The sequence below is a fragment of the Glycine soja genome, chromosome 8 (genome assembly GCF_004193775.1).
Source record: "Glycine soja cultivar W05 chromosome 8, ASM419377v2, whole genome shotgun sequence".
Classification (NCBI taxonomy): Eukaryota; Viridiplantae; Streptophyta; class Magnoliopsida; order Fabales; family Fabaceae; genus Glycine; species Glycine soja.
In genome coordinates, this window is record NC_041009.1 from 17031775 (window position 1) to 17150995 (window position 119221).

At 32.3% G+C, this 119221-nt stretch overlaps 17 protein-coding genes and 1 pseudogene across 28 annotated transcripts; 11 read left to right on the plus strand and 7 right to left on the minus strand.

Annotated features, from left to right (window-relative positions):
* The first annotated feature begins 211 nt into the window (after positions 1–211).
* On the plus strand, positions 212–3162 carry LOC114422434. Its single transcript, XM_028388775.1, has 3 exons — positions 212–359; positions 1490–2002; positions 2521–3162. The coding sequence occupies exons 1-3, from the start codon at positions 284–286 to the stop codon at positions 3045–3047; spliced, it is 1116 nt and encodes a 371-aa protein (XP_028244576.1). The 5' UTR covers positions 212–283; the 3' UTR covers positions 3048–3162.
* Positions 3163–6540: 3378 nt separating this feature from the next.
* LOC114422432 (mRNA cap guanine-N7 methyltransferase 1-like) lies at positions 6541–13672 on the plus strand. 2 transcript variants are annotated; one of them, XM_028388773.1, is made up of 15 exons: positions 6592–6633; positions 6968–7001; positions 7218–7612; positions 8325–8464; positions 8557–8625; positions 8712–8783; positions 9675–9776; positions 10725–10781; positions 11259–11397; positions 11579–11643; positions 11764–11814; positions 12053–12115; positions 12213–12336; positions 12487–12548; positions 13220–13672. In XM_028388773.1, the coding sequence occupies exons 3-15, from the start codon at positions 7537–7539 to the stop codon at positions 13313–13315; spliced, it is 1116 nt and encodes a 371-aa protein (XP_028244574.1). In that variant the 5' UTR covers positions 6592–6633; positions 6968–7001; positions 7218–7536; the 3' UTR covers positions 13316–13672. The 2 variants fall into 2 exon arrangements, with proteins under 2 accessions (XP_028244575.1, XP_028244574.1); XM_028388774.1 differs by lacking the exon at positions 6968–7001 and having other exon boundaries at positions 6541–6633.
* A 1180-nt stretch (positions 13673–14852) lies between these two features.
* LOC114422435 ((6-4)DNA photolyase) lies at positions 14853–19350 on the plus strand. Of its 3 annotated transcripts, none has more exons than XM_028388779.1 (14): positions 14853–15345; positions 15440–15511; positions 15635–15715; positions 16429–16599; positions 16668–16739; positions 16853–16939; positions 17067–17165; positions 17254–17337; positions 17613–17699; positions 17850–17921; positions 18006–18119; positions 18245–18332; positions 18442–18537; positions 18892–19350. In XM_028388779.1, the coding sequence occupies exons 1-14, from the start codon at positions 14959–14961 to the stop codon at positions 18963–18965; spliced, it is 1584 nt and encodes a 527-aa protein (XP_028244580.1). In that variant the 5' UTR covers positions 14853–14958; the 3' UTR covers positions 18966–19350. The 3 variants fall into 3 exon arrangements, with proteins under 3 accessions (XP_028244580.1, XP_028244579.1, XP_028244577.1); XM_028388778.1 differs by having other exon boundaries at positions 14857–15345; positions 15455–15511; positions 18903–19350; XM_028388776.1 differs by having other exon boundaries at positions 14859–15345; positions 18903–19350.
* Positions 19351–19971: 621 nt separating this feature from the next.
* LOC114422436 (cytochrome c oxidase subunit 5b-2, mitochondrial) lies at positions 19972–23951 on the plus strand. The gene is made up of 6 exons (XM_028388780.1): positions 19972–20283; positions 20368–20456; positions 20728–20778; positions 21474–21540; positions 21672–21751; positions 23635–23951. Exons 1-6 carry the CDS (start codon positions 20148–20150, stop codon positions 23692–23694), a joined length of 483 nt encoding a protein of 160 aa, XP_028244581.1. The 5' UTR covers positions 19972–20147; the 3' UTR covers positions 23695–23951.
* A 7510-nt stretch (positions 23952–31461) lies between these two features.
* LOC114422438 (acyl-protein thioesterase 2-like) lies at positions 31462–34947 on the plus strand. Its single transcript, XM_028388785.1, has 9 exons — positions 31462–31685; positions 31947–32061; positions 32749–32785; positions 32912–32981; positions 33093–33197; positions 33664–33814; positions 33916–33998; positions 34178–34271; positions 34357–34947. Exons 1-9 carry the CDS (start codon positions 31655–31657, stop codon positions 34439–34441), a joined length of 771 nt encoding a protein of 256 aa, XP_028244586.1. The 5' UTR covers positions 31462–31654; the 3' UTR covers positions 34442–34947.
* A 91-nt stretch (positions 34948–35038) lies between these two features.
* On the minus strand, positions 35039–37539 carry LOC114422439 (monothiol glutaredoxin-S15, mitochondrial). The gene is made up of 6 exons (XM_028388786.1): positions 37392–37539; positions 36817–36945; positions 36600–36699; positions 36377–36443; positions 35358–35436; positions 35039–35272 (listed from the first exon to the last, which is right to left on the minus strand). Exons 1-6 carry the CDS (start codon positions 37452–37454, stop codon positions 35225–35227), a joined length of 486 nt encoding a protein of 161 aa, XP_028244587.1. The 5' UTR covers positions 37455–37539; the 3' UTR covers positions 35039–35224.
* A 41-nt stretch (positions 37540–37580) lies between these two features.
* LOC114422437 (WD repeat-containing protein 43-like) lies at positions 37581–44292 on the plus strand. Of its 4 annotated transcripts, none has more exons than XM_028388782.1 (13): positions 37581–37701; positions 38066–38228; positions 38833–38937; positions 39041–39150; positions 40448–40602; positions 40694–40782; positions 40868–41396; positions 41707–41793; positions 42231–42472; positions 42576–42658; positions 43019–43130; positions 43781–43855; positions 43923–44292. In XM_028388782.1, the coding sequence occupies exons 2-13, from the start codon at positions 38136–38138 to the stop codon at positions 44109–44111; spliced, it is 1869 nt and encodes a 622-aa protein (XP_028244583.1). In that variant the 5' UTR covers positions 37581–37701; positions 38066–38135; the 3' UTR covers positions 44112–44292. The 4 variants fall into 4 exon arrangements, with proteins under 4 accessions (XP_028244583.1, XP_028244582.1, XP_028244584.1 ...); XM_028388781.1 differs by having other exon boundaries at positions 37582–37701; positions 42219–42472; XM_028388783.1 differs by having other exon boundaries at positions 37584–37701; positions 42219–42472; positions 43941–44292.
* A 5644-nt stretch (positions 44293–49936) lies between these two features.
* On the plus strand, positions 49937–51859 carry LOC114423000 (transcription initiation factor TFIID subunit 15). The gene is made up of 3 exons (XM_028389584.1): positions 49937–50051; positions 50548–50934; positions 51481–51859. Exons 2-3 carry the CDS (start codon positions 50570–50572, stop codon positions 51554–51556), a joined length of 441 nt encoding a protein of 146 aa, XP_028245385.1. The 5' UTR covers positions 49937–50051; positions 50548–50569; the 3' UTR covers positions 51557–51859.
* Positions 51860–54702: 2843 nt separating this feature from the next.
* Positions 54703–57447, minus strand: LOC114422442 (3-isopropylmalate dehydratase small subunit 3-like). The gene is made up of 2 exons (XM_028388794.1): positions 56662–57447; positions 54703–55072 (listed from the first exon to the last, which is right to left on the minus strand). Exon 1 carries the CDS (start codon positions 57398–57400, stop codon positions 56663–56665), a length of 738 nt encoding a protein of 245 aa, XP_028244595.1. The 5' UTR covers positions 57401–57447; the 3' UTR covers positions 54703–55072; position 56662.
* A 1866-nt stretch (positions 57448–59313) lies between these two features.
* Positions 59314–60000, minus strand: LOC114423960 (uncharacterized mitochondrial protein AtMg00810-like). Its single transcript, XM_028390856.1, has one exon. The coding sequence runs from the start codon at positions 59998–60000 to the stop codon at positions 59314–59316; it is 687 nt and encodes a 228-aa protein (XP_028246657.1).
* Positions 60001–64748: 4748 nt separating this feature from the next.
* LOC114422443 (F-box only protein 6-like) lies at positions 64749–66125 on the plus strand. The gene has a single exon (XM_028388795.1). It carries the CDS (start codon positions 64809–64811, stop codon positions 65925–65927), a length of 1119 nt encoding a protein of 372 aa, XP_028244596.1. The 5' UTR covers positions 64749–64808; the 3' UTR covers positions 65928–66125.
* A 1755-nt stretch (positions 66126–67880) lies between these two features.
* Positions 67881–68784, plus strand: LOC114422444 (uncharacterized protein At1g15400-like). Its single transcript, XM_028388796.1, has one exon. The coding sequence runs from the start codon at positions 68022–68024 to the stop codon at positions 68349–68351; it is 330 nt and encodes a 109-aa protein (XP_028244597.1). The 5' UTR covers positions 67881–68021; the 3' UTR covers positions 68352–68784.
* A 3131-nt stretch (positions 68785–71915) lies between these two features.
* On the minus strand, positions 71916–74938 carry LOC114422445 (peptide deformylase 1A, chloroplastic-like). 3 transcript variants are annotated; one of them, XM_028388799.1, is made up of 5 exons: positions 74486–74938; positions 73897–73986; positions 73720–73787; positions 72453–72733; positions 71916–72065 (listed from the first exon to the last, which is right to left on the minus strand). In XM_028388799.1, exons 1-4 carry the CDS (start codon positions 74843–74845, stop codon positions 72493–72495), a joined length of 759 nt encoding a protein of 252 aa, XP_028244600.1. In that variant the 5' UTR covers positions 74846–74938; the 3' UTR covers positions 71916–72065; positions 72453–72492. The 3 variants fall into 3 exon arrangements, with proteins under 3 accessions (XP_028244600.1, XP_028244598.1, XP_028244599.1); XM_028388797.1 differs by having other exon boundaries at positions 71933–72260; XM_028388798.1 differs by having other exon boundaries at positions 71933–72274.
* Positions 74939–86229: 11291 nt separating this feature from the next.
* LOC114423043 lies at positions 86230–88539 on the minus strand (annotated as a pseudogene). Its single transcript, XR_003668786.1, has 3 exons — positions 88267–88539; positions 87780–87885; positions 86230–86764 (listed from the first exon to the last, which is right to left on the minus strand). The product of XR_003668786.1 is annotated as a metallothiol transferase FosB-like (transcript).
* A 5718-nt stretch (positions 88540–94257) lies between these two features.
* LOC114422447 (uncharacterized protein At2g34160-like) lies at positions 94258–96668 on the plus strand. The gene is made up of 5 exons (XM_028388800.1): positions 94258–94483; positions 94618–94666; positions 95917–95979; positions 96092–96156; positions 96284–96668. Exons 1-5 carry the CDS (start codon positions 94334–94336, stop codon positions 96389–96391), a joined length of 435 nt encoding a protein of 144 aa, XP_028244601.1. The 5' UTR covers positions 94258–94333; the 3' UTR covers positions 96392–96668.
* Positions 96669–99598: 2930 nt separating this feature from the next.
* LOC114422448 (O-fucosyltransferase 13-like) lies at positions 99599–102817 on the plus strand. Of its 2 annotated transcripts, none has more exons than XM_028388802.1 (6): positions 99599–99818; positions 100005–100084; positions 100567–100679; positions 100788–100876; positions 101065–101286; positions 101886–102817. In XM_028388802.1, exons 3-6 carry the CDS (start codon positions 100668–100670, stop codon positions 102616–102618), a joined length of 1056 nt encoding a protein of 351 aa, XP_028244603.1. In that variant the 5' UTR covers positions 99599–99818; positions 100005–100084; positions 100567–100667; the 3' UTR covers positions 102619–102817. The 2 variants fall into 2 exon arrangements, with proteins under 2 accessions (XP_028244603.1, XP_028244602.1); XM_028388801.1 differs by having other exon boundaries at positions 100609–100679.
* Positions 102818–104962: 2145 nt separating this feature from the next.
* LOC114422449 (DEAD-box ATP-dependent RNA helicase 56-like) lies at positions 104963–110162 on the minus strand. Of its 2 annotated transcripts, none has more exons than XM_028388805.1 (12): positions 110037–110162; positions 109808–109925; positions 108589–108689; positions 107737–107909; positions 107339–107570; positions 107104–107222; positions 106681–106737; positions 106394–106578; positions 105887–106031; positions 105660–105743; positions 105466–105529; positions 104963–105279 (listed from the first exon to the last, which is right to left on the minus strand). In XM_028388805.1, exons 2-12 carry the CDS (start codon positions 109915–109917, stop codon positions 105269–105271), a joined length of 1281 nt encoding a protein of 426 aa, XP_028244606.1. In that variant the 5' UTR covers positions 109918–109925; positions 110037–110162; the 3' UTR covers positions 104963–105268. The 2 variants fall into 2 exon arrangements, with proteins under 2 accessions (XP_028244606.1, XP_028244605.1); XM_028388804.1 differs by having other exon boundaries at positions 109808–109918; positions 110037–110135.
* Positions 110163–114092: 3930 nt separating this feature from the next.
* LOC114422450 (TSET complex member tstD-like) lies at positions 114093–116976 on the minus strand. The gene is made up of 5 exons (XM_028388806.1): positions 116823–116976; positions 116310–116423; positions 115882–115961; positions 115019–115143; positions 114093–114501 (listed from the first exon to the last, which is right to left on the minus strand). The coding sequence occupies exons 1-5, from the start codon at positions 116873–116875 to the stop codon at positions 114430–114432; spliced, it is 444 nt and encodes a 147-aa protein (XP_028244607.1). The 5' UTR covers positions 116876–116976; the 3' UTR covers positions 114093–114429.
* Between the last annotated feature and the right edge of the window lie 2245 nt (positions 116977–119221).

The following is a 119221-nucleotide window of genomic DNA, read 5'->3' on the forward strand; positions in this document are numbered from 1 at the left end:
TACATAGACAAAACTAATTTCAATATCATATCGCAAATTTGTTTGGTACTACTGAGTACTGACATCTCTTTGGGGCAAAGCTATCTCTTCGTGGAAACTTGAGAAGTTGATCATGCTTGTATTAAGGATAGTTCAAATGGCATTTATGTAGTTTACGTCAAACGGAGTGGCATATTCAATTAACCATTCAATTAAAACCCAATGTTTGCACATGAATTCTCGACAACAAGAAGCTCACTCTCTCTATCTCTTCTCTCTGTGTGTGTGTTATGTGTGAATACACATGAAAATGCAGAAGTTCAAATTGCTTCTAGTGCTATTCTTCGCTACTTGCCACTCCTCTTTGTCCATCACAGATGGTAAGCTAGAACTTTTCATTACTCACCCGCTTATATACATTAAATGCATGTTAAATTAAGGGTATACATATTTATTTGGCTTTAAAAAATCATGCACCTCCGTTAGGCATGACAATGGAGCACGACAGACTTCTCATTTCCCCTCCCCCAACCCGATAAGGGTGGGTGTAGATTTACCCCCCATCCCCTCCTCTAATGGAGTCGGATTTTTTCGCCTCCTCCCCGACATACTTATAAAATCTCATACAAAATACAATTTTATAAAAAGAAAAAAATAATTTTAAATAATAATCACAACATATCTTTAGACTGTACATGATAATATAAAATTTAATCCAACGGTAGCATAAAATTCAATTCAATAATTTTAGGTTTAGTGTGTTATATATATGCAAGAATATTTTTATAAATTAATTATTAGCAGGACGAGTTCGAAGGCGGATTCAAGTCGGGATTAATAATCTCATCTCCAATCCCGAACCCAACTTTTGCTGTTGGAGAAAATTCGAACCCGACTCCTATTCCAATCAAAATCAGGGTGGGTCCGGAACGGACCTCATGGATTCGGGCCCATTGTCATGCCTAACCTCAGTTCTTCTTCACCTTTCAAAATGTTTAAGTGAGATACACTAAAGGACGGTAATATCTATTATAACTATATGTATAAAGGAAACAATGTATTTTTGGTGCATAAATTTTTAAATCAATTTTATTCTCATAATTACATTCATAAGTTATTATATTTATCCTTATAATTATCTTCACAAACTACCCATTAACTTTTATTATTTTTCTTTTTATTTAAAAAAATATGAAAAAACAGTTAGAATAAATTAATTAATATTTATGCAATAATAATATTTTGAGATAAAATAAAATATTAAAAAAGAATATAATATACGAAGAGTATTATCTCAAGAAGATTACGTTATGGTCATTGTGTTGGATCTGTATAACACATGACGATATCCTTAAAAAAAAAGTTATGCCAAAGACTACCTTAATTATATCAATCACACTATCTCACTTTTAATTTGTTCTCTTGGTTCTGTTTATTCACCCTGAAAATAGAATCGCAGGTAATACGTACGTTAACAATTTGGCATAATTAAATGCTGGTTTTATTTCAGGTTTGTTGCCAAATGGAGACTTCGAGGTTGGTCCAAAACCATCAGAGTTGAAAGGTTCAATAGTGACTACCCCCAATGGCATTCCACATTGGACAATCTCAGGAATGGTTGAATACATAAAATCAGGGCAGAAGCAAGGTGACATGGTGCTGGTTGTGCCTCATGGTACCTATGCTGTTAGGCTTGGCAACGAAGCTTCCATTAAGCAGAAGATCCAAGTTGTGAAGGGCATGTTCTACTCATTAACATTCAGTGCCTCACGCACTTGTGCTCAAGAGGAGAAGCTCAACGTGTCAGTGGTGCCATCCAATGAGAAGAGTGATTGGGGAGTGTTTCCCATTCAAACTATGTATGGAAGCAATGGTTGTGACTCTTATGCATGTGGGTTCCGAGCAGATTACCCTCGAGTGGAAATTGTGATCCATAACCCTGGCGTGGATGAGGATCCTGCTTGTGGTCCTCTTATTGATTCTGTTGCCTTGAAACTCTTGCACTCACCCAAACGAACTAGAGGTCAATTCTCTATCTCATTCATGAATGATAATGCTCATCTCCACAACCAATCAAAACAACAATAGATGCACTAAAAAAATAAAATTTTCATGATAAAATCATATCTAGCAAGTTTTCTTATTGATTAATGATGTGAAAACCATTACATTGACCATATTTGAAAATTAGACTAGGTTTAATCATATTTTTTATCTTATTATTTTATATTTTTTTCATCTTCCTGTAATTTATTTATTTTTGTTTTAGTCTTTATAAAATATGTCTGTCTTATTTTTTCAATGATGAAAAACAAAATAATATAAATATATTTTGTAAGAATTAAAACGAAAAAAAATTACAAAAACAAAAAAGTTAAATTATAGGGACAAAAATATATTTAAATCTTTAATTAATGAAAATAAACTAGAAGAAATAAAGTCTTGCTATTATTCTAAACGTTTAAGATATAGTCCTTTTTGTCATTGCAACATATCCATCTTAAAGTTTATCAAAGTAAACATTTTGTAATGTGGGTGTAGACAATTTGTTGAAGAATGGAAACTTTGAAGAGGGTCCATATGTGTTTCCCAAAGAATCTTGGGGGGTTCTAATTCCACCTCACATAGAGGATGCCTACAGTCCTTTGCCAGGATGGATGGTTGAGTCTCTCAAGGCTGTGAAGTATATTGATTCTGATCACTTTGCTGTGCCTGAAGGAAAAAGAGCTATTGAGCTTGTAGCAGGGAAAGAGAGTGCAATTGCACAAGTGGTCATCACAATAATTGGTAAGGTTTATGACCTTACTTTTGTTGTGGGCGATGCCAACAATTCATGTGAAGGTTCCATGGTGGTAGAAGCATTTGCTGGTAAAGATACTATCCAAGTGCAATATCAATCTAAGGGTAAAGGAGGGTTCATTAGAGGCAAGCTTCGATTCAAGGCTATGTCAACACGCACACGCATCAGATTCCTAAGCACATTTTACACCACCAAGAGTGACAACACTGGTTCACTTTGTGGACCCATAATTGATGATATAAGATTGCTTAGTGTGCGTTATTCTTAATATGCTTGATCAAATTGCACATAGCTAGTGCACTCGGAAGTCAAAACACACGCTACAATCCTTATTCAAAATACAATAATAGTCTTTTGCACTACATCTAGTGTACACCTCTGTTGAAGACTAAGAGTAGAATGTTCATGATGATAATTGATACATCTAAATCCTAATTAAAAGGGGGGAAGAAGAGATTGAGGGAGTTGTGAAAGTTGAGAATTATGAAAACATATATTTCTTCTTATAATATCTATCTATAACTATTATAAATGCAATTATTCTATTTTGTGTATATATTTCTTAGACGATTTTGTTCTTTAACTAATTCAGAAAACTATCTTTAAAGTAGATAATTATTATAAAAAAAACAACTCCTCAAACATGATAGACGGATATTTACAGGGACGAATGCAAAGGGAGCCGCCTCGGGCTTTAGCCCCCCTCCCTCTTCTTTAAATAATTTATATAATATTTTTTTTAAAAAAATATTATTAAACTCACTCAATTGACTTGAATCTGACCTACGATTCAGATCCAGTCTTACTGAAATCAGATTTATAATATATATAATAACAATTAATAATAATATAATTCTGTAGAAGCGAATAACACAAGAAATAAAATTTTAAAAAATTTAAAAAACTTTTCTTAAGACTAAAATATTTTTTATCGTCTAATGAATGTAAAGGGTCAAAGGATGAGAAAAACATATTTCTTTAAAAAATTAAAAAATAGATTTAAAGTTCTTTGTCAGTTAAACAAAACAAGCATACAAGAGAATTATATTGGTTTGTCTCAACTATAAGATTACATCCGATGGTTGATAATCACCAAGTTTTCATTAACTTATCAAAGTATTGTTCATTGTCACTTCTAGCTCTTTCACTTACAAGTTCTAACTCAAGTTTGACTTAAGACCAATATTCTTTGTTCTTGTCGACTTTAAATAAATCAACAAGATTTGTTAGAAGTTTGCTTACTAACTAAAGTATGATTGTTTAACATATCGATATATCACTCAACACTTTTAATCTTCTTTCTCAAGATATACAAGGTATTTTGAGAACTTAGTATCTTTACAAGAATTTACAAAAAAAAAAAAAAAACTTTACAAGAAAGAATGATTTGTGTGGATTGTTTGTGTCTTGTTTCTTTAAAACTTATTCTATGTATATATCCTTCATCTCTAAGTATATGTTGTCTCTCAATGGTTGAATTCTTCATTTTGTTCTTCGTCTAAGATTTTGAGTCCATTGAAACATTTAATGTTTGCATTAAATGTACGTCCCTTCCTAATACAAAGTTCATATTGATAGGATAATGTGTTTTATACATTAGCATAAAAATAATTTATTTCATCGTAGTAGGTCTACAACAACTAAATGCACATTTTGATAAGAATTAGTGTTAGACATGACAAGAAAATCCGTACCCGTGGGTACCCGCCCGAATCCTTCTCGACTTTGACGGGTAATACCTGAGTTGACCGGGTATGGGTTCGGGTTCGGGTTTTCCCCCGATAACCAAAAGTCGGGTACGGGTACGGGTATGGGATTACTAGACCCGTCCCGAACCCGAACCCGCCCTGCCACTTAAAATCTTTAGAATTTTTTAATCAAAAGGCATATAATTTTTATTACTAATTAATTTTATTTTAGAATTTTTACATAATTTAATATTATTTTCTTAACTATTTATGTAGACACACGCGTTATAATAAATTTATTGATATATAAGTAGTTAAAAATAAATGTTTAACAATCAATTTATTTTTTTCTAAAATCAAATTTTTAATATTTTTTTACAAAAAAAAAAATATTTTTTTAAATGGTGTGTGGAACGGGGTTGGGGATACCCAATCCCCGACGGGTACGGGGATGAGACAATAAACTCAAACCCGTCGGGTATCGGGTACGGGTATGGGAATATGTTGAGGAGTCGGGGTAAGGGGTTGGGGAGACAATACCCGTACCCAACCCGCCCCATTGCCATGTCTAATTAGTGTCTTTTAAACTATGAACTTCATTTATTCTTCATCGAAATTTGATAAATCCTAAAAGAATATTTAATACATGAAAGAATCTCAAACAAACAAAAAAAAAAGTCTTAAATACACTACTTTAATGTTATGTTAGATCATCTTATAAGTGTATTGTCTGAAAATATCATATGCACAAAGACAACTCACGATCTCATAGTATATCAAACATAACTTTTATCATTTATATTTATTTATATCTAATTAAAATAATTAAGAATCTGATTCATTTTTAAAACATAAAAATCTTTTATCTTAACAACTTATAGTAAAAATAAAATTAAATAATATACTAGTTAGTATATAATAATATATTAATTAATAATATATATTGCTTCGGGTTAAAATAAAATAATATATATTTTAAAAATTCTGATAATTAATTTCATTGATTATATATTAATCTTTTTTATACTAAAAAAATACTAATTTTGTAATAATATATCCTGTCATTGATTATAATTTAACATATATCATCAATTGTTATGATTTATGTTGCCTAATGATGTTTTTATATTATTATAAGTCTTTTATATATATATATATATAAATATTAACATTATATTATAAATATAAACATGTTACATATAGTTGCTATAATATTTGAAGACTTTTGTTATTATTATATATTGATGTGTTTGTTTCTTTTTATATTGTAAGATTATTATTGTGAGTGATGTTTGATTGTTATTGTGTTGTGAGATAATTTTTTTTAATACTTAAAAAAATTATGAGTTATAAACACAAGTATTTTTTTATAATTTGAAAAAAAAATAATTTTACGTATAAAACTAATAAATAATTTTATAAAAGATACTATTTATTAAATATTTATTTTTTAGAGATTAGATATTTAAATAGTCAAAATAATAAAAAAAATCATCCAACCCCCATTTGATGGTTGCTTGGACCCGTCCCTAGTTATTCATATTTTAATTATTTTTTTTTTTAAAATATATTGTTGGTTTAAGTACGAAGTGCTTATTTCAAAACTAGTATATAGAAGATCAATCTTGTTTAAGAGTTGTATTAACAAAGAGTTATATTTGTGTGTATATTTTTCAATCAAACTAGTAATTTTGGAAAGTTATATATATATATACCCCCCTAAAAATCATAGCAAAATTTATATAAAAATTACAAAAAAATTAAAAAAATCGTAAAAAGAATTTCCATGAAAATCAACAAGAAAAGTCCATAAGAAAAAAAAAACACTATAGGTTTAACTCTTTAAGTTATATTATACAAAATTTCCTACTCTATTATTTAATTATTCTGGTTTAAATAAAATTGCTCTACTTTTGCAAGTAATTTTTCTTGAAAATTTAGTGTGTTTGGAGGAGGGATTCAGGAGAATAATGCTTTTGTTTGGGTAGTGTATTTAAAAGAAATTTAAAATTCTAGTAATTTTAAATTCTCCTAAAAAATTATAAAATTGAATTTCTCTCTCGCACGTCTTCTCTCGCTCGCACGTTCGGTCTCTCTCACTCCGCACGCTCTCTCTCTCTCTCTCTCCCTCTCGCTCCGCTCACTCACTCTCGGTGGTTCTTCCAGGTTTGTTGATTCAATTTGTGTTCTGTTCTTGATTTCGTTATTTGTGTTTCGATTTTGTTTTCCTTGCTTGATTTCATTGATTTGCAATTCTCTGTATGTGTTTTGATTCAATTAGTTGCTTCTATTTGCATTTCTCTTTTGCTTGATATCTGTCTTAGTGCACGTGTCTTTGCTTGTGTGTTTTTTCTTCTTTCACCTGCTCGTGGTTGAGAGTTTTTTTTTTTTCTCTTTCGTGAGTTCAATTTTTGTGCTTGCTCTGTCTATTGTGATTTCCTTCTGTTTCGGTCCCTTTTTTTTTGTATTTGATTTTTTTTCTCCTTATTTGATTGTGCAGTAGCAAGTTGTCTATTGCTTGATCTGTCTAAATGGTAAGTGTCAGTTGAGCACGTCATTGAATGGTTCATTTGCTTCTTCGTTTTTGAATAACTGAATGATTAACTTGCTTTTTTTTTTTTAATTCCATTGTCATTTTGTGTCTGATAATTTGTTTCTAACATTTTTCCTAATGTGTCTGATTTAAACATCAATTCTTTTTGTTACTATTACTATTTTTTTATTTGATCTTATATTTTGAACTGTTCCAGAAATACAGAAAAGAAGACTTGTACATATTTTAATTAGTCATCTGATTGCAGTCAAAGTTCTGCCACCTAGTGTTGTATTCTGTCGTTACCATCTGGTTTGGTTCGGATTGTGCAATTTTTTGAGAAATCCGAACCGGTGAAAGTTGATTGGTTTGGAATTTATTTCCCCCCAAATCCAATCCAAATCGACCTGTGAACAGCCTTGTGTTGGCCCATTGTACTACAAAACAAACCAAGTACTCCCTCCAACAATTCTTGTTGTGTCATCCACACGCAGTGAGTGTCATTGTGTTTGTGTTATTCTTCTTCATTACTCCCAATGAAACGTGGCTACCAAGAATCTCACTCAACCTCGTTAGGTCCACCACAATCCAGAGCTAGACATGATCCTCAAGGTAAACTTTTTAATGCCTTTTGCAGTACCGCATTTGTTGTTTTTTCATTTCACCATTTTGGAGGGTATGTGGATCAGGGTTAATTTGTTTTGACACTTTAGGTTGGTTGAATTTTTGAAGCGGATGAATGGGGTTATATAGGGAAAGTTTTGAGGCTTTTTGAATTGGTCATTGGTTTGTTCTAGAATACGGAGTTAACAATTGATAATTGAATGAGAATGAAAGTGCACCCTAATTTTGTAATATTGGGTTACAGTTTGTGAATTGAAGTTAAAAGTATAGGTTTTTATAGTTATTGACTGCATAATGAACAAGCAAAGTTGGTGGCATATTTGATAAAAAAAACAATATTGCAATGAATGTTGTTGAATTAAATGTAAATGAAGTTCACAGTAATTTTGTGATACTAAGTTTTAGTGTGGAAAGAATTTTTATGATTCGTGGGAAGTAGTCAAGTAGAGGCTTTCTATCTACTTCTCAAGGTTTTAAAAAGAAGTCCACAACCGCAATTTTGGTTGCAAGGCATGGTTTTTGGGGTTCTGACATCTGTGACCACAATTGAGGTTGCGTCAAGTGCATTTGTCTGCAATTTTTTATAATATCAAGAATTTCGATAAACCATGACAATGATAGCAATTGCTTTTCTTGTGGAAAGATGATAAGGGTTTGTGGTTCTTGTGTTTGTTTGTTTCATTTGATGCATTGTATTTAGGTAGTGCACACTTTCTTGAGGATGAAAGCACGAAGATATTTGCTCGGAAAGTAGCTGATCATTACAGTGCAAGATCCAACCAAACTTTGGAAGAACGGGAGGCTAGTCCTATAATTCACTTGAAGAAACTCAATAACTGGGTATGTGTTGTATTCTTTAATATATGATTTGTTTCCCAAGGGGTATTACATGATTGCTGATTAATTGCTTTGTCAAATTTGTCATTTAACAGATTAAGAGCGTCTTAATTCAGCTTTATGCTCGTAGAGGAGATGCAGTACTCGACCTCGCCTGTGGCAAGGTCTTCATGGTTTTCAGTTGTTTATATACCAAAAGTCATTCCCAGTTTCTTGGCTAATCATCCTTTTTTTTCATAATGTTTACCAGGGTGGTGATCTTATCAAATGGGACAAGGCCAAAATTGGATATTATGTTGGTATTGACATTGCTGAAGGCTCAGTAAGTATTACATCTTGTCATAATTGTCTGCACTGGTTTTCCTTTTCTGATCATTTCCTTAGTCACTTCCATCAAATCATACTAAGATGCAGTTGAATCTGGCTTATTTAACACAAGCAATAAAGTTATTTCTAGGCAACAATTAAGGGTACACTTGTTGCCAATGAAGAGCCAATATGTGCATTCTTCTTCATGTATCCTTATTGGATATGTATCCGATATCGAGACTCTCAAACATAGTAGCAATATGGAGGGGTAGCAGAGTGGAGTGGTCCGGTACCACTATGGGATTCAAATAGTGGAGGAGGTTTCAATAACAGCCAATTGCAGCTTTTGAGCATGCTATAGTGGCACTACCAAGATATAGGCTTCAAAATCCCATTTTTTTCCTTTATTCTATTCTTCTTCCTTTAGACTTCCCAGTCAGTTAATATTTCAAAGTTAGTTAATATTTCTTTTATATCACAACTGAGTCATTTGTTTGTTCATAGTAGAGTACTACAGTTTATACTTCACTATTTCTATTTCAAATTGTAAAGAACCTGATAAATATTTTTATATGATAAGAACCTTAGGAGAACCACTGGACAAAAACTAGCCATTGTAGTTGGAGAGCCTATGGTCATATAAACCACACACCAAAATTCCATACTTCCAGTGTGGGACTCAAGTTCCATACCTTGCAACTAAATCCTAACATTATGTCTTTGCTAGTGGTAGTAAATTTGCCATTGCAGCTATATATTTCCCTGACTTTAGTGGATGAACTTATAATTATATTTTATAGCTAAAATCCATGTTGTTACATGGTGAAACATTTTATACCTTGTCATGTCAACCTATTCATATTTATCATGTGTGTGTCCTCACTGAATTCAACAATCTTTCCAGATCAAAGACTGCAGAACACGTTACAACGGTGATGCTGATCATCATCAACGACGTAAAAAGTTTACATTTCCTGCTCGCCTTATATGTGGAGATTGTTATGAGGTGATTAGCATTTATGTCCTTCGAAAATAAAATTCTATGCATTAGGATTGATAATTAGATCCCAAAAGTAAGATTTAACTTACTAATGTTTTGAAGTGCACTTAACGCTTCATCTCTATTCATTCTTAATAGTTTGTTTAAGAACAAATTAAAAAGGGAATGAAAAGGATAGATATATATGAGATTCACAACTAGGTTTTAAAAAATGGTTTGCAACTGCAATTGTGGCCATAATGTCAGAATCTTTTGGGATTCTATGACTACATCGCAATTGCTGTTGCATTAGCTGCATTTGTCCACAATTTTTTGCAATACCAAGGATCACTACAAAAACTGCAATCACAACTGCAGTTTAAACTTTTGATTCACAGTCTCTTCTCTTTCCTTCATATTCATTCCCCTCAAAATCACATTATTCAAAGTAAATGTATTTTAACAAAGTTGAAGCAGAAGATTTTGACACGTTACTTATGCATCTATGTCAATAATTATTCATCAAGTAGATCAAATTTTTAGGGTCTGTTTGTTTCCTTTTCTTAAAAATTTTTTTTATAAAAAAACTAGAACAAAAACAAAAAACGTGTTTGGTAAGAGTAGTTTTTTAAACTGTTTTAAAACATAATACCTCCCAGTTTTTAAAATAAAATACAAAAACAGAATGTCTCTAAGTTGATTTCATTTTAATATGTTTTCAGTTTCTATTGCTCATGTTCTTCCTTACATTCTTCCATCTTCTTTTCCCACTTCTGTGCTGTTGTCTAAAAGTTAGTTTTTTGAAATTTTGTTTATAAAATAGTTTTTGAAAAACAGAAAACAAAACACAATAAAATGCACTCTTAGTTTTCTCTGGAGAAAGTGATCTACGGATCTTCAGCTTCAATACCATTTTCTGTATTTTGTTTAGATTTTCAGAAAAGGCCTAATTGTTCATATCATTCGCAATTTCAGGTTCGCTTGGACAAAGTTCTTGCAGATGATGCTCCTTTTGATCTTTGTAGTTGCCAGGTAAATAATACACTTGAATTAATTATATATCATCGATGCATTTATGCAGAAAAAAAATTGATGTGTACAGCTAGAAAATATAATATCTTTAGAAGTGGCCTCTCCAAGTAGCTACCTTGTTTTTTGCATTTTAATTTTGGCCCATACATTCTTGTTAATAATCCATGTTTTTCTTTCGTTGCATTTAAGATTATTTATTTGGCATCTAGTTTTGTTCTTGGAAAACCATTATTCTGCTACAGCTACCCTGATACAAATTAAGAAAAATGTAATTTAGTGATATGTCTACCATTTATATTCTTGATTATTGCCTTTTTTCCCATTGAATAAGCAAAACCACCATACTTTTTGTCAGCACAAGCAAACCACCTTGCTGTTTACACTCTTATTGTCTCGACTCTCTACAAATTATGAACTTCTTTCCATCTTGAAAGTGTAAGTTGGTTTCTAGTCTGCTGAACTTTTTAAATGCTGCAGTTTGCATTGCATTACTCATGGTCTACAGAGGTCCGCGCCCGGCAAGCATTGGCCAATGTGTCAGCTTTGCTACGCCCAGGAGGCATTTTCATTGGAACTATGCCTGATGCCAATGTGATTATCAAGAAGCTTAGAGAAGGTTTTTCTTGTACATTCAATAATGTAATGATAAATAATTATATTGTGCAATGCATTAGCTAAAATATGAGTATCAAAGATTCATATGCTTTAATATAAGTGGGAATTTCGTTGGGTATGTGTATGATAGACCTTTTTTGTCATTCCTGATTAGAGATACTATTTTCACTGTGAATTTGTAGCTGAAGGATTAACTTTTGGAAACAGTGTCTATTGGGTGCGTTTTGATGAAGAATTTTCTGATAAGGTAATTTTGTTTTCATGACCCTGTTGCTTCATCATTTCTTTGTTAATGTGTGGAACCTCTATAATTTTGGAAATGACTTTGTGAATTCTACTTACCTGAAATTCTCCTTGTGTGATTCAGAAATTTAAATCTTCCAGCCCTTTTGGAATAAAGTACACGTTCCATTTGGAGGTATCATCTCTCTTTGGTGTTCTTTTTTTCTTAACACCAAGTAGCTGTTTTCCCATAACATAAAGTTGATGTCAAATATCAATGAGAAGTATGATTGTTTGCATGCATGAACCTAGAGAACCTTTATGTAACAAGTGTTATGATGTTATCATTCAAAGAACATGTCTCTTAGAGCCTTTTGAAACTTGCATACTGTTGATACCTGTGCTATCATTTAAGACGCGATGTCTTGTTTCAGGATGCTGTTGATTGTCCTGAATGGATTGTCCCCTTCCACATATTCAAGTCATTAGCTGAAGAGGTATGTATCACTGTTTTTGAAACAATGCCAAATTTCTAGCTTTTCTAGGATAAATATTTGATTGCAAGGATTACTCATTTAAACTTATCGTTTACAGTATGACTTTGAGCTTGTTTTTGCGAAGAACTCGCACGAATTTGTACACGAGTATATGAAAAAACCAGAATTTGTGGAGCTCATGCGAAGACTCGGTGCATTGGGAGATGGCAACCAAGATCAAAGTAACCCTTTGTGCCTACTCTATCTTTTTAATTCCCCCAAACTTCATTGAATATTATTTTGGCTCTCTTTGTCATGTGAAAGCCCATTTTCACCTCTCCTGGTTAAGGGGAAGCCTAGTAATGTAGTACGTGTGTATATTTCTATATCAGGCACACTCTCAGCTGATGAATGGGAGGCAGCATATTTATACATGTCATTTGTATTGAGAAAGGTAAGTAACAAGCACTTGAGTTGGCTGGCTCATGTTATTAAAAATGAAAATTTTCCAGTCCTCCTTTATCTTGAGAGAAAGGAAATGGAAATGACTAAGATAGAATAGAAATTCCAAATTTTCATTCTACTTGTGAGGAGAAATAAGAAGGAAGAAAGTGTTTTTGAGTCTCATAAAAAAATTCCCTCCTGGGGGAATGTTGCATTTCATTTTTTTATTTTATTTTATTAAATTACATTTTTAATAACAAAAGATAATAAATAATTTGTTAAGAAAAAAATGACTAGTATATAGTAAAAAGTTTAATTTTTTGGTTAAATTTATTTTTTTAGTTAGTATAAAAAGATTTTTATATAATTTAAATTTATTTATTCATTTCTCCCCACTATTCTATTCATCCAAACCGAGTTTTATTATGTACTCACTCTCCTTAAAAGATAGACACATCACATATAGTTATTTCCCCCTAATTTATGTAGTAATTTTAAAAATAAAAAATAAGAGGAAAAACTGCTAAATAAAGATAAACTGTAAGGAGGTAGGAATTATAACCTGTAAGAATACTAAAAATTTGCTTGTTGATTCTAATGCCACCATTGTCAACATCTTGTTCTTTAAAATATTGTTACAAAAATAGCTGAAATGTTTTTTGTTTTTTTTTTATCACACAGCGAGGTCAACCTGACAAAACCCAATCAAGTAGCAGAAAGGACCGAGGGTCGATGCATATTTCAGAGGAAGACATCATGTACATTAGCACTGATTAACGTGAATAAGAAAGAAACAACCAATCACTGATTTTTCTACAATGTGCCAATATCATTGATCTCACAACCTTGAGATCCAGCAAATTTTTTTTGCTGCGTTGAATTTTTTAGATCCACTATAAATAATTGAAAACAAATTTTCTGCCTTCGAATTTGTGTTAGCTTAGCTTCTGGATTAGACTTATGGCAGTTTATTTTTAGCAAACTCCCTCACACTAATATATCCTTCCCTGTTCAAGCAGATCATAATATTAGTGAATATTAAAAAAGTATCCATTGGCACAGGTTTTTATTTTTAGAGTCCTTTTAGAACCTAGCCAATTGCGATTTTCTTCAATCCAAATTAGATTTTGATTATGATTATGTGTGTTGATCTTTAATATTATTTTTAATATATAGGTTATGTTCAAGTCTTGTCCAACTTACATTGGCAGTGTCTACGAGAACAACTACTAAAAACTTGCAAGATAGTGCTAAAAAGATTTGGATTCTCCCTTATTAATTAACATGATTATATCACGTTAGAAAAAAGACAGAGAATTTGTGGATTTACATTTAGTTGTGGTTTTTATTATAATTGTTGCATTTTTCTCCCATATGTCATGAGTTCATTGTCATGCTAGTTATTAATATTAACATTTTTTTTCCAGTTTTTTTTATTTTTATTTTTTTAAGGTGAAGGAAGACAATCTTCTGTACCTTCTCTAGCATTGTTAAATTAAAAAAGTCGTTTTAGGAGTGATATTGAATTAGAATTTTAATAGAGTTTTTTAGCATAAAAAATTCTGTGGACTTTAAAAGATTTTTTTAAAAGATTTTTATGATATAAATTTTGTAATTTAAATTTTAATAAATTTATAATAAGATTTGAAAAAAATCTATGAATTTATAAATTTTAAAGAATTTCATGAATTCATTTGATTCAACTTTTGAACACAATAAACCCTATTCAATGGATAATTGAACCTAGGAAATTAGGTTTTTATCAAGTTTGTAAACATTGAAAAAGTGAATCAAATTTTTTTATTGACTATTGAAGGCAGTTAAAATTGATTCCCAACGTGTATCGCCATACCCAAAAAAATCTTCAGTTGTAAAGAATTCTGACACCAAAAGCAAAGCAAAATTGGTTTTATGCAACTCTCCTCTCACATGATTCAATTCAAATCAGTCTTAATGGATTAATGTGACTCAATTAATTGAAATACGTGAGTAAAAATCAAAACCAACCAGAAAATACAATTGGCTTAAAAGTATTGGTTTCATGAAAAACAAAAGAATTAATTACTTCAATCAATCAGATTCAATAACTATTAGGTAAAATTGGAAGATCAATTATTCAAAGCATATAGAAAAATAGCTTATTCATTAGATATAAATATTTATAGGAATTTCTTTTTTATATTGATAAATTAAAATCACTTTAATGGAATTAGTTGAATTCAGAGGAGGGAACAACAGTTACAGTACGTGGTGTAAAAGCCACAACGTGGCAGCTTAGGGACCGTTACGTTTCCCTCCGTCTAAACAAGTTCTAAGCTACGCCGTGGGCGTAAACCAAACTCCGAATCACGTTAGTGGCACTAAGTAAACCCCCAGGGCGCACGTTAGAGAGAACCACCTCGTAGGAAATATGTTAGTTGATGTTAAGGAAAGGCGCGAATCCCATGATTTTGTTCAAACCTTCATCAGCTATGCGATTGTCTCCTTGTGCGAACACCACTTCAATGAGTTCCGGATCGGGTTCACTTTTGTGGTTCCGGAAGGGTCTTCGGATCCATGACAACCCCGCTCTCGAAGTCGCTTCGCGTGGAGCCTCTCATCTCTACCCTGTCTTTGTCATCGACCCGCATTTCATGGAACCCGACCCGAATTCTTCCGCACCCGGATCCTCTCGCGCGGGTCTGAACCGCATCAAGTTCTTGCTGGAGTGCCTCGTTGACCTTGACCTCAACCTCAAGAACCTTGGCTCAAGACTTTTGATTCTCAAGGGTGACCCTGCTGAAGTTGTCATTCGATGCTTGAAGGAGGTAACCGTTATCACCATCCAATTAATACTCTTTCCCTTCTATTGTTTGCAAAGTTTAAGCTAGTTATTTTATTTCTGCTTGTTACTCACTTCAGTTGCATGTTAAAAAGCTATGCTTTGAGTACGACACTGAACCGTATTATCAGGCTCTGGATGTTAAAGTTAAGGTAATGTTGTTTACTTCAGATCATGTTTTTGTCATTTGAGAAGCTAAGTCCTTGGTGATTAAAGGGCGTGTTGGGGAGTGATTATTGACTTATTTTTAGTTGGTATGTTTTGAGTGTTGACAGAACTTTGCACTTGCTGCTGGAATTGAGGTTTTCTCTCCTGTAAGTCATACACTCTTCAATCCCACGGATATCATAGAGAAGGTGAGTTTGAAGCTTTAACTAATAATCATCTCAATTTATTAAGGCTTAAATATGTTTTTAGTTATTATAAAATGAGCAAATTTTTTTATTTATTCTATGTAAAATTACTATTTGGTTTTGACCCCTTCAAAATCTGAAATGGCTGTTATTGGTTCTTAACGTTCATGTTAAAGTAGATTAATATCATTCATTTTAGAAATTTAGAAAAATAATTTAATGTATCACATGCTGATATGGTACCATTGACATTAGTGAGTGCTATCTTTGATGGTTACTTGATATTTTGCTGAGCTCAAGTTGATTACGGGTGTCGGTTGTCACATTCACATAATGGTTACTTGATATTTTTTTGAACACAAGTTGGTAAGGAGTGTCACATAATAGTACGAATCGAAGACAATGATTTCAAAATTTTTGAAGGATGAAAACCAAATAAAAAAAATTACAAGGTCCAAAACCAAAATTCACTATTCACAAAAAAAAAAACAAAATTCACTCATTTTACGTGAACAAAAATATATTCAATCCATTTATTATCTATTGGTTAAATTTTATCATTTTTATTCTTTCAAATGAATAGATTTTCCTCCTATCTTTTTGCCAATTATTCATTTACGGTTGGATTCCTTGGTCATTCATTGTTATTGTTGTTGTTTTGATTATGTTAACTCTTGATCAATTTCTCTTTGTTCTTGTTCTAAATGCCACACAAGAATGGAGGGAAGCCGCCGCTTAGTTATCAATCGTTTGTCAAGCTTGCTGGGGAACCACCATCTTCTCTCTCTACTGTGTACTCTTCACTTCCTCCAGTTGGCAATCTTGGAAGTTGTGATATTTCTGAAGTTCCAACAATCAGAGATCTTGGATATGGAGATGCTGAACAGGTGCGGGTGCTATATTTCAGATTATATCCCTTCTTGAGCACCTAATGAGAAAATTTATATTCATTCAGGATGAGTTCTCTCCTTTCAAAGGTGGTGAGTCTGAAGCATTGAAGAGGTTAGATGAATGCATGAAAGACAAGGTACTTTCTACATCCTAGCATTAAAATATAACAACTATAGTCTATAAGCTCCATACTGTTAATAGTTTTTTTAAGTGGTATCATGCCTTAGATTCTTATTTTTATGATTTTAGAAGTGGGTGGCAAACTTTGAGAAACCCAAGGGTAATCCATCTGCATTTCTTAAGCCAGCAACAACTGTTTTATCACCTTATCTGAAAGTAAGTCAAAACCTGCAACACTTGAATTGTTTAATATGGCCATTTTGTTTGATGGCACTATTAGTATTAACCACAAATGAATTAGGATCTTTTCTACATTTTTTCCTTTCGCTAACTTCCTTGGCAGTTTGGTTGTCTCTCCCCCAGATATTTCTACCAGAGTATTCAAGATGTATATAAAAGTATGCCGAAGCATACATTACCTCCCGTTTCTCTTATAGGACAGGTCGTGCTATCTCCTGAAGTTAGTACTGTATGGTTTTTGGAGCTCTACTTTGAGGAAACTGAAGCTATTGCCTTGTTGGCTTGTGCAGTTGTTGTGGCGAGAATTCTTTTACACGGCTGCTTTTGGGACTCCAAATTTTGATAGGATGAAAGGCAATAGGATATGCAAGCAGGTGAGATTAGAATAAGTTCTTGCTAATGCATTGACCTAACACTATTTACTGACTAGAATTGTACATTAGAACATGAAATACCTCTGCATCTAAACATAAAGATATGACAATCTAGCTCATTATGTTTAAGCTTTTAAGAGTATTTATTTTGACTAATCTCCGAATCTTGGTCTATTATTATGAGGTTGATATCAGATTAATACCACTTTGTTAAAGCAAATGTGACACCACTTAATTATTAACTTATTATAGATGTTATTTAAAATACATTGTAGATTCCTTGGAAGGATGATGATAAACTGCTGGAGGCTTGGAGGGAGGCTAGGACAGGATTTCCTTGGATTGATGCTATCATGGTTCAGGTTTGGGTTTGGGTTTTGACATCCTCTTCCAAATGAAGCAATGAGAAACAGTTCTATTACTTTGAATTTGTATACCTTCAAATTATTCTGCCTCGGTACTTTTTATCTGCCTTCTCACTTAGGAACTGCATTTATCATTTCATGTTGTAGCTACGCAAATGGGGTTGGATGCATCATCTGGCACGGCATTCTGTTGCATGTTTTCTAACTCGAGGCGATCTGGTATAATGACTGATAGTAAAAGCTTGCCAAATTATTCATACTAAGTTATTCTATACTAATATTTGTTGTTTATGCTGCTGACAGTTTGTTCATTGGGAAAAAGGACGAGATGTCTTCGAGAGGCTTCTGATTGATTCAGATTGGGCAATTAATAATGGAAACTGGATGTGGCTTTCTTGTTCATCTTTCTTTTATCAGGTATGAACTATACTGTGTTACAAGTTCTGAATTTTCCGTGGAAAGTGGCTAAATCTTCTGTTTCAGAGGTTGAATCCTGAATATTCCACTGACCTGTTATCTCATATATTGTCTATCATGATCAGTATAATCGTATTTATTCTCCAACTACATTTGGTAAGAAGTATGACCCTAATGGCGACTATATTAGGCATTTTCTCCCAGTCTTAAAAGGTATGCTATAAGTTCCCACCTCATTGGCTCATTTCCATCATGTTCTATCATCTAGTCAGTTTTTGTTTTGAACAAATATTAGAACTTAGAACCGAACGTCTTTGAGCAGATATGCCCAGGGAGTACATTTATGAACCCTGGACGGCTCCTAAAAGCATTCAGACCAAAGCAAATTGCATAATTGGCAAAGACTACCCAATGCCAGGTCAGTTCGACCTTTTAGGTTACTGTCAATTTCATTGGCTTTCAACAATGAGTCATATATATCGATCCTGCTGTGTTCTATACACAAAAATGGATTTCTTTAGTTTGGATGAGTATTGCTTGGAAGTTGTATTTCTTTGATTTATCTGTCATAGCAGTTTCTTATCAACCTGATATATGACCTCAATTGTTATGTACAAATTAACCTATATTCTATGAACATGTGCATGTTAATCACAAGAAACAGATAGCTTAAATAAGTTTTTAGAACATATGTTTCTGATAAAGTCCAACATGTTTTGGTACTACACCGATTGTATGGGATTCCATACTAAACCTGCTTATTCTTTATAAGTTGTGTTTCAGTGGTTTCTCATGATTCTGCGAGTAAAGAGTGCAGAAGGAAAATGGGCGAGGCATATGCATTGAATAAAGAATTAAATGGTTTGGTTAGTGAAGATGATCTGAAAAATTTGAGGAGGAAATTAGATGAGAGTGAAGGGCAAGAGGCTGGAGCTAAAAGATATAAGCAACAGCTGATTGGCTGACCCAAAATTTTACTCGTTTTTTCAACTGCCGTGCTTTGAGTTGCAGTTTATACGTGTTAGGGATATTTTATTTTATGCATTATCAAGACATTTGTATGACACATGTATGTATGTAACATATTTCGTAGACATAGACGCCAAATTGGAAGCAGTATGGCACATTATATTTTGCATATATACTAAATTATTTAGTTCATGTAACCCAACATGGCTTTAGTGAAACTTACATCAAAAGACATCGAAAAAATGTGTCCTTGAGGTCATTATAATAATGTCCGCGACATTATTCTTACAAATATATAATGTCACTCTGTTATGATTAAAGAATTAATAAATAGAAAATTTAAATAGAATTCTAATAAAAATATATTAATATTTTCAACAATTTTTACTTATAATTATGATAGTACTAGTTAACAAAATCATTTTTACTTCTTATATTTCTACCCAACCGTTTATTGAAAGAGAACATTAACATTAGTTAGTGACAAACTGCTTAGGTGTCTCACATGGCAAAGTCAATCCCCTGGCCATGGTCGCAAAGGTTAATTTAATGGAATTACTCTAAAGAATTTCAAGACTATTTTATTACTCAATCACATTCTCATAAACTTTTTTTTAGTAAAATAGAATAGTAATAAGTTTTTTAAATAAAAAATTTTATAATTAGAATTTTCTAAAGAATTCTAACATTGTTATATTATATATGACAAGTTTTTTTTAGTTTTTATAATAATTATTTGGATGGTTTTTAATTAATGTAAAAAATATTAATTTTTAATAATTGAAAGTTATATTTAAATTAATTTAATTAATAATGTGAAAAAATTACTTAACATTATCTTTCTTTTCGAATAGAATTATAATAAATAATAAAATTGTATTTCATTTGCACCGTTTCATGGGTTGGGTTTGGACCAATCCATAGCCGAAGAGAAAAAGAGACAAGGACCGTCTAGAATTGATTTCATTGAGTGTAGCAGCAACCAATTCCATTTCCAGTTTCTGATTCGTCAAACGGACAAAGGAAGTGAAAGGGTTTAGGGTGTGACCTGAGATCAACATGTTGCGGAGGCTTCTCTCTTCTCACCTCAAAACCCTAGCCGCCACCGCTTCTTCTTCCACTCCCCGATCTGCTTCCGCCGCCGCCAGATTCGCCGCTCTCTCTCGCTCCTCCCGCTACTTCTCAACCCAGTCCGGTACTCTCTCTCTCTCCTTTTTTCTCATTCGCTGTTTCCTAAATCCGCCAGATTAACTCATCTTATTTCTTCATCTTCTTACAGAGGATGCTACTGCCATCAAAAAGAAGGTTGAGGATGTAATGCCAATCGCTACTGGTCACGAGCGCGAGGAGCTTCAGGCTGAGCTCGAGGTCTCTCTCTCTTTCTCGATTCAATCAAATGAATAGTGTGTCTCCTTACTCTTTTCTGTGTCCTATTTTTAGAGTAAAAACTGGCGGTTTTGTTAATAATTAGCTTGTTTACACAAAAGAAAATAAAATAACTTACGATTAAAGTATTGAAGAAAGAGCTATTAATCAAACTGCTGTTTTCTGTATGCAATGTAAGTAAAACCAAGCATTTCAAGGGAGACTCTCATTGTTTTCTTTTTTGTGTTAACTACTATCTGTTTCTTTTGGTTAGGGAAGGAATATTCTTGAAATAGACCATCCCGAAGGTCCATTCGGCACGAAGGTCAGTCTTATTGCCTTTTCTATTTAAATTGTATTTTTTTACTAATGTATAATTTTGCTGTGTAAGAGGAAAACTATAAGAGTCACATAGCATTGATTGTGCGAATGAATTTTTTTTGTTTTTTTATTTCAATGTATTTTAGCTGTATAAATTTCATTTTTCATTGCATCTTTTTTCTGGATTTGTGCATGTGCAGGTATTTTTTTATTTTGAAAGTGTGCAAAACTCATAATGCATAATTTGCGTGTATATATGTGTGTTTAAATGAATGTTTTATAAAAGTACCACCTTTCATTTGCAACCCAATGACCAGACCTGAACCTCCTTATACCTGATTGGATTGATTCAGTTTGGATCGAATGCAAAAAATTCATGAAAACTGACCCAACCCAACCCAATTATTTGGTTTGGATAGAAAATTCTCCCAAAATTCATGATATAAGTTCATTTAGCTAAACTTGGATAACCATTTTGTAGTTAAAACAGTGACTGATTTGCTTGCATGAATTGATGGAATTTAAGTATCTAATTTATTTACCCTATCATAGTGGCTTACTCAAGCTTCTTATTATTTCCCTTTTCATTTTTCATTTGATTGAATGACCTATCTTTCTAAGTATTCATCTTTCTTTATTAATAATGGTTTTATATATGTTTCATCTTTATCTGCTTTCATTGTTTGTTTTGGATCATAGGAAGCACCTGCTGTTGTCAAATCTTACTATGATAAAAGGATAGTCGGATGCCCAGGAGGTGAAGGTGGTGAGTACCAGAATATTCCTTGTTTCTCTTAATGTCTTCTTGCATGTGACCTTCTTCCCAGGGTGATGAAAAAGGCTAGAATTCTTGGTTATGGTGTTTATGAGGGGGTGAACGACTTGTTTTGATTTCAGAGGATGAGCATGATGTTGTCTGGTTTTGGCTGGAGAAAGACAAGCCCCACGAATGTCCAGTGTGCGCACAGTATTTTGTTGTAAGTTCATAATGACTTTTAGAATAGCTTCTACTGTTACAGTGTTTTTGTGGGGAGAGAATCAATGAATCATTGTTTAGTATGTCTTGTTCTGATACTTTTGACAGTTGTGGAGTTGAATGCCAAGATATTTAAGTATTTAGATTAAAAATATTTGCTTGTGTGCTTCACTTGTGTACATTGATATTCAAGCACCATTGTTTAGTGATTGTCATTGACAGCACAGGCTGAGGCTGCTCCCATAAAATATATTTGGAGCGGTTTTCAGTTCCTTTAATTTTAAATATTTCCACAATCTGAATGCCTTGACTACTCTTAAGTGTGATTATCTAATGGTGTTGCATGACTCTGGTGTTTTTAGCTTATTGCTGCAAGATAATTCCCATTTTAGCCAGAAGACATTGTAAATTAGTTAATGGGAAAGTGAGGCTTTCAGTCTTAACAACTTATGTATTTCAAACATTGATTAGCTTTTTATTATCATCCAGATGACCAGACCAAGATTATTGGTTTAAGGGTGCATTTGGATAAACAGTCTAATTAGGGACTTATTCAATAAATGCTTACCATATGAGATATGACTGTGAGAGGTCTTGTCATAAGTGCTTAATTTAATAATCTTATTTTGGTAAATTTTATGTGAAAGTGAAACTTACTGAAATAAGCTAAAAAGAGTTTATAGGAGGGTTGTAAATCAGTTTTATATGCTTAACCAAACTCCTTCAATTTTCAGCTTAACTACTTTTATTATAATGAGATAACCCAAATAAATTCAATAGAAGCTCTTCCAATCGCCCCTTGAGTTCTGGTGGACCTGTTTTTGACCTTACAAAAGCAAATGACAAGTCAAACAACAGAACTTTTTGTTAGAATCAAAATTTTATCAGCTTCAGGCAAGGTTATTAAATTTGATTTTGTGTAAAGTGTAAATTCGTGAAGGACTTGTAGACTCAAAAGAGTTTACCTTATACCAAAATAATAATTATAAAAAATAGTTGTAGTATCCAAACCAAGTTTAATAATATAATATATAATTATAGTATTCAAATCAAATGACAAATGAAAACCATAAAACAATAAAAAACCAGCATCAAACTTGGTAACAAAGCACACTACAGTGTCAATGTATGACAGTGATCAAATTATGCATAAATGACCAAATTTAAACTTAAAAGTTCATAAAGTGAAATCACAAAATAAAAGTAAAGAGTTAATGATCTTCAGCATCTTTGTTTTCATCACCATCTGTCATTGGACAAGAAGTGTTCAAAGGAGAAACCAGCTGAAAATGCATGATAGCCAATAAAGAAGGACGAAATCCTAATGAAAAAGGCAGAATTTTGTGGGGGCAGTTTTAGGAAACTGAACCAAACTCAGAAGTGGCAGCAAACTCACGATTTTGAGTGAGTGATCACGTAAACTCATGCAAGTTCACGAGTTAAACACTCAAGTTTAACAACCATGGCTGCTGGTCATCTTTAACAAATCAATTTAGTTCCTAACTGCTCAACAAATCCCTGAATTATCGATTAACATCCTAGAAAATAGTTCAAAATTACATAGGGCTTTGACTTTTGTTATCTTTTTGTCGATGCTATCAATAAGCTTTAATGTATCTGTGTAGCAAGCTAGGAAACACTTTTTAGTGTATGTGGCTGCAAGGTAATTGTTGGAGAATCTAACCTTAAGTAGTGCAGTGCATAGGTTTGTTTTAACTGCCGTCGAGTGTCAACTTTTGAGGGCGAACTTGAATCAAATTCTTTTCAACTTTTGAGAGCAAACTTGAATAAAATTCTTTTCAACTATTTAGAACAATAGTAATCAAATGACTGTTTACACATTGATGCTAATTATTCTATCCTCTTTTTTTTTTACAAAAACAGCTTGAAGTGGTAGGACCTGGTGGATCACCCGATGGGCATGGCGATGATGATCACCATTGATTGCAATCCTTCAATTAAATCTGGAATAAATTCTGGAAAGATGGAGAGACATTGTTTAGAATACACTCTGGCCTTTCAAAATCCTGTGGCCTATGTTTGATTTTGATTTGTCTATACCTTGTTGTGTTGCAACTTTTGAGCTAGAAAGTTTATGCGATTATTTGAACGCAGGATGCTCATTTGCTTGAGCTACCAATTCTGTTAGACAATGTTTTGTGCATTGTGAAATAATTGATAGAACTTGACGATTTTTTATCTGGTTTTGAATTTCTGAAACCTTGGGTGATTTTGAGCACTAAACCATGAAATGGATTGTTTTGGCGTAGGCAAGTGAAGTAGAGACAGAATTGAATGACAACTTGTTAATCTTTGGAAATAATTTAGGTGTGAGCGTAATGGCGAGGTGGGTCCCCTTGCCACCCAAAACCACAAATTTTTGTAGGTGTGGTGTGTTTTATTTCAGTCTATTATGCATCACCTTCGTTCGACATGTTTAAAATTCCTAAACATATCGTAAAAGAATAATCATGTTGAAGAATCTTTTGCGGATGAAAGGCCATGTGAAATGTTTGTTTTTTCCAAGTTCCAACCATGTGGAACGTTCATCTTGATATGCAATTAATATGGAGTACATAAAAAATGTAAAAAGCAGTTTGATTGATTACACTGTCATTCACGTATTATTTTATCTCGTTGAAAGAAATTACAGGTTAAAAAGCCTACAACCAGTCGGTATGTCATAGAATATAATATATTATAAAAAAACGCATATCTTGTTAATAGAACCTTTACAAGAAGCTTTTATAGAATATTGTTGAAGTATTTTATTCTTTCTCTTTTTAAGAAAGTAAAATCATAACATTACTCTTTGGAAAATGAAATTAGTATTTGACTCCAAAGTTTATAAAGGTAATCTAAGTCCCCAAAATTAAAATGCAGGACTTGAGAATTTATATTCCTAATCCAAAGTTGGGTCGACCATATGGCACTTGTATCAATTGACTTTCAAGTAGAAAAATAAATGTTCGCATATGAAACGATGCCGTTTTTTAAATAAACAAATAAAGGGAAAATGATGTTGCGGGGGGCATCGGAGAGTTTATTTCATGCAAAAATATGGAAAATAAATACATACAAATGAATGACACTTTTTTTAAAGTAAAAATAAAGAGAAATAGGCGAAAGATTACCAACTGACAAAGTAATGGAGGGAAAAAAAAAATAAACGAAAGAAAAAGTAAGCACTGAAAAATAACGAAATGACAGCTATATATTCTTAATTCTTACAAAGATTTATCCCAAATGATTTTAGCCGTTGCAGTGCACTTATGAACGTAACATAAGCACACTGAAGTAATGGTAATGGAGCCTAAATCAAGTAATCGGCATCTGAACAGAATAGATTCAAAGCATCACACATAATCTCATACTAAAAATGATAAAGGACACATTTAGTCACTTTCCTTTCAGATTGAAGTTATGAGGAGTTACCAATCTACATATAGGTTGACGGGAAATTTTGGAACAGCTCTACCAGCTATAATACTATTATTCCTTCTAGGTGAATTATGTTTTCATCTTTCATGTTTATATTTTTCTTTACAAATCACATTTCACAAAATATTGAACTATTATTTGGTGCCAGAATCACTCAATCAACCGTACTATAATAATAATTTCTAATTATCTGGACGTTTGAGAGAGCAACAGAGTGATATTGGCAATTTGACACTACTCTTATTGTATTCAAATTAAGGCTTGTTATTGTTTGAATTTGACTTAGAGCTTGTTTTTACTTTTCAATAACAAGCTTTTATAGAAATTTCGGGAGTAACCATTTTTTTATTATCTCACCCGGGCTTGTTTTGATTGACACGATCTAACACTAACAGATCAGGGAACTTGGATTCCAAGTAAGGATTAAGAATATGAAGAATTTTGAAAAATAAGATTTGAAATTCAAGACCAACAATAAAAGGAGGACAAAATAAAAATAAATAAATAAAACTTAAATCCCAAGTCTAGCAATTTACTTATGTTGCGTTTGATATAACTAGCTTACGATTAACTAGCTGAAGCTGACAAGCTAAAAACTTATAAGCTGTGAAAATCAAATTTAACTAGCTAGTTTGATAGTTGATTGAGAAAACTAGTAAGGTAATCATTATAGAGCCTATAGACAACTCAAAGCACCTGCCAAAAATCAAGAATAAACTTAAACTGGTAAAAACATGAGTAAAGCTCCAGATAGAAAATTAATTTTGATTTTTTTTAATGATAATTTTTGTTTCTTTAGTTTTAATATATATATATATATATATATATATATATATATATATATATAAAGGTTCATATGAGATATAATATTCTACTTATTTTTTATTATATTCACACACTTTATTCAACCAACTGAATTATATTCATTAGTGATTTGCATATGGATTATTATTATTGTTTTTTTTATCTTGTAGGACATTTAGTATAATTTTTTATGTTAATTAAAATTTTACTTAATTAATTTTCTTATAAATTTATATTACTTTATTATTTAAAATAATTAAAACTATATATTCAAGTATTACTAATTTATCCCTAATTCATTTAAAATCTAACGATAAACTATAAATTACTATTTTTTTATTGGTTTTTACTAGTTCGATTTCAAAACTTTGACCTAATTAACCTAACATGAGTTATTTTTTTAAGGCTTAACATGACATTTTTAAAAGTATAGTCTAGTTGCTGTAAAAAAAGTATAGTCTAGTTTAACTTGTAATCCAATTTAAAGGTATTTATTGGTGAGTGGTTTTAGCTATATAACTTTGCTCATTCTTTTAAAAAAAATACAACTTTGCTCATCCTATCTATGTGTAAGATTAAATAATAAAAAATATGTAGTTTTGTATTACAAAATTATACATTTTTCTAATTACTTATGTTCCGATAGATTTTTATATATGTTGTAAGTTCTGAACAATTACTTATATAAAAAAATCCGTTTAAATATCTAAAAATAAAATTAATTCCAGTTATGTAACGAAACATGTACCTTATTCCTTCTATAATTGGTATAATAGTTTTCAGCATAGGAAATCATTTAACATGTACAAAGATTAAATTAATTTTCTTATCAGAGACGGACAAAACATAGGCATATTCTAATATGTGTCCCATCAAACAAATGCCCATCCACTTAAATAATTATAAATAAGTAGCTTCTGAGTATGCTTTTAACTTTATATCGTGGGCATATACTACACTGAATATATAGAGAAGATGAATTTACATGGATGTCAAATTTTATAAAATGATGTTTTTGATAATTATAAAAGATAATTTTTATTAATTTAATTATCAAAATTAAAGATGATAATAAATAATAATTTTACAAATTTTATTATTATTATTATTATTATTATTATTATTATTATTATTATTATTATTATTATTATTATTATTAATTTTTGTTAACAAACACGATTAAACTCGTGATATTTTTTATCTTTCATTCTCCATTAACCGTTCAATTAACCTTATACTTTCTACAAATTTAAAAAATAACCAATAATTTATTACATGAATTTTTTTTAATAGATAATATATTATTTAAAATAAAAATAACCATTTATTATTATGTATCAATTTGATATTTTTCATAAAAAATAATGAATATTTAAATTTAAATGTGATGTATATGATATTTACAAAATACCACATAATTTATCAAATAGATTGATAAAATATTAATAAAGTATTAATTAAAAAATTTAACACTTAATACCAATAGATATTGTATGTGAGAATAAGAGAAATAAATATTAATCATTAAAAATCATTAGAATTTTTTAAAAGGTCTGATATTTTTTAGGTGATGGCCTGATTTTAAAAACCCTTATTTCAGTTATCTATATATGATCATATGTACCATATTGGTTCATCTTAATTTTAGTATTTTAAAATTACATTATCACTTAAAAAATCTATTAATAAACTCATGATTTATATGTTTTCAATTTGATTATTTATGATAACATTTGATAGTGAACTTTTATTCATATCCTTCCATTTAATTTAACTTAAATATTTACAACAATTTAATGGTGTAAGGTGTACTTATCTAAGGTCTAGTTACGCTTATATTTATGAGAATGATTTGTATAATGAGAGAATATTTGTTTGATTTTTAAAATATATAAATTTTTTTTGGATGAGTGAATAACAATCACAATGCGAGCAATGTAATCCAATAAATTGAAAGATTTTTACGATATCTAACTAAGGATAAAAAAATGCAACAAATTAAATTAAAATCTTATTACAATAAAATTAAACAATTAAGTTACATTTAAGATAACATTAAAAGATGAGTATTATATTTTTTTAAATAATTATATTATATGATTTTGGTTTTGATTAAGAACTTATATGTCTTGTCAATAAAATAATAAAATATATCTTCTTGATTTTAAAAAAATCTTTCGTCAACTTTATTTCACTTTTTAAGATTCATAAGTTGTATCGTAAAATTTACTTACTACAGAATGCGCATCCACTCTGCCACATCAATTGATTCGATAGTTGAAAATTCACACAGAAATGAAGATAATAAAATCTCAATTAATTGACATGACAGCAAAAGCACATCACTAGTGTGTGTTTTGTGCAATTTTATGTAGATTTATTATTGACAGGGGTTGCGGCCTTTTAAAAGGGTATTTGACTTATGACATCTAGTTCAAAAATCATTAATCATGTTAGAGTGTAAACATTTTATTGACATCAAATTGCTTTTTTGTTACATGATATCTTTTATTATATGTACAGTTATCTTTCTTTTATTTTTCTTTCTCTGGGTGTATTAACATGGAGTGCTTATTTATACTCTTTTTTTCATATGTTTACAAGTAAACTGTAAAAAAACAACGAATTTTGTTAATGAAAGAAAATATATGTATGAGTGAATCGAGAAGAATCAATTTTTTCTGATGGTGCCTTTACTACCTTTCCCATCAAAAGTATATAAAGTTCGTTTTGTCCTAACAAAGATCGAGTAATTTATTTTATCCTCATCCGATAATAAATCTATATACTTTGTGAGTGACAGAAAGTGAAGCTTGTAACAGAGTTATTATGGTTCACAAATGTCTACTCAATAGATGAGCACCATCTTCATAGCCTATATGAAAGTGATCCAAATAATATATACCACAGGCGTAATGTGCAACTTTAAATAACAAATCCGTAAATTTGTTAATTGTTATTTGTTAGTTCCCAAGGAAAGGGAAGTTCTCAATTTGTGTTGCTATCGTTTTCTTCATCAGCAGGAGAGGGATATATTTTTCCAATGTGCATGACAGCTTATTGCAAATGAAAGATCTAAAAATATTTGAAAATGGTCACACTCGAGTTGCACTAATTTTAAAATTTCCTAGTTTACTTGCCTTTTCAATTTGGTACTCAATATTATGTTCCCTTGCTAGAACAGTCTTGCCTATTTAAGCTACCTACTATGCAATATTGCAGTTGTTTAATCTTCAATGAGAAGGTGTTGCGAATTATCAATTCATCTTATCATGATTAATTTTCAATTAATTTTTTCTCTTAATTATATTTTTTCATTCACAATATTTGAATTAATACAAGACTTTACTTTAAACATCCAAGTCTAAATTCACCGGTACTAATATAATGTTGGTACTCATAACAAAATATATTTTCTACTAATAAACAAACGAGCCCTGGAAATTTGACATAATGTATCCTACACAAAGTCTATATACTCTTTGGTTAACTTTCTACTTTTAAACCGAATCTAACGTGACACGTATCGAGAGAGTATAGGACCAAAGTTGTGTGAACCAACCTTTAATTTTTCCTAAATAAACACTTACAATGCAATTATTAATTATCATTATTTCGATTGAAGCTATTCTTTTAGTGTATTGTGAGGCTAGGGAGGACTTTGGGGGGGAAAAGTTGTTCTAAGTTGTTATGTGAGGAAAAACACATTAATTTTTTGGACCTAGGAAGACATTAGGTGCTGAACTATTTATCGGCCATCCAAGTAGAATCTGCCGTGTAAGTAGAATCACATTTAACTTTTTCCTAGGAAGACTTAGGGAAAACACATTAACCTTTTCCTAACCATTTATTGGCCATCCAGGTAGAATCTGCCATGCAAGTGGGACGTACACTTATTTGAGGTTTAAGTCAATAAGTTTAATGTTAATGTTTCTGTTATTGTACTAACACTGTCCTATATTCAGTAAATAAGGATACATATTATCAAAGTATTAAATGCATTTTTTATGGTAAGTATTACAAAACACATTTAGTACTTACAATCCTTATGTATGCATATTTTCAAGAAGGAGAAGCCATTGTATATTATCAAAGTTTGATCGACATTACATCAGGCAAAAAGAAACAAGAAATTGTTGGTGGTGATTCCTAGATTGAGCATATCCAATTAGAATTGTGAATAGGTTAGTCCAAGAGGCACCAAACTACTAACTAGTTAGGTGAAAGAAGAAGCACATATTGCAATTTAAGATTTCCATGTAAGCCGCATGAAAGCTGCATTTTATAGGTGAACAGACATAGTGGAGCACAATGAATGTAGTCATTGACTTATGCATAATGTATACTTCAAATTTATCTTGTTGCGAGGATGGCGTGAATATATGCCAGCTCCACTTTTCATAATAAACTACATATTTTCTATTACTGCGAGAATCAAAGCTGCAAATATCTGCACCACTTGGGGACATGAAAACAGGAAAACCAACATATAAACCAAATAAAACAACTGGCCAGTGCTGTGTATCCAAGTTAGAGTCAACTAAAGCCTTTTTTCTATACCAGAACATAATCAGCAATCTGCTACTAATAATTTATAAATGAGATTTTTGTAAACAATGGCCTTGTTTTGTTCCATTGTGCTTCTTGTTTCTTAATGTTCCTTCTTTTGGCTTAATGCTCAATGCATATACATAAACAAAGAATGCATGAAGATTCTAGGATGTTTATTTTTTTTTCATCTAATGTGTTTTAGTGTGTTCAAGAGCTTATCTCATTTGTTTTTATTTTACCAAAGTACTCAACAAGAGAAGCAATAGCCTTTGGACTTATGCAGCAGTTTCTCATGACTATAAACAAACAAAACTTTTCTTCAAGTGGGGTTTGAGCAACTAGGTGTAGTGGCAAACAAGAAAGCAAGAGAGAGGCAAATGTAGTAAAAGGCTTACATGCTTTTTCTTGTCACTTCTAATTTGAGATCCAGGTTACTCACAGCTTAAATGTTAATATGAGTTAAGAGATAGAAAGTAGGGGAAAATACCTAGAAGCTGCGGTTCCCTCTCCAATAGCAATTCTCAGTCATTTTTATTACTCAAATTTCTTTCTCTCTGATAATTTGAGGACACAAAAAGTGAAGGAAAAGAGAAAAAATACTTTAGTTTGAGGTTAATGGGTATCCATCAATCAATCGAGCAGGGGGAATTGATAAACAAATATGATCTTTACAAGCACAATGGTTATTCTTTCTTGTTTTCAGTAATATTCTTCAGCTGCTGTTGCTGTTATCTTTATTTTCTGGCCACAGCCCACAAGCATAGATTCCTCTGTCCTTGCTGTGTGCCTTAGAAATGGATGAATTTGCTTTTACACTGCTTGGATTCTTTTTGCCCATAAAAGGTTTTCTGCTTTTGTCTGTCTATACCTTCTCCTTTTCATTGATGCTTTCTTAGGCGGTTCTAGGCACACTCTATTGCTGGTGTGGTGTGAACACTACACGTACACAGGGATGATGCACACATACACATTTTATTCCAACTCCACCTCACCCTTCTGGGTATAAAGAGGCATCACCATTCTGCATTTTCTTCATTGCATAACCTCTTCATAGTCCCTTGACACACTTCAATACTAGAAAGTATTGTGAATTGTTTGTAACAGCAAAATGAGCTATCCACATTATCATATGGGCTCTGGTTAGTTCTTTTGCTCTTCTTGATTGTTCTTTATCCTTACACCTTGCATGTCGCTTGCATTAACCTTTTCATTTCTATAAAATGCATGACTTTGGAAAGTCTTTTTTATAATTCATGCATCTGGTTTTTTGGTTCTAGCTTCTTCTATCGTTTAACTGTTATCAATGATAGTTTCCTTGGTCCATTTGGAAGGTAATCGTTACTTTTTCCACATGTTTTGAAACCTATCAGCTATCTTCAAACTTTATATGCCATTTGCAGGTAGTAGAACTGCTAGGAGAAGCTTGGAGTTTGGGAAGACACATGTGGTGAGGCCAAAAGGAAAACACCAAGCTACTATAGTTTGGCTGCATGGTCTTGGTGACAATGGTTTGAGGTATGGATGGCATTCTCTTTAATATTTTTATATGCCTAATTCACCTATGAGGCATATATTGTACTTTTTTCTGTTGTGGATCCTTTCATAGCTTGTGTCTTCTCTTCCTCCTCTACCTTATGAGTTATCTCCTAGTTGTTACTTTTTCTTCACCAAAACCTTCTTTGTGTTTTTCTTTTTTATCTGCTGTTCAAGAGTTGAGGTAAGTATGGGCAGTATTTCTGACAAGAACACTATTCAAATACATCAGAGGGGTGCAGACTTGTGTTTTCCTGATGTGTTGTATGCTTTCAGTGTGGTGTTTTCTTTCAGTTGAGATACTAAATGGAATAAATTCTGTTGGAAAAAGTCGCTATATTTAATTGTTGGAAGTTTGCTTTGGAAGAGTATATACCAGACTCTCAATTAGGGGACCACGAGATCATTTGTTTTCTTTTCTAAAATGAGCAACTTGACATGACTTTTGACAGAAGAATATTTAATGACTAGAAAAACTAGCACATTCTAGAATTGTTCTTTGAACAGTGTGTTTAGTGTTGTCACAGAAAATACCATTCAGTTTGATCATTTTAATCTATGGATTTTTATCTAGTAAATCTGTGTTATCCTAATTGACGTTTGCATTCATCTCTGATTGTAATTAATGAGACAAGCATAATAAAAATATTGAGCTTGGTTTTGTTGCAGCTCTTATCAGCTGCTGGAATCTCTTCCACTTCCAAATGTAAGAAATAAACTTTCCTATTCTGCTTTTGTACAAACATATTCTCACTTTATCCCTATAATATTCTGATAAATCTATTCTCGTGTACAAAATATATGATGTTTGTTATGATGTGATGTGGTGCAGATAAAATGGATTTGCCCAACTGCTCCTACCCGTCCTGTAACCATACTTGGTGGTTTTTCTTGCACTGCATGTAATATTAAATAAACCCCCTCTTGTGCTTCTACTCATTCTGATTGAATCAGCACTGTGTTACTGTAAGCTAGAACTTGCAGTTAAACCTTACTTATCTAAAATTAATCAGGGTTTGATATGGGAGAACTTTCAGAAGATGGTCCAGATGATTGGGAGGGTTTAGATGCCTCAGCATCACATATTGCCAACTTGTTGTCAACAGAGCCAGCTGATGGTAATTTCACGGCTAAATAATAATTACGCTATGTTTGAGTAAACTTTCTACATGAAATAAGCTAAAATAAATTGAGTTTTTCCTATTAGTTAAATTCAATTTATAACTTCTATAAAACTTTTCTCATCTAATATTTCCAAAAGCTGAGATACACAAGTTAACTTCAACTTTATAGGAAAATCTCAATTCATTTGACCATTTTATTTTCTTTTACTTACAAAGAAGTTTATCCAAACAAGACCTTAAGTGTTTCCTAAGTATTTCTCAATGCATGAGAACAGATTATTCTTCATCTATAACCATCATTCACGTGAAAGGAAAAATAAAGATAATTGACCAAACTCTAATCCATAGCCTGTTAGTTTGCCTCTTTTAAGCATATTCAATTTGAGACTTGTAATTGATAAATTGTAGTTTCATTCATTCTGTTGATAAAGGTCAATAAGACATGGATTTTTTGTCACAGTGAAAGTAGGAATTGGAGGCTTCAGTATGGGTGCTGCAGTAGCTCAATACTCTGCAACTTGTTTTGCCATGGGAAGGTATGGAAATGGCATCCCTTACCCTGTCAACCTAAGAGCAGTTGTTGGACTCAGTGGCTGGCTTCCAGGATCAAGGTATTATTGCATTAACATTAACATTAACATTAAATCATGTGTATACATGTTGGTCCATCATGTAGCCACATGCTAATTGTTGGCAACTTGTGTTTGTGTAGGAGCTTAAGGAACAAAATTGAAGTGTCACATGAAGCAAGAAGGCGAGCTGCTTCGTTACCTGTTTTGCTGAGCCATGGAATCAGTACGTATCTATACATCTTGAATGTATCTTTTTTTTATTTGAGAGGTGTGCTTATAAATTAAACATGATTAAACATGCACGTACTGCTATGGTTTACGTTTACTATTCAAATGATGATCTCTTTAAGCGCACATAAATCATAGTTGTTTGAAGCCAACCTCCAAAATTCATTTTTGTAGGTGATGATGTAGTCCTCTACAAATACGGAGAGAAATCAGCTCAATCCTTAAGTTCAGCAGGGTTTCGATACATTACATTCAAATCCTATGATGGGTAACATCTGTTTTTGAGAATAAATAACCCAACTTTGAATGAATCACAAATCAGTTAAAGTAATTATTGAGCATTTTGGGTGCAGGCTTGGTCATTATACCGTTCCTAGGGAGATGGATGAGGTCTCTAATTGGCTTAGCTCAAGGCTGGGGCTTGGGGGATCCACATGAATAGCATAGTATAAGTCAGGGCATGCTTGTAAAATAACGAGTGGCTTCATCACAAAATGGTTTATCTGGCAATATATGGTATAAAAAGATTAGTGCATGTTTGGTGTGCAGTTGAAATTGTTGTCACACATGTTCCAAAACAATTCAATAGATAAAAGTAAAATGAAAGAAAAAGTATGGGTCATGATCCTTTTCCACCTGGTTTCCAAACGTGCACTTAGTCTTATGAGTTCCTTTAGTCATGATGCTGAGAAATAAAGATCTTAGATTTGAATGTGTTTTCAAGTAGTTCTCCCCCTTTATATTATCATAGTACCTAGAGACAGAGTCAGCAGTACTGTTGGAAAAATTTTGTTTTACTGTATTGTAACAATATAGGGTGCTTAGCTGTGTTGTTTATCAATTTCGGAGTGTTTTGTTCCTTATCTTTTCTTTCTTTCTTTTTTGTTTCGGTATCAATGCTTGCATGGAAATTTGGAGCTATGAAATCTTGCAAACTATTTAAATCCTTTGCCAGTAACTCAGTTCCTCAATATTTATTATGTGACAGCATCCAATTCCAGATGCTTATATGTTCAGTCTTCATTACTTCATATACAATATTAAAGCGAGGCACAACGAGGAATAAAATACGAAGAAAAAATCGTATATACAGGAATGTTGAAACTTCTTATTTGAATATAATCCAGAAATTAAAGTACAAAGTATTCACATCTCTTAATAGTTGATAAGCAAGTTCTTGTAAACTACATCTCTTAAAACTTCTTCACCTTAGGCGTGTGTTCACTGCTTGGAAGTAATATCTTTAAGCTTTTCCTTCAATTCACCAGTCTACGAGGGTAAAAATATTATTAAACAGTACAGTACATAATAATAGTCACAAGTAAAAAAACTAAGCATTTAAACGGGAACCAACCTGGTGCATATTGAGAACAATATCTGATCCACCAATAAACTCTCCCTTGATGAAAATTTGAGGAAATGTTGGCCAGTTACTGCACAGAAAGAACAGGGAGAACAGTAGGATATCATTAAAAAAATCGTTATTTATTAATTATTAAACTTTTAAAGGAAACAAGTGATTAAACTTGGAAGCACCAGTACTTGTCAATTTGCCATGATAACATGCTTAAAAACAAATCAAATATGAGCTCACAGTTATATCACATAAAATGCAAAGACAAAATGACATATAACCACAAACATGCGTAGACATTTGCAGGCTGACTAGTTTCCAGAGATTTGGCAAGCCTGTGGCTCAGATGTTCAGAGACGAGAGGGTCTAAGTGAAGAAAAGACAAATAACAACTGGTAAAACTCACTAGGTACTATGAAATCAATTGTTCCAGATTTCATATAAATACAAAGAAAAGTAGAACAAACGTTGATCTTCAAACCAACTTGATGACTCTCAGTTCATTGACAGGGCATTCATCCATCGTATTCCATTGGCATTAAGGGTTTCATTTTGTTATTCTGTTCTACTGAAAACTTGTTATTTATGATAAACATTAATTGTAAAATCCTTTTTACTCAACTTCATACTCAAAAGATCTGCTAATAGTTAATGATCAAATATTTTTTGGTTTGCCAAGGTATAATCACACCCTTGGCATCAAAAGCAGCTGATATGAGTTGGTGAGAACAGCTATTAGGTGGACTTCACGGAGTGGTTATTGTCTGAAGTGGAAGGGGAGGAATTTGATGCCGTAAGTCTTAGCCTGTTGGCAATTGAAATTTAATTTCTAATTCCAGTGCTTATTCTGAGCCAATTCCAACTACCTAACATAGGCCCAAGATGGCTTCTATTTCTATCAAACCACAATAATAAACTATCATCCATCAAAATTCTTAGTCAACTATTAACTACAATTGTAGATGACTAATGTTTTTTTAGGAAGCAGATACTAATAAGATCAACAAGCATGAAGTTACCTGAAGGCTTTTACAGCATTTTTAAGGTCAGGATCATCCAAAATGTTTCTAGCACTAATAGGAACATCTGCAAGAGCATTATATAATGATGATTGTAACTTACAGAATTGTTATCAAGTGATGTGAATTCATACTGTAACAAATTTCTTCTACGACTTCATCATAGAGAAACAAAAAGAACAAAAATATCAACAGAAAAGCTTGTCTTGAACTTAGTACTTACCATAGTGTTTTAAAACTCTTACAGCAAGCGAACTAAATCCACATTGTGGAAAATCAGGCACACCTTTCATGTAAACCATAACAGGATTATCCTTGACATCCTACACATATTAATCACAGTGACCAAAAAGTTCAAGTTACAGATTACTCAACATTATCAAAACATGAAGAAGAAAATAATAATTCACTGTTGAAAGATTGATTTGATATACCCTTACCTGCTCAATAACATTTGACAAAGAAATGCCAGAATTCTCAAGCTTATTAGCTGGCTTGAAGTCATCATGCGTGTCAGAATCATTTGACACAGTAGTCGAGTATCTTGTGCAATAAAACAACCCATTTAACTGTCACCATGTTAAAGGAACACTGTTAGAATAGAAGATTACAAATTGCAGTTTGAAGAATTATAAAAACTAACCAAGTTGGCACTGATTAGAAGAGTAATGCAATGGTATATATACAGCACCTTCTCCAAAATCAATTTGGGGTAAATCAAAAAGCCAAGGATGAAGCTGACATGCATCATGCCTATTCATGTGAATAATTACTATAATGCAATCTAAGCAAGTTTACTAACCAAATTAAATAGAAAAAAAAGTAAAGAGACCAAAATTTATTCAAATTAAAAAATAAAATAAAAAAGCTCAAGAAAGAGCTAGAAAACAAACGATACCCATTAGGCAGGGTTGTGTAAAGAAAGTAACTTTTTTATGATTCACACAAAATAGATGCGAAAAACAAACTAAGTAACGATTAAACATGCTTAAAAATTAAGGGCTGAAGATCTTACGGGTCTGCTGAGAGAACGAGCTGCGATTCCCTTCAAGAACATGTTTGACAAGGATGTCGCCATTCGAGTGAACCAAGTAACAAAAACCCGAAAATGAACCCAAAACTGAACTTGTCTTATGAATGCCGTGTAGTTTTTTTTTGAAAAGTCAAAAATGCCCCTGAATAATATTTCTTTATTCCAAAGCCCAAAACATTTTTTCTCCCTCAGTTCAAGTTGTTCACTCCGCAGCCTCCTGCCTGAAGACGCCATATATCAGAAGCATTCTCCTTTGATCGGTTTTCCTTTCATATTTTTCTGTTTTGTTTAGGTTAGGTTTTCTTTTTCATCTTTTATCCTTTACCTTTCTCTTCTTTCTTTTTCTATTTATTAAATTTCCTTCAAGTTCTTCTGCCTCATTCCATGCTGTTCTCCTCAGAGTTAAAACCCCTTTGTTTATTAATATGTTGTGTGTGAACATTGCTTTTGAAAAGAAAAAAAAAATTGATTTGAAATGTGGAAGTTGTGAAGTTTTTTGTTTTATTGCCTTTGTTTCACCAGTTTGTTCCGGTAGCTGAAATTTCAGTTATTTGTGCTTGTTATGCTAGATTGAGCGGCCCAGTTGGTCTATTGATTTACATAGCTACAAAGTTGTTATCTCTACTTAGTGCTGACTGGTTTTATGTCTGATTTAGGTGCCGTTGCTGCTTTACTGTTTGTGTGCCTTTGCATAGTTGTCTACTTGGAAGAAGAAGGTTCAGTGAGATGGTGAAGGACAAATTAAAGAAACATGTTCTCACTGCTTTCACTCCTAATGGGGATTATGTGGCTATTCTGTCTGCCAATGAGGTGGCCAAGGTAAATTAACCTTTTTCCCCGTCCTCCTTACATCTAACGTTTGGTAGTAGTTTACCTGAACTATTCGAGGATAAGTGCCTATGGTTCCCTTTGGGACACTAATTGTGGATGGTTTTGAATAACTGGTAACTCTTACTTTGAATTTATGGTCCTCTTAGATCATAATTAACTCTTACTCTGGCAGTTTATGCCCTACTAGTTTTCATTTTGAAAAATTATTACATGGTACAAGACCACCATGGTCCCAACAAATCTCTACTTGAAATGTAACCGAGTTTTATCAACTCTTTCTCTAAATTGAAAATATTAATTATATGTCATGTGAAGATTGATTGGGATCATAGACATGTGGTGGTCCTGGACCATGTAGTAATTCCTCCTTCACTTCATGTTTTCATAAGACCAATTTCGCTAAATGGTACCTGATAAGATTTATGAATGACATACTTTCAATCATCAGTGAGCTAAAACAATGATCAAATGATCAACATCCATTGCAGCTGCTAATGAGGTTTTGTTGGATAATGGAATTCTATGATTATACTTACTCTGGTTTGTGTGAGACTGTTAGGTTGATAACAAAAAGTCATCCTATAATTTTCAGATTTGGAACACAAACACTGGACATTTGTTGGCAGAGTGGAAGCCATCAGATGGAGATCATGATATTCGTTATTCTTGTATTGCATGTAGTTTCATTGGGAAAAAGGTAGTATGGGCTTTTAGGAAGATCTTTTTAATCACTAGTGTTTTTTTATGCTGGAATCTGACTTTTTTCCCCTCTGACGTGGATTGCATGCTTTTGTAATTAGCGTAGAAAAGAACAGGGAACTTGCTTATTAGCTCTTGGCACAATCGATGGAAGCGTTCTAGCTGTTGATGTTTCCACTGGTGAGAGAAAATTGACTACCAGCCATCCCGGGTATTGTTGTAATTTCATTTTCTTTTTTACTATGTTAGATCATAAATTTTGTCCCTTATCTGACACTGTTTATTTTTAGTACCTACATGAAAAATTATTTAGAAATTTGTCCTTACTATTTATCAAAGTTATAAAGATGTAAGAGTTTCTTTTCATATAGGGACCAAAATGAAAATGACGTGTCAAGTATAGTGACCAAAATGTAGTTTTTTTTAATGTAGGGACCAAATTGAAGTGTGAATTTTTGTCAAATAGGAACTAAAGTGAAAAATATTATCAAGAATAGGGCCCAAATCTAAAATGTTATAACTTTGGCAAATTTTTTCATGGAGGGACTAAAATGTAGATTTTTTTTCATGTAGGAACTAAAATGAAAAAAAAAATGTTAGGTGTAGGGACCAAATCTTTAATGTAACCTTTTTTCTAATGAAAAAACTATATGTTTATAAATTCTCAAAACATTGTCATATTGTAGAACAAAGTAAAATTATCCATACAACGATACAAGTCAGTGCTTTTTGGTTGTCTTCCCCCTAATCTCTATGCATGGTATATTTTACAAAAGCCATTGTTGATTAACTTTATGTTGGTAACACATTGGTTTTGTTGGATCATCTGTGTGTGAATGAGGGTATCTGTCAATGCTATAAAAATATTGTTGGAATATGTTCATTGGCTTATTGCTTTATCTTACTGCTTTATGGTGATGAATGTTGGGCTTTAAAGGGACAACAAAGAAAAACCTAAATGAATATGTTAAGATAGATGTGTGGTCATAGAAGAAATGACAGAATACAAAATGTTTGTATGTGGAGAAATATTGATGTGATACCTATTGAGGAAAAGATGACAAAATATCAGTTGAAGTAGTTTTGGACAGGTGAAAAGAAGGACATTGGAGGCACTTTGTTGCATGGTTTTGCACCCTATTAAAAGGAGTAGAGACCAAAAATGACATTGGAGGAATTTAATATGGTGAATAGTATCCCTGAGAATTTGGTTTTTTACCGAGACCAATGGTGACATGTAATCATGTAATTGACCTCTCCTAGTAGGATAAAATTGTTGTTCATTGGGGTATGGATAAAATAAATATTTGTTTGTTTATTTTGGTCTATGGTGTATATGAATCTACATTTAATACGCATATTATGTACTTCTATCTCAAATTGAAAAGCGATTAATTTCCTTAATATTATTGCATGTGGACATCCATATATTGATTTTTATGCTTTCATATGAGATTGAAATGATAATTAATGTCAGTCTGTAATACATTGTTCTGGTCATCATACAGGGGGATTTGTGGACTCTCATTCGCAAACAAGGGACGTCTTCTTCGCATTGTTGGACATAATGGGGTAGCATACGGGGTTAATACTGAAACAGGAGAGCTTTTAAAGGAATTTAAAATCACAAAAAAGTCTATTACTTCTCTGGCTTTCTCGAATGGTGAATGCTAATTCCATCTGGAGCTTGGTCCATCATATTCATTCATCTTATTGCATGACAATCGACACTTGTTTCTTTTCTTATTTTCCAGATGAAAAATATTTAGCTATTGTCAGCTCTAGACCACGGGTTATAAGCTGGGAAATTGGGGAAGAGATTCTGAAGTTCCCTAATGATTTGGTAATCTTCATTACTTATTCTGGATATGAATATTTGTCTTTACAAGTTAAAAGCATCATTACATTTTAGTTTTATTCCTCAACAGGGAAATGTAGAGCACATTTCTATATCGAGTGATGCCAAAAATTTAGTTACATCAGATTTTGAGGGTAAACATCTTCAAGTTTGGAAGTGTGATTTAAATTCGGGAAATCTGTGTAGAGGTCCTACACTTCCCATAAGACATCCTCCATTAGTTTTGGACTGCCACAGTGGTTGCAATAAAGAAGATGTAGTTGTTTTGGCAGTTACTGGTAGAGGTTCAGCTTATGTATGGAATTTGAGTGCTTCCTCCAAAGATCAGATACAGCCAACTAAATTGACTACGGAGACTAAAATAGTTGAAACAGACAAGGAAAATGGTGTAAGTTCAAAGAAAAGGCACACCTTGATTATTGCATCCAGATTACAACCAGTAGAGGAAAATAAACAGATGAAAGCTCTTGTGACTTATGGATCTGTAGATCATCCACAGTTTAGTATCTTAAATATTAGCAATTCAGGGGAGAATATAGTATTATATGTTGGAGATGAGACTGATTCTGTTCAGCAGCATGACAGTCCTTCTGGCAAAGGTCTGATAAACTCATTTTTAGCTTTTCTTACTGTCCTTTTTCCTTTCTTTTGAGTAAATGCTAGGTGATTCTTTCTTTTCTTTTTGTTTTTTTTGCTTTTACTGGGATTACAAAATCTTAAATACTTTTCCTGCTCCTGTTGATGTTTGTCATAGATTGTTGATTGACAAGCTCATGAAATTCCAAATGGAATAAAATGTTACAAATTTTCAATTTGGATTTTTTTTTCTTTATTAGTTTTTTGAGCCTACATGTTCTCTAAACTTTTGAAACTCCTATATATGTCCCCCTGACTTGGAACTGGAAGCAGCAATACCAATGGAAATTAAGAAAGCTAAGAAAAGACAGGCAACATCTGATCCTGATCTTCCAACCACAACTAACGAGGTGGATTTAGGTAAGAACTATAATATTTTAAATTGTTAGTCACATGAGTAACATTTTATTGGATCTCATTTTCTAGGCCATGTTCCCACTGAAATTGATATTACAGATTTGTTCACGGCTGTTTGTTCCTGAATTTTGTAAAGTACCTATTCTTTTGGTGTAGATATGATTTGCATGAAAAAATTCGGAACATATAGGCTATAGAAATCTGAACGATCCTAAGATTGAAAAAGAGTATCTTTTTTACCACAAAATTCATGCTAATATCTAGGACAATTTAATTTCCTTAAATTCATGTTCAAGTTTAATAGTTTTACTAAAATCACTCACGTATTGGTTCATGTAAAGTTTACTCTTTGGCATGATGAGCAGTAGTACTACCACGGTACCACCATCTGAGTATATTTAAGAATTGATTGGTATTTTTTGTACTAGCATTTAATGTAGATCAACATGAGGCTGCAGAAGGAGTCCTTCTTGATGATGATTTGAACGAGCCAACAATGGGAGAGAAACTTGCTAGTCTAAGTGTTCTGGATGGGAACAAATCAAGGAGTGATACAGAGCAAGAATCTTCTGTCCCAGCAAAGCCTCCAAGTGCAGACTCTGTACATGTTTTGCTTAAGCAAGCATTAAATGCTGATGATCGCACCCTTCTGCTAGATTGCTTGTTTACACAAGATGAGAAGGTTCTCTTTCTCTCCTATTTCTATTGAACATTATGTATATTTCAATGGAAATTGTCCACTTGCTCAGTTTCTTATGTTATACATGATGTAACTCCTTTTGCAGGTTATTAGAAAGTCAATTGCACAGTTGAACCCATCCAACGTCCTCAAACTTCTATACTCTCTCATATCTATTATTGAATCTAGGTAAACTCATAATTATCTGGTAAATGTAGTGTTTGTGTTATACAGTTAACTTATTTGGTACGAGTATTCTGTATGATTGGCCACTTCTTGATTTAAAATTTCCTGCATGGGCAAATAGATGGTGGTTTTGACAGAAATAGAACATACATAAAAAAAAAGTTGGTACAAAATTGACACCACATTAACCCAAATAGTATCCAATGTCCATCTATGGTGGCTTGAACAGCAATCAACAAACAATTATAATTAACCCCTTATGTACTTAACTTATGTTATCGTTAATATGACTTCTTTGCTATATCAGATTTTGCATTGACTCCGGATAAATTCTAAATAGATGTTACTTTCTTTTTGTTTTAGGGGTTCAATTTTGGTATGTGCTCTTCCATGGTTGAAGTGTCTACTTCTACAGCATGCCAGCGGAATAATGTCCCAGGAATCTTCATTAAAAGCTTTGAACTCTTTGTATCAAGTGAGTTCCGTATGCTGAATCCACTCAATAAGCACTTAATCTAGTGGGTTTAAAACTATCTTTCCATTCTAGCCATTAGATTATACGACCAAGGTAAATGCAAAATAGAGGCAACATGGTTGTTCTCGCTTCAGAATTACCAAAATGGCCATTGTACAGATTAAGAAGGATGAGCACTTCTAAACTATTGTTACACTACATATTTGTTGATTTATTGAGATTTGAGACAGCTTGCAAGCTGTATATTCAAAGCTGCATTTGTACAAAATAACAAAACACGATTCAGCTTGTTTGTAGAAACAGGAATGTGGAGTTAAGTTATATATCAGCTTTTACATTTGGTGTTAAGCAAGGATTGGCTATTATCCAAGCTTACGCCAGATACATCTGAAATTTTATTTCAATTTTTAGTTTGGAAATTTGCATCATCATTCAATCAACATCATACTTCTCTTTTCTGCATTGCGTTCAATTTTTAGTTTGTAAATCTGCATTGCATTCAATTTTTTAATACATGGGAGCTACAAATCTCTTGAAAAGTTTGTAGAAGACATGACATGCTTGTTGAAGGACCTTTAACCATTGATCGTGTTTGTACCAATAGCTCTTTCATTATTTGATCTCTTTCATTTTTTTTTTCGTGCGTGCAGCTGATTGAGTCTAGAGTCTCCACTTTTAAATCTGCCATCCAACTCTCAAGTTGTTTAGACACGCTTCGCATAGGGGTAAGCCACTTTCTGCTGTCTACAAATGGTTGGTTAGCAGAAGCTGTGACCAACTTGTGTTTATTAGTGGTTACTTTTGGAACAGGCTATTGACGAGGAGGAAGATGAAGGTGAAATGGTGCCAGTTATCTATGAGGATAAGGATACTGATGATGATGAAGAATCTGATGATGCCATGGAAGATAACACAGATGAACAACAACCAGAAGAACAGTTTCATGCTGCCAGATACATTGATGCAAATGAAGATATGTGAGATTGATATGGTGTTTTTGTTCTTTTCAAAATTTGTCATAACGTGATTGACAATGATGCATGTGATTGAGTTGGCAGCGTCTAATGTATTCGTTACAATATCTTGGAAGCTCCATGTTGATATAACTAACACTTTCACACTCAAGTATTCCAATGTTTAGTCTTTCACTTTTTTACTACCACTTTGTGTATGTTCGAGCGATGATAAAGACAATAATTTTTCAGCTTGTTTAGGTTAGTAGTTTATATTGAGATAATATTTTTTTTCAGTGTCTTTATAGAGCTTTTGAAAAAAATAAATAAATAAATAATCCGAAATAAGCATGCACTAAAGGAGAAGTCTCAAGAACAAAAGAACACCACATATATTATGAGAAATCTCCGCGTGTCACGTGATCATATATGTAATATATGTATGTACAATGTAAAATAATATTTTTGGAATAAATAATATATGTATTCAAAATGTAAAGATTAGTGATGTCATTCAATCACTAGGATGAATTTATTTTTAGTATTTTTAAATTGAGCATTTTTATTTAACATATGTTTGACAATGCATTTTACTTTTTGTGAAAAATATTAGTAACAATTTTAATATTTATTGAATTTTTCTTTACAAACCAGTATGATTCTTTTTATCAGGAGGAATTAGACTCTTTAGTACACGTGTCAGTATGATTTTAGATTGCAATTTAGATCCTCCACAACTAAACTGCATTTATCTATATTTTCAACAACATATACGTTTTTTTAGTCTCTACAATCGCAAATACAACAGAAGTTTAAAACCTTGGTCAATGGCTCCACTAACTTTTTGTGCAGAAAACCTTTTCAAAAGCCACCTTCCAAAATCTAAATCTAACTAACAACAATCCTTTATGAAACTATTCACAAATGAATCATTTTACTTGGTACTCTATCATTCGTAATCCGCCAAAATTTGATATGATCATAAGGCAAACCAATTCTGCCTTAAATTGATATTTGAATAAACATTTCTTATACCCACACCAGAGTCCATGGAAGTGTAATGCGCCTAAAGAATCACACACACACACACACAAAGTAAATAAGTGTGTTTGAATTAGACAGTGACAAAATTGATTTTAATGAAATTGAATTTAAAGAATTAATTATTGTCAGAATTGATTATAAGTGTGTATTTGGATTGACAGGAACAAAATTGATTTTAAATAAAATTAAATTTAAAGAATCGAGTATTGTCAGAATTGATTATGAAATAAAGTGATTTTTGTTTGGATAAAAGATATTAAAAAAAAAGTAATTTTTAAGGTAAACCAGAAGATTACTACAAGACAAGATTGAAACTAGATAATAGAAACTCTAGAGTAGAGTACATTCCACTCTCTCTTTTGGGCACATAAGAGCGAAGCCCCAACTTATTGAAAAACATAGAGTGTTTAAACTATATATTGAAGAAATTAACTAGTATTGTATTCTATGCGATGCTGGGTTGGGTAGTAGTAGTCTTTGTCTTCACAGCCTCAGTAGCACCCTGGGCCGCTTCCTTGGTGGACTGGCCTATCTCAGAGGCCTTTTCTTTAGTTTGACCACTCTTTTCTTGGGCTTTCTGGTTTGCAGAATGGGCCGCCCCTTTCGTGTTCTCCTTAGCTTCTTGGGCCTTCTGACCCATATCTCCCATCTTCTTCAAATCAAAGGGTCACTCACTCACTCACTGTATAATAGAAAGTTTTTCTTATGGTATGGCAAGCCAAGCACTTTTTTTTCGTGACGAGGTTTGAATTGCGTTCCTGCGTGCTTCATCATTTATAGTATTTCATGGATCGTCTATGACTTTCCAAGTGTCCATTTTCTTGACACGTGCCCCTCTATGGCGGTGGATATGAATTTGAGGCAATGAGCCTGTGCAATTTTGCCACGTTGCCATAAGTTGAATGATTATATTATCATTCTTGGATAACTCTGCTGTATGAGGCGCAAAGGTATTGAATTCAATTCATCGAAATAACATTCATTTAAATAAATCAAGAAAATATATATATATATATAGACTTTCAAATCCTTTTCCGGAAGATCTATTTGGTGTCCAAGGTTCACTAGTTACAACTGGAACTATTTATGAGCAATTATTTTTTTAGTGAATCTCTACTCTAACAACCTCAACATGTTATTGTATTAATTGGTGGGTTATGTAGCTTGAGTATCATTTAATTTCAAAATAATTTAAGAAAATGCAAAAAAAAGGGTACAGCAACACACTGATTCGTAATAATGAACTTAAAAGAATAAACACAAAAAAAAAAAAAAAACTTCAAGGACATTCATAAACAAAGTAAATAAATAGAATTTCAGTAAAAAAAAAAAAAAAACTAATCAAACAACATGTTGATCCAATTGGACTTTAGGCTGATCTGCCTCAACCCACAAATTGAGTAAATTGAATCAGAATAACAGTATAACACAAGTAAAAAGTGAATTAATATTTTTATAACCCGTTCAATCCTTGAGCTGGATTGGATTGAATTGTTTCAGAAGTTGAAAGTTGAAACCCACACCTTTAAAAATCGAATTAGTAATTTCTTCTGATAATATTTTCTTCATACACCAAAACTCGTGACAAAAGAAACTTGTTTGGCCCACCACGTGATGGATCAATGCTAACCTAACCCATTTTGACTGTACCATGGCATGTAAAGAGAAACAAATTAATGCCTACAAATGGTGGTGTTACATCAAAAGATTAAAGTCCCAAATCAATGCTTCTTAATTTATTGCAACATCAACCCTCTACACGAGCATCTACCATGTGTATTGTGTTTAGAATCAATTTTCTTAACACCGTCCTCCTACCTCATGTAAATTAGAAGTATTAAAAGAGTTTTTACATTTTTAAGATATTATAAGTATATTTAATTACTCTTTATTTTTCTTTATAAGATAGTAGTAAGAAAAGAGAATTCAGGATATAGCATTACTCTTGTGTTCATTGAGACTCTATTAAAAATATAATACGTTTTTTTGCAGAGAATAAATATAATATGTTAGACACTGGAAAATGTGTTACAAACATTTTTCCACTAAACACAGGATTGTCATTAAAATATATATAAAAAATCAATAATTAAAATTTTAATAGTATCTTGAAGTTATGCATGTACTTGCATTCTATCGCAATATATCTTTTAAAGGGCACACTTTTAGAGTAGCGAAGTACAAAGGGTTACTTGATAATGATGAAATAAAATTTGTGATGGGTATTCATTCCTTCCTTCCTCCCCATAGAATAAGTCATACAATTACCAATAGAATTAGTGTGCTTAGCTATTAAGTTAAGTATAACACCAAACCATGTCCATGTGACATATAGATGATCTTCTCAGTGAACAGTTTTCTTTAACAAAATAGGAAAGAAAGTGATAGAGCTAAAAAAAAGTGAGAAAAAAAAGTAGATATGCTATAATATTAAAAAAAAAAACACACACTAAGGATATAGTTAGCACTTGGCAGCAAAGCAATGAGTAGTAAAACATTGAAGTAGTATTTTACATGATGGTTTGCTTGGGAAAAGTACGCACACAATGACAATCAAACATAGCAGAATGCAAATGATGTGGTCGTGGTGTTGCATGGAAACGATTCCCAAGGAGAATCGAATCAGCCCACTTCCCTTCCTCTTTATTCTTCTTTACAGTTTGCCTCTACTTCCCTTTACCCTTCCCCAAGAGAATGGAGGCCAGATCTTCCTTGCCTCATTCATTCTTACCATTCAACTTCAAGAGAGAGAAAGTTTATACATACATTGAGATAAAGCTGAGGTTAGTGTGAGAGAAAGAAAGAGAGAATAAAATAGCTCAGCAGCAGCCGCAGCAGTGCTTCAACCGAAGAATAGAAAAAGAATACAAAAGATGGTCAAAATGAAACCTCGAAGACTTGTTATTCCATCATAAGCCTTCACCTATCTTTATTGAAACTCTCCATTTCCCTTTTCTTTTCTCTTTTTCCCATTTATTTAATCTTCTTGTCTGTTTTCCTTACCTTTCAAAGTTATACTGACTTGCTTCCATGCCTCCACTCACCTCGTTCTTCACTCTTCACTTACATTACATTCCTCATTGCTAGCTACAAAATTACTTACATTTATCTTTTGTATATAGTACTATTTTAGCCATTGCCTTATAACAGTTCCAAAATTACGTTTCAGTTTTTTCTTCTCCCGCCAAAATATTTTAACTACAAAATTAATATGTGTACAAGATATATACTAGTAATAATTTTATCACTAACCTTTTTTTACTACTCTTGCTAGCTACTTTTATGAAAGAATCAAAGAATATTCAAAATCAATTGTAAAGCAGAAACTATTTTTGAAACATATTGACAGTCAAAATTCTGTTGATTCCCAAAGAGTAATGGACATGAAAGAGACTTGGATCCCCTCGTGGATGTTATTGGGATAATTAGTAGGCCGGTCTATATGATTTAATGGTACGAATATTCATTACATGGTGGCAAATGCTGACTTGGATTCCACATTGTCCAATTAGAGGCCGCCAGCATTTCTTTTTTCTTTTTTCTTCCTACTGTTGATTTTTTTTCTTTTTGTTGTATGCTTGAATTCTGTTTGTGGGGTTGTACAATTCCAATTTGATTCATGTAACCAAATGCTGTGGTCAAAGGGACTTTCTAGGGTTCATGGTTTATTTGATTGATTAGATCTTTGGACACTCTGTCTGTTGTGCTATTAGGTTACATGCTCTTTCTATTGGTCTTGAGTTTGTTTGACTTAGCTATCTTGCTATAGACCATGAGAAAGTGTTTGCTAATTTTGTGTTGTGCTATCCAAATAACTCAAATAACATATTATAGTGCCAAAGTTCATAAATAGTACTAACCAATAGCCTTTTATAACTCATGCTATTTTCAGAATTTGCTAGTTTAATGTACAACTGTTCAAGATAACTTCAACTAATTTTATGTGGCTCCATCAGAATTTTTCTCTAAAATCGGCTGTGTAAATATAAGAATCACTTTACTACTACTTTAATGAGGGATAAAAAATTTAAAATTCAATCTCTTTTTTAAGATTATACACAAACTAATCCTGAAAATAACATTACTAGCAGATAAGAAACCAATAAGCCATAGTTCTGATAAAACAGAAACTAAGTAACATAGTTCTGATAACTTGCTTATAAATGGAGTATACATCTTTCCATTACTATATCAGTCTTTCTTGATGAGAAGGGTTTTGTTGTTTATTTCTGTAAATTAAAAAATGTGATTACGTGTCACAGAAAAATTGATAGAAACTACGTGATCTTGATCATATAATAATTTGTTTTAACTTTTAGAGGCCATATTATATACGAAAAATGCTTTGAATTTGAATGCACCTTTTGTGCTTGAACCGTAACGCATGTAAGCCTCTTTTTTTTTTGTTATAACATGTAAGCCCTTTAATTTGCATCCAGAGGTTGGAGGAAAAAAAATGAAAGAATAGAAATACCTAGTTCAGTTCAAACTAGCACTATCAATTCCTTTCCCCTGCCTCTAACTCTATCCGATTTTGGAGTTGAAGGAAAAAAAAATGATTATCCTATATTCCTATATGCACTTTGAACCCATTACTGTACAATTAAAAACTTGAAACAAAATGAAATTGTAGCCCACTGCCAAAGTATATGTTCAAAATTCAAAGTGTGCTCTCTTTGGAATTGTAGCACGAATTTCCTTTATCTCTTTTCCCTCCTTTAGAATTCATTGATTCCATTTATCAAGGTTGCCACTCAAACAGCACTAAAAAGTACTACAACACAACACGGCCCTCCATTTATTCTCTTTTTTTTCTGTGGTCTCTGCCAGTATATAAACCATCCTCCCCTATCACATTTCCTCATCAGCAAATCCTCTTCAGTTTCTGCATCTCTAATACTTCAACTCACTGTATTATCTTGAGGTTGGTCTTTGTAATTTCCCTTCCACTATCTGCCCCTCATATATTTTTCAATCTCACCTACCTAATTCTTCAAAAACTTTCTATGCAATTCTTTAGTATTTTAAATCTCTCCAGAGGGTCACATTATAGTAATGTGATCAAATCTGTCTTCTACTAGAGTGCTTCATTATGTCAGCCTCGTAACTTGTTTTCATAGCTTTCAGAGAAGTTTAATCCTTAACTGAGTTTTTTTTTTTTTATTATTATTATTATTATTATTATTATTATTATTATTTGTTGTTCCAATATTATAATAAGCATTATGCTAGCAAGCTAGCTAGTGCCTAGTACAATACACAAACACATGTACATGTGTAGGATATAGATATACTATCATATATATAATGTGGCAACAATTATATAGAGAAAAACATCATCAAGTTTTATTGAACATTTGACACTTGTTTCATAATTTTATACTCATAGTTTTTCTAATGAGGATTGGTGAATGCAACAGTAATTTTGCAGAGAAGTAAAATATGAGCAGGCCAGGAGACTGGAATTGCAGGTCGTGCCAGCACCTGAACTTTCAGAGGAGAGACTCATGCCAGCGATGTGGGGACTCAAAATATGGAGATAGAGTTGTTGATTTTGGTGGTTTTGGAGGAAGAGGAGGGTCCTCATTTGGTTTAACTGGCTCAGATGTTCGCCCCGGCGACTGGTACTGTGCTGCTGCTAACTGTGGTGCACACAACTTTGCTAGCCGCTCAAGCTGCTTCAAGTGTGGTGCTTTCAAGGATGACTTGGCTGGAGGAGGCTATAACAGTTCTGACATCTTGCGCTCCAGAGCTTTTGGTGGCAGTGGAAGACCTGGATGGAAATCTGGTGATTGGATATGCAGCAGGTGATGACACAGTCATTCATTCATTCATTCATTGATTTTGTGTCTTTTCATTTTATTTTTTTTTAACCGCTATTGGTATAAAGTATTCACTGTCGATGATTAATCTCCGCCGTGGAACTTAGTGGGACACCTTTAGTGAGATTCTCTCATTCCAACCATATTTTTTTTCATCCACAAAACTTGAATCCAAGACTTTGCTTAAAGGGACCTAATCCAATACCACTAGGACAAAAAACTTGTTGGTCATCTTTTGATTTTTGGTTCTTTCTTAGGGGACATCTTGTGCTTTTTCCTTTGCCTTCTGTCTTTAAAGTGTAAAGAATATGGCAAACAACACAAAAACAAAAGGCACTGTTGGTGTTAATAGGCATGCAATGCTACTCATCTTTATTGGGTTTTCCCCTTTCTTTGACTGCTTTTAGGACTTTCATACTTCGAAAATTAGTTGTCCCTTAAGTGCAAAATATGGTTCACTTCACTAGTCTTTCCTTGTGTTTCTTGTTATGACAAAGTTTAATTTATTCCTTTTTTTTTATCATTGAGCAGATCAGGATGCAATGAGCACAACTTTGCTAGCAGAATGGAATGTTTTAAATGCAGTGCTCCAAGGGACACGTACTAGAAAAAATGAGTTTATCCTAGCAAGAAAGGCTACATTAATTAATGGAGATGCTGCAAGATTTCTTTATTAATTTCTTTGGGATGTTGAAGACAGTGTGAATTCTGAAAAGGTGGTTTAAAATCCCATGTTACAGAGAAGCTAGCCAGCTGCATCCCTTAGGGTCTTTCTCAGATTTACCTCAAGAGCTACAACAATGTTGTTTTGGTGCTTTAAACTACTTTCTTTAGTTTTGGCGTTAGAGAGTTCATTTATTGTATGGTGCGTGGTTTTCTTAAATGAATATGAATCTCTTTTCTTGTCTCTTCTTTTCTTTTCCCATGAGATAAACTAGAAGTACTTCCAAATTAAGCATGCATGAGGGGTCATGTGGTACGCCATTTGTTACTATTTGATAACTCAAAAACAAAATAGTAGTCCTATACACACACAAGTCCACCAAGCAATTTTTTTAACAAGGGACAACCTTTAAACCTTTAAGTTGACAAAAAGAATATTTGAAATAACTTTGAATCAGCATTGCAAACAGTTCTCTTCAACTATGGAGTAAAAAAGGAAGACTTTGAATATATTTTTTAAGTTCCTATAAATATACCTTTATTTGATTTAGGTCCTCTTTTTTTGTCATTAGTTTTGACCTCATAAATTTTATTTATTAATTTTAAAATGGTCTCTATCACTGCTTAGTAGTAACACCAACAATCATTTTAAAATAATAATTTGATGTGACATGTAACAATTATTGTGTGGTAATATAAATTATTTTATTAAGGGAGTTTAGTTTTTGATTGAACACTGTGTGAATTATTATAATTTTTTTATTATTAATCTTTAATTTCTACCGATAAAAAAAGATTATTTTTAAAAAATGTATAAAAACTAAAACCATGTTAAAAATATATTTTATAAAATAATATAAAAATGCCAAAGACCTTTGTAACTATAAGTGAAACATATTTTAAATAGCCAGAATCTAAGTTTGAGGTATGAGTACTCATTACTGAGAAATATTCCGTAACCTCTATATTTTGTATGAGAAATATCTCTAACTTGTTCCTTCCTTCCCTCACTTCAATGGCTTAACTTGGCATATTTGAAACATAAAATCACATTGGATTCCTTTCGCTGAATGTAAAGTATACCTTTAAAAAGGATGCACATTGAGGATTTAAAAGATGAGCCCAAGACTCCATAACTACATTTGCTTTTATGTAGGACTCTTGTCTTTCTTTCAGGCAAGCTTTATGTTAGTGAAGTATCTTCGATTCTTTTCAAGCAAGCTTTATGTTGATGAAATGTCTCCAAGTCTCGACCCTTGCTAGATTATATATAAGATATATGATTCTCCTTATATTACTATTAGTTCACTGTTCTCATTTTTACTAATATATGATTCTCCTTTTTATATTACTATTAGTTGGAGGTCCCAAGATGTCCTCCTAGTTGGGTGCAGTTTGGTAATGGTGCTGATTATAAAAATAAAATAAAATAAAATAAATCCCTTGAAAATATAATCTAATATATACCTATCAATTTAGAAGTTTAAAATTTGTGATCCTTCTTTCCAATAAGGGGCATTATCATCGATTTTTGCGAGTTAGAATCCATTTCATTATTTTCTTTATAATCATCCAGTTTTCTTGTTCGAAGAAAAATAAGTAACATTCTGAATGATAAATGAGGCAAAATGGGTTCCATTCGTGAATACAAAAGTTTGCATTAATGAGATACACCATATCAATGAGATTATAAAAGAAGCTGCTGATGCAAGAACCATTAAAACACACTTTCTATTGCCATGTATTATATCTCTGCAAGTTCTAGCCTATTTGATAATGGACCAAGCTAAGGCATCCATTGGGTCAATTTATTTCTTGAGAAGCATGTCATCTGAAGCAAGGATAGCAGAGTTCACTGCCCTCACCTGAAGAACTTGAAAGAAGAACACTCAAAATAATGTATCCAAACGGAATTTTAAGTATTAAATAATTTACCTATTTATTTATACAAAACAGCAATTGAAGCTTAGAAATTAATAAATACATGTACTACATAATTTCAAACACTAAATAAATTGAAGCTCAAAAATCTTTTTTTAAAAAAAAAAATAAGTTATGTAAAATATATAGGTGAGTGAAAATATCAGTGTTATCTTGTAATAGATAGAGGTAGTTACATATTAGTTTTTTTTTCTTAAGTAAGAAATCATGAGTGTTTCTCAATCCACTGGATCAAAGATTTATTCTATTCATGGTGTATGACAATCATCACCCAAGAAAATTTTGAACACAGTAGAAATAATTAAACATAAATTTTTCTATTAAATATATCATTTTTATTTATGTGAACATAATAAAACCTTACACGCTGTGTGTTACTACATATTAGCTATTTAACTTGCCCTTGAGTAATCGGATTTTCCATTATTAGTATTTTATATATACATATTTTTAAGAAATGATGCAACTTGGCTGGTTAGATTCCAATAAAAGTTGGTGGCTATCAAAAAAGATCTATAAGCCAATTGGATAATCAAATTAGTATTTGAGAGACTTGTCCATGATTGGATTATAATATGATAACACAATTTTAAAAATATTAAAATAGAAACATTGATAAATATAAAAAAAGTGTAAGAAAATAATTTTTAGTATGAAAGAATAATATAACAAATTATAAAACATATTAATATATATATATATATATATATATATATATATATATATATATCGGAACAAATGCAGAAAAGTAAAATCAAAATAATATAATAAAATTGAAATAATTTGTAAGTCTCAAAAATTTATTTTACATTGATATTAGGTATAATGAAATATATTAAGACAAAAAAGTGGATACAAAAGAAAAGATATTAAAAAATTATAAGTTTTTCCTTCATGTCCCCAAAAAATATACAATTATATCCGAATGTTTTAAAAATAACGAATTCGTGCCGGTACAAATATAAATTTTTACCTTTTCATTAAGGACTTTTTTGTACTAATTGAATTTATTACTCAATAAGATGGGCTTCCGCAATTTATCTCTTTCACCCAAAAACACTCAACAAAAAAGATCTCTAACAAAAAAGATCTCTAAGCCAATTTTATCAACTTAATATTTGAGAGACTATCCAAGATTGGATTACTTAGTTGTGAAGGATCTAATTCGCCCGTTTTATTTTATATTATTTAAAAACAAGCCTCTCAAATCAGCCTTGCAATGCAAAAGGGTACAAACCAGAATTTACTAAATATCCTGCTGATGCTACATTCATCCAAACTCTGATATCAAGGAAAATATCATTTTTCCTAAATACAAATAAGCAAGTCTAAAGCTAAACTACTGTAATAATTTTCAACCAAATAACTTTCACCTAAGAAAGGCAATGCAGTAGTCTATCTGTGGAATTGCCTATCAAATGTTAAAATTGCATATTACGAGATAAAATCTGAATTGAGAAAGTAACACAGTTCCACGAAACGTTCCAGCTTCCCCAAGTATATACTTCCATGCCAACATCTGGAAGGTAAAAATTAGCCAGTCCAATTGATGTGGACCCGTACGATGTTAGAATCCCAAAGAAAACTTAGAACTTGAAGAGCAAATATAAATAAGAGCCAAGCTCACAGGCTTTTGGAAACACAGAAAGAACATACGCATAAAGGAACTCTAACTTAACTACCAAAAATGATAACTGAGATAGTCAAATGAATATGAAATGGTTTTGTTAAGATCCAATTAAATTGATAAGAACCTTCGGGAGAAGTATACCACAAAGGCTAGTTGTTGTAGTTCAGGATCCCATGACCTTATTATACCCAAACTATATTCGCATACCTCCAAGGCTCCAATGTAGGACTCAAATCCTATACCTCACAATATCCTAACATCCCACAATCTACAGTCCCGATGCCCTTGCAGATTGGTAGTGCATTAACCTTTTGATTAGTTCCTAGCAAAAACTATGCCACTGGTTTGCAGCTGAGACATGGAGGAAGAAGGCTCTGATGCCAATTGATAAGAACCTTTGGAGTATTGTTGTCAAACTCTTGAGTTAACTCCGACTCTTGCAAGTTTACTATTCTAGGTAGAGAAAACAAATTAACTCACTATCAAACTCTTTTTCTAGATAAACTCGGGTCGTTAAATGCGCATAAACTTGACTCCTGAGTAAAAAAGTAAGTATTTATGCTACTCATGGATTTTATTTTATTTTATTGGTATTGAAAGGGCGGGTTAAAAAGCCCAAAAGAAAAAACTACACAGCAATATATCAAGGAGTAGAAACTCCCATCAAGTCAGCTAGCCAACATAAATTTAACATTTTACTAGGCTCAAACGATTTGAAAAAAAATTATCTCTTTTTGAAATGTTTTCATTTTAAGAACTTATGGTTTTGTGAATTTATGTATGATTGTGGTAGTTTATGTAGTTTGATCTTATGTGGTACTAATGTACTATTACACCTTATTCTTGTGGTTTGCTACTTTGATTCATTATAGAGTTGAAATGTTAAACTATTGTTAAGACTTAAGAGTACTATCTTTATACATATATGTCATTAATAGTTTTTTTATTAATATATTTTATAATTATAATAGATAAACTCTTATATTATGAGTTTGAGTTAAGTTTGACAACCTCACTTGGGAGAACCATAACACAAAAGCTAGCTATTGTAGTCAGAAAACGCACAAAACCTGTCTTATAAACCTCATAATAATTAAGATCCCATACTTCCAATGTGAGACTCAAATCAAGTCCCATAACTTGCAATGGGATCCTAACAAGTTTCCATGAAACTAATCTGCATGTCACAGTGCCTGGTCTCACGGTAGCCAAATGCAGGAGTCCAGATGCATAACCAAACACAAAATGAGAACAACTCTGTACTCACGTAGCCTCCTCTTTTCTATTTCTGAGTTCCAACACTAGCACTTTAAGAATTTCACACGGACCCTTTTCTAACCTATGCTTCAGGAATTTTAAGTTCATGTTCATCCAATTCTTATTTAGATAATTACTCTACACAATGGAGACTCTGACATAAAATTATAGCATTGAAGAAAAATTAAATTAGAGAAACAAAGAATATACAAATATAATACCTCAACGAGAGGGAATCATGCCGGTTTTCCTGGCATAGGCAAAGATGCCACCGGCCTCGATCACTGGACCCGCGTCGCCGATCGGTTTCAAGCGATACTCCTTTCCGGTGGTGTGATTGATCAAGCGGCTCTCTCCGAGCTCAATCGTCACCACATCGCCGGTGGTGCACTCCTCGCAGAGGCGTCCCTCCGACTCCAGCGGATACACCTCGCCGGTGGCCACGGAGTTCCGAAAGAAGATCCTAGCGTACGACTCCGCGACCACTGCGGCGGCGCCGGAGGCGCCCAGCGCGACGGGGGCGTGCTCGCGGGAGGAGCCGCAACCGAAGTTGGCGCCGCCGATGACGATGGCGTACTTGGTTTTGATCTCGCCGGGTTCGATGAAACGCGTGGCGTAGGTGGCGGGGAGGCCGATGAGGGCGTAGGAGCCGAGCTTCTCGTACTCGTCGGGCTTGGAAGGGACGAGGGTGAGGTACTCGGCGGGAATGATCTGGTCGGTGTCGATATTGTCGCCGACGACGTAGCAGAGGCCGTGGAAGGAGGCGGAGGGAGAAGCGGACGCGGCGGATTGAGCGCGTGGGGTTTGGAGAGAGACTGCGACGCGGTTGCGAGGGTTTGATGACTTGGGAGTTGGGAAAGAAAGGAAGCGCGGTAGAAGAGTGTGAGAGTGAGAGAGGGAGAGTTTGGTGAATGCCAGGTTCCGAGGAAGAACGGTTGCGGCAGAAGAGAACAACGCCATTGTTTAATGTTAAGTGCTTTTCCCTTTCCCTAACACTCGTGGTTAGTATTTATCTAGACTATTCAAACGGCGCCGTTTATGTGCAGGAACCTGGCGGCGCGTGTTAGGTAACTACTATTTACTTCCGTCTTCTTTTCTCTCATCTACAAGAAATAAATAGGGAATTACGTGAAAAGTTATAATATTTGGATTGAAAATAAATAATGTTGTAAGCTTGTTTGATTTAGGATAAATGGAGATGAGATAAATAAAATTAGAAATAAAGGCACTATATTATCTCTATCGTTAACTTTAATACAACCTCGTGTTATAGTTTGCGACTTGATATGAAAAAAATGATTCTCAATCCTTTACTAATACAATTGATTACATGCTAAATATAATGGGATGAATAAAGCAATAATCATATAAACTCGGATGCAAAAATGGACTATAATCGGTTTCAAGAATGCACAATCGATTATTTACGTATCTGAATCAGCGTCGAGAAGCAACTAAGCATAGTCTTCACAATTGGATTTGTCCCTTTCCGATGTAAGATGCACAATCAAATTTCGCAAAATTGTTGTTTATTCGAATTCTTAGACAGCAGTAAAGATGTTGGCCAAGGGATATTGTCATTATCATTCATGTTATAGTTTAGTCAAAGCAATCCACAACATTTATCAGCACAGGAGCCATGTGCTTTGAATTCATGTATTATGTGAGACGAATCAAAGTTATGGATGTTATGAGACATCTAACAAATTAATCTTTTGAGCTAGACCGGTTTTTTTTCTCACGTACTTAAGATTTTGTTTATTTTACGTACTTCCGACCTAATAATATCAAGTTCATATGATATAGAAATTCATAAAATAAATATAATGAAATGAAAATGACCCACATAATTATATAGCTTTAAATAAAACAATGTAATAATAAATCAAGTTAGGTGAGTTTTAAAATTAATTTTTCCAAGTCAATTAAATGGAAGAAGGAAATTGAGGCTGAATCAAGTTGGTTTTTGAAGAAAACAAATTACGTTAACCAAATTTAGCCAATCATATAATTTATTTAGGGCAGGTCATTAGGTTGCCCATAAAAATTAAACTTTCGTAAACATTCGTTCCGAGGAAAACTTGAATAAAAGAAGGATGAGGAAAACTTGTAAATATTAAACACCTTGTTCCTTAGATTTAATAAATGCAATGAAAGAACTAACAGTACACATCTTAAGCCGCATTATGAATTTTCTAAAGAATTCTCCCAATGTTTCTATTCAAACAGCATCAATGAACTCGACAAAGAAAACTAGGAGTGTATATATGTCTATAACTCATTCTATTTATGTATGCCTCTTTTTGAAAGAAAAAAAAAACCATATTTTTGTATGAATTTTGAAAGAATACAATTTTGTGTTTATTCTATTAGTAAAATTGTGGAGTTACAAGAGAGATATTAGGTTATAATAAAAAAAACTAATTATATACAACAAAGATCTTAGGCTATAATAAGAAAATTGGATACAAAAATATATTAACATATATTCTAACATATCCTAGACTATAATAAGAAAACTAGATATAAAAATATATTGACATATATTCTAACATACTCCTGCAGTCGGAGCGGGAGGTTGTCGTATGTTGAGAAGCGGGAGGTTGTCGTAAATTGAGACTGTTCCAAAAATCCTCAAATAGAATCAAGGAAAGGTCTTTTGTAAAAATATTTACAATCGGATAACGTGATGGGACATGTAAGACTCGAATTTCCCCACGAGCAACCTTTTCACGAACAAAGTGAATATTCATCTCAATATGTTTAGTGTGCTGATGCTGAACAGGATTTCTGGAGAAATACATCGCACTAACATTATCACAATATACCAAGGTAGCTTTCCGAATAGGACAATGAAGCGCTAGAATGAGGTTTCATAACCAACAAGACTCAGAAGTCACATTAGCAATGCCTCGGTATTTCGCCTCCACACTAGATCGTGACAACGTAGCTTGCCGTTTAGCGGACCAAGAAATTAAATTATCACCAAGAAACACACAATAACTCGATGTGGAGCATCTAGCATCTAAGCATGTACCCCAATCAGCATCTGTATAAGAGAGAAGAGTAGATGTGGAAGATAGATAAAGATGCAAGCCATGATTAAGAGTACCTTGAATGTAGTGCACAATGCGCTTGAGAGCGTATATGTATTCTTCCCTCGGGTCATGCATGAATAAACACACTTGTTGCATAGCATAAGCAATATCCGGTCTCATGAAGGTGAGATATTGAAAAGCCCTTGCAAGGCTTCGATAATGAGATGGATCGGCATATGGTGTGCTGGAATTAGCATTGAGCTTTGGTTTCGTGTCAACTGAAGTGGGAGATGGCTTACAAGATGACATGTCAGCTCGTTCAATGATCTCTATTGCATACTTCCGTTGAGATAAGAATAGACTACATGCATGATGAGTTACAGCTATACCCAAGAAATAACTCAACGATCCTTGGTCCTTCATAGCAAATTCTGAACTAAGAAGGGATATGATAGACTTGCGAATAGCATCAAAAGAAGCTGTCAAGATAATATCATCCACATACAAAAGAATGTAAGCCATAGTTGTACCTTATCAGTAAATGAAGAAAGAATGATTAGAAGTATTGTGAGAAAACCCAAGAGTAAAAACATAATCAACGAATCTCTTGTACCAAGCTTGAAGGGCCTGTTTGATGCCATATAGAAATTTCTTCAACAAGCATACATGATTAGGATGATTCAGGTCCCTAAAACCCATGGGTTGATGCATGTACACAGTCTCTTTGAGTTCTCCATGCAAGAAAGCATTCTTCACGAATTCGGGTCATGCTTTAGAGATGGCTAAACTAAGAACAGTATGAATAGTTGCCAGTTTGACTACCAGGCTAAAAGTCTCACCATAATTTATGTTAATCTATTGTGTTTTGTCATCCCCTACAAGACAGGCCTCATGCCTCTCAAAAACACCATCAAATTTTTCTTTATGAGTAAAAATCCATATAGACCAAATCATATTAACATTAGGCGGACAGGGCACCAACTCTCACGTCTTATTTTTAATAAGAGCATTAAATTCATCATCCATAGTCATTTTCCAATTCGGGTCACAAAAGGCATACACATGATTACGTGGTAGTGGGGATTTAGTGACACTATTGTAAAGATTTGAATGTCATTTGGCTTTGAAAATCCCAAGCTGACTACGTGTCACGAGTTTGAGAGCCAAAAAAGAAGTGGGCTGATATAAAGGTGAAGGTGTAAGCACTGGGCTGGGTGAGGGTTGCTATTGTGGCGATTGTGGGCTAGGTGTGGGTGGGCCGGATAAAGGTGTAGGTTGGGCAGCAAGATATGGGCTGGGCAAGAATAGTATGCAATAGGTCATGTGAGATTGTTGCATAGATTCATTAAAGGATCGTAGCATCAAAGGTCAACCATAGTTCCTTTTCTTCATCGATTTTAGGCACCTTCTCCTTGCCTTTCTTCGGTGGGACGATGTGGTGGAGGACATTGTGAGAAAGTGCATGAATCTTGAACAGTTCCCCCCACGTTGCATATTGGACGTTTTCCATCTCTAGGGTGATGGAGATATAGTTCTTGATGTTGGAGACAACAAGAGTTGGATAGAATTTGTTGGAGTCAGTCATGGTGGCTGACGTGAGAAGAGAAATGGCGACTAGAAAGAGAAGAAGAGAAGCTAAGACATGGTGGAAGCAAGAAAGGATCTCACCTTAGACTGTTGATACCATGAAAGAATAAAATTTTGTGTTCATTCAATTAGAAAAATTGTGATTATATACCACAATTACAAGAGAGATCCTAGGTTATAATAAAGAAACTAATTATACACAAGAGAGATCATAGGCTATAATAAAGAAATTGGATACAAAAAATATATTGACATATATTCTAATATATCCTAAGCTATAATAAGGAAACTAGATATAAAAATATATTGACATATATTCTAACAAATTTGATAAAACAATGAAAGAACTAAAAGTCCACAATAAGCTGCACTGTGCACTTCCTAAAGAATTTTGTCAAACCTCTATTCTGAACAGTAATGAATGAGTTTGACAATGTCTGCAAGTCATTCTCATTGAACAATACATAAAATTCATGCCACATATTCTCCACTAGCTACCCTATGATTAAGAAGTCTTGTATTCCTGTGTTTGCAATTGCATTGAACAATAAGTAGAAGTGTTACCTACCTAGCTAGGTAGGCCATGGATGCATGCATGTCATTACCAGTCTCATTTTTCCTTTAATTTATAACGTTCAGCCTTCACAACGTGCTTTCGAGTGAAGTGCGAATTATCTTTCGGACATCCTTTCTAATGGAGAAGAATGCTGAGATTAGTGCAATATACAGGGCTGAATAGATGTGGATAACTTTTGCATGAGCTAAACCAGATTTTCCCTTAATGGACTCTCTAATCAGACCCCACATAAGAATAAGTATTCTAAAAAGGCTCATTCTCCCTGGTTTTATCAGACTTGTGATTGCTCCTCCCACAGACAAGTAGCTTCCTCCCAGAACCTGCAAGACAAACCCAAAAGAATGTCCAAGCTTAACACACTCTCTTAACACATTCTTTTAACATACTCTTTTATCATTGGTTGAAATTTGTTAGAAATCACAAAGATTATGCGAGGCTCACTCCTTGTTTAATGAACTTCACTCGTGATTTTATAATTTTTGACACATTATAACCAACAATAGACAATGTTAGAAGTAGCGTGGAGTGTATTGGTAGCACTAATCTCAATACTAATAGAGGCATTAGTTTTCAGTTACTAATCAACACGACACCTCTAGGCGTTGGAGATCTGATGCAGCAGAGACTGCCCTTGAATTGAACTGGTGCAAGTTTAGAAGATTTCTGTAGCTTGGGATGGTTTTCTGCTTGCAAATTGCCTCTGCAAGAGCTCCAGGGTAGAGAAGAGTCTTCACTATTAAAAGAGGGAAGAACTCACTTGCAATAAACTGAGAAGATGTCACTTCTAATGGTGTCTGACAAATTCCAAATCTACATGGAACACTGCAAATAAATGGGACCTTTGTCATGAGTATCATCACTATGACACAAACAGGATTTAAAAATACTATTCCAGAACTTCATGCATAGCTTTTGGCATTAATCATTGCAGGAATAATAAGACCCTGTTGTCACCAGTGGCATTGCAATCATAAAAATAATTAGGAGATCGATTTTGCACTTCTGTTAGCTAGTTCATTAGTCTATGATGCCGTGTTGTATAACTAGCACATGATCAACACATCGGAAAACTACAAAATTTTAAATGTAAGTGACAAAAAAAAAGGTGGGTTCCTAAATTAAATGTTACATCAACCCTAATTTCAGGAATATTTAATTTAAGTGAAGATACATTTGATTTCAACAAAGGATAAAATCCTGTTGTTGACTAATGAATTGAAAATACTAAAACGAAAATGACAAGAGGCATTATTGAAAGGACCCCTCTGTTCTAAAAGCTCCCCAAAATATGGAATCGATGTGGCAAACTGGGGTAACACTTTGACCACTTCAATTTTCAATTTTTTTACCCTAAAACGTAAACACCTCTCCCTCTTTACGTGTAACAAAAACGTTTTCGTTTTGGTTTTCCCTCGTCTGCATTGGACCAGATCCACGTCAAACTCTAGTTTTTTATATATATATATATAAATAAAAAAAACCGCCAAGCACGTGAAATGGAGGTGCCATATCATATGCTAGTCCAAGTAAAAGATGTATACATTGGAATAAAGTATTACACTTAAAACATTTTGTTTGTATTACAAAGAAATATAGTTGATACGTAAATTGTTTTACTATATATATATTGTTAAAGAATTTTTTTGTACAACTAAATTATATCACATTTTTAGCAAATTCAAACATAAGTCTATTATTTTGCACAAATAACTCTGTTATTTTTATTTATTTATTCATATATTAACATTTGATTGAAATGCTAATATTTCTGTTCACACACAAAAAAGAAAACAGCAATAGTGGAATTACCACGAGCCTATATCAATTAGTTTCGTTTGGATCATTCGTATCTTAGACTACACTGTATTCAAAATTTGGGGTTGCACAGTTGTTGCTTCTTGCACCTCTATCTAAGTTGATTTCTGCATCCTTTCTAAAAAAAAAAAAATTTACCTTTTGAATTGGTCATTTTAAAAGACAAAATTTCAAAATATAATTTTACGCTCCGTATTGATCATTCCAAGTTCCAGAAGCCAAAAAAATATGCGAAAGCAACTTGGAGGTGCAGAAAGCAACAACCAAATTTAGCAACATATCCTTTTGTTGGGCCAAGCCGATGGCAATAATTGAAAAAACTTAAATCTGCACATCAGGAGACAAAAGACAAACTGCCCGAAAAAGTGAGGAAAGGGGCCCAAATTGGTAGTCCATTACAGAATACTGAAGCCAATATAATGCCAATCACTGACCAAATAGAATATAATGTCAAATTCAACGCAGTTAATATTCACCGTGGCACACAATTTTAAGACGCAACATTGTCTTTCTTGACAGTAGCATAATCTATATCACCTTATCTTTGACTATGTCTTATCTCTTACTTGAGGATATAAGGTTCAAAGCAAAGACGTAACAACGAATTAATTAATTAATAGATGTAGTTTTTTCTTTTTTGCAAGCAGTACATATATAGCTCAAATATCTTTATATTTGTAATGATTACCCTTTTGTTCACAAACATAAATTTATGACAATGTACCATTAAAGAAAAGAAAACCACTAACAATTTCCCTACAGCATTTTTGAATCTTTACACGACCTTTGTATAAAAGAATAGAGGATTTTTATAGTAAGTAACTCAATTTGCTTTCAAAAAGGAGGAGAGGAGGCAGCCAAATTAATGCTTGATGTTGTCGCTGAGAAATGAGAATTAGAAACGAACGGTTGGTAGTATATATTCTCTCACCCTTTGGCTCTCTCCAAGAACCAACCCTTCAGTTCAATCCAAATCTAGGTTTGAGGCGAAGATATTAAATCGAAAAGTGACAAAGTTCACACAAGTGGGTGAGATGACAAAGCTCCGCATCGCATGTGGGTCACACATCCCGCTGTCCAATAATTGGCCTCTAATAATTGTCTGGGCCCCACCTACTCCAGTAAAAAAAAAATAAAAAAAAATCATATTTGACTATCACAACTACGTTAATTAAACGCAAGTGAATAAAAAATTGATTGATTAAAGTAACGTCTATTGCAAATATCGATATATTTATTGCAATCTCATGACTGTTGATAAGTGATTAAGTGACAATTTACTTGGCGAATGACGATAAAATATAGTACATATATGGCAAGTTGCTCAAAATGAAATCTTCACATTTCGGGTATGTGGAGCAACCTTCCCTTGGACATTTTAGCCAACATCTTCTCATTTCTCTCCCCAGACTCGTTGGCTAGAGCAAGATCAGTTTGCAAGAATTGGCACAAATGTTCCAAGGCTTATCCTATAGCCACAACAACCTCTTCATGGTTCTTGGCTCTTCCAATTCGCAACCATAGACCATATTGCTACGCTCATAATCCAGTGATAGATAAATGGCACCAACTCTCTCTACCAATCCCATCAATTCGACCAATTGGTCCAATAGGGAGCCTCCTCCTCTTAAGGGTCACCAATTCCACAACCCTCCAATTGGGTCTTTGCAACCCCTTCACGAGAGAGTTTAGGCACCTTCCCCGGTTGCATGTTGCAAGAACCAACCCTGCCGTTGGAGTAGTTACAACCTCGGAGTCATCGAATCCAAACCGTGATGACGATGATGTTCGGTTTCCTTCCTTTAAGGTCTACGTGGCTGGTGGCATGTCCGAGGCAGCACAAGGTGGCGGCGCCACGTATGAAACCAAAGTGGAGATGTATGACTCGCGGTTTGACACGTGGCGGATTGTGGGGTCCACGCCTGTCGAGTTTGCCGTTAGGCTCACCGTGTGGACACCCAATGAGAACGTGTGCATTGGAGAAACGTTGTATTGGGTAACCTCGGCCAGAGTCTATAGTGTCATGGGATTTGATGTTGGTAGAAATAGATGGAGGGAGTTGGGTGTGCCTATGGCTGAGAAGCTGGAATTTGCCACGCTTGTTCCGCGGAATGGGGCATTGGGATTGGTTGGTGGCACGTGTGGTGGAAGTGCTTGCATTTGGGAGCTAAATGAAGGGGACAAATGGTGCTTAGTGGATAAGGTGCCACTTGAATTGGGGTTGAGATTGTTGGGAGAGAAGAGAATTTGGGAGAGTGTTAAGTGTGTGGGGAATGAGGATGCTATTTGTTTGTATAGGGATATTGGATATGGGATGGTGATTTGCAAAAAGGTAGTAGGGGAAATAATGGGTAGGTGGGAATGGGTTTGGGTTGATGGGTGTGGTTACACCAAGGGGAAACAAGTGCATAATTGTCCAATCAGAGGGGCACTTGTTCATCCAAGTCTTGCCTCCTCTCTTATCTTTTAAACGATAGTAGTCTTCTTTTTGGTACAAGTTGCAAGTGACATTGTGAAGTGTTGTGAGATAAATAATTTATGTTTGAATTCAAAATGTAACTTGGCTTTGCTACAAACTTATTAAAAAAAATGTGAAGCAGGTGTAAAAATTGCACATAGGCGTGGGCGAAAATCCCATCCACATGAAATCAAATAACCTTTCAATCTATGCCTTTTGCTCTGCATAGCCTGTCTGAATTTTGTCCCTCTTATTTGGGTTGCTCTTAATTAATTTGGGCTTAGTACTTTGGGTTTTCATTGAGTTAAAAGATGGGCTTGGGCTATTTATACTTTTTCTTTTGTCAATTACGTTTTTCTTTTTTCTTTATCTTTTTAAATTTTATTGTAAAAAATACTCTTTATATGAAAAAAAGGTATAAATCTTATTTTTATATACTCCATTTTCATTATTCTCTAAAGCTTGTTTATCTATTTTCCCTCCTTTCCTTTTTTTTTCTCTATCAAAAGGTATTTAGATTTTAGCATACTCTCATTAGTCGTTACAATTGTACCCCGATATTCAATATTCAATTTCATGTACATGTAAAATACTTAAATCAAATTGTTGATACTGCACACACGACAGGATATGCTGTGATAACTTTATTTTTACCCTTTTAAATTTATTTAATATATTGAGTTGGGACATCACTACAAATGAATACGAAAGAGAAAGAAGATTTGGTATAATGAATAACCCACAAAGGAGTAACAAAAATGGAATAAAACCAATTAGGCCAAAAACAAATGAAAATTGGATTGCAGAAGAAGTATCAACATTTCCATGGGAAAACAAAAACATAGTTCGGACTCCAGATAGTTTCGGCTTCAGTTATTTCCGTATAATTTTTACCAGGACTCATGGCCGACAGAGTAAAGAGAGAAAGGAGAAAATATTTTACAATTTTTTTAAAATATGTTATATTTCTGGATGGATTGGATTTTTGTCCACTAAAATGGATTGGATTGTATTTTATTAGATGGATAGGGAATGTATTGGACTTTTTAATGGATCAAACTCATCAAAAGTGGATTCATGGATTATTTCTATCCCGTCCATTATAATCCGACTAAATTTTTTTCCGATTCATCCATTTTATCACTCTACTTAATGTATTCTAACTCTAATATAATGATTCCAGTAAAAAAAAAAAAAAACACTCTAATATAATGATAAGTAGAAACTAACATATTTGGATCATAAGTAGCAATGACTCAAACCATATATCTAAAGCTCTTTAATTTAATAAAGTTGATTGATAATCTAGTTTGGTATAAAAAAAAAACGAACAACATACTGTTATTACCTAAAAAAACATATATTGTTATAGTATGTGGTAAATTTGTTAGTTTTTTTTACAATAATTACTTTAAATGTTATATCTAAAGTAGTGTATGAAAACTAAACTTTTACTCTAAAAGTGATATTTTTTTTGGTAAGTTGAGGAAAGAAACAGCAAGAAAAAAAAAGTTCAATTTAATTACTTATGTTGTTTTTTTTTATATTGAGAAATACTTATGTTCGGTCTCAAAGTTAAGCCATTGAAAGAATATTATTGAAGCAAATAAATTGTTACAAAATTATTATGAAAGGTGCTTATATAAAAGTATAACCAGTGTTATTTAATCATTAAAAAATAAATTTTCAAGTCAAAACAAGAGTTTATATGAGTTGAGATATTCCACCAATGTTTACATTAACAGTGCATAAAACTAATCTTTATATTTAACATCAAAGTTGAAAATAAAACACATAGAAATAGAATAGTGAATACCAAAACTTAGTAAAAGAGAATAATGAATATGAAAGCGAATCGCGAAGAAAAATAAAATCCCAAGAGATATTGACTACGTCGTCTCTGTATGACTCTTTCCTTTTTTCTTTTTGCCACATGGTTTTGTTCACCATTTTCTATATATATACAATTCACACAGCAAAAGTCATCCACGTAAATACAACACAAGAAACAGACAGAGAGAAATTCACACACATAAAAATCATCACTTCAAATTAAGCTAGAGCTAGAAAGATTCAGAGGTAGCTATAGAGAGAGAAACAGAGGTCATGGATGGTTTGCAAAGATCTGAGGTGTCTTTCAGGAGACAGGGTTCATCAGGGCTTGTTTGGGACGACAAGTTATTGTCAGGGGAATTGAACAAAGTGAACAACAACGAAGACCAAAAGGGTGGTGGTTCTGGTGGTGACCTTAACCTTAAAGTTAGAACTACACCACCCAACACCACCATCCAGAGAAGCCGCTCCAACGGCGGCTACCGCACCGGAAAAGTCTCGCCGGCGATCGAGCCTCCCTCTCCCAAGCTCTCTGCTTGCGGCTTCTGCAGCGCTTTCGGGAAAACAAGGGAAAAGGGCCGTGCTAAGCATCGATCAAGGTAGGTTTTTTCCCGTCGCCGGAGACGGTGGTTCATACAGCTCTTCAACACGTTCTGTTTATGTCCACTTAAGATTTAGGGTTTGAGTTTGAGTTCGTATATGGGAATAGAGAAGGGTGAATTGTAGCCCTCCGTTTCGTCTCTGTTTACGAGTTTTGGTTTGTTTTCATGTTTCAATTGTCTCTGTGGAAGAAGAGATGATGATAGTTTGGGGTGAGTTGGGTTGTAATCATGTGTATGTTTGTTGGATCAACCAGCAATTTTGATCTCTGTACAAAGTAAAATCTCCAATAAGATCTATCTTTCACAAATTTGGGATTGGTGCAATATCCGAACGTGATTTAGTACCGTGCTTTTGCTTTTGTTTAATAATCAACACCATATTTATATATTGTATTTGTATGATATATTTGATAAATATGAGGAACTTGAATTTCTACCATGTGTTTATAAATTGAACTGATAGTTGAATAAAGAAAATCAAGGGGAAAAGAAACCATAGAGAACGCAAAGAAAATCAGCTTCATGTTTCAAATCATCCCTATCCTCTGAGTTGTTTTTTTTTTATTATTGTGAAGAATTTGTGGTCAGTTGCAAACAGAAGCGTAAGGTCAAATTTCATGTGGCTGTTTGCTTTTTTTTGAGAGAGAGAAATGTGGCTGTTTCCTTGTTTGTTCTATCGTCGGCGGCGTATGACAAAATAGAATGATAGATTGTGAGCAATAATATTATTTTTAATGGCTGGCATAAAGGGAGAGTATCACTGACCTTCTGAAAATAATACGAAAATTCCTTTAAAGATAATAAGAAAAAATAAATACTAAGTAGTAAGAAAATCGTGCATAAAATTTTTCTTTAAAATCTTGTTCTTACTAGCAATTATAGTGATTCAATTTCCAAAATCAACAGAATAAATAGATAATACTTCTAATTACTTTTTGATAGGTACAGTAAAAAAGGGTCATTTAATCCCTATCAAAAAGTAATTAGCATCTATTTATTTTGTTAGGTTTTAGAAATTGAATCACTGTATGATTGCTAGAAAAATCAAGATTTGTTAGGAAAATTTTCGTGCACGTTCTGCTTATTATTTATTATTCTTTTTTGTATTTTTAATTAAGATATACTCCCACATTTTCTTAATAAATTATTTTATAAATATGTTATGATTAATAAATTCGCTGAGTAATTATTGATATCTTTAAATGTTTCGTTGTCATCAATTTCAGAAGCATTGTGAAGTTTGTAATATAATTGTCTCTTCAATTAGTGATATTCTTTTTCCTCCATTTAAACTATATTTATGGTCAAAACAGAGTTTATTAGTAATACTAATACGACTCAATTCAAGGGATTTTTTTTATAACAAGAAAAATCAAACCCGAATTTAGTTTAACCATTCAACGTCGGTGTTGCTGTGTGAGAAGGGAATTTGATCACTATTGAAGACAGTCTCTATAATTTATTTGAAGGTTGAAAAAACAAATTTGTCCAAATCAATATGGTTTATCCCCCACTTGACCACTTCAATCAATTCAATGGGACATATTTAGAGCAATTAGTATCCTACCCACGAGAAAGTGAAGGCTATCACTTAAATTATGACGTGCTTCTGTGATAAGTGATTACTATTTGTGATTCCAGGAATCGTTATCAAATATTCACACAAACTTCTCCTAAGTTTCTTATTCTTTTGTGACATCATTTCTGCTCTCCAATAATTACACTTTCAAGTTCTTTCCCTTTATCCTGTTTGCTTTCACATTTTTATGTTTTTTTTTATTATTAATTTTGTAAGTGGAGTATACCATATCAAATAGTCCATACTCCAGAATATAAATTGTCAAATAATAACACTTATCCATTTTATTGTCACAAAATATAAAATTATTCTTAATGTATAACTTAAAGTATCCTCCACGCAATGGTTGAATTAATCTCTCTTGAAATAAAAAATTATTGAACCTGGGAATTTAAAAGCTACATATTTTATATTACCTATTAATATTTATGTGCAGAATTAAATCATTATTTTGATTATCAAACGATTATATAATGGGGTTGGAATATGATTACATATGTTTTGAATTTGTTTGATTGTCATCCTGTTCCACATTGAATAATGAATGTATTTCAGCCAAAATAAAGTGAGCTACACATGATGCCAACATCGCAGCCGAATTTTATATACTTTCCTTTCATTCATGTTCTAATGTTTCTAATTTCTGAAGGCAACATTCTGTTTCCCTTCAAGGTATCTATTTTTAAGAGGGAAAAAAAATAAAGTACAACGATAAGCGGTAAATAAAAAAATAACAACTAAAATTTTCATAATTTCATAATTTATTTTATTATAATTTTAGTTATTAATTTTTTAATCAACAGTTAAAGTTATAATGTATTTTAAAAATAAACATGTATTTTACAAAATAAATTGAATAAAAAATGTACTTAATTATTTTTGTTCTCATTCTACGCAAGACACCCCTATAATCAACTTTAAAGTTTTTAATATCTGTATCGGAACTAGCAACATAACCTCCATGAAAAATAAAAACAAAAATTGGCTACTTTTTATCATTTTTTTTCTTGCATTTTCATTTTTTTCTCTACCATGTTTAAGAAAGGGACATAATTAGCCCAATTGCACAAATATTACATCATTTTAACTGGTTCTTAATACCGATATTTGTATATCTGACAGATTCTGAAAGAAATAGGATGAATCGGTTCTGTGCATTTAATAACAGAAATATTTAAAATTAAAAACTTAAATGTAAATGAATAAAAAATACATTGAATGTAGCAAAATAACATAAGAAAAAAGAGATGTGCATGATTGGTTTGTCTTGAATCAATTATTAAGCGTGACGTACATTCAGTATTTGCTTCATTGCTTGTGAATTTCTTCATTTTATATCTAGTTTTGGCTTATAAGAATTTCTCCGAGTCTTTTTATATCTTATATCAAAGTAGATGTGTATAATATATATTTACCTCTTCTAAAAAAAAAATACTATATATATGCCTAAAAACATAAAGCATTGTCACGATAATATCTAAAATTAAGAAAATTCAAAATAGGCCTGTAACATTTATTCTTAATAAGAAAACCCTATTTTCATTCATTCTCTATAATTATCACGTAAGTTGCACAATTTGTTGATTTTTAGACTAAAATGATAATAACTTGTACTTTGAAAGACTTTTTATTTATAACATCTCAAAAAAAAAAAAAAGACTTTATTTTTTTATTTTGTTTACTTTTAAGGACTAATGTGTAGCACTTTCTTAGCAGGTAATTTTTCTTGACAAGTTACAGCACTTTCTTTCTATTTATGTCAGATAGAGATGCAAAAGATGATCAACTCGCCTCAGATGTTCGTTAGGGCGGTGGCGGTTTCTTATCCAAGATCAAATTCCAGAATATCTTAATTGTCAAACCAATCATAATAGACCAATATTACTGTGATTCACCACATCCATGTAACAACCAGATATGGAATGCTTCTAGGAGGATTAGCACACATCACTTGTTGATAATAGACCAATAGAGCTAGGCTTAACATTATGGAAAAACCAAAATCACCATAAAAATAGGTACAAACAGCTGATTTAGAATGGGTATTGGTAGTATTTAGAACATGAACTTTCATATAATTCTGATTTATTAGAACGACAATTCTCCCTCATCATTGAAGGATGAAATAACCAAGATCTGCACACAATTGGTATAAGTTTGCATTAGAGCTGACAAAAGTTACATGAATTTCTAATGCCTAAGTAGCCACCTCAATGCTCCAAACAACAAGAAGACAGCAAACCCAATTTTTTGTCAATGGGCAGAAAAGCTAGGCACTGTCAATATCCAGACTCCATAGTCCACAACTCTGATTTTTTTTCCGAGTATAAGCTACAACATTGAAACTTAAATGAAGTGAATTAATCAGGAGTAGTGCAATGGCAATTCTTGGCAAAATGATGGCATTGAAAATTGAGGGAGATTTAATTTTTCTCAAGTTGAGACTATTTCTAGAATGTAAAGAATCTGGCCTCCATTTTAGGATCTACAAATGTCAATGGTTCACTAAAATGCATTAGATACCTGCATTGAATGCCTTATCAGAAACAGCTGGAGTGTAATTTTAGCGAGGACCAAGTTTGGGGCACCCCTGGGCAAGAGGCAGGTCCATGTTGTCCACAGTTCTGAAAGTTCTAGGTAGCATCTTATCAACATACAGAGTTCCATCCAAGTGATCACACTCGTGTTGTAAAATCCGAGCCTGCCAGCCAGAAGCAATTATTTTGATTGGTGCACCATAACGATCCAAACCTGTAACTTCAACGTCAAGGTGTCGCTCCACCACTGCTCTGAACCCGTCAACACTGCAAAAATGTTATAAAAGGACTGAATATATATGGTTGCTCACAATATTGCTATATATTATTGTTTTTCAAAATACTGACTTTGTACTATACTGAAAAAATAAAAATAAAAACTATTACCAGCATCAATAATCGAGTAATGTCAAGTAAATCTCACTCAAACATGGCTTATTTAAAATAAGAGCACAGATAACATTAAGATGTCTCACTGTACTGTTGCACATGCCACTTTGGGAACTGCAGCCATTTTTATGCATTACACTCATAGTACTTCGCCAATAGCAGATTATAATTTAGGAATGCTTAAAGTCTAGATCTCCACAAAGCTCATGAATATTAGACATCAAACTATAAAAAGAAAACAAATAAAGGTTCACATCAGACAGAATACATAAGGCAAGTAAGCTAGATTTTATAAAAAATTCCGACAGTATTTAAGGAATACAGCATATGCAGACAATCAATCATCTTTAAGTTAATTCTATCAAAACCACCATTGCTATGTATTCATTACAAGGATGCTAACCATGCAGTCACCATGTTGAGACAAATTGTTAGGAATTAATACTCTTCAGCCATTAAGCAAAACATAATGATCCCCTAGTACATCATCTCAGAAGCAATTGTTTAAACAAAGGCAGATATGCACTTTAATGGAATGGTAAAATCATAAGATAGTGTCAAACTGTTTGACCGCCCTAGAGAGTGCATGTTCCAAGTAGGTCTTATGGTAATTGAGCGAAGAGGGTATGATCTTGGTCTCAGACAAAAAATTTAGAGGAATTTTAGCTATTACTCATGAAAGGGAAATTAGCCTAGTGAGAGTCAGAGCAGTAAAATGTTGAACATAAGACATGTAGAAATTTCTTAAGTAATAACAGGTATGCAATAGCTTCTACTTCTCATCTCAAAAACCGAATTATAACGAGCACAAAAAAATGAATTGATAGTCTGACAAAGCAAAGAGTGGTAACAAAGAAGGACACCTCAAGCACCCTTCAAAAAACAGAGCAGTCCTCTTGCCCTTCTTCTCTAGCTTGGGATTCAGGATCACCTGCCTCAAGAGAACTAATGAATGATGTATTAAAGTAACAGACCTAAAGGGAAAAACAAAACTATAAATTTAAATAGAATATTCTCCTTTTCTCCACATCTAAACATACCAAAAGATCAAAAAGTCTTCTATCTTGAGTTTTAGCCTCTTCCTTTGAGACATAACTAATGTACTCTTTTGTATCTTCCAAAACAATTATCTGCATAGATGAAAAGCCAATAAAACATATGTTTTTATACAGCTCCACATTGTACATTAACACCCAGAAGATTTTAATTTTAAACACAATAAACCTCATTGCTTTAAACAATAAAGATTCAGCCACCAATAGTGAAAAACTGAAAATAGTGTGGATTGGAAAGGTTTTGCTTTTTTACAAGGCAAACCTTCAACACACTTTCTTATTATAGGAATGGCAGAATTTTTTAAGTTGAAGTATATATAATGAAATGCACAAATGACAAATTCACTTTCAATTGTTGTAACCAAGCACGCATGAGGTAAATTAGCTACCCTCTTAGGCCTTAAGCTATCAGAACTTCAGTTCCACTATTCCACAACCAGCTCATTCACACTTTTTGCTTCTTTTTGGTTTTTGAAGTGCCATTATTATTAAAAGTAAAAACTTTTAACTTAGAATGAACGAGATACAAAATGGGGAAGCTAGAAAGCACAAAAATAGTAAGAATGGAAGTGACCCTCAAAGGAATTCCAATCTGGGGAGCAGCAAGACCAACACCAGGAGCCTTTCTCATGACCTGGATCATGTCATCAATGATCTTCTGCACTCTCTCCGACTTTATTTCGTTAGGATCAACATCCTGGGCTGGCTCGTGCAGAACGGGGTCACCGGCTTTGACGGTATCAGGTAAATTGGTCTTCTTGCTGTCTGCTCCAAGACCCAAAAACCACCCTGCTCTGGCACTGCAAGTTTGAGAGCTCCAACGCAATGGTGGCCTTGCAAGTGTGGATAATGGGGTGCCACTGGCGCGCAAAAAGATTGAGGTTTTTTGGGAAACAGGCATGAGAAGCACGCGGTGCAAGTGCAGGGCCTCCATGGCCCTTTTTCTTTCTTGCTTGCTTTCTGCGAAAGATTATTATGCAAATTTTCACCACAAACCACCGCACCACGACAGGACTGGAGGGACTGTTTATGGATTAGGAGCTACTATTCGTACTACCCACGTGGGTGGTGAATTTTTTTTCTAAAATCCAAAAACACTCTTTTAATGGAAATATAATTGTGCAACTAAATCATATTTTGATTGTAATTATATTTTCGTTGTAAAGTATTGAAATAAGAAAAAAATAACGTGCAATGGAAAGGTATTTCTATTGTGAAGTATAGGGGTGGGAAAAAAATAGCAATGAAAATATAATTTTGTTGCATAATTATGCAACATAAGCATAGGATGTTAAAAAATTATGCAAAGATTTTTATAATCAGATCTGTAAGAAAAAAAATATATGCAGAATATTTGTACACAAGCAATTAATAACAGAGTTTGACTAATTACATCTATGTCTTCGAGTTGTTGCAGATATTTTATTATAAAGAAAAAATTATAAACAAGTGTTTACAAACATTCACTCAACTCACAACCTCGTTATACTCAAAATAATATTCAAATACATATTTTCTCTCTCTTTTTGTTTTCTCTCTATCTTTCTTTTATTGAAGTTGGAATATTTATGAAGGGAAATAGATAATGTATTTATACAATTTCTCCTCCACTTATTTAGCTTTGTTATTTCTTCTATTGCTTTTCTTGAATTTCTCTCGAGCAAAACATTATATGCTTCTCTTTATTTAGTGTTTGACCATTTCCAACAATCTCCCACTTGAAGACTAACTTCAGTTTGTCTTCACACCTCGATCAATATAACAACCCTATCTAAATTGTTATTCTAGCATGCCATCTGAAGTAGATCACAACTTCAGTTTGTCAATAGTTATGACCTTTGTCAACATATATGTTGGATCCTTACTTCATCGAATCTTCTACAATATTAGCACCTCATCTTCAAGTAGAGATTTGATGAAGGAATAACAAAGTCCAATGTGCTTCATTCTATAATGAAATGCTACATTCTTTGCCAGATGTATTGCACTCTGACTACCACTATGCAAAACACTCTTCCCCTAGATGAACCCAACTTTGTCAACAATCCTTGAAGCCATATCAATTCTTTACTAACTTTTATTATTGCTATGTACTCAACCTCTGTAATCAATAAAGCAACTATCTAATGTATCCGTGATATCCAACTAACAGTTGTAGTACCAACAGTGAAAATGTAATCAATAGTACTTCTTTAGTGATTGACTTCACTTGCAAAGTTTGCATCTACATAGCCTTGTACTTTCAATTCTCCTTTGCTAAAGTACAAACACTTCTCTGTAGTGTGTAACATCTCATTTTTCGTAAACTAATTAAAAAGGTTTTTTCATTTAAAATAAATAGAGTTTTTAAAAAAATGATGAGGCTTTTGCAATTAAATAAATAAGGAGAAATAATTTTATTAATTAAAATAATGGTTTGAGAGAAAAAAAAATATATTTTATTTATTCATTTGATAGGTAATAAAATAGAGTTTTTTTATAAAATAATAAAAATAAATAAATAGAGTAAATAATAAGTTGTAAGTATCCTAACTATAAATAGAGACGTGTTAGGTCAATTTTCAACGATGTCTCCTCTTACTTTCAATTTCGTTTTTCCCTGTCCGCCTCTCAAAACCCTCTCTTTTTCTAGCATACCACCAAACCTATCTCAGAAAAATGACGATCTCGGACTCATTCATCATTAGATCGTCATGAAATTTAAGCACCAGGTACGCAACTCAATCCCCAGCCTTTTTACCGTTGGGAATTACAAAAACATGTCGAAACTGATAGAAATGCCCTTCGCTTTGTAACTTTTTCTTTCCCCCAGAAACCCATAACTATATCGGTAAAACTACAATCCTGAACTCGTTAACCGTTGGATTGTCATGAAATTTCGATATGTGGTTCATGATTTAATTCCGCACACCTTCAACGTTGGGATTTACAAAAAAAATGTCTGGTAACAGAGAAAGATGCATCACACGTAGAACCATGGAATGGAGGCTTCAATACCTTCTCCTTTTCTTTAACATTTGGTAACCCTAATAGAGCAACCGGATGAGAAGCTCTAGAGAGCACCAAAAACATCTCAATTGATAACAGAGAATGCTTGAGTGACTATATCGAGGTAAGGGACGAGTTATTCACAATTGGATATTAGTGAGAACATGTGTAGGGATCATTAGAATATCAATTGGAATGGGTTTTGGGGTGTTTCTGTAATTTTTTATTTTATCCTTATAATCATAATTGTGAATTATATATGTTTGGTGAACTAGTTGATGTCCCAATGAGAAATTACTGTGAAATTGATGTGTTCTTGTGTTAAGTGTGAACCCTTAAAAAAATGATCTCTTTTTATTAACGTGAATTATATTTTAAATAATATTATTCAATGACTTATTTTATACAAATTATTATCTTGTTCTAATTTTTTTCACGACGATGATCAACATGTTATGTGTATATATTTATTATAATACTAAAATAATAAATTAAAGAAAGTTGTAAGGTTAATGCCTAGTGGTAATTTCTTTTGATGTAATATTAAATTAATTGTTATAAAAACTTTTTTGATTAAAAATAATGTAGCTTGATTTACTATATATATATATATATATATATATATATATATATGGTTTTTGTCATGTAAATATAATTATTGTGTGATGTGTATATGAGTTATGAGGTGCAATAAATTTTTATAATGATATTATAATATTGTTGTGGAGATTAAGTAGTACAAAGTGGAATGTGTCAATTTGCGAGATACATGTAAATATGAGATGATTGATTGTGACATTATGAGATGTTAAATTGTGGGCATGATTTGGTTGTGAATAAGTGTGTGTGTTTAACACTTATGTAACAATAATTATGTTGTGAACTGTGAATCATGCAATAACCCGATCAGTATTGATATTGAGAAAATGTTTATGCGCAGTGTTAAAGAGAAAATGTAGATTTCCTATTTAGGAACCAATGGTAAATTGTAGCGCAATGTGTTAAACGTGTTTAAAACACGAGTGTGAGGTTGTGGGTATTGTATAATTCATGAGCATTGTCTGCATGCAAAAAATTATTTTAGGGGTTGGATCTAAATCAGGAGGGAGAGACCATGACAGACTTTTCGGAGTGTAGGCCTTGAGGGTAAATACACCCGGTTTGAGTGCTCATTTAAGCTTGTGTCGATCCCATATAGTTGGAGCATTCTCGAAAACAGCGTGGCCCTAACTGGTATTCCTATGATTTTACTTAGTGAGAGTAACCTGACATACCCATGTTGTGGTGTGTCTTGTTATGTACTCTTAAGCGCTCCAAGGTGGTTTTTCACTGACATGGTACCATATTGCATATAGGCTTGAGTCTTAACATAACTGTTGCATACACTTGCTAATTGTCTATTATGAAATTGATGTGTTCTTATGTCTTGATCGAAGTGTGTGATTCATGTGTAATATGATTGATGATTGAAAAGTGAATTTTAAATGACAAAGTGGTGGAATTACGTGAGTTATGTTTAAGTAAGTTGTATCTCATTTATATGATATGTATATCTAGTTGTCTTGTTTCTCTATTAGTTAGGAATGTGATAACTCACTCCCTATGTGTTGCTTGTGTTTGGATCCTGTAATGATCTTGAACTTTGTGTTCGGGGAAGCAGATGACTAGGTGAATTGCTTTAAGGAACCTTGTGCTAAAGGATGTCGGGACACAATGCTCTGATAGGATGTGACATTGGGTATATGTTTCTATATTAATTGTATGAAGTCTTAGGCGGCCTTGTTTGAGCCGAGATGACTTTATTATTTATTTGGACAAGTTTGAATATGAAGTAAAAGAAAGTGAATGTAAGCCTTTTACCCTGTTAAAAGGATTTTATTTAAATGTGTTTTAAAAACTTTTAATTAATTATGATTTATTTTCCTTTTATTAGTACATATATGTATGGAGTATAGGGTGTCACATAATGTCTCACAAGTACCTCGAAATCCACTTAAGTGCTTCCCAATAAGCTTTACCTAGATTTGACATAAACCTACTAACAGCACCCACTGCATGGCCAATATCTGGCCTCATACAAACCATTAGATACATAAAACTTCCAATTGTTGAAGCATACGAAACCTTAGCCATGAATTCTTTTTCTTCCTCTGCCTGAGGTGACTGATCCTTGGATAGGAGAAAATGACTGGCCAAAGGTATGCTCCAGAGTCTAATACCCAAGACTCTTCCTTGCTCTCTAAAGAACATATTAAGGCATCATGTAGCTCTCCTAAGATGGAGGCAACATTTGCCTCTGCCCTCGCCTCTTAATTCTTTGGTGTACTCTTGCACTAACTTTTGTAGTGCCTGGTTCTTCCAAAATTCCAACACTTGATGGTCTTCGAGTTGTAGGAACTTCGATTCTTGGATTTGGACCTTCTTTCCTTTGATTTTCCATGTTCATATCCTCTGGTTGAATTTCTTCCTCTTGACTCTGTATGCAAAACTAAAAAGTTTGACGATTCACCTGACTCTCTCAGTTGGATCTCTTCACTGAGAACCAAATCATGAACATCATTGAATTTCAACTTATTATTTCCCAACGAGCTACTCACAATTGTGATAGTAGCATTCCAACTTTCTAGTAGAGAAGACAAAAGTATCAATGCTCATACTTCTTCTTTGAAATCAATTCCAACAGAACTCACTTGGGTTGTGACTATATTGAGTTCGTTAAGATGTTGAGTTATTGATGCGCCTTTTGTCATCTGCAAATTGAACAATCACCTCATAAAATGAACTTTGTTTGAGGTTGGCAGCTTTTCATACATGCTGAAAGAGCTGCCATAAGACTCGATATTGTAGTTTCTTTTGCAATTTTGAAAGCAACATTGTAGGATAACGTCAAACAAATGACTCTGAGGGCTTGTCTATCGAGTAGAGCCCAATCTTCATCCTTCATACCCTTGGGTTTATTTCCAGAGAGAGGTTGATATTTTTTTTTCTTATACAAATAATCTTCTATTTGCATCTTCCAAAAGCTAAAGCCCACACCATTGAACTTTTCAATTTTCACCTTTACATCTTCTGCAGCCATTGCTCCCACTTAAATCTAACTTCTTCTAGATTGTTTATAACACCAACACTCTGATTTGTTGGAAAATTAAACAAAATTTTATATAATTAGATTTGTAAGAAACAAAATATATGCAGAATATTTGCACACACGCAATTGATAATGGAGTTCGACCAATTATGTCTACCTCTTCGATTGCTTCAAATATTTTATTGTAGAGAGAAAATTATAAACAAATGTTTACAAACACTCACTTAACTCACAACCCTGTTATACTCAGAAAATATTAAAAATAATTTTTTTCTCTCTCTTTTTCTTTTCTTGAAGTTGTAATATTTATGAAGGGAAATAGATAACTTATTTATACAATTTCTCCTCCACTTATTTAGCTTTGCTATTTCTTCTATTGCTTTCCTTGAATTTCTCTCAAGCAAAACATTATACACTTATCTTTATCTAGCGTTTAACCATTTCCAACATAGGAGTGAGGTAAAAAATAACAATAGGAATGTGAGTCTGTTTCCAAGTTATTTCACCATCCTTTTCAAAAGAATCAAATTTTTGTTACCAAATTTGAAAAACCCAAAAATGGTATCAAAGAAACCCGTCTCAACTTTAATTGTTCCACCCTATCCCAAATCGTGGCAAAACTCCCATGCTTGAGGACGATGAAACCCCAACATGACAGTAGAGGACAGCCACGATCTCATCATTGGGGCGATGGTGACAACACGGCATAGGGAGAGACTTATTGGTGGACTTGCGGAGCAGCTAGCACTAAGGACAGCCACGATCTACTTTGAACCCGACAGTGGAAGTCTGAGGAGAAGATTAATTTAGGGGAGTGCAGGGAAGTCTAAGGAGAAGTGGTGAGGGGACAAAATAGACATTTCGTAAGTTTTGGTAGTGTTAATACAACATTTGGTAGTGTAAATAGTTGCTCCCTTATAGGTTATGCTATTTTATCCTTTTTGGACGGCCTAAACATATGAATGTAGTTGAGTTGGTCACATGAATCAAACGACTTTTATTATTATTATTATTATTATTATTATTATTATTGAAGTATGAATTATTGTTCTAACTGCGTCGTGTTGGCAGTAACATCCTTCTGCTGTGCCATCTGGTGTTATGATCTTTCTATTGAAGTTAAATTTGTTTTATATTTATCCACTATTTTAGAAGTCCTTATCAGACTGAAATTTTCTACCGTCCTATTGTAAATTAGAAAGAGTTTTATGAGCTATATCCATCCAACCACAAATGAAACTTGGATATGCATTACAAATGGAACCTATCTAATTCCAAGTCACTTTCAGGAGTCTAAAGCCCACGGAAACATGTTTATGATTTGCGATCATATTTCATAGTTATAATAAGAAATAAATAAAATAGAAAAAAACTACCTAATTAAATCATATATTTTCGACACGTTATTAATTTATTATATGCTTATTTCTGGATTGTATTAAAATTGCTTTTCTTTAATACAATAGCAACGCCACCACGAAATGCAAGAAACGGCAGAGACTCTAGAGTTTTCGACTTTCGTAAAGGTGTTCTTTATTGGGATAGGCTATTAGCTATAAAATTGTTAAGTTAACTTAGACCTTTAAACTTTTTGGCATTTCTGACTTAATGTATATAGATCAGAACAAAAAAATACCCTTGGGGATAAAAAAAATTCTATACCTGCATAATCATTGACACGTATGGGCATCATATACACGAATCATGTTATTTTTTCCTACTTTTCTTGCGAGGCACTTCTTTAATATAATGCACCGTATCTATCTCCTCTACAAAATCGAAAGTTAGGCAGTTAGGTGCAGATGCCAGGTTGTCAAATGTTAATTGTAACTGATAATTAATATTTGAAAACATCTAGCAGAAATTGTCACATACACTTACAAGATATGAATGTTAAATGTATAGATCAATATAAACATTAAATATTGTGATAGATAATTATTTTATGGGATTTGCACGAACGCGTCTTTGAGATATTAATGAAATTACATAAAAATATTAATGACTGAAAATAGCTAGGTATCTGGGTAAAGGTAATTAGCAACCTATTTAGAGACCAACTTTATTCGGTCTCTAAATCAATCTTCATAATGATGCATGTTTTTGGTATTTAAGTTAATTTATAATTAATTAATAATTTATAATAGTGAGATTTGAGAAATAAAATAAAATTTGAAATTTTTAAACAAAACAAAATAAAAGTGGTTGAAGGACTTAATTACTTGTAGTAATAATAAAAATAAGAAACTTGATTTCGCTAATTTAAAAATTAAGGAACTACATTTAAAATAAAATGAAAATAGAGAAACAAAATTGCACATTAACCATGATGAGGAGAAAACAAACTACACTTAAACTTACTTAAAATTTTAGGTCATGTCACTAAAAAATATTAAATATATTTTGTCAAATATTTTTAATTACATAAAAAAGGTATTACAGAATTTTTATACTTTTAATATAATAATAATTTTTAATAAAAATATTGTTTTTCTCTAATCAATATCCTAAAAGTATATATATGTTAACATTTGTCAAATTCAATAAATTAAGTGATTATATAGTAGTATCGTCAACCTTAAATGCACACAAGATTAGCTCTACAATTTGTCTGATTCAATAGGAGTATTTGACTAAAAAAAAAAAACCAAGAAGCTTTGAAGGGTTACTAGTTTCCGGCGTTAAAAAATCATGTATTAAGCCGCACCATGAAATTGAATTGTCTACTACTACACTAACAAATCCGTGTGGGATAATCATAGCTGCTAAAGACTTGAGTCAAATAAATAGAAGGTCAAATTTAAATTGTCAAATTATTACTACAACTTTGAAGACCCTGCTTCGGAGTTTCCTTGATGATTAAAAATAAAAAGAGTGTTTCTCGTTTTTCTATAACACTTCAAAAACTCAAAATTAATTCATCAATCAGCGTGTAAACACTTACATTATCATTGTTTTTACAGCAACTTTGTAATATTATACGTAATGTTTACTATGAATATGTCCAACTTAATACTCAATGCAAAATTTAATTTTGAAAATAATACATAATATATAATATATACAAGCTTAAATATATTATTTTAATTATGATATTAACTAATTATACATATGTCTTGTTTTTATGGCTTTAATTTGAAACTCAAAACTATATATATAAAATCACACCACATAAGATTGGTATAAAACGAAGACATGCTTAAAAAGGAAATATAAGTTATCCATGTCTGCTTAGAAACTTCTAAGCATCTTATATTTGTTTCCTATCTTTGACTTTGAATGAAAGGGGAGACCAAACGGGTGGAGGAAGCAAAGGTGAAAACGTTACTAGCTAGGTTAGCACGAACATTAAGAAAAGAAAGAAAAGAAAACAAAAATGAAATATGAATTGGAAACAGCATATTCCTTTTTATCTCGGTGTATTATATATATATATAAGGAAGCACATGAGGCTACAAAATATACATACATACATTCCAAAGTAACACAACACTAACACAAGAAAGCAATAGAAGCAACAATGAGAGGGAGCTATATCAACCATCAAACTTTTCCAAAGGAGCATGAAAAGGAAGAGAATAAGAAAGAGGCTAATAATTCCCAGAGCCAGAAAAAGAAGCTAGAGAGGATGCCAACAGAAGACATCAATGCTAGTGCTGAGGCCTTCATCAAGAACTTCAGACACCATCTGCTACTTCAGAGGCTCCAATCCATAGAGAATCACAAGCTAATGCTTGCAAGGGAAAAGTAGCTGATAAGTGATGATAACATATATATTCTCAATTATTATTATTATATAAAAATAAATGGTCGCATGCATGCGGCTATATATATGGCTAATGTATAATGTTGTGTTTGTATTATTTCTGTAAGTTGAGTTATTTGTTCTTATATATGCTGAACAGCTGAAGCATATTTTTATACCGAGGAGTAAGAGAAATTAAATAAGCACGTAGATAATTGTAGTCCCTGACCCTCATTTGGCTTAGGATACATTGCAATTAATATCTTTGTATAGGTTATTTGTTTTAATACGGATTAATACCTTACATTCCTTTCTCTTACATTTTAATTATTTACATTCATTATTCTTTTCATCACACCAATCATCACATATATCTTTCATATTTTCTTTACTTCTTTCCCTTTTTCTCTCTCTCTTTTCCACTTGGAAGATTGAAAGAAAGAATCATCATTCTTCTTCTTATGATTATTCACAAAAAGGAACTTAGATTTATAATAAGTAATTGATTAAGTATTGATTAAATTAACCCAAATTAACTGAAGGATGGGAGATCCCTCTGTTTCAAGTGTTGCAAGGAAATTTCGACCATGGCAACTGCATTGATATGATAGAAAGAGATCGATCACATAAATGTTATGAATTAATTAATTTGTAGATTGTTTTATAATGGAATTTTTTATTTTATATATTTTTGGACGAATAACAATATGACAATTTTAGAGCGATGATTTTTTGGTTTTCTGGATAAAAGAAGTATTACTGGTTTAATTTAAATTAAATGACTACTCATGTTCCAAATAAAGCAAGATGACTAGTGACTACTACTATGTGTGTCCGTCTGTCTATATTTATATATCCTATAAAAGTGTAGCCATTAAATTATGAGTAGTAATAAAATTCTTTGTTCTTTACATAAAAAAAAATTCTTCCTCGTTGATCAATGCGACCAGTGGTCCTTCAAAATTATTGTATATATAATTAGATATTCAAAACATACATATTTTAATTTAATACGTGCAATTGAATTTATGTACACATCTGTAAAGTGAGAGAGATAAATAGATATAAATACAGATAATATGTATGTGTGTGTGTGTATATATATATATATATATATATATATATATATATATATATATATATATATATATATATATATATATATATATATATTAAAATATAACTTATATATTAAAAATATTTATTCATCATTATAAATTTTAATTATATAAATAAACAAATTAAAATGCTATCTAAATAGAAATTTTGAAGCACATTAGAGTTGCTCGCAAGTTTGATTTCTCATCAATGTCACCTGACGCACGTCCAAATTGAAGCAAATTTAGGAGTAGCTTGCTTTTGCGTATTTTTATAAATTTTGACGTAATTTATTTCATGAACGCACGTATTGAACACTTTACCAAACGAAATTTGAACTACATCAAGAAAACTGATGATAAATGAAACTGAAACAACAGCTTTTTTACACTAGACTTGGGATCGTTCCAAATTCTTCACCAATGAGAATGAACCGCGAATACTTTTTGAGGATTTGCAACAAAAAAGGGGAATAAGTGTAGATAGACGATCGGGGTTAGGTTACCTAACTAGCATGCAAGATTTCATAATTCGTTTTGAAAAGTTTTTTAGTTTCCCAGCTGGCAGTTTTGAGTTTTCTAATCATTTGGATTACTATCTTCTTTACAGTTTAAAAGTTATGTCAATAAAAAATTCGATGCCTGCCTGATGTGAATGGACCCAGTATATAGCACACCGAACAGGTTTAGAAAGTGAGTGATAAATCTAATTTAACCTACAAATACGGTTTATAAAGTAAAGTTTATACCCACTTATATATATGTTTTATTTTGATCTTATCATTAATCATTAATTAGTGTGAGATGTTCAATACACTCTCTCATATCAAAGCATATCAAACGTAAAATTTATAAAATTAAACATATGCAGAGAAGGTGAATTAGGATATTAACATATTATATATATATATATATATATATATATATATATATATATATATATATATAATTTGGGTATCATCATTGGTCGACATAAGATTTTTAACAAATAATGTTAGTGTTGAATATTTTTACAATTATTAACAACAATTAAACATAAAACTAATACAAAAATTCAATGCTTGTTTGTGAATGGACCAATCAATACACACAGGAAACAATGTTAGCAGTTTAACATTTTATAAAATAACAAAAATATATTTATATAATCATTTTATCAATTAAAAAAGAAAAATAAAAATTGTACTGAAAATGAGTAAAATATTTTACTTGTTTTTAATTATTACTATGTATGATATCCATATTTGTTAAACTCATTAATAAAAAAAAGTAAATAAGATATGACCCAGTTATTTAATCTCCATTCTCCAGTTTTAGAGTTCTCCTTACCACATGCAATCATCCCATTGTATATCATGTCAAGTTGAACACAAAAAATGACTAAAAGGAGTACTCACTACTAAAAAAAATCTTTTTAACAACGGTTAAATTGAACTTTCAACAATTAAAAACAGAGAGCAGCAAAGCAAACTCCACTATATGAAACACTCTAATCAAATGGTTGCAAAAGCTCTACGCCGCTACTGATCTATTTGGCAAATTGTTTATTATTATATTATATAACATACAAAACTAAACAAAGGGAACAAAATGATACATTTACAACTCGACCACATTAAAAAAAAAAATGTAACAAGTCCTCGTGATCATGAGGATGCTCTCAAGATCTTCACCACATAACACAAAGCCCATCAAAGTTGTTGGAGCATTTTCTGTATCTGCTGCTGATTCTGCATCTTCTCAAGATTCACAAGAGAACATGATCTTGCCACCTCACCTACTAAGGGAATCACAGTTGCATATCTCGATCATGAAATCATCAGGGTCGTGGAAAAACAGTTGATCCACTTGGATTCTACCTTCCTCTACAGTTGCTCGCACATAATCGATTTCCATTTCTTTCAGCTTCTTCTCCACTGGCTCCATGCTCTCACACTGCTCGACCACAAAAATTATTAATTACATATATAAGTAATGAATTTCCAATCAGAGTGATCTCATCAAAACCAAACTTTCGTGATAACTCAGCGATACGACACTAAAAGACGTGTACAAGTAACTGCATATATAACACTTCTATATATACCAAGTTTGTTTGTGTGTGTGTTTGTCTTTTCTTTATACACTTACTAAAGTGGGAGGGACACAATTCAGAAGTCTGTGTAGACAAACTGTACAAAGTAAGAACTAAAGTGGTAACAGTCAGCAATATTGCACTGAAAACTTGAACTAGTTTGTCACTTCTATGATCTCATGAGAACAAATTTTCACAGTTGATGACAGCTACATAACACTAAAAGACATGTACAAGTAACTGCAAAACGCTCCTACTATAAGTTTTTGTGTACGTGTGTGTGCGTGTTTGTTTGCATTTTTTTTTTCTTTCTCTACAGAGAGGTTAATAATTCACAAGTGTAAGTGTAGACAAATACAAAGTAAAAACTAAAAAGTGATAATGGCCAAAACTGAAAGGGTCACGATTTTGTCTTTTGTCTATCTTTCGAACCTTGTTGTATTATGAGTAAACCACTATTTTAATTTCTAAAAGTATACAACACTGTTATTTTAATAACTTAATATCATTTTAATTCTTTAAACTTAATATTATTATCTGAGTTACACATTTTCTTTAAAATAATATGATTGACGGATTACATTTTCATGAACTTATTTATTTTTTTTATTTATAGAAAATTAACGTGATAGCACTATAAACATTCAAGAATTAATATAATGGTTTAGTCCCATATTTATATTATGGATCTTTATCTCGGGATTGTTCGTGTTCTTTCTTATCCTAAAGAAATTATTAATTAATCAATAAATGTACTTTCTTTAATTTAATTTGGTTCTTCCTAGAAACATATTCAACTGGCCGTGAAGTTTTTCACCAAAAAGAAAAACTGGACGGTAAGTTTAATCACCACAACTGGATGCAAATATTTCTGACCTGGAAAGATATATGATTATCCTTGGGATTGATTTCCTTCTTCTTTGGCAAATTTTCAGGGTTCTCTGCTTCTAGCAAATGAATTCCAATTCCGTAGCCGAATAGCCTGCGAAGTAACCACATAGAAAATGATAACTTGAATAAGCAAGCCCCACCAAAATTATCTACCTAGGAAAAGAAAATAAATATTTGGGGCCGGAAAAAAAACTCTATGCTGTACCATGTTTAATTATTAACCTTTTTATCTCAAAAAAGACATCTAACATGTTTAAAAAGACATCTAACATGTTTGGGATGAGGGGAAGGTAAGTCAAAATCAATTATGAAAGTATGGTAAATATGAAACATATAATTATTTTAGAAAAATCATGATAATGTCATAGTTTTGAGATAGTCACCATGATTTTGAAAGATATCCCAACATGCTAATTAGGACGTTAGTTTTAATTGGGAAAAAAAGATGTTAATGGTTTGTGAAATTAATCACCATGCCCCATCAAAATCTAAAGAGCCAGGCCTCCTGATGGGGTAAAATCCCAGAACGTTCTGGTAGAAATCCATTGATTGTTCCACTGATCTGCATATGAGGGAGATATGGTTCACAGATTGAAGGCGCAAAGGGTTTCCCATGGTACTCTCCTTCATTGTTGTAAAAAACTAGAAGAAAATGGCAATCTCAAAAACAAAACAGAAAACAGTTAAAGAAGAGAAGTAGCAGGAAAATTGCAAGCAAAAATGGCGATCTAGCTAAGAAAGATTGTCACGGAAGTAGCAAAAGGGTAGTGCTCTATTATATAGAAACAAAGAAGCCGCTATTGTGCGCCATGTGTCCCTACATGTTGTACGTGTCAGATACGTATTTTGTCGATTACATCAACTACACATTGCTGACTAGGATCTTATGTTATGAGTGTTATGTGGGGGTAAAAGTACTGACAGAGGACAATTTTTTTTAAAATTTATTATTTGAGAATAAATTTTAAATTAATATTGAGACAAGTTATAGTGGTTGTTAGAATTTCTTAATTGAGAGTATAACAGTTGTTACGTCTTTTATTTTTTATTTTTTACATTAAAGTGGTTAAAAATTTATAATTTCAATTTTTTTTAAATATGACTTTAAAGTCATAAAATAAATAAATATTTTTATATTAAAATCGTAAATTAGTATATGACTTTAATTTTATTTTTATAAATTATAAATAATTTTACTTTAATTATTTAAACAATTAATGTATGTTTTGTTTTATTTAATATTTTTTGTATTTTTTATATGATTTTATTTAATATATTTATCATATTTAATATTTTTTATATTTTTTAAATTATTTTATTTAATATATTTTTATATTTTTATTATTATTAAGAATTATTATTTATTTTGTAATTTAAAAAATAATATAAAAAATTTAAATTTAAATAAAAATATTAAAATGTACTAGATATTTGTTTAACAAAAATTTGTAATATTTTTTAACAAATATGTAATATTTTTCTTAAACAAATATCTAGTATATTTTAATATTTCTATTTAAAGTTAAGTCTTTTATATTATTTTTTTAATTTACAAAACAAATAATAATCCTTAATAAAAATAAAAAATATAGAAATATTAAATATAAAAAATATATTAAATAAAATAATATAGAAAATATAGAAAATATTAAATATGATAAATATATTAAATAAAATTATATAAAAATATAGAAAATATTAAATAAAACAAAACATACATTAATTCTTTAAATAATTAAAATAAAAAATTATTTATAATTTAAGAAAACAAAATTGAAGTGGTAAACTAATTTATAGTTTTAATATAAAAAAATAATTTATTTTACGACTTTCAAATCGTAAAAAAAAAAAAACTTATAACCTTAAAGTCATATTTGAAAAAAATTAAAATCATAAAATTTTTTATAATTTCAATATAAAAAAAATCATAACAGGTGTTCTGATTGAGCCGTGTTAATTTAAAATTTACCTAATGGTAAATTTAAAAAAAAAATGCCTCCTATCAATACTTTTGCATGTGGGGCCGAGACACATGAGATAGTGCCCTAGTACAATATTCATCCTTTTTTTATATAGAAAACATTAATCCTGTTCTATAATTATATTTTTTTCTCTTCTTTTCCATACTACAGTTGCCGTACATAAATGCAATTATAAAAAAAAATTAATAAAAAATTCTCATTTTTTTTTATTTCAAAGCTCAAACTATTTTTTATTTATATCCCAAAAAACTCGATAAGTAGACCAATTCCGACATATCATTCATCGGTACATCTAATAAAAATTTTATAACTAATAAAACAAAATAAAAAATCGGGTTGTCAAGTAAAAGAAAAGTTTGATATTCTTCCTAATTTCTGTTAATCAAACGTACAATAACCAAATAACAATTTAAAAAAAAATAAATTGATGAGCTTACTGTAGATTCAAGTATTTTTATGAATGAAGAAAATAATTTTCCAAATCGGTATTTCTAATATTGTTGTCGTACTGAAGGTCATAGAAAAAGATGCAGAGAAGAAACAAAAAATAATGAAGAGAAAGTTTTGCTTAAAAAGCTTATTCAGTCAAAATCCATCCCAAGTGTCTAATGATGTTCCTCTTATATATTTATCAGCTCAAAAACAGTTCCTGATTCCGAATATACTTAAATTGATTAATGCAATTCTTTTCTTTTATGTTTACTCGGCAAGGCATAACATTGGAAAATCCTTTTTTTCATTCGCAAAAATACTTTAATATACAGTCAGAGCATCAAAATTATTTTTAATGTGTTAATTATTTGGCTATTCTACATTTGATTAACAGAAATTAGGATTAAAAATAGCAAGAAGATAACCAAAAAATTGAAATATTATCAAATATTTTTTTTACTTGACAACTTGATTTATTTATTTATTTTATTAGTTATAAAATTCTAATTGATAGTTGCACAGAATGATGTATTGGATGTGTATCTATCCAAGAGTTTCTATTATAACCTTCCCGTGTTTACGTGATAATATACCAGCAAAATAATTTGGAATCATTTGATATCCTTTTGAAATGACATAAAAGTTAACTTGCTTAATATTAGTTAGACTTTGAAATGGTGTCATCCACTATGCTTGAGCTGTCTCTTTGAGAACATAATACCTCCAAATATCAACACAAATATTTTTCAATAAAATACTTAATTTTTATAATATTTTATTTAAATTCAAAATTTGATCTCTTTATATTAAATTATTAATCCTAAATACTAAAATAGTATATTCATTATTAATAATGAAAATGTTTACTCGTCTCTTTAATTTGGTTTATTTATAAATTTAAGGTTGAATTCTATTTTGGTTGATCATAGTTTGAACTAATTAGTTAAGTGTTTTGTTTTTAAAATTTAATAAATTCAGTTCTCCCAATGATTATATTTTACTTACATTTCTTTATTATCATGTTTTATCTAAACATTTGAAGATGATCGAGATTATTTGATCTTTAGAGGTCTGTTTTTTTTAAGTTTAAAAAATAATTATTGCACTTTTTAACAGAAACCCACACATTAAAGTGAAAAAGTAATTCAGACTAATTATTAATACCATCTAATTTTATTAAATAATAAACTGAATGGGTTCAGACTCATCAAAAATTCATGCACGCAAGCACGCATCAATTATCTAGATTAGCTTGTGTTGTGCATACTGATATTTCATAGGCAGCTTAGGTTTTTAATCGCTAAAAAATATGTAATGATAATAATAAAAACTTATCACTTAATGATTGAAATAGACGAGAAGAATAAAAGCCTTGACGAAAAAAAAGTTTGAAGACATTGATCTGACGCCAAAAAGTTTATAGGATCAAAATCATAAATATCAAAGTTTGAAAACTAAAATTACATGTTGTATGTTTTGTTCATTTTTTATTCTTCTAATAAGATATTTAAGCTTTTTTTCTTCTATAAAAGTGTAGCCATTAACTCTTACGAATTGTTTGGTTCAAATGACATAAAGAGGAATAATTTAGAGTATATGAAAATTATAATTTGTTATAACTCTTTTATCATTTATGTCGTGTCTGGTTTTTGTTACAAAAATAATGCATGACCGTGATAATGGTGGTGACGGTGGTAGTTAATAAGGATGGTGACAATTATGATGATGGATGTAATCATAATTATGATGGTGACCGCATCCATGATGGTGGATGTAATCATAACGATAATGATGGTTGCGAATGATAATGGTGGTTGTAAAAAGGGAATTCATGCCACCAGTTTGATCATGCAAGCTTCATGAACCTTATCATTCTATAAGTCAGTTAATTACAATAAAATAATCACTAACACGCAATTAACTAATAATCAGAACAATCAATTCCAATTTAGAATGATGGTTGCGAATGATAATGGTGGTTGTAAAAAGGGAATTCATGCCACCAGTTTGATCATGCAAGCTTCATAAACCTTATCATTCTATAAGTCAGTTAATTACAATAAAATAATCACTAACACGCAATTAACTAATAATCAGAACAATCAATTCCAATTTAGAAGTCAAAGTGATAAAAATTACAATTAACTAACTAACATCAAAGAACTTTATTAAAAAGATGAACTAGAGTATATGGGTATAACTACATCACAATATGTGTTTTAAGGGGTTTAACTAAACAATATACAATATTGCTTTAGAAATAAAAAAATTGAAAACCTTACAAATTTAGACTCCAATTGTTCTTGGTGCTGTTTTCCTCTCAAAAAATTTTGAATCTCCCATGACATATAGGGGTGAAAATGAGTCAAGCCAAGTCAAACTTTACTAGGTGCAAGGTTTGAGCTTGGCTCATTACCTGTCATAAGATTTTTTTAAAGTCTCGGCTCGGCTTACATAAAAGTCTAGCTTGGCCTACAAGCCTATTTAAAAGTCTGCTTAAAAACGTCTTTGACTAATTAATTGTTTTAAAACCTAGTGAAATACTAACTAAAAAAAGAAACTTATAAAATTTTGTATAAGTAATGTACAAATCCAAAAATAATTGATAAACAAAATCATATTAAATTCAAGTTGTTAAAACACAAAGTATCTCAAAAGAAAATGAAAAAAGAGCATAATATTAAAAAAAAATATTGATTAGAGATGATTTATACTAATATAGCCAAATAAAAATATTTAAATTGTCTGAAAATGTCTTTACAAAACATTCTTTTCTTTGGAAGTATTAATCTGATTGTATTATCCTTTTAACTTGAGTCTTTTTTTTTTTGAAAATTTTTCACATGCAAGTGAATTCTTTAAGCACTTTATGCCACTTCATTATGTCATTCATAATGTCATAAAAATTGTATAAATAATAGTTATTATTATTATTACTTAAACAAGTCGGCTTGTCAAGCTTAACAAGTTTTTTTTTTATAGTTTGACTTTGATCTTTTTATCTAAAAAAACTCTTTAAAAAACTTGAATTTAACCTTTATAGTAAACAAAGTCGAGCCGAACCTTAAATAGGCCAAGTCAAAAACCCTTGACAAGCGGCTCGACTTATTTCCATCCCTAATGACAGACTCCAGCTTCTTATTTATAGATTCCTAAATATAATTACTTTGATTAGACACACTATAAATAGATATTATAATATAATCTCTAAAGATAATTATTTTAATTAGGTGCACTATAGATAAATATTCTAATTAGATCTCTAAAGGTAATTACTTCGCCTAGAGATAATTTTCTTAATTAAACTTATTACGGTCATGATGATATCCATCATGGTTGTTACTGAAATCCTAGTATTAAAGTTTGAGATGTTGTAAACTAAAAAAGATCCTCATGATTGACCACAACCGTGATCATGTACCACCGTGTTATCATGTGAAATTAACATTAGATTTTCATGAAATTATGTATTTTACAAATTTTTCTTTTGATTGAACGATTGTATTTTTTTAATGTAAAAACTAATATTCAAACGTGAATTCTGCCAATAAAATATATGAAATAGCACGAAAATTTACATAAAGTATTACTCAAATTATGGTTTATTAATCTTATGTTATATACACAATAAAATATTAATTTTATTCATTTTTAACGGTTACCTTTCGTAAAAAAGAATCTAATTTCATTCTTTCAATAAAAACAGAAGTTACATAATATTTAATTTTTTTAAAATAAAATGAATAAAAAATGTAAGAATTTAAGAAAACACCTATTTTTAAAAGATTAAAACGATTTATAAATCTTATAAAATATTTTTTTAAAGGAATTTTATAAAATCATAAACAATAGTAAAAAGTAAAGAAGACCGAGCAGTATTATATTAAGCTTTACTGAGTGATCATGGTTATAAGTGAATTTTGTGGTCAACAGTTATAAAGCAATTTCAGTTTTAATGTAATTACCAAAACTAACAGACCCATCAGGCCCAGGAAAAGCCATGGGCCAGGTGGCCCAATCTCACAGGGCATTTTCATGCAACTCCATCAGAATCAGAACGTAAGAGAAAGAGATTTGGATTTGGGGGAGCATTTGGTTGATTAGGGTTTCTTCGGCTGCGTGCTGATGCTCTTGTTTTCTCACAGTCACACAACAGCAATGGAAGCAATCACAGAGGGAGTGAACAACATCAACATCTCTGATTCTTACAAGAAGAATCGCATTCAGGTCTCCAACACCAAAAAGCCTCTCTTCTTCTACGTCAATCTCGCCAAGGTACTCATTCGTTTCCCTTTCGATATCAAACTCGTGAATATTTTCAGTTATTCGGACTTGTTTAATTTTGTAGGGCATACGGTTGATTTTGTTTAATTTTGTTGTCAATTTGTTTTTATTTTTATTTTTCGCAGAGGTATATGCAACAGCATAATGAGGTTGAGCTCTCAGCACTAGGAATGGGTATCAAATCTTGGAACTAAATCCTTCTTCTTATTTTTTTTTCTTCACATTTTGTGATGTGGATTTTTCCATTTAATCATTTTGATATTTTAACGTATTTATTTCGTTTATCACTTTAACCTTGTCAATTAAAGATTGTGAGTTGTGACAAACCTAACAGTAGTATAAATTGAAATGTTATTGAACCGTAGACGCTGCTTTTGGAAAACAATGTTGCATATCAGTCTATCTAATTATGACATTCTTATAGGCAGTTTCCATGAATGATCTATGGCCACGGCTGGTTGGATATGTCTTTGAATATAAACGTGTATGGCCTCCCAATTTCGTTGAATAGGGCATCGGAGCATCGTAAAATAACCATTCTCTTACATATGTCTATTTGTGTATTCTCTCTCATCGATACACTCTATAGTTTTTCCCTGTCTACAGTCATCCAACACGTTTCCCTCCCAATTACAATTAAGCTCTGTTGGTTTTTGGTCTATGAATATAAACTTGTATGGCCTTTTCCTTACTTGACATATCCATGAGTTGGATCTACAATTCTATCAAATTCAGTATCACAGACATTTGAAAGAGACTTTTAAGTAACTTGTTTGCTATCTGCCTTTTCTGTTTGTATGAAAAGTAGGAATATAAATAATAATGGATAAAATGGAAGGAATCGAATTTAATTCTGAATTTTGACATCATTGATTTGTTTGCTGCATTATCTGTTTCTTTCCTTCTTTACTTAAATCAGACAAGCCCCAGATATCATGTTTCTGATCAAAGAAGGGTTACATTTAAGTATTGTCATTATTGTGGCTAATTGTTGGTGTCTGCTTCAAAATTTACTCTTAATGCTGGATGCAAATATCTCCTTTATGCTCTTTTAAACCCCAAATAAATGGAAGGTTGCATGGTTTTGCTGACACCTAGCATAATTGAGCTAGTAATCAGCATAAACTTGGGAAATCTGCTTAAGAGTTTTGATGAATTGTGTTAGCTATTAGTTGAACCACACTGTATGAACACTTTAGTTGGACATTTCATTGACTAGTTACTACTCTGAAGTATTAAACTCCTCTAAAGTTTTAATCTAGTGTTCAAGTTTAATACATTTATTCCCTGGGATAGTAGAACGATATTCACAGTTATAATGAGGAATAAGATTCAGTTTACTTCATGATGTATATTGAGTCATCCATTTTGTAGTTTGATCTTTCCCAACCTATTTCTGATATCTTTTTTATTTTTTGTCACAGCTATTGCTACAGTGGTAACTGTTGCTGAAATCTTGAAAAACAATGAGCTTGCTATTGAAAAGAGTGAGATATTGTTTTATTTTTTTCTTGGGCGGAAATATTTCCCTTTCTCCTCTCTCTTTTATATCAAATGATTGAACTATCAAATTTGATTAATGATGGAATCTTTTTACAGAAATCACGACATCAACAGTTGACATCAAAGATGATTCTAGAGGCAGACCTGTCCAAAAGGCCAAGGTAAGGATAAACACACAATTCTTGCTAACTTTAAAATATGTTTCTATTAATCCTTCCAACCCTATGGCTTTGGATTCTGCTTTATGACTTTCGATGTAAAATACTTCTCTGATAAATTATGTTTTAGATTGAAATATTACTTGGGAAGACTGAAAAATTTGATGAGTTGATGGCGGCTGCTGCTGCTGCTGCTGAAGATGGTGAAAATGGAGATGTTGAAGAGCACACTGCATAAGTTCATCGAAGGTTATACCTGTCTTGGGTGAAGATATGTACTCTTTAATGAACTGCGCTTGTGTTGTTAGTATGTAGCGGACAAACAAAGCAAAGAATTCGTTATATAGACTGGCCTGCAATGTTGAACTATGCAATTCCTTCATTTCTTTTCCCTATAAATAGAGGCTTTTTGTGTCTTAGCTGTTGCTGTGTTCAGTTTTCGATGGATAAAAAGCATTGGCACATTTAACTAGTTCAGTTTGAATGATAAAATTTTAAGAGTCTTACTGTTTTAATATTTATTGATCAATAACAGTGCTAATTAGGCAGAGCCGGGTATGTCTTGCAAATCTTCGACGGTTCTATATTATTAGATCAATATGAACCTGTTAGAAGAATATTCAATATACATGCTTGACGGTAGTAACTTTAAAATGTAACTTTTCAAAGATCATACCATCATTTTCACTGTCTAAAGGCGAGAATATGTGTGCTAAAAATCCCTGTTTTGGGGGTATTTCAGTTGGGACTCCTCATTTCAGGACCTAATGGAGCGTCTGGTAATATGCTTTTGGAAACAACATTTCATGATGCGAATAATTTGTTTTTTTTATATAAATAGTTTACTATACATTTTCCCCGGAATATACGTTATAATTATCAAATGTCCCTATTATATATTTATCAAAATGCAGTGACAAAAAAATATTATCAAAATGTCCCAGTTAAATGTTATTTTCGTATAATTCATAGAAATAAATTAAATATCACTCTTGTGTTACAGATATTTTGTTAACAATAATATAACATTTTGTAGGAAGCATATTTTGAAACATTCACATACTACCGTATAAAATAAGTTTATAAACTTTTACAATAATCATCTTAAAAATTATATTAATGATAATTTTTAATTGGATAATAATATAAAATCATCTTATAAATGAATATATGATCATTAAATTTATATATAATAATAATATATGATGTTAAGGCGCTATTGAATACATAGTATTATATTAGTATTCCATGTAAAGAAAGACACCTCATTGTCAACATTATGCTACACCTTCATTATTTTGTAATAGAGATGATACACTATAGAGATTTATAGCAATGAGTTATGAGTAATCACATAGTGAATCTGACACAAAACTTTAACCCAAAACTTTAAAGTTTAGGTTTGTGAGTCTTGCCTTTACTTATATAATGCTTAACTTTATTATTTCTACACAATGTAAGATTTTAATCTCACACTTGTATTCCAACAATCTTCCTACTCAAGTGTGAGTCTCTTCCACATGGTAGTCTAGATATGCCGCTACACCCACGAGACACGCCACTTAAACCCACCACTGTCAGGAAGACTTTCAATACAAGGGATCCCTAGGTTTAGGATCCATTGTTATTATTTTACTCGTCTGAGCCGGTCACCAAGTTGAACCATCAGCTTTGATACCAATTATTGGGAAACCGAGGGGGATAAATCGGGGAGATTTATACCAATGAGTCATGAACAACCACATAAGTAAACTTGACACCAAACTTAAACACAAAACCTTAAGGCTGCGATTTATGGGGTCTTGTCTTCACTTATATGGTGCTTAACCTTCTTATTTCTACATGATGGGAGACTTCACCTTACACTTGTACTCCAACAATCTCCCCCTCAAGTGTGAGTCTCATCCACATGGTAGTCTTTCCCTCGAGCAGAAGTCATTATCATTCACGAGTATTCCATTGTAGTCATTGTCGTCATCTTACTCGTCTGAGCTGATCACCAAGTCGAACTATCGACTCTGATACCAATTGTTATGTGTCTGAAGTGATAAACATCGGGGAGATTTATACCAATGGGTCATGAGCAACCATGGAAGTGAAGGAATGAAAAGGTTGAATATCATATAAGTGAAGGAAAGACCCATAAACTCAAGTCTTAAGGTTTTGGGTTAAGATATTGCATCAAGTTCACTTATATGATTGCTCATGGTCTATTGGTATAAATCTTCCCTGTGTTCACTCCCTTCAAATGCACAAGAATTGGTATCAGAGTTGATAGTTTGATTTGGTGACCAGCTCAGACGAGTAAGATGACAATGGTGGATCCTTGGCCTAGGGATCCCTTGTATTGAAAGTCTACTTAACAATATGATAGTCAAATGGCGTGTTTCAATAGAGGTAGTTGGCAGTCCAAGTCCAAAAGTGTCGCCATTCAGTAGTCATGGAGTAGATCGAGAAACATACTAGATTTTTTGCAAGCAAAGCGGAAGCGTAACAAGCATCTAACAAGATTGAAGATGAAATTAAATTTTAATCGAGGGAATGATTGTTGGGAAGCAATTCTAATTTGTAATTTCAAATCTCTACGATATTGTTTAGATTTAAAAAAGGATATTGTCTTATTTCTAGGATGCTCTTTAAAATTAAAGATATATTTTATAAATTAGAAATTTGTTTCCTCTTTTAAAATTGTGATGCTAGGTCTATATATATAGATTCTTAAGATGAGAAGAATTATCCAACCTAAAAAGGCAAGTTTACCTTAGGTGAGAGAGGAGGGTCATATTGAGGGAAGGTTTACAAGTTTGTCCAATTTGTCCTAAAAATTTGTTGTGAGGAGATCATGAAAGTAGGGATAAAGGTTCAAATCACGTTAAACAAATTGGGGTTGAAGTTGTGGATATAGAGGTGAAAGTTTGAATCACGTTAAACAAATTTGTGATCCTCTTCTATTTCATTTATAGTATTATCTCTTGTTTTTTGTTGTGATTTTTGAGTAATAAAAATGAGTATGTTTTTTCTCCAACAATTAGTGACTGACTCAGACAAGTGATATAACAAAAGTTTCTTCTTAAATTACTTTAAAATTAGAATATATAATTTCTTGTTAAATTGTGACTCAAGCAATACATAAATAAACCATGCTAGTTTTCATTCATTATCAATCTTTATCCTATCAAAATGATTGTTTAGGGTGATATTATTAATTATTTTTTTTTAAATTATCATAATATTAATATAAAGTATCAATCATAAAAGATGGCTTAAATCAACAACATCATGGTACTATCAAAACAAATTAAAAATTACTTTAGGTATTATATGACATTTAATAAATCACTGAATTACATGAAGTTATTGTATAATTATCATATTATAAATATAAAATATTTTGTTTATGACCTTTTTGTTATAAAACTGGATTGATCATAAATAAATGTATAATGCAATAAATGCATAGCGCAAAGTGAGTTTCCACCGTCATTGCATCGTCGTCGCAATCGCAGGGATCTATCATCAGAAGTTCCGTGAAATCTAATGGTCGTTTTCTCTGTGAAACTTTTCTTCAGCATTCTCGTCGTCTCCCTCTCACTCCTCTTCCTTCTCGCACTGCTATTGCCTTCTTCCCTTTTCTCTCAAATTCACATTTATGGAGAAGCCTCCTTGTATGTTGTTCACAATTTCAAAACCTTCTTCTTCTTCTTTTTTATTTTTATTTTTATGGGTTGAATCTTCCATAAAGCTTTGAACTTCGCAACTGGGCACCTTCAATTTGGAACTTAGTATATTGGGTAGTAACATTTTTTGTTTTTCTGTTGTTGCTGATCCATGAATTGGTTGGTATTTTACAGAGGGGAGGTGGATATATGGAGTGTTCGGAGACTCGTGGAATGGAGACCTTGCAATTGGTGGCTACAAGGCCATCAAACAGGTACTACTTTTTTATTTTTTCCATTGATCTTTGTCTCTACTAAATTTCAACTTTGAAGGTTAAAAATTTGTTATATTGAATGAACTTTTGTGATTACTAGATTCATTTTGTTTTCATTTAAGAATCTCAAGAGTATCATAGGGATAGCTATTTTTTTATTGGCAAATTTTAGTTTTTTAGAAATGTCTGTGTGGGGATTCGAACCCACGACCTCTCCTCCCTTCATCCTTCTCCAACCAATGGACCTTATATCTCCCATAGGGATAGCTATTGGTGTCATAGTAATTGAAGTTTTGGAAATTACATGGATTAGATCTACTTGTGTGTTTAATTTAGTAGTTGGAATTTGGGGCGTAAGCTTGGTTTTTTATTGTTATTTGGACTTGGATTTGCAATGGGTAGGTTTAAATTGTTGAGGGTGGGTGAGGGTTGCTGATTGGCTTTTTATTTTCTGAATCCACCTTAATTGGCTTTCGTTGCAGACAATTGCTTTCGTTTTTTTGTTTATTCTTGAAATGGTGCAGCTCTACCATTACAAACTAATGGATATATCAGAGTGGATTGCTATGGGGGGCTCAATCAGATGCGAAGAGATGTGAGTACTTGAAGAGAACTCTTGAATTTATACTCCAGATCCTTCAAAAATCTTCAATACTCTTTTGCTGCTTTCTTAAAATTGAGAAGAAATCTACAATGGTTTCAGTTCTGTGATGGTGTGGGCATTGCTCGTCTGTTAAATGCAACCCTTGTCTTGCCGAAGTTTGAAGTGGCATCATATTGGAATGAAACAAGGCAATTTACCTTTCCATTTCTTTGGAATTTTTCTTTGCAAATTTTTACTCAAAATTGTATTTATTGGCTGACTAGTAAATTTTGTTTTGTTATCCTATCTCCTGATCTATGTTATTCTAAGTTACAATGTGAAACTTGCCATAGTCCTGCTGAAAGACAGGATTTCTGAATACTTGGTTCCATTACAGTGGTTTTGCAGATGTATATGATGTAGACTACTTTATAAAGCATATGAATGGCTTTGTCAAAGTTGTAAAAGAGTTACCACCAGATATTGCTTCAAAAGAACCAGTTCGAGTAGACTGTAGCAAACGGAAAGGGCAATTTGATTATTTTGAAAGTGTTCTTCCTTCTCTGTTGAAACACAAGTACATTTCTATCACACCAGCAATGTCTCAAAGAAGGGACAGGTATATCTCACTTCCATCAACTACTATTTGATAACTTAATTTAAGTTCTAAAACCATCAAATGATTGCTTATAAAACATAAGCACCGTCGATATTGTTGATCCCAAATTTCTTGCTCAATGATGTTTTCATTCCAAATATCCCTTTTTTTTCTCTTTACTTTCCCTGTATTTTGGCAGGGATCTCACTTCATTAAGCCGATGGTTTCAATGGGTAAATTCTTAACATTTTAGTATTACTTTACAAGTGAATTTATTCCTGTTAGCCTATGTCTTCATCCATTATCAAAATTTTCAGCAAAGATATTTAGTTTCTACAATGGCTATGAGCTTGTCCAAAGAGTTTGGTCTGCTTAATACTGACGAATTATTCAATTGAGTTGTAATATTATGTCTCATGTGACTAATGACTATGCAAGCAACTTCAATCCTCATGTAGCCAAATAGCTTAAATTAGATTACAAGGTAGAAGGAATTTATTCAAACATCCCGAATGGGGGCTATCAAGAATTAAGATTATGTGCCCCCTTCCCCTTTTATTTTTCACAGTTGTATTGTATTGTAACTAATGTTGTTCTCTGACTTTCTTCTACCCTTGCAGATACCCTTTGTATGCAAAAGCTGCTCTGTGTCAAGCTTGTTACAAGGCATTGCGTCTCACCAGATCCTTGGAAATGAAAGCCTCTCAGCTTCTAGATGCAATACCTAAACCATTTTTGTCTCTTCATCTTCGTTTTGAGCCAGACATGGTTGCTTACAGCCAGTGTGAGTACCCGGACCTGTCTCCTGCTTCCATTAAAGCCATAGAAGCAGCACAAGTGGACAGAAAACCATGGACTGGAGAGTTAGCCCGTGTTTGGAGACTACGTGGGAAATGCCCACTTACACCTAACGAGACAGCTTTAATACTTCAATCTCTTTCCATCCCACTAACGACAAATATATACCTGGCAGCTGGAGATGGTTTGATGGAAATCGAAGGGTTGATAGATACCTATGCCAACATAGTTACTAAATCAAGTCTTCTCAGTAGAGAAGACTTCACAAGCATGCATGGCAACACAAAAGCTGCTTTGGATTATTATGTATCTATTAACAGTGATTCATATATAGCCACATATTTTGGGAATATGGATAAGATGGTTTCAGCAATGAGAGCTTTCAATGGTTTGTACAAGACTCTATTTTTTAGCAGAAGAGGTTTTGCACAATTAACCTCACAGGGTCTTAATGGAAAGGAGTTGAAGCAAGCACTATGGAAGCTTCACAGAGATGATTTTGCAAAGGGAAGAGGCTCTGCTCTGTCTGAGTGTTTTTGCGAATTCAAGTTGTGATTTTGGATCTCGGATTCATCGTTTTTGTAGTTTTGACATTATTAATTTAATTTTGCTTTGTCACTCCTTAGCTTCTGTCAGCTTTTTTATTATTTTGTATTGAATGTGATGCTTTTTACTATCACTAATGAAATTTTTGGCAGACATTTGGTGTAAGAATGATTACCCAATTAGAAATATCCATCCTGTTATTGATCAAGTTTTGGTAAAAGAGTTTCTTTTATCCTGTTGTGTATAACAGCATAAGTAATGAGAATCTGACATACTGGCCTTTTGGTAAATGATTACACAATTAGAACTTGAATCTGGATCTGGCCGAATCTTATGAGCCACACAAAAGTCTGTAGTGGCCATCATTCTGCAACAGGCCGCACGTATTAGTTTTTTCAAGTAGAGCTAACATAAAATAAAATAAAATAAAAGTATAGTAAACTAATATTAAATTAAATTAAATAATTTTCAACCAAACTTTTTCCAAAGCTAATAAGAAGGGCATTGTGTGCAGCCTGCTTGCATAATGTCTCCCTCCTCTCCTATTTTATGCACGTTTAGAACATTCTTCAAAGGTTGCAAATAGTGGCATTTCTATGGACCTTATATCCGTAACAATCAGAAATATCAGCTAATAAGGCCATAGGATAGCTAATCTAGAAATGGACTTAAAATGAGTGTTTCACAGATTTTAATTGTATTTTGTTACTTCATGTACCCTATTTTGAAATTTAAATTAAAAAAAATGATTTTTAAAAAATATTTTGTTTGTAAAAATTAATTTATTTTTCTCTTCTTTCCCATTTTTTTGTTAACTAAAGAAAAGAAATGCATCATTACCCATAATTTCTTTTTTCTCCTATCGAAATACATAGTTTGGAGATCTTCAATTAGAAATTTTTACAATTCATTTTCATTCTCTTCTTTAAATATGCAAGCAATTCACACATTAGTTCTGCAACTAAAAAAATTTCCTCTCAACCATCTCAAATCATCCTTTATATCTTTATAGCTATATATCAATCTCCTTAATTGTCTATCCCTTTCAATTTACCACCTTTTATTATTATTATTATTATTATTATTATTATTATTATTATTTCTAAATTGAATTTTTAAAAGAAATTGTCAAGTATTATCACAATTTAAATTATTCGTTATAAATTGAAAATATAATTTATTCTGATATATTTGTTTATTATTGTTTTAAACAATTTATATATATATATACTGTGTGATGAACAGATTAAAATACTAGTTGCTATAAGTATTACCAGAAAAAAAAATGAAAATGTAAACTTTTATGGGTATGTTCCAAACATGGTCTACACTTAGTTTCTAACTTCACAGTCCACCATCTCAACAGGGTTGAATCTCTCTCTGTACTGAAAATTTTCACTAAAAGAGAAAAGAAATACATTTGTGAGATGGTGGGCCCCACAAAATGTATGTATCTTACTCTCTCTTGTTAGAAATTGAAAATTTCCAGCTGGAGGGGATCTTTACGCATTTCGACACTCTGCAACCTCGAACTAAAGGTATGTTGGGTTGATGGCTTCCCACGCAAGAGCCTTCAACCACTAAAGTACTTCCTCTCTAAACAACCCGACTCCAAAGGCAAAGACTGAACTCTAATGCCCCCTAAAGGCAGCAACTCAATGTAGGCTTTAATAGTTAGGATTAAGAAAAGACTTTTTTGTTCAACACAACAGAAATACTGACGATCCGCACATCTGCTATCAGGGTGAAGTTTCCCAATCAAGTTTACTCATCTCCGACTAAAGCCATGAACTGATCTTCTGAGATATTAAAATTCACTTAAGAAATCAACTCCCAACAAACCCTAAACATACGGAACACAAATCTTGTCTTATGCGGTGTTAAATCACTCCTAATCTTTTATTAGCACTCTACTGACCTAACTCGTTTTTAACTGTCACCAAACCAAATTCCCACCTACAATAACAATTAGCAACAGAAATACCGAACCAGACAAAAAGCAATTTCCCCTAAAGATGAAAAGATGGATATGAAAACACACCTCAAACAACGTTGACGCACCTCAAACAACGATACATACATTGAAGGGGGAGAATTACTTCAGCCAAAAAGTGCACGAGAAATCGCACTTCCTCCACGTGCAATCTATCTTAATTCCATCAAAATTAATTCTACCTAACTTTAAAACAAATACTCCAAGGTTGCTAATAGCACTCTTAACCTCATTTTGCACTAGACACCAGATGGATGAGACATTAAAACACTAAAGGGGCATCTTGTCTTATTTCTCTAAAAGGGACATTAAACATAAAGCAATCCTGCAACCATTAGAAGAGCATTTATTCAAGCAGAGTGATACCAATTGCTGCTACTTAAAATGTTAAATGAATCGATGATTTAACACTGCTGCAAATGTTCAACGAACCGATGATTAACAAATAACAATACATTTATAAGCTACACTGACTATGTATTCTACAAATACATCTGCTGAGTCTCAAAAAGGGAGTCATTCAAATGGGGCCAATCTCACAATTTAAACAATAACATCTTTTGTTAAATAGTATCTAAGCACTCAAATTGATGAGTTGCCAACCACACCATTCCCCAATCCGCAAAGATCCTTCGAGATCTGCCTCCTAATAGTTCCAAAGCGTCATCAGTTTGGCACTGCAGGAAATAAAGAAGATGCTACATTATGATCAACTCGACCTGCTCTGCTTCAATCAACTCAAAACGTACTTGAAATAATACATCATACTTCCAGTTCTGATAAAATTTTGTGCATCTACTCGAATATGATTTAAGTCATACAAACTAGTAAAGCAATAATACCCAATAGGAAAATAATCTTACTATATGTTGAAGTGTCAATTTGTTCAGGAAGCTCCTTTATGTCAACCTCAAACCTAGATTGCACCTGAAATCAGCATATAGAAACTTATCAATAAAAAGCACTGTATGGAGAAAACGTGCCTTGATTACTTCTCCATTTCCCAATGGCAGTACAAAGGAAATGTTCCTAAATCTCCATGGAAGTGGGGTCTAACCTGATTAAGAACCTCAGAGTCAGCAGTAGAGGACACGAAAGTAATTGCAAGTCCCTTCGTGCCAAATCTGCCAGCTCTTCCCACCTATCAATTCACATGTTAATTAAGAGATGGAGGGAACAGAGGTGAGAGGCAAATTACAAGCATGCAAAGATACAACCACATAATAGGAAAAAAAACGTATAGAAAGATAAAAAAAAATCTAATTATATGTATCCAGCAGTTACCCTGTGCAAGTAAGTATCAGCAGAATCAGGCATGTCATAGTTAATAACTATATTAACACGTTCTATGTCAATCCCCCTTCCAACTAAATCTGTTGCCACGAGAATCCTTTGCTTCCCTTCTTTGAAGCCCTTGTACCGTTTCAATCTGAAACAGGTAAATGTGTTCGAGGGGTAAAAATGAGACAGCAATTACTAGATAAAAGTTCAAATCCCTGCAAAAATATGAAGTAATGTAGATCATAGCCGCCATTCAAGTAAACGGATGACCAGAGCAGCTACAGCAAGAAATGCCAATTGGTCTACACTACTTTGAGATGGAGCTTCTGAGGCCCAGACCAATATTTTACTGAACCAAGGACAGGCACAATTAACAAAGTTTTTTACAGGTATAACAACTGAAAGGATCTAACAGTCCAAAAGTCCAAGTATATAAAAATCAACTTAAAGCATTAAAAACACACAAAGACTGCACATGCCTTCAATTTCAAAATAACAACTTATATATACCTCTCTTCCTGTGACATTGCAGAATGTATGCAGATAGATGGGAAGTTACACTCCACAAGCAACTTGTTCAACTCGGCAGCTCTGCTGACACTTTTGACAAAAATAACTACTTGGTTGAAATCCAGAGCATCAAGAAGATCATTCAGCTTACGATTCTTTTCTGTCTCTTGCAATTTGATATAGTGCTGAAAAAGGTGATAAATGAGTAGAACTAATCTAGTAGACAGACTTTCATTAAAAAAAAATAATAATAACAAGTGGTGAGAATAAAATGTTACAAAACACACCTGGACAAGACCATGAAGAGTCAATTTGGCCTCATCGTCGACATAAATTTCCATGGGCTGAAAGTAAAAGGATCATCAATTAGAGGATGAAGATGACAAAAAACATCTATCAGAGAATGAAGATAACATTAAAAGATCATCAATCAGAGGATAAAGATATCAATCATCACAGAAATAGATATATAGATTTCAGTTATCTTGATTTATAAAACAGAACAATTGCAATTACATTTTAAACAAGAGCAAACATTCAAAATTTATACATAAACCAACAAAAATGCATAAAAAATAATAATCTTGATAAAGTTTATTAAAAGGGCAACGATGTTAGGCAAAAATAACAGCAACATAAACAATAAGAGGAACTACGAAACCATACTATCACATGAAGTAAAATAGATCATCACACAAATAGAACATTACATCTTGCATAAATTTCTTGCAAACTGGTCGGATCTCTTTACTGAGTGTAGCTGAAAACATCATCACTTGCTTATCATGGGGAGTCAGTTTGAAGATCTCTTGCACATCTCTTCTCATATCTGTGAAGATTATACAGAAAAAATCTTAAGAAATATGAAAGGCAGAACAAAATACCAGAGATTGCAAATGCAAAGCCACAAACAAGCAAATTTCCAGAGAGGAGGAAGAAAGAGACCAAGTGATTCGAGCATCTTGTCACACTCATCAAGTATAAAATGCCTCACGTTCTTTAAACCAAGGTCCTTATCTCTAGCCAGAGCAAGAATCCTCCCAGGTGTTCCAACAACAATGTGTGGGCATTCATTCTTGAGCAATTCTTTGTGAACCTTGATGTTGACACCACCATAGAAAACAGCAGCCTTTATATCAGGAAGATATGTGCTGAACCTCTCAAATTCGTGGCAAATCTGGACAAATTCAGCAAATGGATAAAGCTTTTGTATGTTTACACATGCATACATATGTTTGTCGGTTCTTGGTAACACAAGTAACTTCTTTAGTTATTAGAGACACATAATATTAGCAAACAAATTTCTCTAGAAAAACAGTTCAGATACACTAAAGAAGACATACCTGATAAGCCAGTTCTCTTGTGTGGCAAAGAACAAGAGCTGCAACTTGACCAGGAACAGGATCAACTTGCTGAAGTGTAGACAAAACAAAAACAGCAGTCTTTCCCATCCCAGATTTCGCTTGGCAAATGACATCCATTCCTAAGATTGCTTGAGGGATGCATTCGTGTTGCACTAATGAAGAAGCAAACAAAATTGTAGTGGACGAATCCTCAGTAAGTATATATGATCTGCCAGATCCTTTTAATGTAAAGGTTTACCGACCAATTTTCGTGACATATTAATATACTAGTAGTGATTACCTGATAAATTCAGAAAAGAAAATAAATTAGAGTGAAGGGAAAAATTATAATTGTGAAAAAAAACCAAGATACATATAGGGAGATAATCAAGCAAAATATTCTTTAGTAGAGGAAGTATGATAATGAAAAAAATGTGTCTAGATTATCTTATTTTAAGGCTAAAAAAGCTTTTTTTGGTGGCTTCATGAAAAAGAAAAGCCTTTGAAAGGGGAAAATCATATTTCCTCTACTGAAGAATGAATATCCAAACATGTCCCCAATCATACAATGATCAATAGATCACCCCTTAATAAAAATGGATATCCTTAAGAAACCAATGAAAGCTTAGACCAATGAATTCAACATGGTGTACAATTTATTGAGAAAGGTAACAAAAAATACACAATATCAGGACCAATAGCATTGGCAAATGGCACAGAAATGGCTTAAGAGCACAGATAAGCAGGCCATCTGGTATTGCTAGAAAGAAAAATGCTAATTAATCAAAGTCTAATACATGACAATTGACAAGTTTGTAGATTCAAGCAAAGACAGCATATGCTAAATCTTGCCTTCTGAAGGATGCTCAAATCCTGAATCTACAATGGCTCGAAGAAGCTCTGGTTTCAACAGGAAGTCTCGAAATCCCGAACTATGGATGCCAACATAACCCCTGCACCACAAAAAATGTACATGCGAAATGAGAAGATGTAAAATCAAAGGTTGGCTTGAGAACCTATCAATTTTATTTTTTTAATTATGAAAACATTGAATCAATACACATCACAAACTTTAAAGCCAAACACTAATATGGTATATATCAAACAAGACCTCCAATACTCAGGAAATAAAATAATCTTTTGTTAGGATTCAGCAAGACACTGGCAAGCCTATGAAGCACAAATACATAGTTACATAAGTACTCCATCAACTTCAATATTTTGTTACATATGGCATCATATAATAATTCCCAAACTAGTATCGTCACAAATTGACATTATTATACCATTTATTCCATCATACTTTTTTTCTAATCAAACTAAGAAAAATATGACCAGGGCTAGGCTTGAACCATATTTATTAACCACGGGTTGTGTGCTATAACACAGTTACAGCAGCATCACAGTTATGGGCTCTGTGGAAGCCCAACATATCACAGGTCACTGTCACAGCTGGAGCAGTGCGAATCAGAGCCACTCTTTCAGTCATTCATCAGAGACAGAGACTTTCTTAGGCCCCTCATTCAACTTTTTTTGGTGCTATTGGGTGGGGGGGATTTTGGATTTTGCTCCCTTTTATTTCATCAGAACACAAACCCTATTGTCCCACTCACTCCTTTCAAAAGCTAAATAAGGCACTACTCTCATTGGTCTCCTCTCTTTGACGCAAGCCACCTAACCCAGAGCTCTTGTCTGCATTTCCGATTAACCCATCATAGCAATCCAGTGAAATTTTTTGTCAACTCACAATTTGTGTGTTACACCAATTGCTTGAACAACGTCTTGTTCTCTAGACAACACCCACAAACAAATTATTAAAAACAACAAAATAAATAAACAGTTAAATTTGCATCTACGCTCCCTTAGGCAGGATGAGTTTATTCCAATTGAAGTACATAAGAACCAACAGTGATGCTACTTCTATTAGATGAATCTTACTCTATAAAAACTTCTCAATAATTAACAGTGAAAGTATGACAAACAATGAATGGCACCAAAAAAACTATTAAAAATGCAAATATATCAAATCATTATAAAATATATAGATGAGATAAAGAGGAGAGAAACTAACTTCTTGCCAGATTCAGTAACGGGTTTAGCGGAATCGGGAGCTTTTTCTTCTTCTTCTTCGTAGTCGATGAGCTCTTCCTCGTAAGCCTCAGTGTCCTTCAATTCTCCCATCCTATTTCCTGTTGGTTAGGGTTAGTTTTTTCAGTTTCAGTTTGAGAGATTCAGAGAAAATAAATCGAATTAAATTTGCCGAAGAGAGAGAAAGAGAGGGAGAGTTGAGAGAAGCTGACCTTTGAAGACGCAAAACTTGTTCAAATTCTAAAAGAAAAGGAAAATAAACCCTAGATCTGGTTCTGGGTTTTAGGAAGAGCAACAGCGACTCAGCGAGTGAAGCAGTGACCGAGAACATATAGCGCGTGCAACCACTGAATAGACCAAAGTGCCCTTGCAATTCCGGATATGTACAAATTTTTTTTGGATGAATTGATATGTAATGATACCAATTTAGGAAAGATCCATTTTATCAAAAAATTTGTAAATGATTTTTTTAACATAATACACGTCTAATTTATAACAGCTACTGTTTTATATACACTGTATAGGAGAGTATGTCTGCTATGTCCCCAGTTACAAAATAATATGATAAAGGATGTGACATAAAATTTTAAGGTTTTGGAAAAAAAAATTGGAAGGAAAGGAAAAATAAAATAAAAATTGAGATGATTTTTTTAAGTTGTTTGATAAAAACTAAAAAGAAAAAATGAGGAGGAAGAGAACTAAAAAAAAAATATTTTCTCTTATTTCTTTGAGGAACTTTTCTCTTATTTGATTTATGTAAAAAAAAATGAAAGAACAAAAAAAAAAGAAAAAATTACGTATATGAAATAACATAAATACCATAAACTAGAATAAAAATATAACTAAGTAATTATCCATAAATTATAAATTATTAATATGTTAAAGTTAAAATTAAATCGTTTCATGAATTCGATTTTTACATAGATTGATTCTATATTTTCAACTTCTATGAAGCCACATCATAAAATCATGTTATCATTCTCAATTTTTATAAAATCATGTTATTTCTCTAACAAAAATTAAAAATAAATAAATGGTGAAAACTTTTTCTCCTCTTCTAAAATTGAAAATAACTCTTATCTCAGAGGAAATAAAATGTTATGTAAAATATACATTTTTATATTAAAAAAATTTTAAAAAAATTCTTCCCCCATTCACATGTACATTTCACACACTATACTCACAACAAGCTAAAAAATTTGTCTTTCAATTATCTCAAACTAAGGTATTTTATTTTTACTTATATACTTGACTTTCCTAATTGTCTATCAATTTCAATTTTTACTTATACACTGGTGCAGCGGTAAAGTTGTGTCTTGGTGACTTGTTGGTCATGGGTTCGAATCCGGAAACAGCCTCTTTGCATATGCAAGGGTAAGACTGCGTACAACATCCCTCCCCCATACCTTTGCATAGCGAAGAGCCTCTGGGCAATGGGGTACGAAGTTTTATTTCTATCTCTAAATTAAATTTTAATATATTTTTAAATATATCACAATTTAAATTATTTATTACAAATCCAAAATATAATTTATATATTTGAATTTCATTACATATTTTAATTGTAATATACTAATAGGTTGCTCTTTAACATTATACCCTTTCTTGGGATGCTTTGCCACGAGCAACCATTGAAAACTTGTCCTTAGACCAATAGTTTGAACTTCGTTGAAGAAAACCTGTCCCACCCCTTATTTACATGAACTACACAATCACTATTTGTACAATTTATCCCTGGCATCTACCTCTTAATTGTCTCGCATCAATGTCATAAAGAGATATAATGAGTGTCTCATTAATTTCATAGAGATATTCCATGTGCCCAACAGTGTTTTGAATGCCACTATAAGTTTGGACTGACCGAATATGACCTACTGTATTAAATAAAGTATAAAGATATTTAATATATAATTTTGTTGAAATTTTTTGTTTTAATTTACAACGAAATTTATTTAAGATTAAAATAATCATTACCTTCCATACTTCATGTACTTTCAGGTATGAGTGCTTATGGGAGAGAAAAGTCCAACATTTGATTCTATAAAAAAATTACATTATATAATTCCATCCCTACATGTCATTTTAATTAATTCATTACTACAACATATAGCAAATGTTAATGTATGTACTGAAAGTCTAATGTGATACGTACATCATTCACCGACAGTTCAGTTTTAGTTCTCACATGAAATTAATGTTTCGTCTTAACCTTTACATAAAATCAACATTACTAGAAATTGCTAATGAATAGAATTTTTGAAGCCAACAAGGATGCTGTGGCTGGAGATTGGATGAAGATATGGAGCATTAATGCCTTTTTATTTTTCTTCTGTGAATCAAGTAAAAAGTGTTGGCAACAAGTACATCATTTTCACAGCTCTTAATCAAATTTCAACAAGCACACCACCCCCTCTTCATCACTCTTCTGTGGGTTTTTTGAAGTGTAACCTTCATGCATCATTCCAGGTTGATGGTAGAGAGTTCAAGCTTTGGGCCTCCTAAAAGCCTTGCAATGGATGGCTTCAAAAGTTGTCTCACATCCTTTTTCAAATGGACTCAAAGAGGTAGTAGATAAAGTTAATACCATAGGTATAGACAGACTTGGAATCTATTATTCTTCATTGTAGACTCCTTATTTCCCAAAACCCAAACTATATAATGAAGTTTGTTAGGAGACATGCTAATGTTGTAGCTGATTGTCTAGCAAGGACGACAACAAGTTATGTAAGTCTTAGAGATTTTGGTCGAATTCATACTTGTATTTACACATTTATTTTATAACTTAATTGAAAAGTAATACATTTCTTATTGTTCTTTGTTTTAAAATAATAATTAGAAAATGTTTGTTTTACACGGAATTTTATTGGATTCCGAGTCATATGGAATTAAAAATATTCCTAAGCATAATGCATTCCCATATATTCATATTACATGTTTTTTCATCTTCATAGTCTTACGTAAAGAGATTTTAAAATAATTTCTCATTTTTTTCAATTCTATGTCATTTATCTATTTATTTAATATTTTGCTTTTAAATTTATATAAATTTAGAAACATTCCCAGGAATTAAAAGTAAGATAAATAATCATTTTTGTCTATAAAAAAATGCGACAAATATCAGTTAACTTTTGTTTGTCACAGCTAATAAAATAGCTTATGTGACACAGATAAACAAATTTGTTACTGAAACGATTGTCAATGTAGTTATGTTAACTAATTTGGATGAAAATGTTCGGAAGATGTCATTTTTGGGTGTAAATATCAACCATTTTTTTATTGGATCTAAATATCAGTATGTTTCTATTGGATTAATTTGTTAGACCGAAAATTTCGTTAAATATAAAGGTAAAATATAATTTTAGGATAAATTTTTGTCATTTTTTATTGTTATAAACATCATATTATAATAATCACTTAAAAAACATATTGGCAAACATAATTTAAAAAACTTACCGATAACGACGATATTAATTATCAATCATAGTTTGTTTGTCACAATAAAAATTATCCAAAATAAATATTGTACCAATCATTATAAAATTTTTCAAATTATAATAATTAGTCATAATCTACTACAAAAAAAAAGATAAATATATTTCATATTTGACTTCTTTGAATCTAGACTATTTTATTAATGCTGACGGACGAAAATTAATGTTTATCTGTATTTGTCGCACTTTTTATACTTTATGAGACTAAATTTTGAATTTTTCTCTTTCAAATATGCATTTGTCGATAGAATGGAAAGACAAAAAGTTAAGAAGATATTATATGACAAATATGTATCTATGTTTGCAATTAGAAATGATCATATTGACAATCATTTCAGTAACAAATTATACTTTTGTACCACATAAGTTATTTTATTAACGATGACGAACAAAAGTTAACGGCCGGATATATTTGTCACACTTTTTATGCTTTTGTATACTAAATTTTATATTTTCATTTTTCAATGACACATTTGTCAACAAATTAGATATTTAGAGATAAAAATGATTATTTACACTTAAAAGTATTTACCAAACATTCCCGGCAATATAATCAAATTCATGAAACAATCGTTGCCTTAATAATAATTTGAATGGCCTAGAAAATGAAAAGTCAAACACAAATCTTGGTAAAGCTAATAGAAGCATATTAAATAAAGTAATAAATTTTAAATGAACAAATAGAGAAGGTGTATGCGACAATTGTATTATAACTTTAGCATTATTTATAAATAGATATATAGATTCTTTCCTAGTGTTTTTGAAATGGTACTGCACTGAAATGAAATGCGATTTCTTTAACCAAGCATGAAAATCTCTCATTCCATAAAATGGAAACATAAAATGGAAACATGATTGCCATAGCAAACAATAGTAAGGGATAAAAGAGGTGCAAAATACGCAAATGAAATAATGCAGAGTTTGGGAATGCTACAAAATACAAGTGCTAAAATTTAAGAAGATTTTAATGCAAGTATTTTAATACAATCATTGCAGAGCGCATACATCCAGCACAATCTTCGGTTGCTTGCCCATATCCGTTTACAAAATGCCACACTATGACCCACAGGACTCAGACTAATCATTGAACTATGACTGGCTCTGGACTTTTCATTCAAAACTCTGTTGGAGGCTTTAACCTTATCAGTCTTTTGATTCTATCCTTTTCTGTATTTTCCAAATATCCCTTCAAAACATACACACAGAAAATGTCAAGCAAAGCATAAAAAAGAAATTGCTCTGTGCTGTGCAACATTGGAAAATAAGTTAAGATAAATTTGGATTAGTGGTGTATGTGGCAAACTAGTAAAATAGGACTCGAGTTTCTGGCAGTGATGTAAAGTTTTTCCTTGACCGAGTTCAAATAAATTCTTATAAAGCATCATTATTAGAACATGCAGTCGTCTGCATTTGAGAAAAACAGCATCCTCATTGTTCCTCTCAAGTGTAAGGGGATCTAAAAGCCATTTAAGGCATCCATCACGTGCATAGCAGAAGATAATGTCTAACTAATAATGAGCCTAATGTAAAGCAGATGACACCATCATATAGATAAGTAGATGAGCAATGCCTATGATTACATATATCCATGAAAGTCATTAATTGATGAGTTCCAAAGGCAAGCAGATTGAGTAAAATGACAAAAAAAATAATCTGGTTCTTGTTATTTTGCATAACTAAAACTGTTCTGTATGCCTCCTTACCTGCCATACAATTTCATCCAGACACAGACAAATTCTTCCATACTTGTCAAGGAAAAGGCGCTCACTTGGGGGCTTCCCACATACATCCTTCACAGCTGAGGTTATCACAAAGATCACTTCGGACACTAGAGAAAAACCAAAAAAAAAGGTAAATAGCAGCAGATACGTAAATGTAAAGTATTCCACAGCTCTTGAAATATATCCATTTTCCAGTGCTAAGTGAAATAAAGCATAGTGCTTAAAAGGCAGATGCACCCATATCAATTGTCATTAATGATTAATCATTTTCTTGGTAAGCCAAGCAAAAGCATCCACTAAATGGAGAATCCAAGATTTGTCCCTTAGCAGTTCACATGACTGCTAGTTGTTTTAACAACAATTCTAGAAAAGGACAGTTTCCCAGCAATAGTTAATATTTGTATTATCAATTAAATTATTAAAATGCTGAGCAAAAAAAAAAATCAAATTATTAAAATGAAGGGGAAGTTTTTCATCTTTACTGAACTCTTAATTCTGGCATCTACTATTCATTTTTCCTTTTAATCAAAAGATAATCTATTAGTATTTCTTATCATCCTATGCACATGTCTCTGTGTATCCCACTTACTAGTAGCAACCTAAATAAAGAAGCTTAGTTACCAGTGTAATCAATTAAGCATATTCATGTCAAGATTCAAAACAAAAATGAGCTAGTAGCTTCATGCGCATTTTCATAATATACCCTTCTCAGTCAGCACTTCCATCAAACTAAAGTGAAAAGCAGGGAGCCTATCCGCTGCAAAGCATCTGAAATTACTCATTTCCATACTTTTATTTTACAATCAAATCAACAAATATAAAATACTGATTCCATAAATACATACAGGCAAGTTCGTCATACTCATCCTTGCCCACGACATAGATGCTGACATCGCCAAGCACTGTGTATACAATATAAACCGATCTGATGCAAAGAAAATGTACAAGTACTTTAGCATCATATAAGAACCAGACAAGCAACTTTCTACACCAAGAAATATGAATGAGGAATAGTTGGTAGTAAAAGAGAATCTTGTTTCAAGTCAAACTTCAGATTGTGATGAATGACGATTCTAGTTTCCCAAAACTGCTATACATCTAACAATGCTGTTTTGCCAAATATCGGGTCTATTCTAATAAACTAGTAAGCAGTAACTAATGCTATTCAGTTTGTTAATCTTTCTGCTTTTAGATGAGACAATTCATATAAGCACACAAACAGATACATAAAATTTCAAGGCATGGAATGAGAGAATAGTATGCTATAACTGACTTGTGGCAAGCAACTAGGAGCTCTTCGTTTTTGACACCCTTAAGATTATCAGCTCCTAGTTTGACTAAGAATGAACGCCAGTGCAGACGCTCCTCTGCAGGAACTCCATGAAAACTGCAACAATGAAAATCAACATGTATGTTATGTGAGCATGACATGAGAGTATGCATCAACAAAGGGATTAAAGTTAATACTACATAATTAATTAAGCTTGATCTCGCACGCACTTGTGAAAATTCGTATTATTGTTTAACATAGACAAATGCCCCTTATTCAAAAGTTTTCAGAAAACAACTACGCTAACCACAACCCTATTACCCCATCAAAATCTAAGCAGAACCCATTTCGGGTCCAATCTAAATAATATATGATTTGATCTGCAAAATCTAAAATTTAGATCGCAGCATGGGAAAATCGAGTTGTTGGAAGGGAATTGGGGAAAATGATGGGGTTCTGGTATAACTTCAAAGATTGAGAATTGGAAATGGGAAGAAGAGATGGATCTAAACGCACCGTTCGATGAGGATATTGCCCTCAGCGTTGGCAAACAGCACCGCAAGGATCATATTCTCTGACGAGTCTCTTTCTCTTGTTGAGGTTCTAATCCACCGTCTTCAAGCATAGAAGGTTATGTCACTTCATTGTTTCTTTTGTTTTGTAAATACTTTTATTTATGAGGGAAAAAAAGGTTATTGACGCACAGTATAAAAAAATTTACTTGAATGAGAACCCATCATGATAAGTTTATTTACTTTATTTACTTGTTTATTATGACTTTCTTTTTAAAGAAAAAAGCAAACAGAGTCATATTGATTCCTCTTTAGGCCAAATCATCTTCTTTAAAACTTTTATTATTTTATTTAAAAAAAATTACTTTTGTCTTTTTATCTTAATTAAAAGTTTAAAAATAATCCTTTTGTTGGATTAAACCTTAACATCTTAATTACAGGAAGCATGACAATTTATGTGTTCGCACACCACCAAAGTCGCCACAGGGAAGTATGACAACCAACTTGTGTTTTTTAGATTTGGATTTTTAGATCTTGCATTTTTTTTTTATGTAAAATGAGTTCTTTTTTTTTTTTTTCCAATGGCCACAGGGACCTCCAATTTTAGGGTTTTAGGATTTGTGGTTTTACCTGATGGTGGGTTTTCCTTTTTTTTTTAGCTGTGTTAAATATTGAATGTATAAATTTGTGTTTACCAAGTGCTTGTTGAAATGCGACCTATCTGTAAATGGTCGGAATTTTGAATGGTTACAACATTGGTACGGGTTTTGGATTGCATATGTTCTTGGCTTTGGATGATTAGATCACATTCTTGCGTTTTTTAATTTATTAAATATTATAGTTGCAATTAAAAACTAGAATTATGTATTAATTATATAATGGAGGTGTTTGATGACAAAAAATTACATTTTATGATAGTTTTTAATCATTTTGAATATTTTAAATAAGATAAAAAATTAAAATACTTTTTTTGAAAGATGAAGACTAAGCTGAACAAAAATAAAGGACCATAAATGTCATTTAGCCTCTTCTTTATCTAGAATGATAATGGGACATCCGTATGATAAAGCCCACCTTACTAGTCTCAAGTATTATTTGTTAAGTAGATATTCACATTTTTATGAATATCTAATATTTGTGGAGACTTTAAAAAATAATTAAATAAATAAAAAATAACAAAATCCAAAATATTATTAGAACAAGTTTGTTTATTATAGAAGAGCAACTAAGTGAATCGATATTATGAGTGTTTACGATCTAATAACAATGTCAATTACGATAGAAAGCTAGAGCAAGACTAGCGTGCACACGTGAAAGAAGTTTGGAATAGTGCCAGAGTTGATCTCTACTGTTAGATATTTTAAGTTTTTTTTATAATTAACAAATATATATATTAATCTTTCTAATCCAACATGCTACCATTAGTAAAGTCTCACCACCCATAGCCTTATCAAGCCAACAAACACCAAAAAGAATATATGTCAACAGATCATAAAAGCTATATATTGTAGATATTTTATGTTTTTAATCAAAGGCTGTTTTTTTTTTCTTTTTTTTCCATCTTTCCTAATTTATCCTTTTTTCTTTTTAGAATTAGCCAATCTTCCAAGGAAGGAAACTTAATGACCAAGAATTCCATTTGATTTTCCTTGGTGTCCTCAAGTCAGTCAACTCCTATTGTGTGAACTCCACTTCTTTCTCTTCTAGAACTAGACCTTTTTCATATCTTAGAACTCATTTTGGTTACTAACCCCTTGTACCACTATCAATATATTTTTTGCTGATGTGATCTTAAAAGAATATCTTAAGTCATTTGTGTCTCCAACTTTTGAAAGTTGTACCTAATTTCCTACTTAAATTGTTGAGTCATAAATAAGAGCTTTAATCATATTCTCTAGAAACATACCCAAGTTAGAATTTCTTGTGGTAGCAGTTCAGTAGATCTTGGTTAGAAGTATTTGAAGTTTAGGTTTTCCTGCTGTGTATCTCGGACAATTTGTCTCGTAATGGTTAGAGAATCTTCCAATTACTTTTCCTTGCTCCTTGAATTCTTCTTCAAGTGTTGAGCAAGCATCGAAGGGGTGATTCAAAGCGGCACGAATCCTTTAAATTCTAGCTATTCATTCATAATAAATTGTTGAATAAAATATTAGAATTTTGTGTTTCAAGATTAGAAAAAGGATAAATAGTCATTCACCTATCTTTAAATGTGTGATTTGCTAATAAATATGTATATGAAAGATGAAAATATAAAATTTAGTCAATGAAAATATAAAAAAGTATGATAAATATATTTGACCATTAACTTTCGTCTGTCACCATTAATAAAATAGTTTACGTGACACAGAGTTATGAATTTATCAATGAAATGATTGTCAATGTGATTATCTCTAATTGTCAGCA

What these genes read in the sequence shown, in the direction of transcription:
- LOC114422434 (XM_028388775.1), top strand. Translation starts at nt 284, where the DNA reads ATGAAAATGCAGAAGTTCAAATTGCTTCTAGTGCTATTCTTCGCTACT. An exon ending in CTCTTTGTCCATCACAGATG is followed by an intron (nt 360 to 1,489) that starts GTAAGCTAGAAC and finishes GTTTTATTTCAG; the next exon opens with GTTTGTTGCCAAATGGAGAC. An exon ending in CTCACCCAAACGAACTAGAG is followed by an intron (nt 2,003 to 2,520) that starts GTCAATTCTCTA and finishes ATGTGGGTGTAG; the next exon opens with ACAATTTGTTGAAGAATGGA.
- LOC114422432 (XM_028388774.1), top strand. Translation starts at nt 7,537, where the DNA reads ATGAAACGTGGCTACCAAGAATCTCACTCAACCTCGTTAGGTCCACCA. An exon ending in AGCTAGACATGATCCTCAAG is followed by an intron (nt 7,613 to 8,324) that starts GTAAACTTTTTA and finishes CATTGTATTTAG; the next exon opens with GTAGTGCACACTTTCTTGAG. An exon ending in TGTCATTTGTATTGAGAAAG is followed by an intron (nt 12,549 to 13,219) that starts GTAAGTAACAAG and finishes TTTATCACACAG; the next exon opens with CGAGGTCAACCTGACAAAAC.
- LOC114422435 (XM_028388776.1), top strand. Translation starts at nt 14,959, where the DNA reads ATGTTAAGGAAAGGCGCGAATCCCATGATTTTGTTCAAACCTTCATCA. An exon ending in CCACGGATATCATAGAGAAG is followed by an intron (nt 15,716 to 16,428) that starts GTGAGTTTGAAG and finishes ATGCCACACAAG; the next exon opens with AATGGAGGGAAGCCGCCGCT. An exon ending in TTGATGCTATCATGGTTCAG is followed by an intron (nt 17,700 to 17,849) that starts GTTTGGGTTTGG and finishes TTCATGTTGTAG; the next exon opens with CTACGCAAATGGGGTTGGAT.
- LOC114422436 (XM_028388780.1), top strand. Translation starts at nt 20,148, where the DNA reads ATGTTGCGGAGGCTTCTCTCTTCTCACCTCAAAACCCTAGCCGCCACC. An exon ending in AAGGTCCATTCGGCACGAAG is followed by an intron (nt 20,779 to 21,473) that starts GTCAGTCTTATT and finishes TTTGGATCATAG; the next exon opens with GAAGCACCTGCTGTTGTCAA. An exon ending in ATGCCCAGGAGGTGAAGGTG is followed by an intron (nt 21,541 to 21,671) that starts GTGAGTACCAGA and finishes TTTTGATTTCAG; the next exon opens with AGGATGAGCATGATGTTGTC.
- LOC114422438 (XM_028388785.1), top strand. Translation starts at nt 31,655, where the DNA reads ATGAGCTATCCACATTATCATATGGGCTCTG. An exon ending in GGCTGGCTTCCAGGATCAAG is followed by an intron (nt 33,815 to 33,915) that starts GTATTATTGCAT and finishes GTGTTTGTGTAG; the next exon opens with GAGCTTAAGGAACAAAATTG. An exon ending in ACATTCAAATCCTATGATGG is followed by an intron (nt 34,272 to 34,356) that starts GTAACATCTGTT and finishes TTTTGGGTGCAG; the next exon opens with GCTTGGTCATTATACCGTTC.
- LOC114422439 (XM_028388786.1), bottom strand. Translation starts at nt 37,454, where the DNA reads ATGGCGACATCCTTGTCAAACATGTTCTTGAAGGGAATCGCAGCTCGT. An exon ending in AAGAGTTTTAAAACACTATG is followed by an intron (nt 36,444 to 36,599) that starts GTAAGTACTAAG and finishes ATGCTCTTGCAG; the next exon opens with ATGTTCCTATTAGTGCTAGA. An exon ending in TTGTTCTCAATATGCACCAG is followed by an intron (nt 35,273 to 35,357) that starts GTTGGTTCCCGT and finishes TTACCCTCGTAG; the next exon opens with ACTGGTGAATTGAAGGAAAA.
- LOC114422437 (XM_028388781.1), top strand. Translation starts at nt 38,136, where the DNA reads ATGGTGAAGGACAAATTAAAGAAACATGTTCTCACTGCTTTCACTCCT. An exon ending in TGACAGTCCTTCTGGCAAAG is followed by an intron (nt 41,397 to 41,706) that starts GTCTGATAAACT and finishes AACTGGAAGCAG; the next exon opens with CAATACCAATGGAAATTAAG. An exon ending in AACTAACGAGGTGGATTTAG is followed by an intron (nt 41,794 to 42,218) that starts GTAAGAACTATA and finishes TTTTTGTACTAG; the next exon opens with CATTTAATGTAGATCAACAT.
- LOC114423000 (XM_028389584.1), top strand. Translation starts at nt 50,570, where the DNA reads ATGAGCAGGCCAGGAGACTGGAATTGCAGGTCGTGCCAGCACCTGAAC. An exon ending in GGTGATTGGATATGCAGCAG is followed by an intron (nt 50,935 to 51,480) that starts GTGATGACACAG and finishes ATCATTGAGCAG; the next exon opens with ATCAGGATGCAATGAGCACA.
- LOC114422442 (XM_028388794.1), bottom strand. Translation starts at nt 57,400, where the DNA reads ATGGCGTTGTTCTCTTCTGCCGCAACCGTTCTTCCTCGGAACCTGGCA.
- LOC114423960 (XM_028390856.1), bottom strand. Translation starts at nt 60,000, where the DNA reads ATGGCTTACATTCTTTTGTATGTGGATGATATTATCTTGACAGCTTCT.
- LOC114422443 (XM_028388795.1), top strand. Translation starts at nt 64,809, where the DNA reads ATGTGGAGCAACCTTCCCTTGGACATTTTAGCCAACATCTTCTCATTT.
- LOC114422444 (XM_028388796.1), top strand. Translation starts at nt 68,022, where the DNA reads ATGGATGGTTTGCAAAGATCTGAGGTGTCTTTCAGGAGACAGGGTTCA.
- LOC114422445 (XM_028388799.1), bottom strand. Translation starts at nt 74,845, where the DNA reads ATGGAGGCCCTGCACTTGCACCGCGTGCTTCTCATGCCTGTTTCCCAA. An exon ending in GAAGACTTTTTGATCTTTTG is followed by an intron (nt 73,788 to 73,896) that starts GTATGTTTAGAT and finishes CTCTTGAGGCAG; the next exon opens with GTGATCCTGAATCCCAAGCT. An exon ending in TTTTTTGAAGGGTGCTTGAG is followed by an intron (nt 72,734 to 73,719) that starts GTGTCCTTCTTT and finishes ACATTTTTGCAG; the next exon opens with TGTTGACGGGTTCAGAGCAG.
- LOC114422447 (XM_028388800.1), top strand. Translation starts at nt 94,334, where the DNA reads ATGCTCTTGTTTTCTCACAGTCACACAACAGCAATGGAAGCAATCACA. An exon ending in GCTCTCAGCACTAGGAATGG is followed by an intron (nt 94,667 to 95,916) that starts GTATCAAATCTT and finishes TTTTTGTCACAG; the next exon opens with CTATTGCTACAGTGGTAACT. An exon ending in GACCTGTCCAAAAGGCCAAG is followed by an intron (nt 96,157 to 96,283) that starts GTAAGGATAAAC and finishes ATTATGTTTTAG; the next exon opens with ATTGAAATATTACTTGGGAA.
- LOC114422448 (XM_028388801.1), top strand. Translation starts at nt 99,691, where the DNA reads ATGGTCGTTTTCTCTGTGAAACTTTTCTTCAGCATTCTCGTCGTCTCC. An exon ending in TCATATTGGAATGAAACAAG is followed by an intron (nt 100,877 to 101,064) that starts GCAATTTACCTT and finishes GTTCCATTACAG; the next exon opens with TGGTTTTGCAGATGTATATG. An exon ending in ATGTCTCAAAGAAGGGACAG is followed by an intron (nt 101,287 to 101,885) that starts GTATATCTCACT and finishes CTACCCTTGCAG; the next exon opens with ATACCCTTTGTATGCAAAAG.
- LOC114422449 (XM_028388805.1), bottom strand. Translation starts at nt 109,917, where the DNA reads ATGGGAGAATTGAAGGACACTGAGGCTTACGAGGAAGAGCTCATCGAC. An exon ending in GTTACTGAATCTGGCAAGAA is followed by an intron (nt 108,690 to 109,807) that starts GTTAGTTTCTCT and finishes TTTGTGGTGCAG; the next exon opens with GGGTTATGTTGGCATCCATA. An exon ending in ACTCTGAGGTTCTTAATCAG is followed by an intron (nt 105,530 to 105,659) that starts GTTAGACCCCAC and finishes TGCTGATTTCAG; the next exon opens with GTGCAATCTAGGTTTGAGGT.
- LOC114422450 (XM_028388806.1), bottom strand. Translation starts at nt 116,875, where the DNA reads ATGATCCTTGCGGTGCTGTTTGCCAACGCTGAGGGCAATATCCTCATC. An exon ending in GGCAATATCCTCATCGAACG is followed by an intron (nt 116,424 to 116,822) that starts GTGCGTTTAGAT and finishes TCATTGTTGCAG; the next exon opens with TTTTCATGGAGTTCCTGCAG. An exon ending in TGGATGAAATTGTATGGCAG is followed by an intron (nt 114,502 to 115,018) that starts GTAAGGAGGCAT and finishes TATGTTTTGAAG; the next exon opens with GGATATTTGGAAAATACAGA.